The sequence below is a fragment of the Muntiacus reevesi genome, chromosome 22, assembly GCF_963930625.1.
Source record: "Muntiacus reevesi chromosome 22, mMunRee1.1, whole genome shotgun sequence".
Classification (NCBI taxonomy): domain Eukaryota; kingdom Metazoa; phylum Chordata; class Mammalia; order Artiodactyla; family Cervidae; genus Muntiacus; species Muntiacus reevesi.
In genome coordinates, this window is record NC_089270.1 from 8,433,418 (window position 1) to 8,577,596 (window position 144,179).

General features: G+C 38.9%; 1 protein-coding gene across 2 annotated transcripts; it reads left to right on the forward strand.

The window, feature by feature from the left end:
- The first annotated feature begins 27,595 nt into the window (after window positions 1-27,595).
- Window positions 27,596-117,731, forward strand: RAB28 (RAB28, member RAS oncogene family). Of its 2 annotated transcripts, XM_065914325.1 has the most exons (8): window positions 27,596-27,872; window positions 32,381-32,477; window positions 37,519-37,607; window positions 50,725-50,854; window positions 102,286-102,389; window positions 107,353-107,430; window positions 115,459-115,553; window positions 116,801-117,731. In XM_065914325.1, the coding sequence occupies exons 1-7, from the start codon at window positions 27,798-27,800 to the stop codon at window positions 115,546-115,548; spliced, it is 663 nt and encodes a 220-aa protein (XP_065770397.1). In that variant the 5' UTR covers window positions 27,596-27,797; the 3' UTR covers window positions 115,549-115,553; window positions 116,801-117,731. The 2 variants fall into 2 exon arrangements, with proteins under 2 accessions (XP_065770397.1, XP_065770396.1); XM_065914324.1 differs by lacking the exon at window positions 115,459-115,553.
- The last annotated feature ends 26,448 nt before the right edge of the window (window positions 117,732-144,179 follow it).

The window sequence follows — 144,179 nt, forward strand, 5'->3', positions numbered from 1 at the left end:
ATTGTGGTTTTTGTTGTTTGGTCGCTACGTCGTGTCTGATTTTTTGTGACCTCATGGACTATGGCATGCCAGGCTTCCCTGTCTTTCACTGTCTGCTGGAGTTTGCTCAAATTCATGTCTGCTTTGGCCCAGCCACTTCACTTTTTCTGGAGCTATTAGTAATTGCCCTCTGCTCTTTTCCAGTAACATACTGAACACCTTATGACCTGGGGGGGGCTCATCTTTTGGTGTCATTTATTTTTGCCTTTTCATACTGTTCATGGTGTTCTCACAGCAGTAATACTGGAGCAGTTTGCCATTCCCTCCTCCACTGGACCACGTTTTGTCAGAACTGTGACCCGTCCATCTTGGGTGGACAACAATGCTCATAGTTTCATTGAATTACGGAAGCTCCTTTGCCACAATAAGGTTGATGATCCGTGAAGGAGAGATACAGATTGCCAAAATTGACAAGTGGGTGGGTGAAATGAGTGCAGGGGGTCCAAAGGAGCACATTTCCAGTTATAAACTCAATAAATCCTAGAGATGTAATACACAGTATGGTGATTATAGTTAATAATACTATATTGTTTACTTGAAAATTGCTAAGATCCCTGCAGATGGTGACTGCAGCCATGAACCTAAAAGATGCTTGCTCCTTGGAAGAAAAGCGATGACCAACCTAGACAGCACATTAAAAAGCAAAGACATTACTTTGCTGACAAAGGTCTGTCTAGTCAAAGCTATGGTTTTCCCAGTAGTCATGTATGGATGTGAGAGTTTGACCATAAAGAAAACTGAGTGCTAAAGAATCGATGCCTTTGAATTGTGATGTTGGATAAGACTCATGAGATTCCCTTGAACTGCAAGGAGATCAAATCAGTCAATCTTAAAGGAAACCAGTCCTGTATATTAATTGGAAGAACTGATGCTGAAGCTGAAGTTCCAATGCTTTGGCCACTTGATTCGAAAAACTGACTCAATGGAAAAGCCCCTGATGCTGGGAAAGATTGAAGGCAGGAGGAGAAGGGGACGACAGAGGATGAGATGGTTGAGTGGCATCACTGACTTGATGGACGTGAGTCTGAGCAAGCTCCAGGAGTTGCAGATGGACAGGGAAGCCTGGCGTGCTGTGGTCCATGGGGTTGCAAAGAATCAGACACGACTGAGCGATTGAACTGAGCTGGAGAGAGTAGATGTAAAGCTTCTCATCGCAAGAAAAAAAATTTTAATTCTGATGATGGACGTAAGCTAGACTTACCTGGGTGATCATTTCATAATAAATACAATATTGAATCACTATGTGGTACACCTGAAACTCATATGATGTTATATACCAATTATATCTCAATTAAAAGAGTTTTAACTAAGAACATTGGTGTCAGAAGTTGGACTGCAAATAATAGCCCTTTGGGAAAGAGAACTGTAGAACTGGCTCAGTTGAACTGCTATAAAATGGGATGAACATGAAGTTTTCTCCAGAGTGGGACAAGAATATAGCTTGATTTTGTTACTTGCAACCATGCAAATATGACTAATCACAGTTAGAGTGGGAGGATTAAAAATGCCAAGAGAAAACCATTTAACAAAATCCCATAGAGATCACTGGAAAAAAGAACTAGGTATGGACAGGAAGATCCAGTGTTTGTCAGAAAAAAGTATTCAGGAAGTGAACTGACAACAATTTTTGCCTTCAAATGAAGAAAATCCTAGGTAGAAGTAAAGCAAATTTTACATTCAAAAATGGTTAAGTATGAGCACTTATAAATGAAAAACATAAAATGTAGCATGGTGTGTATAATATAAAAAATGGAAGCATTGTGTATTTGTTTCCCAGGGGTGCAGTGACAAAGTACCACAGGCTGAGTGGCTTAAGACAACAGAAATTTATTCTCTCATGGTTCTGAAATTGAGAAGTCCAAAATCAAGGTGTCTCCAGGGCCTTGCTTCCACTAAAGCCTCCAAAGGAGAATCTTTCTTTGTCTCTTTCAGCTTTTCGTGGCTCTAGGCATTCCTTGGCTTGTGGCAACATCACTGTAATCGCTGCCTTCTTCTTCATAGCCTTCTTCTCTCTGTGTTTTCACAAGGTATTCCCCTTTGTGTTTCTTTCCTCTTCTAATAAGGACATTGGTTTTACTGGATTCAGGCTCATGAAGATGACCTTGTCTTAACTCAGTTATAACTGTAAAGGTTATTTCTAAGTCAGATCACATTCATAAATGCTGGGGGATAGGATTTCCACATATCTTTCTGGAGGAGGACAATTCAACACAAAACAGATTGTGTATAAATATATCTTTTTTTATTATTTGGCCACCTGATGCAAAGAACTGACTCATTTGAAAAGACCCTCATGCTGGGAAAGATTGAAGGTGGGAGAAGGGGACGACAGAGGATGAGATAGTTGGATGGCATCACCGACTCGATGGACATGAGTTTGGGTAAGCTCCAGGAGTTGGTGATGGACAGGGAGGCCTGGCGTGCTGCAGTCCATAGGGTCGCAAAGAGTCGGACACCACTGAGTGACTGAACTGAACTGAGCTGAATTAAACACAAAACAGATAGTGTATAAATATATCTTTTATTATTCAGTAGACGGTTTTTTTCTCCTTCAGTCTGGGGCTATTGTAGATCATATCTTCAAGAAGAGGGCTACAACAGGGTCTCCCGTCCTAGGTACCCTTCTGCAGTGTTCTTCACCACTTTCCCACTGGTGGATGGAGTGTAATTCCCCTCCCAGGGAATCCAGCTAGCCTTGGTGAGGTGCAGTAACCAAGATAATGCAGCAGGAGTGTCATCACGTGACTACTGAGGCTCCATCAGAAAATATTTTGCAGCTTCTGTCTAGGACTTGGGAATGCCTGTTTCTAGTCACACCTTCTCAGGCTACTCCCTCTCAGTACTGTCCTGTGGGAAGCCCAAGACACATTGAGAGGCTACATGTAGATGTTCCTTTTGACAGTCTCACCCGAGCCAAGTCTTCAAGCTGTCCTAGCACAGGATCCAGACATCGAGCGAAGAATGCTTCAGATCCCTCCAGACCCAAGGCGTTTGTGTGACTCCCAGTCATCTGAGTCTTCCCAGCTGTAGCTCCAGCTATTGCAAAACACAGACAAGCCTGCTGTGACCTGTCCAAATTCTTGATAAACAGAATCCCCGGACATAATAAAATGGTGATTGTTTTATATTCCTAGTGTGTGGTAATTTGTTATGCTGTGATAGTATTTGGAATCGTGGGTCACAACTCATTACTGTGTTGTTAAACGAATTTAGTGGGGTACCAAAATTAAACTAAAAGTTAAAATTTTTATATTCTATATCTTGAGATTTTTATTTTAAAAAGGCAAATATAATTTTGCTGTTAAAAGTGATTGCATTTTGTCTCTGTAGTTTGGAAGGCTGTGTTGGAAAGATTATTGTTGTTGTTTAGTCACTAAGTTGTGTCCGACTCTTTGTGACCCCATGAACTCTAGCCTGCCAAGCTTCTCTGTCTATGGGATGTTCCCGACTTTTGAACTGTGGTGCTGGAGAAGACTCTTGAGAGTCCCTGGGACTGCAAGGAGATAAAACCCGTCAATCCTAAAGGAAATCAGTCCTGAATATTCATTGGAAAGACTGATGCTGAGCTGAAACTCCAATACTTTGGCCACCTGATGCGAAGAATTGACTCTTTGGAAAAGACCCTGATGGTAGGAGGAGAAGGGGATAACAGAAGATGAGATGCTCGGATGGCATCATCAACTCAATGGATAAGAGTTTGAACAAGCTCTGCGAGTTGGTGGTGGACAAGGAAGCCTAGTGTGCTGCAGGCCATGGGGTTGCAAAGAATTGGACATGACTGAGTGACTGAACTGAACTGAACTGAAGTAGGAATACAGGAGTGGGTTGCCATTTCCTTCTTCAGGGGATCTTCCTGACCCAGGGATTGAACCTGCATGTCCTGCATTGCAGGCAGACTCTTTACCACTGAGCCACAGTTTCTCAAATGTGATAGCCAGCAGGAAAGATGTGCGGGAAAACCTACAAACTCAAGGATAAATGTGTGAAAGAGAACTTTTGACAATGGAAAAATTAGAAAGAAAAATAAATGTTTGTTATACAAATAAACCCATAAATTCACTTTGCATGGGCAACTAGAGGATAAGAGGAATGATTTCTTTCTTTTTTTTTTACTTTTCAAAAATTTAAAAATTTTAGCTTCAGTTGTACAGCACAGTAACACCTGAAACTGTGAAACTATATATATATCCACTTTTTCAGATTCTTTCCCCTTATAAGTTATTACATAATATTGAGTATAATTCCCTCTGCTGAAAGCATCTACCTGCCAGTGCAGGAGATGAGACAGGGGTTTGATCTCTGGGTCTGGAGGATCCCCTGGAGGAGGAAATGGCAACTGATTCTAGTGTTCTTGCCTGGAGAATCCCATGGACAGAGGACCCTGGTGAGCTACGGTCCATAGGGTTGCAAAGAGTGGGACACGACTGAAGCAGTTTAGCGTGCCTGCACAACCCTTGACGACTCGTCGGAAAAGACCCCGATGCTGGGAAAGATTGAAAGCAAATGGAAAATAGGGCATAGAGGATGAAGCAATTAGACAGCATCACTGACCCAATGAACCTGAATTTGAGCAAACTCGGGGAGATAGTAGAGGACAGAGGAGACTGGCATATTGCAGCCCATGGAGTTGCAAAGTGTCTGACAAAACTTAGTGACTGAACAATCCTAGGAAAATTACATCATGCATCTAAAAGTCAGTATTTTCATCTGTAAAATGGAGATTATAATAGTACCTACTTCACAGAGTTGTTAAGAAATTACGTAAGTTAATGTGCATCGCCTAACGAAGAGTCTAGTCCATAAAATGAGCTCAAATAGCTAAATAAGAACCAGAAAATTCAATACTCTGGCTTAGCCCTAAATAATTGAAGAGTTAGTTGGTATGGTAGGCAGAATTCTAAGGTGGTCCTCAAGATATCTACTCCTTGATGGATGCAGCTTGTATGTGACTATGATGGGATAGTCGATCCCATGCCTGGTTAGGTTTGGGCACAGGTGACTTCAGTTCAGTTCAGTCATTCAGTTGTGTTTGACTCTGCAACCCCATGGACAGCAGCACGCCAGGCCTCCTTGTACATTGCCAGCTCCCAGAATTTACTCAAACTCATGTCCATTGAGTCAGTGATGCCATTCAACCATCTCATCCTCTGTTGTCCTCTTCTCTTCCTGCCTTCAATCTTTCCCAGCATCAGGGTCTTTTCAAATTAGTCAGCTCTTCGCATCAGTTGTCCAAAGTATTGGAGTTTCACCTCCAGCATCAGTCCTTCCAATGAATATTCAGGATTGATTTCCTTTAGAATGGACTGGTTGGATCTCCTTGCAGTCCAAGGGACTCTCAAGAGTCTTCTCCAGGTGACTTAAAGAATAGATTATCTTTTTTTTTTTCTATTAAAGAATAGATGGGTGACTTAAAGTATAGATTATCCTGGGTTGGTCTGGCCTAATCAGGTGAACACTTACAAAGACTCTTCCTAAAGCAAGAAATATGAAGCAAGAGATTTGATGCAAGGGAGGCTCTTGGTTGCTGGCTTTGGAGTGGAGGAAACCAAACAAGATGGAATATAGATGGACTCTGGGAACTAAGAATTTATCTGTGATTCTTTTGGATTTTCAACTGTACACGGTGGTACCAATGCCAGATAATGACTGTTGTTTCTTCATTTCTGATCATTATAATTACTTCTTCTTAAGTTACGGTGCCAACTAGGATGGCTAGTACATCAGTAAGTAATATCAGTGATAGTGGGACTCCTCTTTCTAAGCTCAAACGGAAGCTTTGAATTATTTAACACAAAGTGTAGTATTTACTATAGGTGCTGGTGGGGAAAGTTGCTCAGTCATGTCTGACCCTTTGCAACCCCATAGACTGTAGCCCGCCAGGCTCCTCTGTCTATGGAATTCTCCAGACAAGAATACTGGAGTGGGTAATCTTTCCCTTCTCCAGGGGATCTTCCCAATCCAGGGATCAAACCTAGGTCTCACACGTTGCAGGTAGATTCTTTACAATCTGAGCCAAATTTCTTTATCAAAACAAGGGAGTTCTTTTCTATTTCCTATTTGTTAAAATATTTTTTTTAAATCATGAAAGGATGTTGGATTCTATTGAATTATAACCTTTTCCTTTATCTACTGAGATGGTCATAATTTTTATTCTTTAATCTTTATTTTTTTATTCTTTAAACTTTAAATGTAGTATATTATATTATTTAATTTTATAGTGTCAAACCAACCTTGCATTCCTTGGATAAGCCCTATTTCATCATGACTTTAGACCATTTTGCTTCATTTATTCCTTTCTCTCCCAGATTTATTTGCTATTATTGTAGTGTATTTTAGTTCTACCCTTTTAAATGCTATAGAATATTATTATTATTAATATCTTATAAATTCAGTATTTCTTTGTTTACCCACAGGTTGATCACTTTCTTTGTTCTTCTTACATGTTAGTCCTTATGAAGTCTTTTCCTGCCTCATGTGCATGCTTTAAAGTTTTCTTTAGAATAAGTCTAATGGTGGTAAATCATTTTTGTTGGCTTAATTTATCTCTTTCTTTGTACAGTACACAATATTATTTCTGTGTATAGAAATCTAGTGTAACAGTTGTTTTCTTGTGGAACATTCAAGAACCCATCTGTTAGTCTTTTGACTTCTATTATGGCTGTTGAGAAGTCAAGAGTCTATATGCCACTCTTTTAATGATAACCTCATCTTAACACACTTTTGGTCACACTTTTTGTGATTGAGATTTGGGGCTGGCATGTGCACACTGCCCTATAAAATAGACTACTGGCAAGAACCTACTGGGCAGCACAGACAGCTCTGCTCAGTACTCTGTAATAACCTAAAAAAAAAGATACTTTCTTTGTCTGTGAACTGCACATCCACAGGGTGTATCTGGATATGGATTTGTTTTTATTTAACTTGTTTGAGATTCACTGCAATTCTTGAAGCTGTGGATGAAGGTCTTTTATAAATTTTTGGAAAATCTCATCCCTTATCAATAAAAATATTACACCTGCCCTGTTTTCTATTTCATCATGTTCTGGAGTTCAAACTGGATGGTTGATAAACCATTTCACTTTATCCTAAGCCTCTCAATGTTTAGTTTACATTTTTCACCTTTTTTTTCTTTCAGTTCTGCATTCTGGATACTATCATCTAGACTATCTTATTCACAAATTCTTTTTTCACTTGTGTCAAATGTGTTTGTTGTGTTTTTAATCTCAATTATTTCAAATTTCATTTAAGAAATATTACTGGATTTCTGAATGTCTTCTTTGTTATTTTTTAATAAATTCCTTTTACCTGCAAAAATATTCCAGTTTTCAGACTTACCTTTTATGTCTTTAAACATACTGAGCATGCTTTTTCATATTTTGTATTAATAATTCCATTCTATTAGTTATTTCAAGTCTGTCTGTGCTGTCTGTTATTTCAGGTGATTGTCATTCACAGTGTCTTATTTCCTTCCGTCCTAATTATCTTTGTGAACTGCTCATTTTCTCATGGAAAGTTAGTTGTGGTGATGTTTGTAGCATAGAATAAGGGTGCCTTCTTCCAGGGATGATTTAGTTTTGTTTGGTCCCTGTGCCTAGGAGCAGTAGGACTGGAGACTCATTTTAAGCAAAATTCATAGTTTGAATTTTATCAGTTATATAAGTGGTGTATGTTTTCGCTCAGAGCATGCCTTTTTACTTTATTTACAGTGTTTTTTCTTTTTAAACTAAAGTGTTTGCTTGTTTTTAATCTTAAGGGGATTATTATATTTCTTTTTTGTAGTTTTGTTTTTATTCCTTAAGAGCTCTTTTCCTACTCCAAGTTATATGTTGTATATCTTTATCTAAAACAATAATAAGTTTTGATTTTCCCAACTATAGATTATTTAAAATATTTACTTACATTTACTTATTTGGCTGTGTTGTATCTTGGTTGCGTCATGGGGGACCTTTCATTGTGGTGCATGGACTCTCTAACTGTGGCACTTGGGCTTTGGAGCATGCAGGTTCAGTAGTTGTGACGTGGGGCTTAGTTGCTCTGTGGCATGTGGAGTCTTAGCTCCCTAACCAGGGATGGAACCCATGTCCTCTGCATTGGAAGGCTACTGGACTATCAGAGAAGTCACTAGATTATTTTTATTTTTACGGTAGGATGTAAATTTTTTTTTCAAATATATATCCAGTAGTCCAAGTATGATTTACTAAATAGTTCACCCTTTCTTCTCTGACTTGAAATACTGCATTTCCATGCATGTATAAGTCTGTTTCTGGATTCTCCATTCTATTCTAGCAGTATCTTCACCTATACAATGTCTGTGCTTGTTAATATTTTTCAAAATTACTTGGAAATTCAGGGTTATCTTGCCAAGTACCACATTAATACTTGTTTCAAATTTAATTGAAAAGTATTTGGGGGCTTACAGTCCATGGGGTTACAAAGAGTTGGACACGACTGAGCGACTAGACACAGCACAGCACAGGATTTATGTAGACTTGGGGCTATTTTACAGAAATAACTTTAAAAATATTGCCTTTCACCTCTGAATATAGTATATATATCTTCATTTATTTCTTCAATGGTGTGTTACAATTTTGTCAACAAAATTTTTGAACATTTTCCGTGTCTGATTATCTCATAGTTTTTGTGTTTCTTTGTGAATGTTTTTTTTTCTTTTTAATTTCTAATTGATTTAGCTGGCTTAGAAATACCATGTGTATGTGTGTTAATGTTGTAACCAGCAACCTTAATGAACTTTTTAGTATTATGAGTTTACTAGAAGATTTACTTTGCTTTTCTATGTAGTTGATCATGTCATCTGCAGTTTTGTATTTCCTTTTTAATATTTATAAAGATACAAAGTGATAAAAATGTTCATCAAAGTGGGTATCAAGGGAACATATCTCAACATAATAATGGCCATTTGTGACAAACCCAAAGTAACATCATATTCAATGATGAAAAGCTGAAAGTCTTTCCTCTAAATTCAGGAAAAAGACAAGGATGCCCACTTCTACCATTCCTATATTAACACAGTATCAGAAGCCCTAGCCACAGTAATCAGAAAATAAAAAAGCCATCCAAATTGGAAGATAAGTAAAACTGTCACTAATTGCAGCTGGCATAATACTTTGTATTGGAACTCTCAAAATCTCCCCCCCAAAACTACTAGAAGTGAATTCAGCAAAGTTGCAGGATGCCGAATTAATATACAGAAATCTGTTGCTGTTCTACACACTCTCAGGAAGAGAAAGTTAAAAATTCCATTTAAAATCACATCTAAAAGAATAAAATACCTGGGAATAAATTTAATCTAAGATGTGAAAGAGCTATACTCTGAACACCATAAAACACTGATGAAGGAAACTAATGGTAGTACAAGTAAATGAAAAGGTATCCTGTGCTCTTGGATTGGAAGAATTAATATTGTCAAAATGAGCATACTACCCAGAGCAATCAATAGATTTAATGCTATCCCTATCAAAATACACATAACATTTTCCACAGACATAGAACAAATAATCCTAAAGTTCATATGGAAACATAAAAGACCACTAATTGCCAAAGCAATCTTGAGAAAAAAGAACAAAGCTGGAGGTATCGTGCTCCCAGACCTCAGACTATACTACAAAGTTACAGTAATCAATACAGCATGGTACTGGCACAAAATAGAGACACGTAGACTCATGGGGTTGCAAAGAGTCAGACACAAATTAGTGTCTGAACAGCAACAAGACCAGTGGGACGGAACAGAGAGCCCAGAAATAAACCCACACATCTATAGTCAATTAAGACAAAGGAGACAAGCATATACAGTGGAGAAAAGACAGTCTCTTCAACAAGTGGTACTGGGAAAAATTAGACTGCTGCATGCAAAACATTGAGATTAGAACATTTTCTCACACCCTATACTCAAACTCAAAATATACATAAAATAAACTTAAAGTGGATTAAAGACCTAAATTTAAGTCTTGAAACTATAAACTCCTTTAAGAGAACATAGGCAAAACATTTTTTGACATAAATCATAGCAATACTTTTCTGGATCTGTCCCTTGAGGCAAAGAAATAAGAAAATAACAAATGTAACCTAATTAAAAGCTCTGGTACAGCAAAGGAAGCCAATGACAAAATGAAAAGACAACACATAGAATGGCAGAAAATATTAGCCAAGGATATGACCTATTAGGGGTTAATGTTCAAAATATATAAACAACTCATACAACCTGACATAAAAAAAGAATCAATCAAAAATGGTGGAAGACCTGAATAGACATTTTTTTGAAGAAGGCATATGGATGACTAACGAGCACATTAAAAGCTGCTCAATAACATAATTATCAGAGAAATCAAAACAACAGTGAGATGTCGCCTCACACCTGTCAGAATGGCTATCATCAAACATCTATAAGTAAAAAATACTGGAGAAGGTATGGAGAAAAGGGAACCCTTATATACTGTTGGTAGAAATGTTGGTAGGACATGGGTTTGAGCAAGCTCCAAGAGTTGGTGATGGACAGGGAAGCCTGGCGTACTGCAGTTCATGGGGTCCCAAACAGTTGGACACGACTGAGTAACTGAATTAACTGAGGAATGTAAATTGATAAAATCATGGAAAATGGTATGGAGCTTCCTCATAAAGCTGAAAATTCCCAACATGATCCAGCAATGCCACTCCTGAGTACATATCCAGAAAAAAAAAAAAACACCACTAAGTTGAAAAGATACATACATCCCAGTGTTCATGGCAGCATTATTTATAACAGGCAAGATATGGAAGCAACCCAAGCGTCCATCAACTGATGAGTGAATAAAGAAGACATACACAATGGAATATTATCCAGCCATTAAAAGAATAAAATCCTGCCATTTGCAGCAATGTGGATGGACCTAGAGAATATTATGCTTTGTGAAATAAGTCAGAAAAAGACAATACTATATGATATCACTTACACATGGAATCGAACAGATAATACAAATGAAATATATGCAAAACAGAAACAAACTCACAGAAATAGGAAGCAGACTAGTGTCTACCAAAGGGGAAGACAGAAAGGGACAGTAACAAATAGGGGCTTAGGATTAAGAGATGAAAACTACTATACTATGTATAAAATAAATTAGCAGCAGTGTGTGTAGCACAGGGAATTACAGCCTTTATCTTGTAATAACTTCTGATAACTTTTAATGGAGTATAATCTGTGAAAATACTGAATCACAAGGCTATATACCTGAAATTAATAGAATATTATAAATTGACTGTAAATTTTTATTGTTTATTGTAATGTTTCAGAGTAATTTTGCCTCAGAGTAAGAAAGTTCCCTTCTATTTCTCATTTTATAAGAGGGTTTATTTTCTTTTTTTCTAAATCATAAATAAATATGAACTCTTAGATTGTGCTTTTGTTCCCTGTAATCATAAAAGAGTTAACCTCTTTTGTCTTTTCAAGACCTGAAGTCATTTATGCCCATAGTTTCATTTCTACCTACTGCTTTAACCTTGTGATTTACCATGATTTATGTCTTAAATTCTATTTTATATGCTATCTATTCAGCCTTAAATGTACATAGTAAAGGAACTTGCCTCCAATAAAAAGTTTATAGAACTATTTTAACTAGGAACTTGATTGATAGATGTTGTGGGTTGAATGGTGACCTCTAAAAAGATATGTTTATGATGCCCTAAGTTCTGAAACGTGCCAATGAAACCATACTTGAAAAGGTGTCCTTACAGATGTAATTACATTAGGCATCTCAAGACAAGATCATCCTAGATTAACTAGAAAAGCTCTCAATTCAATGGCAATAGTCCTTCTAAGAGACATATGGAGGTCTTCTCCTCCTTGTCTATATCAGATATCCACAAGTCAAGGAATGCTTAGAGCCACCGGAAGCTAGAAGAGGCAAAGAAGGATTCGTCACTAGAGTCTTCAGAAGGAGTATGGCTCTATGGACACTTTGATTTTGGACTTCTGACCTCCAGAACTGTGAACTAATACATTTCTCTTGCGGCAATTTGTTATAACACCTCTAGAAAACTCATAATATTCTGGTTAATTCTTTTTCTATTTTCTTTTTTGCAAACCTCTTCTATGAGCCTGTCTCTTGTCTTTTAGTGGAATATGGGTGACCATCATCTTTTTCCACACAATGAATCTCATTGTCTTTCAAAATGTCTCTGAGTTGGTTTTTTTTTTTCCTGGAAAGATTGGAAAATTTTTTTCTGAAATTAAGGTAAAGGCATCACAGTGGTCACATGGAAAGTTCTGTTTCTTCTTACAGGCACTGACAGCAAGGAAGTTAAGTTGTCTCCTGACAAAAATACAAATCAGTTTCATGGTTGATATAATATTATTGTTATTGTTGTTGTTCAGTTATTCAGTCATATCCAACTTCTTGCAACCCAATGGACTGCATGCAGCACACCCTCCAGGCTTCCCTTCACTTTCTCCTGGAGTTTGCTCAAACTCATGTCCATTGAGTTGATGAAACCATACAACCATCTCATCCTCTGCCACCTGCTCATGCCCTCAGTCTTTCCCAGCATCAGGGTCTTTTCCAATGAGTCAGCTCTTCACATCAGGTGGCCAGAGTACTGGAGCTTCAGCTTCAGCATCAGTCCTTCCAATGAATATTCAGTATTGATTTTCTTTAGGATTGATTGGCTTGATCTCCTTGTTGTCCAAGGGATTCTTAAGAGTCTTCTTCAACACCATATATCAAAAGCATCAATTCTTCAGCGCTCAGCTTTCTTTGTGGTCCGACTCTCTTGTCCACACATGACTACTGAAAAAACCATAGTTTGGCTATATGGATGTTTGTTGGCAAAGTGATATCTCTGCTTTTTAGTATGTTATATAGGTTTGTCCTAGCTTTAATTCCAAGGAGAAATTGTCTTTCAATTTCATGGCTGCAGTCACCATCCTCAGTGATTTTGGAGCCCTAGAAAATAAAGTCTGTTACTCTTTCCATTTTCTCCCCATCTTTTGTCATGATCTTAGTTTTTTGAATGTTGAGTTTTAAGCCAGGTTTTTCACTCTTCTGTTTCACCTACATCCAGAGGCTCCTTAGTTCTTCTTTGCTGTCTGCCATTAGGCTGGTGTTACCTGCATTTCTGAAGTTATTAATATTTGTCCCAGAAATCAAGACAAAGGACTGTACTTTCACATGGCATATGTGGGCAACATTTTTATTAACCTAGAAGAATCAGAGAGGGAAAATAAATCTATAAAAGTAGCTGAAGTTTCTACATTGAGCACGTGCTCAGATGAACAGTTCTGTGTGCATTCATGTGTGTGTGTATGTGTGTTTTAAAGTGTGATTGTTTACAGCATTCAGGATGTAGCCTTTAGTAATTTCCTGTACATTACTTTTTTAAGTCTGAGAGATAACTTCATTTTTTAAATAAATATTGCCCTTTAAAATGACTTAAATCTACAAAATCTCGGACAGATAATATGGTACCACTATTAACACATGACTATTCATCAACTCAGAAATTAAGTACATTATGCATAAGTAGAAAATTATTTTCAAGATTTCTAGGATGGTATTAAATTTCATTACTCTCTGAAAGCATGAATCTTCTGCTACCTTAGATCACCAGTATAGGACCTTCCTATGCATTCCCAACAATAAGCATTTTTCTCATTGACTAAGAAAATTGATATTTTGGGTGAGGGTTTTGGAGAGAAGAAGCTGGAGTCTCGTAGCTTACCATATTATACGGTAGAGCTCAGAGACAGGTATGGTCCCCTCAAGTACTTCAGCTTGACCTGAACTACTGGAGTTCAGCTTCAACTTAATTGCAGCACAGCAAGGAGTCCCTTCTGGAAACCAGCTGCTTGATCAGGGATTCATTTATCAGGAGGATTATGACTCCAAACATTTTTCTAAACTGTTGTGGCCATTTAAAAAGGGAAAAAAAGAGGAGTCTGGGGAACTAATTAGGAAGGAGTGGCTCCCCTCTGAGTCTTGACCTTAACCCCACTGAGAAAGTGTGGGATTTACTTTACCTCAGTAAGGAAAGAATATAAATAGTTGGCAAAAATGCTTTGTGGTATGAGTTCCAGCAAGTCATGAACTGGCCTGATACAGAGATGGAGAGAGGTAACAAAACACAATAAAAACTCCAAAAGCTTTAAAAGTAACAATTAAATGCATCATTGTAACACATCATTATTTTGTACTTCCCTGATTACAGGAAAATAAACTAATTTGAGTCTGTGATTAGTATATAAAATATGAAAATTTTTTTTTAATTTTTGTCAGATTATGAAGTGTTATCACAATAAGTCTAGGTGTCACTTTCTATTATTCTACTTAGTATATTGTGTTTTCCTATCTGCATTTTAATGTTCTTTATCAATTTGGAAAATGTTCGGGGCTTAACCTTGTAGAATTCTTCCACATCTTCTCTTCTTTCTCCAACTCTGTATTATACCTTTTTTTTTTTTTTTTATCTTCCATGTTTCTTAATTCTTTCATTAAAAAAAAAAAAATCTCCTGATGTATTTGAGTTACATTCTGGGTAATTTCATTATATATATCTTCCAGTTACTAAGCTGTTTCAACTGGACTTGATTTTGGACTGCTATTACTACTATGTAACCCATTCACTAAGGTTTTCATTTCAATGATTGTAATTTTCATTTCTTAAAGTTCCATTTTAAAGAAAAGCACTGTACTTTTTTGAAAGTTTTTAGTTTTATGTATGAGGATTTTATACAGTTTGCAAAGCTGCTAGAAGCAAATATTTAGCCCTTTTTCAAGTCTATTTCTGCCATATTAAGTAAACTGTAGGGAAAACGAAGATATAATAGCTAGGACGCTCAAATGAACAAAAACGAGTACCTCCTGGTAGAGTCTGAATACTGGCATTTAATTTGGTCAAAGTACTCTTGTGAGGTGCTTATACTTATTTCCATTTTATGGGTAACAGAACTGAGACTTACCCAAGGCCTCCAAGCTAGTAATAAGTAGAGCTGAAATTAAACTCATGTTTTATGACTCATTTTATTCTGTATTTCTTCCAATATTTATCCTTAAACATTTTTTACATTTATGCCATGGGTTATTAGAGTGTTAAGTAGGTAAAGGTGTACTATATTTCACTATGACACAATTAAACTTTCTCTGAAAAAAGCTACTTAAGCTCAGCCTAAGGTAACTCAAAATGTTTCCTGAGTAAATGACAATGGGTTTTCAGAATAATTTTTTTCCCATCTTTTTTTTTTAAATTTCCTTACTTCCTACTTTGCTTTTCTAGGTTTCTACCTCCTCCCTAAGGGTCTTATATTCTGTAAAGCAATTTATAATAATTTAAAGTGAAAGAAAGTGAAAGTCACTCAGCCATGTCCGACTCTTTGCAACCTCAGAGACTGTAGCCTGCCAGGCTTCTCTGTCTGTGGGATTCTCCAGGCAAGAATACTGGAGTAGGTAGCCATTCCCTTCTCCAGGGGATCTTCCTGACCCAGGGATAGAACCTGGGTCTCCCTGATTGCAAGCAGACTGTTTACCACCTGAGCCACAAGGGGAAGCCCATAATAATTTAAGATCTACTACTTTTTTAGCTTGCTGGATCATTATGAGGATGAAATTAGATCATGTATATTCACATTCCTCATAAAGTATCTGGTTCATAACAGGCACTCAAAAAATTAGAAATTCTTTTATATGCAAAGGTAGCATAAAGAGTAAACCATAGACCCTATTATATAGAGTGGTGTAAGTCAGAAAGAGAAAGATAAATATTATATACTAATGCATATATATGGAATCTAGAAAGATGGTACTAATGAATTTATTTGCAGGGCAGCAGTGGAGAAACAGACATAGAGCACACACCTATGGACATGATGGGGGCAGTGAGGAAGGAAAGGGTGAGATGAATGGAGAGAGTAACATGGAAACTTACAATACCATGTGTAAAATAGATAGTCAATGGGAATTGGCTGTATGGCTCAGGGAACTCAAGCAGGGGCTCTGTAACAACCTAGGGGGTGGGATGGGGTGGGAGATGGGAGGGGAGGTTCAAGAGGTTCAAGAGGAGGTTCAAGACATATGTATACCCATGGCTGATTCATGTTGGTATTTGGCAGAAAGCAACAAAATTCTGTAAAGCAATTATCCTTCAATTAAAAAATAAATTTAAAAAAAATTAAAAAATGAGTAATCCAATGAAGTCATAATTCCATCACATGTCAGGGTTTGTGCAGAGAAACAGAACCATACAGAGTGTGTATATGTGTGTGTGTAAAGAGACAGAGAGAGATGAACTTTATGAAACTGGTCCACCTGATTGTGTGAGACTGGCATGTCTGAAATTTTTCAGATGGGTTTCTTGAAAGAAAAGTCATGACACACCTAGACAGCATGTTAAAAAGCAGAGACATCACTTTGCCAACAAAGGTCTGTACAGTCAAAGCTATGGTTTTACCAGTAGTCATGTGTGAATGTGAGAGTTGGATCATAAAGAAGGCTGTGCATTGAAGAATTGAGGCTTTCAAATTGTGGTGCTAGAGAAGATTCTCATGAGTCCCTTGGACTGCAAGGAGATCAAACCAGTCAATCTGAAAGGAAATCACCCTGAATATTTATTGGAAGGACTGATGCTGAAGCTGAAGCTCCAATACTTTGGCCACCTGATGCGAAGAGCCGACTCACTGGCAAAGACTGATGCTGGGAAAGATTGAGGGCAGGAAGAGAGAGGGGAGACAGAGGATGAGATGGTTGATGGCATCACTGACTCAACGGATATGAATCTGAGCAAACTCTGGGAGATAGTGGAGGACAGAGGAGCCTGGTGTGCTGCAGTCCATGGGGTCACAAAGAGTTGGACATGACTTAATGACTAAACAACAGCAACAGCAAAGCAGACTGGAAACGCAGGCAGGATTTCTACATTTCAAACTTGAGGTAGAATCTCTTCTCCAGGAAACTAGTTTTTCAAAATTTAACAGTCACACAGCATGTAGTGTTAACCCATGGCTTTTCACATATAGGGACTCTATCGCATTTTATTGAATTCAGTTGTATTTTTAGAAACATGTTTCTCATGTATCACCCCAAACTTTAATTTATCCATATTTAGTCAGAAAGTTTATCTTGTTTACTCAGCTTCCTAAAAAGATATTTTAAAAATATCACCATCACTGGTTTAACCGTATAGCTTGACTTTGATTTATCAGCAAAACTCATTTGAATATTTATATCCTAATGTGCTTAAAGTGAAACTGTTAGCCGCTCAGTCGTGTCCAGCTCTTTGCGACCCCAAGGATGGTAGCCCGTCAGGCTCCTGTGTCCATGGAATTCTCCAGGCAAGAAGACTGGAGTGGGTAACCATTCCCTTCTCCAGGGAATCTTCCTGACCCAGGGACTGAACCCAGGTCTCCTGCATTGCACTCAGGTTCTTTACTGCCTGAGCCACCAGGGAAGTCCAGTAAATAAAAAATATCAAAATAAGACACTTTAATAATAGGGTCTAACACAGATTTACTAACACAGTTGTACTAAGCATTGTTGTTCAGTGGCTCAGTTGTGTCCAGCTCTTTGCGACCCCATGGACTGCAGCACGCCAGGCCTCCCTGTCCCTCACCATCTCCCAGAGTTCGCCCAATTTTAGGTCCATTGTATACATACATATATTGCATTGTATACCTACCTATAATGTATGTATGTATAACATTGACAAACCCTATGAAGAAAGAATATTACTATAATCTCTGTTTTATAGATGAGGAAGCCGAAACTCATAGAATTTAAACTACTTGTTCAAACCCATATACTTGACCATAAATGAAAATTAAATTTCTGACTCTAGGCCAGTGCTTTAACCACTCTGCTTGAGTAGATCTTCATGTTCTTACGATACCAATTTCTTTGAGTTATAATTGCAAAGGCACTGAGAAAACTTTAAATACGTTCTGAATCAAAACATTTATCAGTAAACTGAAGTCTTCACATATGTAAGGAGAAATTGAAATCTTTTGCATATGAATTTTGTATAATGGAGATTTAAGTATTGAAAATCACTTGCTTAACTGCTTTTAAGATTTCTTTCTCTATTGGAATTTTTTAGTTTTGGATTTTGTTTGATATGGACAGTTTTAAAAATCTTTTTTGAATTCATTACAATATTGCTTCTGTTTTATGTTCTGGTTTTTGGCCATGAGGCATGTGGGATCTTAGCTCTTCAACAAGGTATTGAATGTGCACCCCGTGCATTAGAAGGCAAAGTCTTAACCACTGGACCATCAGGAAAGTCTATAGTTGTAGAGTTTCTGAAATAATGTTTTATACAACATTAATTCTATGCAATCTCAGCACAATAGAACTTTCTTCAAATAAGTTGGGGAAATTTGGGGTTAAAAAAGTTCAAAGAGAGTACTTTTTGCAATATTCTCAGAGTCTGTTATGGAGAAGGCAACGGCAACCCACTCCAGTACTTTTGCCTGGAAAGTCCCATGGATGGAGGAGCATGGTAGGCTGCAGTCCATGGGGTCGCTAAGAGTTGGACACAACTGAGCGACTTCACTTTCACTTTTCACTTTCCTGCATTGGAAAGGAAGGAAATGGCAACCCACTGCAGTGTTCTTGCCTGGAGAATCCCAGGGACGGGGGAGCCTGGTGGGCTGCTGTCTCTGGGGTCTCACAGAGTCAGAACGACTGAAGTGACTTAGCAGCAGCAGCAGCAGAGTCTGTTATGCTCAAGTGCATCATCATGTTCCAAAAGTGGGGTAGCTATAGCTGTTTGCAAACTTTATTCGAAAAGCAACTCACGGGACTAGTGTCCCAAAGAACTTGCCTTTGGAAAATGCTATCCTGAAGGCAAGATAGTGTTTTATAACATCATCTTACTTGTCTGAATGTCTGAAACCTGATTTTAAAAACATAGGTAAACTGGAAATCCAGATGATGCAGCTAAGGGGCGATTATAGGTAAAGTAGTTATGCTATATAGAGGAGAGCTGTGGAAAACAAGGTTTCTGAAGGGACCAAAGGATATTACATCTTGGAGAATATCTGTACTGCTGCCAGTGCATAGAATCCAGAAATTCAGATTTTCTCTAATACTTATGGAGTTCTCTATGCTAGTTCTTGATGGCCAGGAAATACCCATCCCCAAAGCTCCCACATTCAAGTTCCGGGTAGTATTTTGCATTTCTACTGCAACTTCTCATCTTATTTAGGACGTTTCGACATGTATTACCTTATTTAACTGTGACAGACTCACTGGTAGGTAGTGATAGGTCTGGTTTTCACAGCTGTGGAGGTGATTTGAGAACTCTCCTGCTTTACAAATTTTGGGTTTTGTCTGGAGCTTTGCTTTAGCAATCAATGAAGCACATCCCCAATCAATGAGGCAGAACTGTGGACAGCTGGGAATCTGCAGCTCACACACCAGCCTGGGGTTCTCTTACAAACAAGATTTTTTTTTTCTTTTCAAACAAAGGCTCTTAGATGATTATGAAACTAACAGGTTTTCTATATTAGTGGAATCTTCTTGCCACACAATAAAGTTCTCATCTGCCCACTGTGAAAAGGGTTGTAGGTAACTATTTACTCTGTTGTTGTTGTTGATGTATTTTTGCATGTTGCTTTTCTGGCTGTAACATACATTCACATTTACTATAAAAACTTCATAAAATACAGAAATATATAACATGGAAAATGATAGTTTTCTATAATCTTGCTACTATTAAAGGCTATAAATATCTTGGCTTAGAGTCTTCTAGATTTAGTTTTATTCTGCATTTGCTATCAACCATATATGTGTATCTTTGTAACTTTTTTTTTGGCTGGGCCATGCAGCTTATGAGATTTTAGTGTCCTGACCAAGGATAGAACCTGGGCCCTAGGCAGTGAGAGTTTGAAGTCCTAACCTCTGGACCACTGGGGAATTCCCCATTGTCTTTGTCATTTTAGTTTAAGAATAACATACAAAAAAATTGCAGTAATTTTAAAGAATATACCTAAGTGAAGTATGAGAAAGTGGACAAACCAGTAAGCAAACCACCAGCCAAGGAAAAAAAAGAGAGGGATACTAGTACTCTAAATGCTTCTTTTGTGCCTTGATCTTCATCATTATCCACTTCTTCCTCCCCAGAGGTGACCATTATTTTGACTTCTAATACCACAGGGGTTTTCTTCAAGTTTATGTAAATGGAACCATGAAGGATGTACTCATTTGTGTCTGGATTCTTTCATTCCACATCGTATTGATCCAATTCTTCCATATTGTAATGTAGCAATTTATTTGTCTTCATTGCTGCGTGATATCTTATTATATGAATATGTCACAATTCAGTGGTTGATGGACATCTGGATATCTTCCAGTTTTGGAACACTGTGAATAATGCTGTAATGAACATTCTTGTGCATGTCTTTAGATGCATCTTGACTGCATAGAGAAGGGGATGACAGAGGATGAGATGATTGGATGGCATCACTGACTCGCTGGACATGAGTGTGAACAAGCTATGGGAGTTGGTGATGGACAGGGAAGCCTGGCATGCTGCAGTCCATGAGGTCGCAAAGAATTAGACACGACTGAGTGACTGAACTAACTGGACAGATATTAAGAAATGAAGTTATTGGACTATAAATGAAGAGGAACTAAAGAGTCTCTTGGTGAGGATGAATGAGAAGAGTGAAAAAGATGCCTTAAAACTCAACATTAAAAAAACTAAGATCATGGCATCCAGTCTGACCACTTCAAGCCAAAAAGAAAGGGAGAAAGTCAAAACAGTGACAGATTTCATTTTCTTGGGCCTCAAAATCACTGCAGATGGTGACTGTAACCATGGAATCAAAAGACACTTGCTCTTTGGAAGGGAAGCTATGACAAACCTAATTGTTGCTCGGTTGCTAAGTCATGTCTGACTCTTTGAGAGCCCATGGACTGTAGCACACCCGGCTTCCTTGTCCTTCACTATTTTCTGGAGTTTGCTCAAGCTCATATCCATTGAGTCAGTGATGCTATCCAACCATCTCATCCTCCGTCACCCCAAACCTAGTCAGTGTATTAAAAAGCAGAGGCATCACTTTGCCGACAAAGGTCTGTATAGTCAAAGCTATGGTTTTTCCAGTAGTCCTATACGGATGTGAGAGTTGGACCATAAAGAAGGTTGAATGCCAAAGAATTGATGCCTTTGAGTCATGGTGCTGGAGAAGACTCTTGAGAGTCTCTTGGACTGCAAGAAGATCAAACTAATCAATCCTAAAGGAAATCAACCCTGACTATTCATTGGAAGGACTGATGCTCAATCTGAAGCTCCGATACTTTGGCCACCTGATGCAAAGAGCCAACTCATTGGAAAAGTCCCTGATGCTGGGAAAGATTGAAGGCAGGAGGAGAAGGGGGCAACAGAGGATGAGATGGTTGGATGGCATCATCAACTCAATGGACAGAAGTTTAAGCAAACTCTGGAAGATACTGAAGGATATGAAGCCTGGCATGTTGCAGTCCACGGGGTCACAAAGAGTTGGACATGACTGAGTGACTGAAAAACAACAAGAAGGTCATATAGTCTAACCTTAGTACCTGATGCCTAACAGGTTGCTGAAGGAGTTACAGAAATTTATGCTTAAACCAGCAGCGCATAGAATGCTCCATATTTTCAACACTTGGCAATGTCTGTCTTTGCAATTTTATTCTGGTGAGGGTACAGTGGTAGCTCATTGTGGTTTTCCTTTACATTTATCTGATTATTAGTGAAGTTAAGACTTTTTTCATGTTATTGGCTATTTTTTGGAATGTCTATTCAAGCCTCATGTCTAATATTCTGTTGATTTATTTGTGTCTCTTTCTTTTTGAACTCGGTTGTTGTTGCTTAGTTCCTAAGTCATGTCTGACTCTTGTGTAAACCTTCTCAATTCTAGATACAATTCCCTTATGAGTTACAGGAAATGAAAATATCTTCTTCCACTGTAGGGTTTTCATTTTTCATTTCCTTAAAGATGTTTTTTGATGAGCAGAGTTTTAAAATTTTAGTATAACTCATTTAATCAGCCTTTCCCTTAATAGTTGATTGGTTTCTTTTGCATTTTCTTTAAGAAGTCTTTGCCTGCCTTAAGATTATGAAAATGTTTTTTTCTAAGTTATCTTCTAAAACCTTTCTTATTTTTAAACTTAGCTTTATAAAATGCGTGGAGTTGCTATGTGAATATGGTGTAGAGTACAAGCTAAAGTTCATTTTTGTTTTATATAAATATCCAGCTGACCCAAGATTATTCACTGAAAAAAGAGTCAATTTTTCATTGCTCTGGGGTGCCACCTTTGTGATGCATCAAGAAAAAAATTATCTCTTGGAACTCCAGTTATATATTTTAAAAATATTCTGTATATCTTTTATGGTGTTTTCTGTAATTTCTGCCCACTGTGTTTGTGTCCTTCATTTATTTTTTCTGCGTTATCTTCTGCCTTATTCAACTGTGTCTAATCTGCTATTAAACTTACTCATTGGGATTATTTCTGTTATTATATTTTTTATTGCTACTTTCCATTTGGTTCTCCTTTACATTTTCAACTTCCCTGACCAAATTCTCTATCTTGTTATACAAATCATTTCACATATCAGCTATTTAACAGCCATATTTTATGTGTCCATTATCTGGATGTCTGTGGGTTACTTCTGTTGTTCACAGCTTCTCTTGATTTTTGGCTACAAAGTTTTTGATTGAGTACTAGATATTGATAGTGAGAAATTGTAGAGATCTTTTGACCCTCCTACAGAGAGAACAGAGCTTTGTTTCTAGTACTCAGGGGCATCAGCTTCTCAGTTCAATGAGGAATCGAGGTAACACAAAAATTGGCTTCAGTTTCTTTGGAGGTGATCTATTTCCAGTTCATCCACCCTAACTCTTAAGATACAGCTTTTCAGGAACTTCTTAACCCGAAGAATGGGGACTGGTTTACAAATGTTCCTCCTTTGTGATGCGCTTTGACCTTCACTGTTTCTATTTTATAGTTTTTATTTTTGGTTGCACTGGGTCTTCACTGCTTTGTGAGGGCTTTCTCCATTTGCTGGTGAGTGGGGTCTACTCTTTCTTGTTGTGCAAGGGCTTCTCATTGAGGTGGCTTCTCTTGTTGTGGAGCACAGGCGCTGGGTGCTTGCGCGTTAGTAGTTGTAGCACTCGGGCTCAATAGTTGCGACTCAATGACTATAGGGTGCACGGGCTTCAGTAGCTGCGGTGCACAGGCTTAGCTGCTCTGAGGCATGTGGAATCTTCTTGCCCCAGGGATTGAACCCATGTCCCCTGCATTGGCAGGTAGATTCTCTATCAGTTTTTCCACCAGGGAAGTCCTCCTTGTTTATTTTTTTAAAAAATTTGGCTTCGCTGGGTCTTCCTTGCTGGCTCTTCTCTAGTTGCAGCATGCTGGCTTCTCTCATTGTGGAGCACAGACTCTAGAGCATGCAAACTCAGTAGCTGTGGTACACTTAGTTTCACTGTGGCATGTGGGACCTTAGTTCCCTGACCAGGGATTGAACCCAGGTCCTTTGTATTGGAAGGTGGATTTTAACTCCTGGACCACCAGGGAAGTCCTGGCCTTCATTGTTTGCCCCTTATTCTCCCAGTTCTATGAGACTGTTAAAGTGCTATTTATTTTCTCTCTTGACTCTAGTCTTGAATCAGCAGGTACCTCCTGGGGAGAGTGGGCCTCAATGCTTGTTTTTGGTCTTTGAGCTTCCTTCCTCTGAGCTCCATAATTACCCATGGCATAACTTGGTAATTCTCTGATAATGTCAAATTGATTTAAAATATATTATGTATAACATTTCTAATTTTCCTCATCTAATCTAATTTTTTGTGGAAGCTTCTATCATCCTAATGGTATTTTTTTGCCACATGAGTGTTTAAAATTTTATGTACACCTAAGTATTTAATTTTTTGACTGAACTTCATGCCATGCCTATATGAATTATTTCCACTCCAGGCTAGAAATATGTACCTAATTTTCTGGTTTGTTATGGATTCATTAAAAATATACTTAATTGCATGTGGAATTTATTTTGGAATAAAGGAGGAGGTGGACTTTGAGTTTTAAAAATTAACACCATGAGTGACACTATATTTTCCCCACTGATCAGTAATACTCTTTGTTGTTGTTCAGTTGCTCAGCCATGTACCACACTTTGTGAGCCCATGGACTGCAGCACACCAGGCTTCTCTGTCCTTCACCATCTCCTGGAATTTGCTCGAATTCATGTCCAATCAGTCGATGATGCCATCCAACCATCTCATCCTCTGTTGCTCCCTTCTTCTCCTGCCCTCAGTCTTTCCCAGGAAATCAATTTGAAGAGTTTTCTTTAGAATTGGAAAGTTCTGTCTTATTCCAGAAGTCATACTCAATATGATTGGTTGGAATTCTTAGTGAGAGACTTCAGCTCATCTCAGAAAGAATATACTAATAACCAGTCCCTTGGACTGCAAGGAGATCAAAACAGTCAATCCTAAAGGAAATCAATCCTGAATAAACATTGGGAGGACTGATGCTGAAGCTGAACCTCCCATACATTGGCTACCTGATGCCGGGAAAGATTGAAGGCAGGAGGAGAAGGGGATGACAGAGGACGAGATGATTGAATGGCATCACCTGAGCTTGAGCAAGCTCCAGGAGATAATGAAGGACAGGGAAGCTTGGCGTTCTGCAGTCCATGGGGTTGCAAAGAGTCAAACATGACTGAGCAACTGAACAGAAACAACAAATCTGTCCAAAGTCCAAGTTGCTTCATGAGAGAGTAAACTCCTTGAATCAGGCTATATACAACAACGTTTGGTTTGTCATCTGTTAGGGATATTAGAAAAGATATCTTAAAATTTAGTGGGAAGGCAATTTTACAGATAGCAAACAAGTTTATGTTGTATAACTACTTTTACTTCTTCTAAAGAACCTCAGTTTTTTTTTTTTTTTGAAATTTCTAGAACACTTCTCTAAACATTTGTTTAATATATTAGTTTTGAGACCACTTAGAAAGATTCTCTTAGTGTGTGACCCTGTTGTGTGCATTTACAGAGGTTCCAAAGGGAAGTTCTTTCCTGTGGATCAGCTCTGTTTCTCTTTAGAATGGTAAGGCACCCTACCAAAGCTTTTGGTGCTAGCTAGCATGGTCTTCCACACAGGAGGAATATTTTTTCACACACACACATGTATGGCTTCAAGTCTTTAAATCTAATTTGCAACTTGTAATTTTGCCACTGATGTGTAAATATGGTCACTAAAAGAGTACAGTTTTTTGTTAAGTGCAGCAATACTGTCTGAGGGATGAATCCATATCCCATATAGATGATGTCTTTCCAACAAAGCAGTTGTCTGGGAAACTGGTGACTAGAAAATGGCAAGTTTGAGCAAAATCAGTCCAAGGGCCTTAACTAAATCAGGTTTTTAACCAAAGTATTGGTGCTGGTTGAGATATTTTTGTGTGTGCAAGTAATAGAATACATCACTTAGGTATCTTAGCATTATTCCACAAAATAAGAAGCCTGGAAGGTAGAGTGAAGACTACTGTAGCAATTCCAAGATTATGTCTTTACCCAAGTATGACAGCAAAGGAAGGGGGTGGGGAGAGCCTGCCTTCTGCATCTCTTATTTCTTTTTTTTAAATCAGAGGGGAAAATCTTTCCTAGATGTCTCCCAAAGGATATTCTTCTGTCTCATTGGTCAGACTGGGTCATAAAACCATTTCCATTAGGTATGAGTGGGAAAGCCAATTGCAGCCACGTTAGCAGACATCATGGACAAGAAGGGGTTAAATTTTCCTCATCAGAAACAGATCCCTCAACCTAACAATTACAAAGGACTTTGCAGAGCTTTTCCACTTACCTTTTTCTCCTAACTTTCATGAACACACCCAGTGATGTAGACAGTTGGTGGTGATGGTGGTGGAGCGGAGAAGGGAAAGAGTTGCGGACTAATAGCAACTAGGTAGTGACTACTGTGGATGGTTCTATCTACAGGTGAAGGGACTGAGGCTCTACAATGGAGCCCTGGGTTTAAGGTAACATGAGTAGAAAGCAGTGACACTTCAATACGGACCATATCTAATGATATCAAGGAGGGTGATACCCATTAGTACTGAGTGCTTATTATATGCCAGCCATTGTACTATGTTTCTTTGCAGTGGTTACTTTAATTCTTGACCCTATGAAAAAGGTGGTGCCTCTCTTTTATAGATAAGGAAATTGAGGTTCAAGGTCACACCTATAGTGAGTGAGGGTCTGTGATTAGAACTTCAGTTCCGCTGACAGCATGAGTAATTCCTTACTCTTTACTGCTTTCCCATTTGAATTCCCATATTCTTTGAGAACTACTGCCTCTGAGCTAAGCTTTTTATGACTTAAGCTTCCTATTCTGTAAAATGAGATAATTCTACCTAATTTATAGGGCTCCCATGAGAAGTGAACGTGATAATCCATGAAAAGTAATTAACAAGGAGACACAGTAGGCTGGCATTAATATTGTGTAATTTATCTGACTATGTTGAAATGCTCAAATATGTTTTTTACCTACCCTACTGGACTGCGAACATCCAGAATAGTTCTCAAAATTTTGGGGTTCAAGGGCTCCATTTATACTCTTAAGAATTATTGTGGACCCCCCAAAGAGTTTTTATTTTAAGTTATAACTCTCATTATTGCATTCAAATGGATACCGAGAAACGTTTGCCCCTTTAGCTCTCAGTGGTGATGCCATACACATTATGCAACCTCTGGAAAACTTCTAGGTATATTTGTGAGCACATGAACGTGAAAAAGGAAAGAAAAAGGAATCATGAGGAAAGTAGTTCTGACTTTATTGGGACCTCACAGGGTACCCGGACCACACTTTGAGAACTGCGGTTCCAGCTTAAGCACTTCGTGAAGGAACCATCGGATCCCGCCGTTTGGCTAAGAAAACACAGGGTCTGAGAGGAGTAAAAAACGAGAAGGCAGCGCCAAGCCGACATTTCACTCTCGCAGCATCGCCCCGCGGCAGGTACACTTTCTTAACCATCGCTTGTTCCTCGGCGGCACCGCAGTTCTTACCGGCGCGCGACCCCGACGACTCACCCGGCTCCGCGGCCCCTCCTCCTCTGCGCGCGCTCCTCCTGGCAACCGGCGTCCCGGGCGCCCAGAGACAGGCCCCGCCCCGCCGCCTCGTTTCCGGGTCCGGGCTCCCATGGCAACCGCGGATCGCAGCCTCGGTGTCACCCCGCCCACCCGCCTAGTCAGGCTAAACCATTCATTTCAGGGATCGCCACCGGGGGAGATGATGGAAACAAGGGGATTTCACAGACCGTCTATGCGCTACTCTGCTCCTGCTTTTTCTATGTAGTTTAAATTATACTCTTTTTTTTTTCTTTTCATCTCGCTAACGGTCCCTGCGAGGGATAGTGCCTCGTCTTGCCTGCCCGGTTCGAAGGCCCCCTCGGCCCAGGCCGGCACTTGGGCGGGCCCGCCAGGGAGGCTCGCGGTCTGCGCGGCTTGGCGCAGAGGCGGGGCCGCGTGCCTGACGTAGCGCGCGGTGGGGGCGGGACTGTGCGCCTGACGTAGCGCGGTGGGGGGTGGGGCCGGGCTCAAGGGGCGGGGCGGCGGGCAAGATGGCGTTCGGCGAGTGATCTCCCCGGCTACCTCCATCTGCCTCTGAGACACCGAGTCCTGTCCCCGCTGCCGGCCTTCCTCCTCTCCCCCGCCCCCCGGAGATCCCTCTTTCCCTTCCTCCTCCTATTTCGCGGGGGTGGGGTCGGTGGGAGGGAGGGGAGGCGGGCCTCGTTCCTGGGACACCATGTCGGACTCTGAGGAGGAGAGCCTGGAACGGCAACTGAAAATCGTCGTGCTGGGGGACGGCACCTCCGGGAAGGTCAGTCCTCTGCTGCGCCTGCCGTGCCAGGCCTGCAAGGAATCCCGGCGCGGCCCCGGCGCCCTTCAAACCTCCTCCTCCTCCCCGTCCCCCCGGGCGTCGCCTTATTTCCGCGAGTGCCGGGGCGTCTGGGCTCAGGCCCGCCAGGAGGTGGCTTGGGGCCCGACACAAATTAGATGCTTGAAGTCCGACGAGAGCTGTCCAGCTCCCTTAGGAAAAAAAAGAAGTCATTTCCTAATCCCTGCCTGGATCGCGAACTCCTACTTCTCTTCAAGACCTGAGCCAGCATCGCCTCCCTGGGAAGCTTTCCAGCTTCTCGCCTCTGAGGACTAGCAAGGATCTGCCAAAACATCTTACCTGTTTTTCCTTTAGTCCAGGTCACACTTTGCGCCTTCCCCCCATCCCATTTACCGTTTCTGATGCCTCCGCTGCACTGGGAGCTCCCAAGAACTTGATTCTTGAATCAGACTCCCTGGGTGAGAGAATTCGGGCTCCCATCTCTTGGGTCACTAGAGGGCAAATTGCTATCCCTATTTGTGCTTCATCTGTAGGCTGGGTATGTTGATAGGGGTCGCTTCGGAGGGGTGAAGTGTGCGAATCCACAGGGAATGTAAACATCTACATGCAGCTTGCAGCACACGAAGTGCACGCAGTAAACGTTAGTTGCTGTCTTAGAGCACCACACCTGGTCATCTCTGTTCCCCAGCACAGCACCTGTTAACACAAACATTCATTCAAAAAATATCACTTGAGCTCCTCTTGTGGCCTGGGTGCTGAGGGCAGGGCTGTTGGCATGACAGATGGATGGCATCTTTGCCTTAAAATCTGTCCTGTGATGACAGTTGATTGAATAAAGTGAGTGCGAGAGCCAAGTCCCCTTTACCTCCGAGGCAGGGGTCTTTAACCCAGGGTTGTGGAGCTCCTGAAATGGAGTAAACATTGCCCGGTCCTTGCTCTTTGAAGACCATCCGTAAGATCTTGAAGGATTCTGGATCCGCCCCGCCCCCCAAATAAAGAGCAGAGCCTCTGCCCAGGGAACCTTCACACCTGTCGCTTCTGTCAGTGGCGCCAACGCTGTCTCCGGTCATACTGCTAAAGTTTGTCTCCTTTCTTCTCCCGTCCCTTTTCCCAAGCAGAGGCTCCAGAAACGCAGGTTTATTATTGTTACCAGTGTTCCGTTTTCCACTCGATGTTTCCGTGTGCCTGGTGTAGTTTGGATGCTGGTTTCTGTGGTAACCACTGCTCAGTACGTCTTCCCTTGGCAGTGGCCACTGCACAGCTGTTCGCCTCTTTCGTGCTGAGATTTCAGTTCCTAGGGAAAGGTGTCATTCATAGGCAGAGTTTGGAGACTTCTGTTCATTTCTTTCTTGCCATCCGTGATGCTTTGTTACTGATTTTTAATCTTGAGAAACAATTCAATATGCTCTGATTACTGTTAAACATTTTGAGGAAGAAAAGAACTTAGGATCACTTTTCTTGGTCAAGTATTAATTATATTACTTTTTGTAAGTTAACAACAAGTTTTTGAGTGGATGAATTGTTTTAAATAAGTCAACATTGTTTCTAACACACTCAATAAAAACTTTAAGTTCTATTTTTATAGTTTTTCTCATCTGTATTTTCTTTTGAATGCCTTCTAATTTTTCACTTACTAAATTTTTTTTATCGTCAACTCATAAAAGTTTATTTCCTGTTTAAAATGATATGACTATAATACTAATACACCTCAAAAAAAGACAAAAATTGTCCATTATCCTATATTCTATCATAATTCTTTAAATTTTTGTTAATTTTTTCTCCCATTACTTATCTGTTATCATGGATGTATTTCTTAATTGAAATTTCTTCATAACTTTCTATCTAGGTTTTTCATCTAGCCTGTCATGTATTGTCCTCTTTTTGCTAATTTAGTGTGAATAATTATGACTTTTCATATCTGTCTAAAATTCTAATGTGTGACAAAGTGTATTTTTTTCATTCTATATTATGAAATTAGGAATATTATTCTGCTTCAAAGGATACTGGTGTTCTTTTAGTCTTTGTCATTTTGACTCATCTGTTTTAAAATTGTAAAGATTTTTTTTCTCCCAGAAATTTCTGGATGCCAGCATCAGACATCTTACTTTTTTTTTCATTGTCCGTATATATCAGCTGCTATTTTTTCCCATGCCATTTTCAGTTTTCAGATTATTGGCAGCTACCAACATTCCCATTCTGTTTCTTTTACTGTCTTTTTCTCTTATGATTTCAGCCTCTCTTTCATTCTTACTTGTATCCTGATTTAACTTCTGCCCATTTTTTCTAGCATCAGTTTTTTTTATTATTTTCACTAGTTCTAACCAGGACATTTTTATACACCCTTACAAAAGCAATAGAGTGTTGCGATGACCACTAGCAGTTTATGCAAGAGAAGTTTAACACCTCCTTCCATTAACACATTTTTCTATTTTTTTCCTGTTTTGGTTCTTTTGATTCATACTTTGAGTTTTATTATATATTAAGATTTTTTTTTGAAACAAAATATCCTTTTATGGTGTCTTTTCAGTATTAGTAAAGGTAGTATGTTTAAAAATTGTTAGCAAAAGTTGACCAAACCAAAAAAAAAAAACAGAACAAATTTTAAAGAATCAGAAAAAGAGTTACAGATTTGATAGATGGTTGCTCACTTCATAATTGTTTAAGAGAAATATTTCTACAATGATTTCTGAGAAATTATGAGACAGATAACATAATATCTAGATAATTGGAGAGGAAGTGCCTCTTTCCCGCTAATTTGTAGTAAGATGTCTGGAGATGATGTAAGAACCCATTTTAATATTCGTTGTTCCTAATGACCCACACTTTTGACAGATTATACTTTACTCCAATTGAAAATTCTAGTTTTATATGTCTCAAAAGTGTGAGGGTAGGGCTTTCAAAATCCAGAAGTCCTATTTTTAGGAAAAGAAACTCTGCTGAAGTTACCTGTGCCTTGAATTTCTCTTAGACTTATGAAAGTGTTTAAACCATCCATATAGTAAACATTTGAAATATCTGTAATAGTATAAGTAGTGTTAGTTATTTTTCTTTAGAACCCTTAGCTTCTTCATAGATAGTTTTGTGCTCTAAGTTAAGTGAGTTCACTGGCATAAACAAGGCTAAATTAAAAAAGGCTTTAAAAAGGAATGCTTACTTTTTTTTTCTTCTGATATCTCAGTTTTTATATTATCAAGGAAGCCAAATAAATTTTCATTTTGGTGTAGTAAGTTTATTTCTCAGAGTGTAGCAGAACATCTTTCTTATGGTGTTCAATATATATTTGACCAAATATTTTAGCAATTTCTTACAAATGCTGATTATTTAAATATTAAATGAATTGGAATTAGTGTGTGCAAATTGCCATTTATCTGAAAAATATGGTTCTTATGTCAAAGGAATTTTAGGATTTTTTGAAAGAAAGTTTGACCCAGTTTTCTTTTGCACTTATGTCATAATTATAATAAACTCTCTTGCAAATTTTAGGTTTCATTATTTTAGGAGTTGACATCTAATTTTACTTTTAAAATAAAAAAGGGTTCTTTTTCTTTAACTTTGAGAATCTGTCTTGAAGAGCAGAAAAGCTTCATGATGTTCCATTTCTCTTCTTTTAGGGAATGTTTACAAATAAATAGTGCATTACCAATGTTTAAGGAGCTTTTGAGTTATTTCACTAGAATGATTAATTATTTGTTTGCATTGGTAAGAAATGGTACTGTAAAGAAACTCTATAGAGTTTTGAATGTAACTTTGAATTATTATTTTACAAATGTAGATCTATATTGAATCATTTTAAAAATGTAGATATATATTTGTTCTAGCTATAATATTCTTGAGACTGTTAAGCTTTCTAGTTCTTGAATGGAATATATTTATTTTTGCCTGCTTAATATTAATCTTAAAAATTTCAACTTCTTAATTTAAAAGATAAATATTATCAGTTCTATAGAATCACTTTCATTTACCATTTTTAATGCAGAGAAAAATTAGACACGTTTCTTAGGGGTAAAAAGAAAATTGTATAAACACGTTCTCCTTTCCTTAATTAGTTTTACTTCTTATTAGCTGAAGACACAAACTACTCAGATGTTTGACCTCAGAAGTGAAACATCTGTGAAAGTTGTGTTGAACTGATATATAGGGACATATAAGATTCAGATCTTTAGTCATGTTTTAGTTTTCTCTGTTGATAAATAGAAATTCTAATTTCTAGCAAGGAATAGGAGGTTGACAGTCAGGAGATGTAAAGAGATTTAAAGAGATTTAGCTGATTAGTGTGTTGTTGCCACTGATAGCTGGTTGGCAAGTGAAATGTACCTGGTGGAATGAAAAGTCCCTCTTCCCCTTGTAATTGGTTAGAACTGCTTAAAGTTACTTGTTGGTTTAATCGGAGTATAAATATTAAGATTACTTAATAAGATATAGTAGTGATTTTGTTTACATTTCTAAAGCCAAAGACATTAATTTTGATATTCTGTGCATCAATTTTTTAGACCTCCTTAGTTACCTGTTTTGCTCAAGAAACTTTTGGGAAACAGTACAAACAAACTATGGGATTGGATTTCTTTTTGAGAAGAATAACATTGCCAGGTAAGAGACTAAAATGTCTTAAGATAGAAAGTTGTTCATATCTGACGATAAGAGACATGAGCAGGAGTGTGTAACATTTGGGTACTGTTTCTTTGTGAAAATATATGTAATCAGTAAACGTATGTTAGGGAGGTTCTTTCATCAGCATCTATCGTGAAGACATACTGTCCATGTGTGTAAGGAAAAAGTTTATATACTCCCCACTCTACACTGTTTTTGACCGTTGCACATTTTTTGAGGATAAACAATAGTTGCTTATAAAATTCTAACCTTAAAAACAAAATCAAATGCCATATAATTATCAACAGATATTGTATAAACTAAATGTGAGAAGACTGGAAAGGATTATTTTTTTAAATGTTATTTTGATTAGCCTCTGCTTCAGTTTTTTGTTTGAGAGAAAGTTGGAACAGAAGTATAATGTAGCTATGGAACTTCTGTGCTCTAATATGTGAATGCTGTTTTATGCAAGGCAGCATGAAATTGCTGGCATTTAATAGACCACTAAAATTTAGGGTCCCTAGGCACTCATAAAAATACAGTTTGAGCATTCAAGATGTTTCAGTTCACCATGCAAAGAAACTATTTAGATGCCAGTTGCAGCACATTTTGTGGGAAATACAGGGAAATAATAACAAAAAAAGAGTGGTTTCTGTTTTAAGTTAGTTTCTGAACAATTGGGGCTTTAAAATACTCTGTCCATTCACTTGTGCTTAAATTATGTGTTTAAAGTATTTTATTAAAAGCAGTCTGTCTTGATTGACTTCATAAACCAGTCCATCTCTCTGTCCTCTCTGAGGAAACACATTTGAATAAAAACAGTTGCAAGTGTAGTGTCAGATTCATATACTGGAACGTGAGTGATATGGTGGGGAGGGGTTTAATAAATTCTAATATTATTGAAATATGTTAGTCTTTCAAATACTCCATCTATCAGACAACTCTATGAATGTTTTAGAACAGCTAATGAAAACTCTTGGTAATTGAAGGTATTCTGCATATCTCACTAGTAATATACTCGTATGTTTTGATGGTTGTTACTTGACTACCAATGAAAAATAAATAAGAAGAAGATATCGCTTCAGAAAAGAATTCCAATTATCCATTACTAAGTTATTGTTCAGAAAGAGGTTTAATGAGAAACATGTGTGTATTTTGTTTCATTTGTATTTTTGTATGTATTAAAAACTGAAAATCTTTTTATTATTAGCTTATGCATAGGTTAATGCTGATATAAATAGAATATTTACCCCAATCACTAGCAGAATACATGTAGAAATCAGATAATATATTTAGTGAAAACTTATTTCACAACAGTTTCTTCAGAGATGCCAGCTCTACACAGAGAACCTCAGTATGTATTTAATTACTGTTTTGTTTCAGTGCTAACTAGCAGAAGCACTAACTTTCTGTATTATGAATATTGTTTAATTTTTCTGATTTTTCAGTTCAAAGACTTAAGTAAAGGAGCAAGCACCTATTCAGACATTAAAAACATTTTAAGGCTGATTCTAAACATTTTATATGTGTAATACATGTTGATGATTTCTAGTTCTTTGCACAATACCAACCAGTTTTGAATTTGGATGATTTTGTAATAAGTGTTATTTTTGAAATCCAAATTTATAATATATTTTAGAGTAGAAAGTACTTAGGTTAAAGAAGTGACACTAGGAAGTGCATACTTTTATTGAATGTATATTTTAATTTTCCTGATTAAGCTTTTGTTTTGATGGGCAGAGTTCCAGAAAAAACTTTTTTTTTTATATAAAAGCAGTTGGTTTTATTCTGTTTAGTGGATTTAAAATTATTGTATAAATATTAGAAGGAAAAAGCTGTAGCTTGATTTGATATTAAAAAGTATATTAAGAAATAAGATGAATAAAGGTTTATAGTATACCCTTTGTATAGTTTAATTCATTGTGCCCAGTGATTAATATTTGTATCATTTGCTGAATAATTATAGGCAGCATTATTAAATTTATGGTATAGCAGCACAGGAGGCAAATCTAGTATTTGTCAGTATTCTAGTGAGACTTCTATCCGTTCAGATTGTTAGAGGTGTAATACCTCCTGTCCATCTATTGACATTCTCTTCATGCAAGTTTTCAAGGTCATTACTTTGCAAATACTCATCCATGTTAGTATATTTCATGATCTGGTATGCTGTATAGTCTGGATGCAACCACTGTGCAGATTTTACTGCTTAAAATAGTGTATCTGTTAGTCAGAGATTCTGCTGATAGAGCTTCTTAAGAGCGTTAGTCAAAATACTTTCAGGAAGCTTGTGGGTACAGTCCAGTAAACAGCGTTCTACTGTGAAAAGGATTTCTAAGTCTTTAGTACAAGAAGTGGGCAGGCTTGTGTTTTTAGTTCCATCTTGACTATGCAGCACTTTAAGTAAGGTTAACCAAGGCACCAAGTGTACTTCTACAAGGTCACTGCTGAATCCTCTTGGTGGCTTTGATTCATACCAAAAGCAACTTACCTGTATTTTGTCACCTCATTTATTTTTTTTCTCTAGTTAAATGTCATTTCTTACAGAGGAGCAGGAGTAGCATTTTGCATTTAGGATTAGATTGCTGACAGTTTTCTCCTTAACATTCTTTATTAGTTAGAAATTTATTTTAATGGATTCTTGGTTTTTAAAATTTTTGCAATGTTGATTATTTGAAAATTCTTATATAGTTTTATAGGCTTGTCATTTTGAAAATATACTAGAAGACTTCATATGTTTTTGCTTGTTAGAACTAAAAGTAATATTAATTTGAATTCTGTATTATTTTGTTTCCCAAATAGGAGGAACTCTGATTTATTTTTATGTGTTAATAAGCCTAAAATTCAAATGTGGAAGTTGAAAATACATTTCTAAATACATGAAATAACCATGAAGTTAATATCATTTGGTGAAGCTGTAACAAAAAAAGTTGTTTGTTTTTTGGTTAGTGTTGTATATTAGTGGGTTATTAGTAATACACAGCTGTTTTTATCTAGGCACTAGAATGTGTATATTAAAGAAAAACAAGCCAAGAACAACAAATAGTGTTTATTTGGAAAGGTATGGATTTAATAAATATTCCCTCAATGCAGGAATACAAGTCTTGAAATTATGTTGTCAGAATTTGAAAGTATGTGTTGAGGATGATATTTCTAAAGTTATAGATAGGATAGGGTTTAAATATCAGAATGTAAAGGAAAAAAGCTTCATATTTCTTGATATGAAGTTAAGTTTATTGGCCTTGCAGAAAATGGTATTAAATGCCCTTTATTAAGTGCTGCCTAAAAGCTTTAAAAAGTTAACACTGTTGAGGATTGGTTTTTGAAGTAAACATAACTAAAGAGTTTTGTTAGTAAAATGAATAGAGTACTGCCTGTTTATCTAGAGGCTCCTGAAACTATATGACATTCTTCTAGTGTCAACCACTTTCTCCCCTGCTTAATTTGAGACAGCATTGTAGGACAGTGAATTTTGAATTTAGATTTCTTAATTTTCTAGAACTTAATTTTCTTAAAATTTCTTAAAAATTTAGATTTTTAAGATACTGGCTTTATACAAGTTGTTGGGTGAGTCTTCGTCTGTGACGTTTTGGTTTTTGTATTTGTAGAGCTCTAAGAACACTTCAGTCATTACTCTGTGAGCGTTGAAAGTGTGTATATGTGGGAAAGATGACGGGTGATAAACTTCAGTAGCTCTCATTAATGCTAATGGAAGTTCCTCATGTAAATCCTGCAGGTTGGCAGATGGAACAGAACTACATCCAGATAATGGAAAGATTGTAATACAGACCCTACAAAACTTAGAGTTAAGGGTAAAAGTTGATTGGTTAATCTAGTGGTGTACTTTCCTTCCAGTTGCTAAGTTGAATGGTGTGACTAACGTTCTCCAATTTTAGTGTTTTGCATTGGTATAAAAATTCATATCTATGTAACATTTTTTGGTTTGTTTTTGAAGTGAGACTGGTCTTTTAGTATCTAAGATTTTGAGTTTTCCTGATTTGCAAATCATTCAGAAAGATGCATTTTTGGTGTGGGAGCTCATTTTGAAGGTGCTTATTGAGATTCTGTCCACCTTTGGAGAAAACAGCATAGTTTTATTAGGAGAAACAGTCTGAAATGTTAAATTACAAAGCATATTGAACTTGGTCTTTAAATTTTGTTGTTTAGTCACTAATTGCATTGATAATAGAGAAAAACGTCTTATAAATTTTTTATCAAGTAAATATTTTGCAAAATGGACAAAAGAATTTTAAAGATTGCCTTTTAGTAATTTAGAATGCTTTTATAATGTTTGATTGGGGAAGAGATTTGTTAAATCGTCAAATAGATTTGCTCTATTTTATGAGTGCTTTGAAGCACATATTATAATTAGTTTCATGGAATGCTTTGAACAGATATAAATGCATCATAATAATTTTTGATATCCTGGGTATGTATCCTACATCAGTTCTGAATATGGCTGTCAAAATATTTATATTTTCTAAGTTAAATTTGAAAACATGTAATTTTAAAATTATGTTCACTATTGTATATAGTAGCTGAACTTCAAATTTAAAACTTCATTCGAATTGAAACCTTGAGACCATTTTTGTAGTCTGTTGGTAATTTGTGAGTTTTACTTAGAACCTGTGGAGTTTAGAAGTTACAGCAAAATTCATTATATGCAATAAGGTAAAGTTCAATTTTAATTTTTAAATTATATATCTTACTCCACATTCAACTGCTTTATTGTTTTAGTCTCTGTATAAGAAAAAACATTTTAAGGTTTAAGATGTTTGTGAATTAAAACTTTATGTATTTTCTTTTGTTTTGAAGGTGATTATAAATGTGGTTGCATGGAACTGGGGTAAAGTGTAAACCTAAATTCCCCACTATTCATCTCTTTTGACAGCATTATTTCACAATTCCAATTATGTGAACATGCAGAATAAACATGCACATTAGGTTCAGAGTTTATCACTGTGACTTAATGTTCTGTGAAACCGTATTCAGTTGTTATATTGTTCCTGTTTTTCTTACTTTTATATTCCGTTTTATATTCTAGGAAGCTTGAATGTTACTCTTCAAGTCTGGGACATAGGAGGGCAGACAATAGGAGGCAAGATGTTGGATAAATATATCTATGGAGCACAGGTATGAAATTAATTCTATGATTATTCCGATACTGAATATACTCCCCTTACAAGCACATAGGCAGGTACATACACACACATATGCTCTTTCTACCTTGATTTTTATATCGTATGTAGGGAGACTGATTTTACATTTGTGCTAATCCTTTGATTTCATCCTCCCCCAAAGTCGTGTTTAGAATGATTTGGGTCAGGGAACTGGGTAAATCTTAATAGCTTTCATATGCTACTTGTATTACTAATATTACTGTCAGAAGTTTAATATATGTAGTAATAAATGATATTTTGATATTTAGTAACTGATTTTGGTCATATTCACCACTTACAGAATATATGAATAGAATGAAAATTATTAGAGAGGAAAATTTAATTTCATTTTAAATTGTAAGGACAATAATCATATATATGTATATATTTTCTGTGCTATGAATTAGTTTATTAAATATTTATGTGTTCAAATTTAATAGATATCAGAAAACTAAGTATAACTAATTATATATATGAAGCACATACAGTTTTTTAACATGATAGTCATGTGTAGTGTCTTTTCAGAAGAAAGTCTGTATAGAGTAAGAAAAACTACTTGAATAATTATATAACAAAAATTCTTTGGCAACATGAGCTTATATAGGTATATAGATTTTTAAATTAAATTATACTAATAGAAAATATACATAGTAGTAATTAATGTACTTAATTATTGACATGCTGTTTTTTTTACTTTTTCCTTCACTTTGAGTTAGTTTGTATCTTTCATATCATCATGAGGTATTGGGGGGTAATAGTCATGATTCTCATTTAGTTCTTTGTTGGACGTTGATGCTTTAAGTGGAGAATCATAACTTGGTTATGTGGAACTGTGTTGCTCATAAAAAAATGAATCTAGAAAATGAAGGCAGAGTATTAAGCACTCTTCTATATGAAGTTTGATGCTTAACAAATACCATTGCCTTAATTTTGGATGGAAAATAGATTCTGAGTTATTTTCTAAAATATGCAGAGAAGGCTGAGGCTCACATGGCTCTTGATCATGTCTGAAGGCCCTCGAGCTGTGTGTTTGCATTGTTGACATATAGAGTAGGCTTTTAGGACTCCTCTTCGCCTTTTCTTCTACATATTCTTTGTCTCCTGAAAGAAGTTTCACCTGTGGCCATATGACTTAATATTTTATGCCTGTTCATTTTCCTCTTAAAAAATATGTCTCAAGTTTTTGTGTCTGGCTTTTTTATTGTTATTTCTTTCTGTTTTAAACTGATTATGTTTAAAGTAGATAGTAAGGTAAAGAAAAATTATTGGGCAGAGGTTTGTGGAAAGCAACAGTCCTTGTTTCATTCACCTAGTTGGTAAAACAGGATTTGAAAATGACAGTTTCTTTTCTCTTTGCTCCATTAAAATCTATCTACATGGATACATATTTGATTTTAAAAAATGAGAACTAGATTAGTCAAGCTTCTAATGATATTTGACTCTGAATGTAAAATAGAATAACTTTTTATGGTTTATAGATATATCTAGAGTTAGTGGTGAATGGGAAATTTTTAATACATCTCAGAGTAAATAATGTAACATTCAATTAATAAATTTTTTTTCATTTAAAAATTAGGGGAATATAATGTGTGTGGATTAGATTCTCTTAATTTTACCTTACTCCACATCACTTAAAAATTTGATATCTTTAGTGTTGGTTAAAATTTATCAAATTTGTTATTTGATTTATAGGCATTTAAAGTTTATTAATATTATAAAATTATTATATAAAATTAATATTGGTATGAAATTCACATAGTATAAAAACAAACATTTTCAGAGTGTATAATCAGTGATATTTAGTACATTCACAATGCTGTGTGACCATCCCCTCAAATCTTTATAGTTCTTTACAGTGTGTGTTTTATGCTATTATGTAGCTGCTTAAAGTCATCAGACATTAATGGGCAAATTTGTAGAAATTTTAAAAACTTCCATTATCTTTGAGAATAGTTGAGTTTAGTAAAAATGTCTGTATTCATTTCTAATGTAATTCATATTTTGGGAGAAAGCGAATGTCACATGAGATTTCTATTTTGAAGGTGCTTGTTGATTTTCCTTTTTGACAGTGCCTTACATTGTTTATATATTATAATCTCTGTAAAGCATATACCTTGGTTTATTAAAACAATGCAGTAAAGTATTTCTAGGAAGTACATGAACATTTTCATGAAATCATTCCAGGAAAGTAGGAATTCTGAGATGATAAAATGAATTATCATCAATTTTTTCTGCTTTCCAGAGATTCTAAGTTAAATGCTATGTAAAAATGCAATAAAGTACAGTAGTTTCTTTTGATAAAATATATGTAAACTTTTTTACCCAGACCAGAGAAGCTCTGACTACAGTTCTCTACTATAAATTGGGGAAAATGTTACTTTTAAAAACAATGCTTTCATAAACATTTTAATAGTGTTTAATAATGTTATATAATTATATAACTATTCTTCAAAGTAGATTTGTGTCTAGAATCATTGTAGATGCTGTATATTGCCCATCTAATGAATACTTCAGATTTTTGTGCACATGCTATAGGATAGAAATCTTTGAGAAATGTTTTGACAAGCTGTTTTGAGGACATCGGTATAATGTATTATTTAGAGTTTTGTTCTAGGTTCTGTAACTTATGTAATGTGTATGGAAAGAATTATACATAATTGGGCTATTAAGCTATGAATCTGTTTTTTTTAAAGCATTTCTTATCATCCAGGAAGAAGTTTATTTGTAGGCTAGGAATTAACTTATAGTCAAATCAAACTGATTGTTTTACCTTCTTCACTTTTTACCGTCTTTACTTTTGCTCAACCAGTAGCACTGAATTTTAGTGATAGTGTGTTGAATAGTGTTGGTTAAAACAAAATCAAATTGATGTCCAAGATAGAACTCGTGAGGTATTTTGCCAAAAACTAGTTCTAAGAATTGAAGGATGTCCTAGTTACATTCCCTGACTTTAAATTAACTTACAGTTTTCTAGGAGTTGTCAGAAAGGTTATAGGCTGTTTTTCATAGTGGTTGCAAGCAAACACACAGCGCATAGTGCTTAGTGCCCTGCAACCTGCGGCTAACAGAGGCCAAAAACAAACCTCAGAGAAGGACTGGATGTTTCGTTTCTGTAGCTCTTTCCGTCCTGGAATCTAAGTGGTTTGCAAACACTGCTCTACTGAGCATAAACTCGATGAAGTGTAGTCGTTTGTGAGGTAGAACATAACCACTATTGTGCGCCAGTGCCCCAGGCAGATGGGCTACCTTGTTAGCCACCAACAGAAGGGTGAGGTGCCTGGGTGACAGCTGGGGAGACAGGACATCTCCAAGGTGGACTCCCTGAGACTCTGCTGTCTTTTGCTTTGAGTTTTGTCTTAGTTGGATGTTTGCCAGCTTGTAACTGATTATATTTATAGTCCTCTCGCATTAGTGTTCCTTCTTACAGGTTGTACTTATACAGTAAAATATATGTTGTTATGACTAGTATAATCTATATGATTTAACTCATTTCTATATTTAATTAAAATCTAAAGGAGATTATTTGTTGTACAAATAAGCAAGAAAAAATACCTGCGTTTTGGGAGTGAGGAACCTTTCATTAAGTGGTATATATTGTATCTATTAAATTTTAGAACTAAGTTTTTTAAAATACCTTATAATACTGTTAAGTGCTGCCACAGTGTTTGTTACTTCAAGATTGCTGTTGGTTATTCCTTTGAAAATGGTGACCATTTGATTTACTAACTCATCATACTTATTTGGTATAGTGATAAGTGAAGCAGATGAAAACAAAGTGCTAGCTAATATTATGTAGTTATCTACTAAAAGTCTTAAGGTTTATAAAGAGTTTTTTTTTTTTTTACAATGGTGAAGTTAAGATAGAGGAAAATAGAGGAAATTTTTATGAAGAGTTTATTAAGATGTAGAAGGATTGCTTAAACTTAAGAGTCTGATTTCCTAAAGTCATGGCGGAAAGATTTGGAAAGAAGAGGAGCATTTGGAGGGTCAGTTAGGAAGAGGAAGCACAGGGCAGGATAGGGATGAAGACATACGTAGCAGAAGGATCAGTGGTGGATAAATGTTTGATAGAAGAGAGTATCAGGGACATGAGACATGGTGGTGGGTTTAGATGGCTGCAACGTTGCCAAGAGACAGTTATTTCCAGCGGGCCTGGAGATTCTTCTCAGACTTCAGTTGTTGCCGAAATGTGTTGCATTTCTGAGGGAGTTGTACTTTCTGATAGTTTTCTGGAAAAAGGCTGGATTGATTGATGTGGTGAGAGACTCGGGGCTTTGAGGAGCTTGTATTATAGGCTCCCAAAGAGGTGAGTACTTAGAGGTCTGGCTTTGGTGTGCTGAAGCTGGTGGGCAGAAGCTCTGGGAGTCTGCGGCAGCTTGTATGAGTTTTGGCAGTTTGTGTGATTCAAAGAATTGGTTCATTTCATCTGTGTTTTCAAATTTTTGGCTATTAAGTTGTTCACATTATTCCTTCATTATTCTTTTAATGTCTATGGGAATCAGTCATGACCCCTCATTAATTTGTGTCTCTTTCTCAGTCTCTCTCTCTCTTTTTGGTTAGCCTGGCTAGAGGTTATCAACTTTTGCTTTTGTTTTCTCTATTGTTTTCATCTTTTCAATTTCATTGATCTCTGCTCTAATTTTTATTATTTTTTCTTCGGTTTGCACTGTTTAAATTCCTCTTTTCTCTTAGTTTCCTAAAGTGGAAGCTTAGATTTTTGATGTTTCTTCTCGTGTTATATATATCACAAGATATATGTATCACATTCAGTGCTCTATATTTTCTTCTAAGCACTGTTTTTGCTGTATCTTCAAGTTTTGATAGGTTGTATTTTATGTAAGATATTTTAAGCATCTCCTGGGACTTCTTTTTTTTGACCCATGTGTTATTTAGAAGTATGTTTAATTTCCAAATATTTTGAGTTTTCCCAGCTTTCTATTATTGATTTCTAGTTTAATTCCATTGTAATCTAAGAACATGCTTGGTATGATTTCTATTCTTATAAATTTTGTTAAGTATGTTTTGTGGCCTAGAATGTGAATGTTTGATGAATGTTTCATATAAACTTGAGAAGAGTATACATTTTAATGCTGTTGGATGGACTGTTTTATAAATGACAAGATTAGATAAAGCTGATTGCTAATGTTGTTCAGGTCAACTTTCTGACTTTCTGCTTGCTTGGTGTATCAATTAATGAAAAAGAGGTATTAGTATCTCCAGCTGTACTAATGGATCTGTGGGTTTTGAATTCCATACAGTTCTGTCAGTTTTGGCCTCCATATTTTGATATTCTGTTGTTAAGTGTATATACACAAAGGATTATTATATCTTCTTGGAGAATTAACCCCTTTATCATTATGCCAATCTTTATACCTCATGATTTCCCTTATTCTGAGGTCTGCTTTGTCTGAAATTTATATAGCTACTGCAGCTTTCTTTTTGCTAGTGTTACATGATGTTTCTTTATCCCTTACCTTTTAACCTGTATCTCTATATTTAAAGTGTGTTTCCTGTAGGCAACATACAGTTGAGTCTTGGTTTTTTGGAGTTTGTGTCTTGCAGCTCTTTCAAATGCAGCCTTCTACTCATACTGGAGGCCTTTTGGTGTGTGGTGAAGTATGGAGGAGGGGAAACATTCTCTGCTCTTATGATTAAGTCACAGCCTTGTGTGACTTAAGCGTTTGTGTCCTGGAAAACGTCTTTTAATTGGTAGATTTAGACCGTTCACATTAAAGTGTTGATTGACATGGTTGAGTTCATAGCTTCCATGTTTGTCTTCTGACCTTGTGCTTGTTCCCCTCCCCTCCTTTCTCCTTCTGTCTTTTCTCATTTTAGTTGAGCATTTTATCTCTTCTCTTAGCCCGTCAGTTATACTTAAGCATTCTTTTTAAAGTAATTGCTCTAGAGTTTACAATATGCATTTTAAACCACTTTCATACAATATTACATTGCTTCCTGTGCAGTCCATAAAATATTTCATAGAAGAGTATTCTCAGTTCATCTCTCCTGTCCCTGATGACATCAGTGTCTTTCATTTCATATGCTATAATATAATCACTCAATACATTATTACTGTTGTTAAATAGTTATGTTTTAGATTAATTAACAATAAGACAAGTAAATGATTTTATTTTACCTTTTCTTGTTCCTTTTCTGATATGCTTCCTTTCTTTATATGGAACTGAGTTTCTGATGTGTATCATTTCCTTCTTCTTGAAGAACCTCTTTTAACATTTCTTCTTAGGCAAGTCTTTTGGCTGTGAATTCTCTCAATTTTTGTCTAAGTCTTTTTTCTTCCTTAGTTATGAAAGATAATCTTATATTTGAAATTTTAGATTTGTCCTTTTCTTCCTTTCAGTGCTTTAAATATTTCACCTCATTCTTCCCTTACTTGTGTGGTTTCAGATGAGAAATTCTGTATAATTCTTATCCTTGTTCTTCTACAGATAGGGTATCCTCTCGTTCCCCTCAGCTTCCACCTTCTACCTTTTCTCAAGATTTTCTCTTTGTTTTTTGTTTTGTGGAGTCTAAGTATATGATGTGCCTAGGTGTAGATATTTTTGTATTTATCCAACTTGGTGTTTTCTGAGTTTCTTGGATCTGTGGTTTTGTGTCTAATTAATTTTGGCAATTTCTTGGCTATTATTACTTCAAATATTTCTTAAGTTCCATATTCTCTTTCTGATATTCTAGTCCTATATATGATACACATTCAGAGTTGTCCCACAGTTCTTTGATATTCTATTTTATTCATTCTTTTTTCTCTTTTCATTTCAGTTTTGTTAGTTTCTGTTATGTTCAAATCTGCTGATTCTTTCCTAGGTTGTGTCTAGTCTACTGATGAGCCCATCAGTGGTCTTATTTCTGTTATAGTATTTTTGATATCTATCTGGCATTTCCTTTTAATTATTCTTTAGAGTTTCCATCTCTTTGTGTACTTTACTCACCTGTTCTTTCATGTTTTCTATCTTTTCCATTAGAGTCTTTAAAATATTATTCACAATTATTTTAAATTCCTGGTCTGATCATCCCGAAGTCTGTCTCATGTTTGACTCGGGTTCTAGTGCTTGCTTTTCTCTTCAAACTGCCTTTTAGTATGCCTTCTAATTTTTTGTTGAAAACTAGACAAGATGTATGGAGTATTCAGTTCAGTTCAGTCGATCAGTCATGTCTGACTCTTTGCGACCCCATGGACTGCAGCACGCCAAGCTTCCCTGTGCTTCACCAACTCCTGGAGCTTCCTCAAACTCATGTCCATCGAGTCAGTGATGCTGTCCAACCATCTCATCCTCCATCATCCCCTTCTCCTCCTGCCTTCAATCTTTCCCAGCATCAGGGGCTTTTCCAATGAGTCTTTGTATTCGGTGGCCAAAGTATTGGAGTTTCAGCTTCAGCATTAGTCCTTCCAATGAATATTCAGGACTGATTTCCTTTAGGATGGACTGGTTGGATCTCCTTGCAGTCCAAGGGACTCTCAAGAGTCTTCTCCAACACCACAGTTCAAAAGTATCAGTTCTTCAGCACTCAGCTTTCTTTATGGTCCAACTCTCACATCCATACATGACTACTGGGAAAACCATACTTTTGACTAGACAGACCTCTGTAGATAAAGTAATGTCTCTGCTTTTTATTATGGTGTCTAGCTTTGTTATACCTTTTCTTCCAAGGAGCAAGCTTCTTTTAATTTCATGGCTGCTGTCATCATCTGCAGTGATTTTGGAGGCCAAGAAAATAAAGTCTGTCACTGTTTTCATTGTCTCCCCATTTCTTTGCCATGAAGTGATGGGACCAGATGCCATGATCTTCGTTTTTTTGAATGTTGAGTTTTAAGCCAGCTTTTTCACTCTCCTCTTTCACTTTCTTTCTTTTTTTTTTTTTTCCCCCCTCTTTCACTTTCATCAAGAGGCTCTTTAATTCCTCTTCATTTTCTGCCCTAAGGGTGGTATCATCTGCATATCTGAGGTTATTGATACTTGACCTGGCAATCTTGATTCAGCTTGTGCTTCATTTAGCCCAGCATTTTGCATGATGTATTCTGCATATAAGTTAAATAAGCAAGGTGACAATATGTAGCCTTGATGTACTCCTTTCCCCATTTGGAACCAGTCTGTTGTTCCATGTCCAGTTCTAACTGTTGCTTCTTGACCTGCATACAGATTTCTCAGGAGTCAGGTCAGGTGGTCTGGTATTCCCATCTCTTTCAGAAGTTTCCAGTATGTTGTGATCCACACAGTCAAAGGCTTTGGCATAGTTAATAAAGCAGAAGTAGGTGTTTTTCTGGAATTCTCTTGCTTTTTCTGTAATCTGACAGATGTTGGCAATTTGATTTCTGGTTCCTCTGCCTTTTCTAAATCCAGCTTGAACGTCTGGAAGTTCTCAGTTCACATACTGTTGAAGCCGAGCTTGGAGAATTTTGAGCATTACTTTGCTAGCATGTGAGTTGAGTACAATTGTGTGCTAGTTTGAACAAACATTCTTTGGGATTGCCTTTCTTTGGGATAAGAGTTCAAATAAATAGCCTTTTAGTAATTTGAGGTTTTATCTTAATTTGGCCAGGAGTTGGTCTGTGTTGAATGCTTACTGAAGCTTTAAATGCCAGAGACATTAAATTCTTTTAGTGTCCTTTTTTTTCCCTCCCCTGTCTTTTTGTACATCTTGAACTCTTCCTTAGTTGGAGTTTGTATCTTGCAGTTCTTTAAAATGTAATCTTCCACTCTTATCCTGGAGCCCTATTGATGTGTGGTGAAGTATGGAGGGAGGGAAACATTCTCTTATGAAACATACTCTTATGATTAAGTCACAGCCTCATGTGACTTAAGAATTTGTGTCCTTGGGCTATGACCTATGAAAAGGTATCTTTTAGCTTTTCTCATTTATGTGAGGTAGGTGGGCTAGAAGGGGCTGAAGTTAGAAAATACTTGTGCTAGGAGACTGATTAAGCTCTTTTCCTGGAGAGTGTGCCTTTTTTTGGACAATGCTCTGGGCATATTTTTACTCTTTCCTCCTACCAGAGCTATGAGGCTATTTTTCTTGATTCTTCACCGGTAGGTAAAATCCATGAAAGTATGAGGGTATCCCAAAAACTATGTCTCCCAGGAGTTTCTGATCCTCAGGCTAGACCATGCCCAGCCTTCAGCAGTTTGTCAAAATTACCATTTAAGTATTTCTACTGTTTACTGGTTCTAGTGACTTTTGTTCCAGGTAAGCAGGTTTTTGATGGTGACTCTCTGGATTCACTCCTCTTTCTCCAGATTTCAGAATGTCAGTTTGCCCTACAAACTCAGCTCTCCGTTTTTTCCAAAAAAAGTCTTTGATTTTCTGTTTGTCCAGCTTTTTTCTTAATGTAAGGACAAATGTGATGACTTCCAAACTCTTTACATGTCTGAGCTCAAACCTAAAATCCTAGAACTTCTTTTGCTTTACTGTCTTTGGCTTTCTCATTTTCCTTTCTCAGTTTTTCACCACATTGTTGTAATTCAAAACTGGTGCAAAGTTGTCATGTTAGGAGCAAAGATAAAAGTCATAATTTTTCGTTAGTGACTGAAAAAGGAATATATGAACCGATAGATATTTGGGTTGTTAGATTAATGGAAAGGTGTTTATTTTTCTATCTTTCTTATGAGTCCTGGACCAATTAATAGGTATTGCTGATTGGAGAATATTGGGATACATCAGTTTAGATGAGAAATTGGCAAACTTCCTTAAGGAACTAGATAGAAAATATTTTAGGTTTTACACGTCAGACTTTCTTTGTTGTGGCTACACAACTCTGCCATCATAGTACAAAAGCAGCCATTGATAAAACTTAAACAAGTGAGTGTGACTGTGCTTCAATAAAACTTTATTTGCAAATATAGGCTATGAGCTGAATTTGACCTTGGGGCCATAGTTTACCAACTCCTAGTCTAGATCAGTTATAGTTTTTATTCTTTGGCTCTGGTCTAGTATGGATTATCAAAAGATGCTGGCCATGTTTTATTTGCATATATTCTATTTTGTTCATATATTGACCCATGTTGTGATGACTATTTTAATATATTACTTAGAAGAGTTCTAAAAATTTTCAGGTTTAAGAGGCACCATAGGTCAAAATCACTGCAGATGGTGACTGCAGCCATGAAATTAAAAGATGCTTGCTCCTTGGAAGGAAAGCTGACAAACGAGACAGTGTGTGAAAAAGCAGACACATCACTTTGCTGACAAAGGTCCATACAGTCAAAGCTGTGGTTTTCCCAGTAGTCACGTACAGATGTGAGAGTTGGACCGTAAAGAAGGCTGAACGCCAAAGAATTGATGCTTTCAAATTGTGGTGTTGGAGAAGACGCTTGAGGGTCCTCTGGATTGCAAGTATATCAAACCAGTCAATTGTAAAGGAAATCAGCCCTGAATATTTGTTGGAAAGACTGATGCTGAAGCTGAAGCTCCCAAAGTTTGGCCACCTAAGGCGAAGAGCATTTCATTGGAAAAGACTCTGACACTGGGAAAGCGTGGGGACGAGAGGAGAAGGGGGCCACAGAGTATGAGATGGTTAGATGGCATCACCTACTCGATAGACATGAACTTGAGAAAACTCTGGGAGATAGTGAAGGGCAGGGAAGCCGGTGTGCCTCATTCAGTGCATGGGGTCACAAAGAGTTGGACTTAGTGACTGTACAGCAAATAGGTCAAAGCTCAGTTTATGAGAGTGAAAGCTACCTCAAAGTTACCTTGAAAATGATTCATATTCACTCAGAATAATAATAAAAAAATTGTGTAGTATCTTATTTTTAAAATAAGTCTGTTTTTATTACTTCACTTAATCATGACAGGTATTATAAAGGTGGACGACAGAAGCATTCCCCAAGATCAGTAGGTGCTAGTAGGGCCAGGACTATAATCCAAAGCTGATCTGACTTCCAGGGCGGAGCTCTTTAAGCATAAAACATTGTATCACTCATGTCAACTGAAGGTGGAGTCAGTGGATTGAGTAGTAGCTTTGTTCAGAGGATGTTTCTGGGACGTTATTTTTAATAAGAAAAGTGGAATTATGCTTATTGTTTCAAATAATCCTGTGCTGAGCATTATTTCAAAGCATTTAGGAATATAGAAATAGGTTTGTAAGTTAGTAAAATAAATCAGACACATGATTTTGCATAAAGATTATAGAGTCATTAAACTGAAAAAGGATCATAGAGAGTGTTTAGGCAAATAACCTGAGACCCAGAGAAGCTAAGTGACTTGGGGGAGCCAGTGTAGTTTAACGAAGGAGTGTGCAATATATGTAAATTAAACCTTCATGCTTGTATGCCTTAAACTTGTACAGTGATGATGTCAACTATTTGATGATAAAACTGGGGGAAAAAGAGCACAGTGCTGCAAGGTCACGATGGTAGTGAGCTAGATCTGGATCGGGAGAGTCAGCTGTTAAATTTTTAGGAATTTTTTTGAGCTGATTGTTGAATACATTAGTGATTACAAAATATATATATATATATAAACTCATGAATTATATTAAAAACAAAGATTTATATGATCAAAATTATCACTTAGTGATTATTTTACTATATACTTCTGTTGTTTGTGCCCTTAATGTTATTTATATCTAGTGTATCAAGTGTACCTGTATAGTGGAAATGCTGTGTGGTGATATCCTACCCAGCTCTGTTTGGTGAAGTGACAGTGATAGATTTTAAATGACCACAGGAGAGTATTTACCCTACAGAAATTGGCAAATGCTACAAATAACCCTCTCTCATCCTTTCTTCTCCTTACCATGCCTCAAGCTGGTTAATTAATATTTACCAGCATACCATTGCTGATGAGTTTTGTGTTATATACTTGTCTGTTTGTCTGGCTTTGTTGCAGGGCTGTGAGTTCCTTGAAGCTGGAATTTATGTCCCTAGTACCCAGCACGGTGCCTCGCATATAGCTGACTGACAAATGTTTATAGAGTAAATGAGTGGACTTTATATTCAGTCCTTGATTCAAATTCTGGCTCCCTGTGACCTTGTGTTTATTAGTGAAAATGAGGATAATACCAGTCTTGCATGATTTTTTGTGAGGAGGAATGAAAAGATCCAGATATCTTTCTGGTACATAATAGGTATAAGAAGTTGTCAACATTTATGATTATAAGTTAAGAAGGAGGAGACATAAATGCCATTAGGGCCCAGACTTATATATGCAGAGCTTTGTATTAAGTGTTTGACCACAAATTGGATGAGAATCAAGAATGTAGCAGTGTTATTTTTGTGTGTGTACATACTTCTTCTCCTTCCCACACAAAATAATGGGATGTATTAAAAGGAATATGATATATAAGAGACAGGAAGCAATCCCTCTGTTATATTTGGCTTTGTTCAGACTCTTATTACAGTATCATGTCCAGTTTTACATTGCTCATTTTAAAGAGGATGTCAAAAAACTATATGTAGCATGCCTTGGGAAGAACCAACAACTATGATTAAAAGGATATAAAATAGGTCCTTTGAGGCAAGTTTAAGGAATTGAGTTTGTTTATTCTGGAAAGAAGATGGTGAAGGAGTTACTTAACTATCTTCAAGTACATGAAGGGTTATTATAAGGAGGATACTCTCATGTTGTTCTCCTAATGCACAGAGGACCGAAAGAGGAAATCGACTTATTTCATTTAAAGAAAATTGTGTTAAATACTGAAATTGACTATCAAGAGATGTCATGGGATCTCCATTTTTGAAAATATTTTAAAAGAGCAGCAGCAGATGGTTATTTATTAAAAGGTTTAAATGTTTGACCTCATGAAAGTGACAGGCAGAATTGTAGACCTTGCAGCTTTTTCTACCTCTATAATAAGATTTTCTTAACATGTATTGAAACTTATCAAGCATATCCCAGATATCTTATTGGGAACCCACTTACAATTTGATATAATCATTCTTTGTCTTGCTTTGTATCTTAACATCTTGAATGAAAACATTCAGTATTATCTGTCTGCTAATAACAGAATTAAAGTCAGATACAAACAGTCCTTGCTTGTATTTTTTATACTCAACATATCTATTACTTATAAATATTTAGTATTAATATTTTTTAAAGTAGTATATTACAAATGTTCTGTAACTCTTTTGTGACAGGGAGTCCTCTTGGTATATGATGTTACAAATTATCAAAGCTTTGAGAATTTAGAAGATTGGTATTCTGTGGTGAAGAAAGTGAGTGAGGAGTCAGAAACTCAGCCCCTGGTTGCCTTGGTGGGCAATAAAAGTAAGTTATAAATGTTTATTTATATGTAGTAAATGTATTTGCTTATCCTATAGTTTTTATCCCTAAAAGAAATGATGTTTGGAAACGCGAGTAGCTTTTTTGGAAAAGCAGCTTTTCTGGAGTGAGCACGTTGAGAAAATTCATAAAGATGTGTACAGTCTTTTCAGTACCAGTTTTGATGCTTGACCTGTCGTAACTGCTCTGCTGCTTTGGCCGGTTCCTTGTTAAGGTAAGTTGTGTTCTGACAGTGTGTGTAAATTGGCTTCCTGTGGTCTAAGGATGCAGCGTGGACTATTAAGAACGGCAGCACAGCTGCAGATTTTTATGGTATTGCACTGCAGCTTTAGTTCTGCCCCAGAGATTTTGAGAGATACATTTCATTAAATGGTACCCTGTTCCGGGGAAGGAAGCAGTGTCTGCATGGAATTCTGTGTGTATTATTTCTTGCCCTCATTGCTCACAGACTTTCTTTTTCTAAATTTTTGAGGTTTGTTATAACTTTTTTTCTTGAGAAAGTATATTATTGTGGGGAAGGAGTGGTGCTTTGTAGAAATGATGGTTAATTTTTGAAATCTGTCTCTTGGGCTATGATATACAGCATGTAAGAATTATAAGACTGAATTCAGTACAGGATTGTTACTTGGTTCGTAGTCCTGCAGTGCATTTACCCTGGAAAAGGAGACCTTAATAAGAGTTTTCAAATAGATATGATATGACCCAATCTTCTACAACTTATTTGAGGTCAGAGAAAAAGAAAATGAATTTAAATTATACCATGGAGGATTCAGGTCAGAAACTGTTTCCTGACTATAAGTGTTGTTAAATCAGTACCCAAGTATACTACCAAGAGAATTATCTCCTCCAGAAGTCTTTAAAAATATAGTGCATTTTTGGGGGGGCTTATAATTGTTTAGGAAATAGTACTTCCTGAAAGACCAAACCATGGTTTCTTCATTATGTGGTTTTGCACACTTAGATGAACATTTAATAAATCAAGCCTTGCTTTAAAACCATTACAAAACAGGTGTGAATATAATTTCTCTGAAGAGTTAAAAATATAAATTTTATACTGCTTTCTAGAAGCAGTATATCACAAAATGGATGAAAATAGTTTTCATTAAGCTTTAATTAAATATTGCTCATTTATTTTATAGATCTAACTAAGTGAATCAGATGATTTTCAACTCATTGAAAACTCATTTTACAAATCATAAGTTTTGATGAGTTTAGGTTCTATTTCTGAGTACAGCTTTTCATTTTAGAAGATCATTTGTTAGCCATTTGTCATGTCACCAAAGCATTGGCATATATTATAGTTAAATTTGTGCTTTAATGGAGGTTTCCTATCACCTTTAGGGAAATTACAGAGTAGGGAAGTGATGGGAGTTGGGATTTGTTTTCATTTCTTTCAGGACATAATCTAACTACATCTGGAGTAATGGTGTGGTGGTGTACAATTATATACAGTATGTTATGTGTTTATGCTATCCTTTGAGGCCTCCATCATTGGTTCGTAGACTAGATGGGCTTCGTTCGTCAGACTAGATGGGCTATTGGACTATGCTGGTGATGCCATTCTGAGTTTTAAAAACAAACATTTATGTAAGTTATATGAACTTATGCAAAAAACTGTTACAGTGTTACGTTTGAGATTTAATAGCATGAAAATCAAAAGAATTTTTTTTACTTTTGGCTTAATCCTTTTCTTGTACTTATATTACTAATACTCTGTTTGAGAATGAGATCATGTAATATAGTATTCAGTCACACAGAATATTATATATATGTAAAATTAAGCGATTAGAGATGGACATTTATCTGGATATTTTTGCTATTATCTGTCACTGGCTCAGTTTCATATGATCAATATGTTCATGTAGTGAATGATCTTACAATTTGTTTCTAAGAGGTAAGGCATTACATTATAGTAATATTTTCTTTTTGGGGAGGTATAATTATATTAAAAAGCAAAGATTTTTTTTTAATCAATGCTATGCTGGTTAAAGAGATTTTATTAAGAGTTTCTATATCAAAGGCCTCATGAACATTGGAAATCTTCCAAGCCAAGGAAGCAGCTCACAGATTCATAGAATGTTCCAGATGATAAGACACTCACAGTTGTTCTGTCCCACATTTTTCATTCATCACATGAGTGTCATATTTGTTCAATCTATTGCTTCTTTTTTCTCCTCTTTTTCTTCCTTGGTTAATTGATTGCTTATTATTCCATTTTATCTCACTTATTAACTTATTATACATATTCTATATTCATATATTATATTTTTAGTTTTTTCTTTAGAATTTTGGACTGGGTGGCCTATCCCTTCTCCAGTGGCTCTTCCTGACCCAGGAATCAAACTGGAGTCTCCTGCACTGCAGGCAGATTCTTTACCCAACTGAGCTATCAGGGAAGCCCAGAATATTCAATATATATCCTTAATTACTCTACCTTCAAATAATAGTATCCCTCTTCATGTGTAGTATTGTTTAATCCTCCCCAATCCTTTGTGTTATTATTGTCAGACATATTTTTAAATGTTCTGCAAACAACTTTTGCTTTAAATAATCATTTAGCTTTCAGAACAATTGCAAATAAGAAAAAGGTGCACTTTATTTGGGCTTCCCAGGTGGCACTAGTGGTAAGGAACCCGCCTGGCAATGCAGGAGACGAAAGAGATACACGTTCAATCCCTGGGTAGGGAAGATCCCTTGGAGGAGGGCAGTGCAGCCCACTGCAGTATTCTTGCTTAGAGAATCCCATGGACAGAGGAGCCTGGCAGGCTACAGTCTATAGGGCTGCACAGAGTCAGACACAACCGAAGCAGCTTAGCACACATAGCACACACACATTTTATTTTACCTTATTACATTGCCAGCACTTTTATTTATCTGTATACATCTAAGAATCTGATAGCAGATTCTTTCTCTTTGAAGAACTTCCTTTAACATTTCTTTTAGAGTAGATCTAGTGACAATGAATTTCCTCAGTTAAAAGCAAAGGCTGTAGATACTGAAAGCAAAGCAAAAGAAATACGGTAGGAAGACATTTGAAGGTGAATAGTTCTCGTACTATGTGTTGGGTAGGGCAGTTCATTCAGCAGACATTCTCGAGTGCCAGCTATGTGTATTCAGGTAGCCATTATTATTTTCCACAAAAGTAGAACCCAAGAGAATGCTTAAGCAGTGTTTGGGACCTGCTAACCTGGGTCTTAATTATATTCTTTTTCTATACCATCTTCAAGTTTTCTAGAAAGTTGACCTTTTGCTTTGTTTGGTTGTTGGGATTAATAAATACAATTATGTTTAAATTTCCATGGAAAGCCTTACTTTTCCCTAGTGAGATTAAAAAAAAATCGTTTGGAAGTAGTAACTTTCAGAATGGGAAAGAGGGTAAGTCATCTACTTATTCTGTGTGTTTTATGGAAGTTCGGTTGAAGTTTGATGATGTTTGCAGCTGCAAGTGCAGTGAGATGTCTCATAGGCTACAATGAGTATAGCCACATAAGCACCTGGAAGCAATTATATTACCATCTAGGATAACTTCTACGATTTGGGGAGCCAAATGCACCAGGCCTAGACCCTGGTTTCCTGGCCTTGAAGGTCTTGCTGTCCCAGCATCGGGGCGCTCTCATTTGACCAGAGCCTGTACTGCAGAGCCTAGGGATTTTCAGTTTATCTCCACTTACAACAGACTTGTTACAAGTGGACCCGACCATCTTTCATGTGAACTGTTTCACTAGCTTCCTAACTGTTCTTCCTGCTCCTAGCTTTGTTCTCCTACAATCCAGCTCCCAAACAGCAAATCATGTTATATGACTTTTCTGCTTAAAATCCTCTAGTGCCTTCTCATCACACTTGAATGAAATCCAAGCTCCTTATCCAGTTTCTCAAGCACAAGGTAATCTGGCTCCTACTTACCTCTCAGACTCATTTTCTACTAAATGCTCCCTTGTCCACTGTATGTGTAAGGCACATTTGTCTTTTTTTCTGTTCCTATAACATTCCAAGTTAATTTGGACTTTAGGGTTTCTTCTGCTTGATGGACTTTTCCTCTGGTCTTTGCTTGGCTGGCTGCATTTTGTCATTTGTAGCTCATCTTAAATGTCATCACCTCAGAGTTGCCTTCCTCCACCAATGAAATCTAAAGGATGTTCTGTTTCAGTTTTCTGCCTAGTCTCATTGTCATCTGGTATCATTTCTCGTTTGTTTCTTGTCTGTCTAAACTCTGTGAAAGCTAAGGATCCCATCACTTACAACAGTGCCTGAATGAATGAATACTGAATGAATGAATAAAAGCCTTTTCATGAAGACTCTGTTGAAATTAGAAGTGTTTATGGCCCGGGATATGTTATTCAGGGAAAATGGTTTCTTAATGAGGAAAAATACATATGTAGATACAGGGAATCTGTTAGATGGCCTTCAGACCCAACTGCCCTACTGAATTCCACTCTGGTAAATAATATCAGAGTTTCTTAGGAAACACATCGAGGTTATATTATGCTGGATCATGTTTGAGATAAAATGTCCTAGATTTTCTGTCATGATTTTAGATTAAATAAATGTTAAAAAATTCAGATTTTTGCTTCATTTTTTAAACTTTTACATATTGGTAGAACCGTACACTTTGAATTTTTAATTTACAGATTAAAAATTTGTGTGTTTAATTTAAAAATCATAATCTGCACTCAAATACAATTTTAATTTTTCTTTTAGTGTTTCAGGGAAGATTCAAATTAAAATGAAATGAACATCAGGAATATTAATTGTTTTGAAGATAAATTTTATATTCAATCCATGTTTTATAACCGCATGACATTTTAATTTGTCATTTTCTTATTTTCTATCTCTAAGCTGTTATGTTTTCCTACTATCTGATCCATCACCTCATTTCTCCCTTGACTGGCTCACACTCTCGGTTGGATAGATTGTAAACAGAAATTAACAGGGTTGCATGGGAGCTGCCCCCTCCCTGATTGATAGTTTCTTAGTTAGTGGAGGGGTGGTGGTTCTCAGGAACTTGTATTGGGAGTAGGAATTATCACGCTCCAGTATAGAGTGAATGGATGAATGATTTCTACTCTTAAAGATATTAAACAGATCCTTTCCCAAATAAAGACTAATAACTCAGATTTTTAAACAATCTTCATGACAGATGAGGGCATAGAGAAGAGTGCATCTACACTAATTAACAATGTTGAGTGTATATTCTTCTTAACAGTGATTGATTGTTCTTGGAGTACTATCTCTGCCCAGGAAGTGATGTTTTACACTGTGAGGTTCAAAGGTTACATTTTAATGTACCCTGTAAGTTGTGTTCCCTGAACTCCATGGAAATGTATTAGTAAAACAAGTAAATTTTAAGTTGAAAATTTTGCTGATCTTCTCAATAAAATTATCATAAGGCTTTTAGAGACTATTCTTTATTCTTAGTAATAGAGGAGCATAAGAGAAGGTTATAAGTCCAGCTCTAAACTTCATGGGAATTTACATGAAAATACTTGACTATACTGTGACTCTTTTGAGTCTTCAGAAATGTTCCTATTTTATCTGGAGAATGGAAATGTGAAACTATGAAGTAAGTAACATTTACTTTGATTCCTGTTTTGAAGGATTAATATTAACTTCTATAAAATTTGTCATCTATAATAGTATAACAAAGTGAACAAATGAGTCATTATTACAAATTTGTGTAAGAGTTTGCAATTTATAAAGCATAAACAAAAGCTCTTTTGAGGATTTGAAAAGTTCATTCTGTTTATACAGTCTAAATTAAAAGTCTGCTCTTTATCCATTTAATACTTTGGTTCTTTTTGTTCCAGTAATAGTAACCCCAAAGTATCAGATCCAAGTGTCTTTGTCAGATAGATCTGACATTTCTGTTTCTGTGGCTTTATATGTATATTGCCTTTTCCTCTGTTTACATGTAAACTTGTTAAATAGAGCTATGATTATGTACTTACTGGAGGATGATGATAGTGTCTTATTCTGACACTGGTAGCATCAGTATTCTGTGTATTGAGGTTTTTTTTTTTTTTTCATATGTTTTTATTAGTTGGAGGCTAATTACTTCACAACATTTCAGTGGTTTTTGTCATACATTGACATGAATCAGCCATGGATTTACATGTGCTCCCCAGCCCGATCCCCGCTCCCACCTCCCTCTCCATCCTATCCCTCTGGGTCTTCCCAGTGCACCAGCCCTGAGCACCCGTCTCATGCATCCAACCTGGGCTGGTGATCTGTTTCACCCTTGATAGTATACTTGTTTCAATGCTGTTCTCTCAGATCATCCCACCCTCGCCTTCTCCCAGAGTCCCAAAGTCTGTTCTGTACATCTGTGTCTCTTTTTCTGTTTTGCATATAGTAGGTTATCATTACCATCTTTTTAAAGGGTGAGAGTATTTTAATATAAACACTTATAGCTTTCCTTTATGTGATACTTCACACAACTATTGTACTTGTAAGAACAATTTTGATAATATTTCAAGTTTAATTGATTGAGTAATTTCCTCAAATAAATGCATAAGCTTGAATTCAGACTGGTATTGTGACTGATATATTGGGGGGCAGAAAATGTCATATGAGTGCTTTTTCATAATACTCACAAGAAACATTTTTCACTTGACAGTTGTTACAGTTATTATGTCATTTCATACTTACTTTTTTTTTTTAGATGGTCTGCTTTAAACCATTTTGGCAGTATGATGGTTTATTTGGGAAATTTAAGGACTTTGTGGTTTTGTTTTTTTCTTTTTTTTTAATTGGAGGATAATTGCTTTACAGTATTCTGTTGGCCACTGCCTCATGTGGTTTTGTTTTGTTTGGGAGGAGCTGTGTAAGGATTTTGGGCATAGCCATCTGTTTATATAATTTCTGTCTGTCTTTCGTTGTCATTATATAGAAAGTTTATTAAATGGTAAAGAAAGCATAATCCATCTTTTGTTTCTTTTATGATGAATCTTTGAATTTAATTTTTAGAAGAAAATTTAATTACTAACATTAAGTATTAAATAAAAGAATGCAGCATAAAAACAGATTTTTTTTTGTGAAAAGGAGATTTGAGATTTTCATCAATGTAATTTAGGCCCCTTTAATTGTTTGCTTTACATTTGCAGTGATTATGTAATAAACCCAATGTGCATTAAAAGAATACAGAGTGGGGATCAGAAAACTTTGTTCTGCTGCTATCACTGTCTTCTAACTTCATTCCCTTGGCAATTTATTCACTTACGATGACCCTCATGTACTAGATGAGGGGATTGTACCAGACAATCACAAGCACCTTCTATTCCTAAAATATAATGACCCTAACTGTATTTAGATGATACGTCTGATTAATTGAACATATTTGTTGCCGTACAATTTTAAGAGAGTTTAACTTTACATGTAATTGAAATCCTGTCTTATCCTTGCAGAGATGATTTTTTAGGCTCATTTTATCATTCAATTATTAAGTATCCGTTTTCCACATACATGAATAGATATATATACCTAAAACAACAGTAATGATAAATCTTAGTGTTGAATTCTTAGCTGTCTCTTTTGTTCCATTGATCTTTGTGTCTCTTTTTGTGCTAGTACCGTGCTGTTTTGATTACTATAGCTTTGTAGTATAATCTGAAGCCAGGGAGCTTGATTTAAAGAAGCATTTCTTTTTAACTGAAATTTGTTCTTGAGTTTAGAATTTAGTTAGTTTTCATTTTCTGTAACATTTTCTAAAATTTCATATGAATGTCTAGTTTCTGCAGTAAGTAAAGCAATTCAGCAGTTATTTTCTTTGTCTGCTTTCTTATATCTTTTCTTATTCATTTATTTCATTCATTCAGCAAATTGTCAGTGAGCCTATACCTGTCTAGGTGTTCCAGTAGAGGAAGATAGGCAATAAATAAATAAGTAAAATACATAATATATTAAATGGCATTGTGTTGTGTAGATACATAGAGCAGGAAAGGAGAAAAGGGAATTCTTAGAAGAGAGTGTTAAGATTTTGAATATGGTAGTCAGGGAAAGTCTGAGCAGATGACATTTGAGCAGAGGCATAGCAGAGATGAGAGAGAGTGCCACATAGATCCCTGGCAGGAGAGTTATCCAGGTAAAGGGAAAGAGTAGGTGCAAAGGCCTCCCTGAAGTATTTGGTTGTTGCTTTTTCTCTTAGAAACTGTGAGGAGGCGTGCATGTGTCTGTGTGTACATGGGGGAGAGAAGGAGAAGGAGACAGGGAGGTGGGGAAACTTGGTAGCTGTGTGTAGCTGTGTACGAGGAACGGTAACTGAGAGACTAGCGTAGGATTGAAGTGCGCTAGGAGAGAAGGGGAGGACAGGTCAGCAAAGACTTCTGGCCACTGTAAGGACTCTGACTGTTATTTGCATGAGGTGAAAAGCCATCGAGGGGTTTGAGACGAGTGAAGTGATTCAACTTGAAAGGATCACTACAGTTCCTGTTTTGAGAATATACCATAGTGGGTGAAAGTGGAAGCAAGGTAAATAGAAACTTTTTGACAATCCAGGTGAGGAGGAGTGATAATGGTGAAGTCCCAGGTGGCCCTAGTGGTAAAGAAGCCACTTGCCAATGCAGGAGACCTCAAGGGCACAGGTTTAGTCTCTGGGTCAAGAAGATCCCCTGGAGGAGGGCATGGCAGCCTACTTCATTATTCTTGCCTGGAGACTCCCATGGACAGAAGAGCCTGACAGGCTACAGTCCATAGGGTCACAAAGAGTTGGACATGACTAACGTGATTTTAGCATCCATGAGAAGTGGTTGACTTCTGGATATATTTAGAAGATATTGATGGATATTTTCATAGATTGGTTATGGAGTAGAGGGGAGAAGAAGCCATATAATGCCAAAATTTTTGGTCTTAGCATCTGGAAGGTTAAAGTTCAGTTTACTGAGATGAGGAAGAGTGTTGGATGAGCATATATGGAGAAGATTGGTTTCGGACATGTTAGGTTTGATGTACTTATTAAGCCTCTTTGTAGAGATGTTTAGTAGTTAGATATATGAGTCTATTATTCAGTAACAAGATGAAGACTAGAGATAAAAGTCTGGGAGTCAGCACCATATTGATGATATTTAAATCTGTGAGACTGGATGAACTTTACATAGAATGAGTATAAAAAGAAAAGAGGTCAAAAGATTAGTTCTTGAGTGAAGTCATGTTTTGAAGTTGGGAAAGTGAAGAGAGATTAGCAAGGGAATTAAAGTGTGGCCAGTAAAGGTAGGAGGAAGATAAGGAGAGTGAAGTGTCCTGGGAGCCAAATGTACAGGATTTTTAAGGAGAGAGGAGTGATGAGCAGAGCAGGTCTGAGGATGGCTGGATTAAGCATTACAGAGACAGCTGATGCTGACCTCGGCAAGCAGGTTCACTGGAGTTGTGGGACTGAAAGCTGAGTGGAGTGAGTTCCAGAGAGAAGGGAAGGAAATGAATTGTAGATAGTGAATGGAGGCAACCTGTATATGTAATGCCCCTGAGCGAGGGAGTGATGAATGGGGTAGCAGTGGGAGGGAATGTGAGTGAAGACTCACATTAAAGGAGGGAAGGTAGTACAGGATGCTTTATGTTCGTTGGAAAAGAGAGAGACAGATGTGGAGGGACGGAGTTGTGTAAACACCTGATGATATAAAATGAATGTTTAAATTTTTTAAAAAACGCCTTCTGATTTTAGATATAGTTTTAAATGTCATCTCCTTTCTTTACTCTTCAGTTTGTTGTATTGATTCTCATTAAGTGAAAAAGTAGAACATGAAGGGTGTGTGTGAGAACTTTCCCATTTTTCTTTATAGAGGGTTGAGGGAAATAGATAGAAAAGGACTAGGTAGAACAGAATACTGGATAGTTTCTCCCTTGATTTTAATACTTATTAGTGGTTTTTTGCTTTTTAAACTGCCATTTTTCTGAAAAAGTATCACCTTCTTTTAGAGCAAAGTTTGTTTAGTTTTTCCCTTTGGAATCATGCAGGTGTTCTGTGACTAAAGCTCCATGAAGGCACAGACTGTATTGTTCACTGCTGTCTCTCTAGGATCCAGTTCAATCCCTGGCCACAGGAAGTGCTCAATAAATACTAATACTTGTTATGAATGACTGCAGAATTATTAATTCTCAACCTCAATAAGGGATGGAATTATGGAACTTTTGAGGTGATAAAGAGAAAAAATAATACTTTTTTTTCCCCCTAGCTTTTCTAAAACTATGAGGCTAGGTTTTTCATTTGGAAGAGGCATTTAATAACAGCTTGACTTGGTGCTTATGACTTACTGTTACATAAGATCATGTAAAAATTCTTTTATATTACACAGATAGTTCTTTTGAAAACTAAACTCTAAGCCCTATTGCTTAATTTTCATTCAAAATTTTAATTTTAAAAGATGAGAAGTTGTATTTATTTCCCCCATTGATATTTATTTTGTAGTGTGTTCTAGCACTTTAATATCTTTATTATAAAGGAAGAAGGAGTAGTGGTCAAGGACAAAGACTTCTATCTAAATAAGATCATTTAGGTCAGATATGGGCTTACTTATTTAAACCTGTGACCATGGGAAGGTATTCACCCTCTTCTACCTCAGTTTTGTCATCTATAAAACAGAAGTGACAATACCACCTACCTTATAAGGAGGTTGTTAAAAGAATTAAATACAAACAAAACTCCTGGAATCATGCCTGGTGTTTAATAGGTGCTATATGTGTTAGTTGTTGGCATTCTATTTTCCACTGCCTCTCAGAATCCTGTCTTTTAGTTATGGATAATGGGAAGAGATATTGCTCAATCCATGTAGCTTTTTAACTTAAGGATTTAAAAATCAAAAACATCAAAAGTTTTGTGAAATGTCTTTGAGTGTATTTCAAATAATTATTAAAGTTTTGGTTATAATTATTGTTTGGAAGCCACCCTTCACTTGTAGTTTAGAAGTACATTTTTTCTGCAAAAATATTTAAATTCAGGATAGAGGTATTATAATTTTGATATTCAATCTGAATGGTGAAAGCTGGTGTACAGTTGCCATGATTTTTTATCTTAAGTTTATTTTGCTTTGTAGACATGAGTCTAATAAAAAAAGATGCTACATAAACCATCGTTTGAGTTTGAATGTTCTTCTGTTTTTGGTTGAGGTATAAATGTTATTTCTGGCTGTATCCTTCATACTTAGCTCTTCTTACAACAAATGGAAAGGCCTTAATTGTGCCTAAGGGAATAGTTAATCCACAGTGGACATATGGTGGACAAAAGCCGAGTCTAGTAAATGAAATAAAATTATAAATGGTAAACATTTGAATGCTTACAAAGTCTGGCAGCTATAAAAGATAGTGTATTGTTTGAGATTAGCAAATTTTGTGTGCAGCATAATAATTCTTTTCTTGGAGTGTTTGTGTTATGTAGGTGTATGTAAATTCAGTTGAAAAACATACTCTTAATTTATGTATAAAGCATATTTGTCTCCTTTTAGCTTTGTGACTTTGACATCAGCAATAAAGGCTGATGATCTCACAATTTTGGAAAGTTACTGCTCTTTTGATTGGGGGCAGTTAATTAGCATTAACCCAGAACAACTCTTGGACTTCATGGATCTGAGTATTATATGGGTTTGCACTGCTCCAGCAAAAGGTTAAGTATTAATGGAAAATGGTCACAGCCCTTTTACTTAAAGAAAACATGTTACTTGTAAGTTTTCTTTTGATTTTACTTTTACAGTTGCATTGAATGTCTTCATTCATTTAGCCATCCATAAAGCAAATATTGTTGCACATGAGGTGGATAATAAGTCTTTTTAGGACTACTTGTGTGGCATGTCACAGATCATTAACTGCAAGTAACCACCTGACTTGAGGGAAGCCTGGAAGCATCATTATAGTGAAATAAGCTTTTATTTAGGTATCACTGCAGTACATTGATTTATTAAAATGTCACCATTTGCTACTGTGAAAATACATTCTCATTATCATTCAGGGAATGGTTAAGATTAGCTACTGTATACTGTAAAAGATGTATTTTGCTAACAATGGAAAAAATAAGAATAAATATTGTGGTCTGTATGTCTCTAATAGTTACTTTAAGTGATTAATTAGACGGTTAATTAGGCTAAATTAGGTAATTCTTGTGGGGCTTCCTTGGTGGCTCAGTTTTAAAGAATCTATCTGCCAATGCAGAAAATGAGGGTTTGATCCCTGGGTCAGGAAGATCCCCTGGAGAAGGAAATGGCAGCCCATTCCAGTATTCTTGTCTGGGAAATCCCATGGATAGAGGAACCTAGAGGACTGCAGTCCATGGGGTCAGAAAAGAATTGGACATAACTTAGCAACTAAACAACAACCACAACAACAAAGTAATTCTTGTATGATGCTTTAAAATCTGTATGATTCTATATATGTGTTAAAGACATTTTCTGAGTTCTTTCTAATTTGAAATACCTTAAAATTAAGCAGCATAGAAAGATAATAGCAAGCTTAATGTAACATTTAGTACAGTCAGTCCATAAAGTAACAAGGTCTTTTTGTGAGCAATGGCTGCTTCCTGGGCACATATATCATGATTCCAGCCTTCAGGAGACTTGTCTTGTTGTGGAAGTAAGATTAACATAATGGGCAAAAAGTACAAAAGAAAAACGAGGTATTACTTAGCTCTGCTTTATCAGTGGGAGGGAAAGAATTAAGAGGAATGTGGAATTCAAACTGAATCTTTGCAAAACTGTTAGGTTTGGATACATCTTGTTATGGGTAAGTCTTGAGCCAATTCAAGGGTATCTCTCCATTTGGAATTTAATGTTGGCTTAAAATTTTTTTTTAATTTATTTTTATTGAAATATAGTTGATTTGCAATGTGTTGTTTTCGGGTGTATAGGAGAGTGAATCAGTTATATATACATATGTATGTACACACACAGTTTTTAAAGATTCCTTCCCCGTATAGGTCATGGCAGAGTATTGAGTAGAGTTCCCTGGGCTGTACAGTGGGCTCGTATTCGTTACCTGTTTTATATGTGGTACTGTGTATATGTCAGTCCTCGTCTCCCAAGTTATCCCTAGCCCCCCTTTCCCTCCTGGTGACCATAGCTTTGTTTTCTACATCTGTGACTCTATTTTCTGTTTTATAAATAATTTCCATTTTTTTTAAGATTCCACATATAAGCAGTATCATAAGATATTTGTCTTTGTTTCACTTAATTCACTCAGTATGTCAGTCTGCAGGTCCATTTGTGTTGCTGCAAATGGCATTATTTCCCTCTTTTTTTTAATTGCTGAGTAATACTCCATTTTTTGTACTACTGTATGTACTACATCTTTATCCACTCCTCTGTTGATGGGCATTTAGGTTGCTTCATGTCTTAGCTATTGTAAATAATGGTGCAGTGAACATTGTGGTATATGTATCTTTTTTGAATTAATGTTTTCTCTGGATATATGCCCAGTAGTGGAATTGCTGGATCATATGATAGTTCTATTTTCAGTTTTTAAGAAACCTCCATACTGTTCTCCATAGTGGCTGTACCAATTTACATTCCCATTCACAGTTTAGGAGGGTTCCCTTTCTCCACACCCTCTCTAGCATTTGTTTGTAGATTTTTTGATAATGGCTATTCTGACCAGTGTGAGGTGGTACCTCATTGTAGTTTTGATTTACATTTCTTTAATAATTAGTGATGTTGAATATCTTGTGATTTTTGGCCATCTGCATGTCTTTTTTGGAGACCTCCTGGACTAATGGAAATAAAAACAAAAATAAATAAGGCCTATTTAAACTTAAAAACTTTTGCATGGCAAGCAAAACCATCAACAAAACAAAATGACAACCCACAGAAAGGGAGAAAATATCTGCAAATGAAACGACTGACAAGGGATTAATCTCTAAAAATACAGAGAACTCATGCAGCTCAATGTAAAAGAAAAAAAACAACCTGTTCAGAAAATGGACATAAGATCTAAATGTTGGCTTTAAAAACAAGCAAACATAGTTTCGTGGATTTATCTCTGGGCTTTCTATTCTGTTTCATTGATCTGTATTTCTGTCTTTGTGCCATTACCATACTGTCTTGATGACTGTGGCTTTGTAGTAGAGTCTGAAGTCAGGCAGGTTGATTCCTCCAGTTCCATTCTTCTTTCTCAAGATTACTTTGGCTATTCGAGGTTTTTTGTATTTCCATACAAATTGTGAAATTATTTGTTCTAGTTCTGTGAAAAATACCGTTGGTAACTTGATAGGGATTGCATTGAATCTATAGATTGCTTTTGGTAGAATAGCCATTTTGACAATATTGATTCTTCCAGTCCATGAACAGGGTATGTTTCTCCATCTGTTTGTGTCCTCTTTGATTTCTTTCATCAATGTTTTATAGTTTTCTGTGTATAGGTCTTTTGTTTCTTTAGGTAGATATACTCCTAAGTATTTTATTCTTTTTGTTGCAATGGTGAATGGTATTGTTTCCTTAATGGACACCTTGTCTTTGACAAAGGAGGCAAGGATATACAATGGAAAAAAGACAATCTCTTTAACAAGTGGTGCTGGGAAAACTGGTCAACCACTTGTAAAAGAATGAAACTCGAACACATTCTAACACCATACACAAAAATAAACTCAAAATGGATTAAAGATCTAAATGTAAGACCAGAAACTATAAAACTCCTAGAGGAGAACATAGGCAAAACACTCTCCGACATAAATCACAGCAAGATCTTCTATGACCCACCTCCCAGAATATTGGAAATAAAAGCAAAAATAAACAAATGGGACCTAATGAAAATTAAAAGCTTTTGCACAACAAAGGAAACTATAAGTAAGGTGAAAAGACAGCCCTCAGATTGGGAGAAAATAATAGCAAATGAGGAAACAGACAAAGGATTAATCTCAAAAATATACAAGCAACTCCTACAGCTCAATTCCAGAAAAATAAACGACCCAATCAAAAAATGGGCCAAAGAACTAAACAGACATTTCTCCAAAGAAGACATACAGATGGCTAACAAGCACATGAAAAGATGCTCAACATCACTCATTATCAGAGAAATGCAAATCAAAACCACAATGAGGTACCATTACACGCCAGTCAGGATGGCTGCTATCCAAAAGTCTACAAGCAATAAGTGCTGGAGAGGGTGTGGAGAAAAGGGAACCCTCTTACACTGTTGGTGGGAATGCAAACTAGTACAGCCACTATGGAGAACAGTGTGGAGATTTCTTAAAAAGCTGGAAATAGAACTGCCATATGACCCAGCAATACCACTCTTGGGCATTCACACTGAGGAATCCAGATCTGAAAGAAACACGTGCACCCCAATGTTCATCGCAGCACTGTTTATAATAGCCAGGACATGGAAGCAACCTAGATGCCCATCAGCAGATGAATGGATAAGGAAGCTGTGGTACTTATACACCATGGAATATTACTCAGCCGTTAAAAAGAATTCATTTGAATCAGTTCTAATGAGATGGATGAAACTGGAGCCCATTATACAGAGTGAAGTAAGCCAAAAACATAAAGAACATTACAGTATACTAACACATATATATGGAATTTAGAAAGATGGTAACGATGGCCCTATATGCAGGGCAGAAGAAGAGACGCAGAAGTACAGAACAGACTTTTGAACTCTGTGGGAGAAGGTGAGGGTGGGAGGTTTCGAAAGAACAGCATGTATATTATCTGTGGTGAAACAGACCACCAGCCCAGGTTGGATGCATGAGTCAAGTGCTCGGGCCTGGTGGGGTGGGAAGACCCAGAGGAATCGGGTGGAGAGGGAGGTGGGATCGGGGACCGGGATGGGGAATACGTGTAACTCTATGGCTGATTCATATCAATGTATGACAAAACCCACTGGGGAAAAAAAAAAAAAAAAAGAAGCAAACAAAAATCTCCTATGAACTCATTTTTGAGTTTCTTGCAGTATGAATCCCATGTCCATATTTGGTGTTTGTTCCCATGCTAGGAGGATCTAAATTACTGAACAATATTAGAGCCTGTATTAGCTTGCCAGGGCTGCCATAACAAAGTTCCTCAAGCTGGGTGGTTTAAACAACAGTAATTAACGTTCTTAATTCTAGAGGCTGTAAGTCTGAGATCAGGGTATCTGCAGGGTTGGTGTGTAAATGGCTTTGTCTTCACATGGTCTTTCCTTTGTGCATTTCTGTATTCGAGTTTCCTCTTATAAGGTCACCAGTCAAATTGGATTGTTTAGTGTTGTCACCTTCATCAGTTAACGTAGCTCCATCTTCTTCTTGCAACTTGCTACAAATTCTCTGTGAGCACTTGCTGGTTCTCCTTGTGCTTTCATGTTGATGGAGCATGGCTCCATCTCCATGGAGATGGCTTCTTTCTCTGGATTTTATTAATCAACTTTTGTTCGCTCCAAACGTTTCTTCTGCAGCTTCCTCACCTCTCTCAGCCTTCCTTAGTTGAAGAGAGTGCCTTGCTTTGGATTTTGCTTTGACTTACAGGAATGTTACAGCTGGATCATTTTCTATATTGATCTCTGTATCAGGAAAATGTTTGCAAATGATGTGACTGACAAGGCCTTAATTTCCAAAATATACAAACAACTCCTACAATTCAATAAGGAAAGAAAAACCCAATCGAGAAGTAGGCAGAAGACCTAAATAGACATTTTTCCAAAGAAGACTTGGAGATGGCCAGTAGGCATGTGAAAAGATGCTCATTATTGCCAATTACTAAGGTAATGCAAGTCAAAACTACAGTGAGGTACAGATGTACAGTGGAATACTACTCAGCCATAAAAAAGAATGAAATAATGCCATTCATGAAAAGGAATGAAATAATGCAGCAGCACTGGTGGACCTGGAGATGATTGTACTGAGTGAAGTAAGTGAGACAGAGAGAGAGACAAATATCATATAATATCACTTATATGTGGAATAAAAAAAAACGATAGAAATGGACTTACTTAGAAAACAGAAACAGACTCAAAGACTTAGAAAACAAACTTATGGTTACAAAAGGGGAAGAATTGGGGTGGGGGGAGATAAATTAGGAGTTCAGACTTAGCATATATATGTGTGTGTGTATATATATATGTATATAGTATACAAAAGAGATAAAAACAAAGACATACTGTCTAGCACAGGAAGCTCTACTCTGTATTCTGTAATAACCTAAATGGGAAAAGATTCTAAAAAAAACTTTAAAATATATATGTTTATGTATGACAGAATCCGTTTGTTGTACACCTAAAACTAACACACAGAGAAGGCAGTGGCACCCCACTCCATGTTCTTGCCTGGAGAATCCCAGGGACAGGGGAGCCTGGTGGGCTGCCGTCTATGGAGTTGCACAGAGTCGGACACGACTGACGTGACTTAGCAAAACTAACATAACATTTGTAAATCAAGTATATAAAATAAAAATTTTTTTAAAGTAGTAAAAGGTTATTTTAAAAAGCTACCATGAGCTACTATGTCTATCAGTTAGAATGCTCATTACAAAAAGGTCTACAAATAATAAATGCTGGAGAGGCTGTGGAGAAAAGGGAACCCTCTTACACTGTTGGTGGGAATGTAAATTGATGCAGCCACCACAGAAAACGGTATGGAGGTCCCTCAGAAAACTAGTAATAGTGTTAATGTATGATCCAACAGTCCCACTCCTGAGTGTAGTCCATACTCAGAACTATAGTTTGAAGGATCCATGTACACCTGTGCTCATAGCAGCACTGTTTACAGTAGCCCAGGCACGATCAACGCAAAGAAATAGAGGAAAACAGTAGGATGGGAAAGACCAGAGACCTCCTCAAGAAAATTAGTGGTACCAAGAGAACATTTCATGCAAAGATGGGCACAATAAAGGGCAGAAACGGCATGGACCCAACAGAAGCAGAAGATAGTAAGAAGAGGTGGCAAGAATACACAGAAGAACTATACAAAAAAGATCTTAATGACCCAGATAACCACGATGGTGTGATCACTCACCTAGAGCCAGACATCATGGAATGCGAAGTAAAGTGGTCCTTAGGAAGCATCACTATGAACAAAGCGAGGTGAGCTGATGGAATTCCAGCTGAGCTATTTCAAATCCTAAAAGATGATGCTGTGAAAGTGCTGCACTTAATATGCCAGCAAATTCGGAAAACTCAGCAGTGGCCACAGGACTAGAAAGATCAGTTTCCATTCCAATCCCAAAAAAAGGCAATGCCAAAGAATGTTCAAGCTACCACACAACTGTACTCATCTCACATGCTAGCAACGTAATGTCCAAAAATCCCCAGGCTAGGCTTCAAGAGTACATGAACCGAGAACTTCCAGATGTTCAAGCTCGTTTTCGAAAAGGCAGAGGAACCAGAGATCAAATTGCCAACATTCATTGGTGGTGGTGGTTTAATTGCTAAGTCGTGTCCAACTCTTTGCAACCCCATGGACTATAGCCTGCCAGGCTCCTCTGTCCATGGGATTCCCCAGGCAAGAATACTGGAGTGGGTTGCCATTTCCTTTTCCAGGGGATCTTCCCAACCCAGGAATTGAACCCAAGTCTCCTACATTGCAGGCAGATTCTTTACCAACTGAGCTATGAGGGAATTTGGATCATAGAAAAAGCAAGAGAATTCCAGAAAAGCATCTGCTTTACTGACTACACCAAAGCCTTTGACTGTATGGATCACAACACACTGGAAAATTCTTCCAGAGATGGGAATACTGATATCTTACAGTGAATGGTATCGGATTCGTGATCTCTGAAGAAGATTTAGCTTTGGGATCAGGGATCAGGCTTGATCACTCAAGAGCTTTTGTGGAGCAGAGTTCTACTAAAATATGAAAAGGGCCAGAGAAAGCTTCTGACGTAGACATCAGAGGGGGGATGGAGAATGCCCCCCTCACTAGTCTAAGCAAGGGAGTTATATACCTTTTAAATTAGTTATTATAATAAATCAAAAGACTGTCTCAAGGTTGTAAAGATCTTACTAGACCCACTCCCATAATTTACATTTTAAGATAACAGGATTAGCCAGAAGGTTTTCAGGAAGAAGAAACTATCCTCAAGCAGGATACATTGTTATATAATCCTTAGTACAGAGTTTAAACTGAGTTGTTGGTTATGTAATCATCAGTTCCAGGCTTAAGAAAAAAAAGTGTTTTATGTGACTAAGGAATGCAGAGGAAAAAAAAGACATTTATTCTTTCCTCCTCCTTGAGAATCCAGAACCCTATCTCCTCTTCAAGAGCCCCAGACCCCCCTCTCCTCCTTGGGGACCCCGGCCTTCTTATCAACCTGCCTAGGAGTTGATTCTCTCAATACCAGCCCACCTTACTTGCCTCCTGAGAAATCTGTATGCCAGTCAAGAAGCAACAGTTAGAACAAGACTTGGAACAAAGGACTGGTTCCAGATTGGGAAAGGAGTACATCAAGGCTGTGTATTGTCACCCTGCTTGTTTAACGTATATGCAGAGTACATCATGCAAAATGCCAGACTAGATGAAGCACAGACTGGAATTAAGATTGCTGGGAGAAATATCAATAACCTCAGATATGCAGCTACCACCACCCTTATGGCAGAAAGTGAAGAGGAACTAAGGAGCCTCTTGATGGAAGTGAAAGAGGAGAGTGAAAAAGCTGGCTTAAAACTCAATATTCAAAAAACTAAGATCATGGCATCCGGTCCCATCACTTCATGGCAAAGAGATGGGGAAACAATGGAAACAGTGGCAGACTTTATTTTCTTGGGCTCCAAAATCACTGCAGATGGTGACTGCAGCCATGAAATTAAAAGATGCTTGCTCCTTGGAAGAAAAGCAATGATCAACCTAGACAGCATATTAAAAAGCAGAGACCTTACTTTGCTGACAGAGGTCCATATAGTCCAAGCTGTGGTTTTTCCAGTAGTCATGTATGAATGTGAGAGTTGGACCATAAAGAAAGCTGAACACTGAAGAATTGATACTTTTGAACTGTCGTGTTGGAGAAGACTCTTGAGAGTCCCTTGGACTGCAAGGCGATCAAACCAGTCCATCCTAAAGGGAATCAGTCCTGAATATTCATTGGAAGGACTAATGTTGCAGCTGAAGCTCCAATACTTTGGATACCTGATGCGAAGAACTGACTCATTGGAAAAGACCCTGATGCTGGGAAAGATTGAAGGCAAGAGGAGAGGGGGATGACAGAGGATGAGATGGTTGGATGGCATCACCGACTCGATGGAAGTGAGTTTGAAGGAGCTCTGGGAGTTGTTGATGGACAGGGAAGCCTGGTGTGCTGCAGTCCATGGGGCCACAAAGAGTTGGACACGACTGAGTGACTGAACTGAACTGTGACATGGACATAAGCTAAATTTTCATCAACAGATGAATGGATAAAGAAGATGTGGTATGCGTGTGTGTATATATGTGTACATTCTACACACACAATAGAATATTACTCCGCCGTTAAAAAGAATGGAATAATGCCATTTGCAACAACATGGATGGACCTAGAGATTATCATGCTAACTGAAATAAGTCAGAAAGAGATATCATATATGATATCTCTTATATGTGGAATCTAATATATGGCACAAGTGAACATATCTACAAAATAAAAACAGATTTACAGATATGGAGAACATACTTATGGTTGCAACGGGAGGAAAGAATGGGGAGTTTGGGGTTAACAGATACAAACTATTATTTATAGGATGGATAAACAACAAAGTTCTACTGTATAGCACAGGGAACTATATTTAATGTCCTGTGATAGACCATAATGGGAAACAAAATGAAAAAGAATATGTGTATATAACTGAGTCACTTTGTTGTCCAGTAGAAATTAAAGACAACATTGTAAATCAATTATACTTTAATGAAATTAAAAAAAAATACAACTTTCTTCATGTTAGCAGTGAGGCTGTTTTGGTTTTTTATCATTTGTATGTTCACCAGAGTAATTTGCAATCTTATATGGACTCAGTTTGTGATAGTGATACTGTTAGTTGTTCAGTCGTGTCTGACTCTTTGAGACCCCATGGACGGTAGCCTGCCAGACTTCTCTGTCCTTTGGATTCTGCAGGCAAGAGTACTAAGTGGGTTGCCATTTGCTCTTCTCCTGGGGCTCTTCCCAACCCAGGGATTGAACCCGGGTCTTCTGAATTGCAGGCAGGTTCTTTATCATCTGAACCACCAGCAATGCTCCAAAACAATTACAGTAGTGACATTGAAGATTACTGATTATGGGTCATCATAATGAGCTTCCCTGATAGCTCAGTTGGTAAAGAACCTGCCTGCAATGCAGGAGACCCCAGTTCAATAACTGGGTTGGGAAGATCCCCTGAAGAAGGGAAAGGCTACCCTCTCCAGTATTCTGGCGTGGAAAATTCCATGGACTGTATATGTAGTCCATAGGGTCGCAAAGAGTCGGACACAACTGAGCTACTTTCACTTTCACTTTTCACTAACATAATAAAAATGAAAAAGGTTGAAATATTGTGAGAATTGCCAAAATGTGACACAAAACCCAAAGTGAGCAAATGCTGTTGGATGAATGGTACCAATAGACTTGCTCAATGCAGTTTTCCCTCAACTTTTAATTTTTAGAAAATGCAGTACCTGCGAAGCACAGTAAAGTGAAATGCAGTGAAATGAGGTATGCCTATATCTAACATTCAAGTGAATTCACTTAAAAAAAAAAAAAACAAAAAACTGAATATATTTGACTTAATTCCAAAAGATTGGCTATTTTACCTCTTTTTGAGCTAATGGTTTTCTTTTGACTTTTTTCAAGTTTAAGAAATATAGGAATGTCAAGAGGGATTCTCTAGACTGAAACTAAACAATCAGGTGCACTGTTTGAACTGTTCAGGTCGAACATTATCTCAAAATAATCCCCAGAGATAATAAATTGATAATATGATTGTCATAAAATTTAAAATTGTCAATGTGACATTTTAAATCAAATCTTAAGTTAAATCTAAGCTTTACCTTTCCTCGTTATTTCACTGCTATAGTATTAATACAAGCAAATGTTGAGAGGGAATGGAAGGGGAGTAGTACCTCAAAGTGATAATCCTCTGAGGATAATCACGTGTGTTGTTTAGAACTGATGCTGCTCCAGGGTATAACTGCTCTACTGTCTTTCTTGCCACAGAACTCCATGTGCATGTGTTAAAAAAAAAAGAAAGAACAGTTGAACAGAATTCCTGAAATTGCTAGAACCTATAAAAGCCAAGAACTTTGTCAGAGGTTAAAAGTTTCTATTAATTCTCCAATAATGCTGAATTTATTAAGATCTTGAAACTATATATATGGACCAAATTTGGCTTTTTCTCAGCATTCCTCCTGGTCTTTTGCATACACACACAGGCACATGTGCACACACACACACACACACATAGAGCACTCTAAAGTAGAATCTTGAGTGCTTTTCCTGATGCTGGAGATTGACTTTGCTAGTGTTGAGGTTTCTGAGATAGAAAAATCTGTGTTAAATTACCATGGAGCATTAAAGTATTTGAGGAAAACAGATTTGTTGACATAGTTTTATATGAGGTTCAGTCCTTAATTTTAGTAGTAGCTAAGGGAGCTTAATTCCAAAACCGATTGCCTGCTTGCTGATATTTAAAAATTAAAAAAAATATTATTAGGACTTTTAGTTTTTTCAAGTAGTTTAAGGTTCACAACAAAATTGAGGGGAAGGTACAGAGATTTCTCATATTCCCCCTACCCCTCAACTTGCATAGCCCTGCCTCATTAATAAGCCCCTGGAAGCGGTTCTTTTGTTACATTTGATGAACATGTTATTATAATCATCCAGAGTCCACAGTTTACATTCTGAATCACTCTAGTTGTTACACATTCTGAAGGTTTGGACAAGTATATGATGGCATACATATCCACCATTATGATAGCATACTGAGTGTATTTACTGTCCTAGAAATCCTCTGTGCTCCCCCCTGTGCGTCCCCTCCCTGCAACTCCTGGCAACCACTGGTCTTTTTACTGTCTCCAAAGTTTGCCTTTTCCATAATATTATATATTAGTAGTTTGAATCAAGTAATGTGTAGCTTTTTCATATTGTCTTCTTTCACTTAGTATATTTATAGCTCCTCCATGACTTTTTCATGGCTTAATAGCTCATTTCTTTTTAGTGCAGTTTATTTATTCATTCACCTGCTAAAGAGCATCTTGGTTGCTTATAAGTTTTGGCAGTTATAAATAAAACTGCTGTAAGCATTGATGTGCAGAGTTTTGTGTGGCCATATTTTCAAGTCATTTAGAAGTGCAATTGCTGGATCACATAGTAAGAATATATTCACTTGTGTGAGATACTGTCATGCTGTCCTCCAAAAGTGCTGTATCAGTTTGCATTTTTACCAGCACTGTCTGAGAGTTCCTTGCACTCTACATCCTCGCTAAGATTTGGTGTTGTCAGTATTCCATTCCAGTAGGTTATGTCATTTCATTGTTTTCTTTTCCATTTCTCTGATTGATAGTATGATGTGGAACATCTGTTCATATGCCATTTGCCATTTGTGTGTCTCCTTTGGTGAGGTCTGGCTTGTCTTCTCATTCTTTAGACATCATCTTCTTTCCCAGAATAGTTCTTAATTTTAACAAAGCTTTATCAGCTTTTTCTCTCATGAATTGTGCCTTTGGTGTTGTATATAAAAAGGTACCACCATACCCAAGGTCATCTAGGTTTTTTTCTTTTATCTTCTAGAGTTTTATAGTTTTGAATTTTGCAAATAGTTCTGTGATCCTTTTGGGGTTAATTTCTGTGGAGGGTGTAAGGTCTGTGTCTAGATTTTTCTTTTTTCTTTTTTGCCTATGGCTATCCAGTTTTTCTAGCACCAGTAGTTGAAAAGACTTATTAGCTTATTACTTATTACCTCCACTGTATTACCTTTACTTCTTTATTAGAAATCAGTTGGCTGTATTTATGTGGTCTATTTTTGGTCTGTTCCATTGATATATTTGTCTTTCCTTTGCAATACCACATGGTCTTGATTATTGAAGCTTTATAGTAAGTACAGAGGTTGGGAGGTGTCAGTACCCTGTTTTTCTCTTTCAGTATAGTTTTGGCTACTCTGGGCCTCCTGCCACTCTATGTAACTTTAGAATGAGTTTGTCAATATCCACAAAATCACTTGTTAGAATTTTGATTAGGATTTCTTTGAATCTGTAGGTCAAGTTGAATAGAATTCACATTTTAAAAACAATGACTGTTCTTATCCATGAGCATGGAATATATCATCATCATTTATTTAGTTTTTCTTTGATTTTATCAGAGTTTTGTAGTTTTTCTCTACATGTACAATTCCTTTGTAAGATATAAATCATATACATGATTTGTTAGATTTATACCAGGGGATTTTATTTGGGGAGCATTAATGTAAAGAGCAGAACGAAAACCAAAATCACAGAAAGCTAACCAAAATGATCATATGGGTCATAGCCTTATGTAACTCATTGAAGCTATGAGCCTTGCCATGCAGGGCCACCCAAGATGGACCAGTCATGTTGGAGAATTCTGACAAAACATGGTTGACTGGAGAATGGAATGGCAAGTTCATTCAGTTCAGTTCAGTTGCTCAGCTGTGTCCGACTCTTTGTGACCCCATGAACTGCAGCACGCCAGGCCTCCCTGTCCAACAACAACTCCCAGAGCTCCCTCAAACTCTTGTCTGTTGAGTTGGTGATGCCATGCAACCATCTCATCCTCTGTCACCCCCTTCTCCTCCTACCTTCAGTCTTTCCCAGCATCAGGGGCTTTTCTAAGGAGTCTGCTCTTCGAGTCAGGTGGCCAAAGTATTGGAGCTTCAGCTTCAGCTTCAGCATCAGTCCTTCAAGTGAATATTCAGGACTGATTTCCTTTAGGATGGACTAGTTTGATCTCCTTGCAGTCCAAGGGACTTAAGAGTCTTCTTCAACACCACAGTTCAAAAGTATCAGTTCCTTGGCACTCAGCTTTCTTTATGGTCCAACTCTCACATCCATACATGACTACTGGAAAAACCATAGCTTGGACTGTATGGACCTCTGTTGGCAAAGTAAGGTCTCTCCTTTTTAATATTCTGTCTATATTTGTCACCGCTTTTCTTCCAAGGAGCAAGCTTCTTTTCATTTCATGGCTGCAGTCACCATCTACAGTGATTTTGGAGCCCAAGAAAATAAAGTCTATCACTGTTTCCACTCTCTCCCCATCTATTTGCCATGACGTGATGGGACTGGTTACCGTGATCTTAATGTTGAGTTTTAAGCCAGCTTTTTCACTCTCCTCTTTCACTTTCATCAAGAGGCTCTTTAGTTCGTCTTCGCTCTCTGCCATAAGGGTGGTGTCTTATGAATATCTGAAGTTATTGATATTCCTCCCTGCAATCTTGATTCCAGCTTTGAGTCATCCAGTTTGGCATTTTGCATGATGTACTCTGCATATAAGTTAAACAAGCAGGGTGACAGTATATATCCTTGTTGTACTCCTTTCCCAATTTGGGATCAGTCCTATGTTCCCTGTCTGATTCTAACTGTTGCTTCTTGATTGGCATACAGATTCCTCAGGAGGCAGGTAAGGTGGTCTGGTATTCCCATCTCATGAAGAATTTTTCACAGTTTTGTGATCCACACAGTCAAAGGCTTTAGTGTAGTCCATGAAACAGAAGTAGATGTTTTTCTGGAACTCTCTTGCTTTTCTGTGCCCCAGCGGATGTTGGCAATTTGATCTCTGGTTCCTCTGCCTTTTCTAAATCCAGCTTGAACATCTGGAAGTTCTTGGTTCACATACTGTTGAAGCCTCAATATAGAATTTTGTTATTTTGCTAGCGTGTGAGAAGAGTATAGTTGGGTGGTAGTTTGAACTTTCTTTGGCATTGCCTTTCTTTGGGATTGGAGTGAAAACTAACCGTTTCCACTCCTGTGGGCCCTGCTGAGTTTTCCAAATTTGCTGGCATATTGAGTGCAGCACTTGCTTGGAGAACCCCATACACAGTATGAAAAGACAAAGAGATATGACAGTGGAAAATGAGCTGGATAGAAAAGGCAGAGGAACCAGAGATCAAATTGCCAACATCCATTGGATCATAGAAAAAGCAATTTCCACAAAAACATCTGTTTCATTAACTACTTTGTGGTCAGTGCCTTTGACTGTGTGTGTAACAAACTGTGGAAAATTCTTAAAGAGATGGGCATACTAGACAACCTTACCTGTCTCCTGAGAAACCTGTATGTAGGATAAGAAGGAGCTGCACATGGGAACAACAGACTGGTTCCAGATTGGGAAAGGAGTACATCAAGGATATATATTGTCACCCTGCTTATTTAACTTATATGTAGAGTACATCATGCGAAATGCCAAGCTGGATGACTCACAAGCTGGAATCAAGATTGCCAGAAGAAATATCAACAACTTCAGATGTGCGGATGATATCACTTTAATGGCAGAAAGGGAAGAGAAACTAAAGAGCCTCTTGGTGAGGGTGAATAAGAAGAGTGAAAAAACTGGCTTAAAACTCAACATGAAAGGAACTGAGATCATGGCATCTGGTCCCATCACTTCATCACAAATAGAGGGGAACAAATGGAGTCTGTGACAGATTTTATTTTCTTGGCCTCCAGAATTACTGTGGATGGCGACTGCAGCTATGAAATGAAAGACACTTGCTCCTTGAAGAAAAGCTATGACAAATCTAGAGACCATATTAAAAAGCAGAGACATCACTCTGCTGACAGAAGTCCTTATAGTCAAATCTATGTTTTTTTCCAGTAGTCATGTATGGTTGTGAGAGTTGGACCATAAAGAAGGCTGAGCACTGGGACCTCCCTGCTGGCCCAGTGGTTAAGACTCTGAGCTCCCAATGCAGGGGGCCCAGGTTCGATCCCTGGTCAGGGAACTAGATCCCACATGCTGCAACTAAGACCTGGTGCAGCCAAATAAATGAATAAATATTTAAAAAAAAAAAAGAAGAAGAAAGCTGAGCACTGAAGAGTTGATGCTTTTGAATTGTGTTGCTGTTCTAGACACTTGAGAGTCCCAGGAGATCAAACCAGTCAATCCTAAAGGGAATCAGTCTTGAATATTCATTGGAAGAACTGATGCTAAAGCTCCAATACTTTGGCCACGTGATGCAAAGAGCTTACTTAGTGAAAAAGACCCTGATGCTGGGAAAGATTGAGGGCAGAAGAAGGAGGCAAAAGAGGATGAGATGCTTGGATGGCATCACCAACTCAATGGACATGAGTTTGAGGAAACTCCCAGAGGTAGTGAAGGACAAGAAAGTCTGACGTGCTGTGTGCGGTTCATGGGGTCAGAAAGAGTTGGGCATGACTGAGCAACTCAACAATAGGAATATAGACATCTGCCTATACTGTATTTGATGTGTAGCTCTGGTGACATGTAGAATGTCTCTTGACTATTTCTAGTTTCTCAGTGAAATGGGGAAGCACAGTCCTGGTGGTTTAAATTCTTTTCCCCTAACAAAATGTATTGAAATCTTGACCTCCAGAATCTGTGAGTATGACCTTATTTGAAAATACAGTCTTTGCAGATGTAAGCAAATTAAGATGAGTTGTACTTGATTAGCGTTATCTGTAAATCCAATGACTGGTATCCTTACAAGGACAGAGAAATTCGGACAGAGACAGAGACACTTAGGGAGGAAAGTCATGTAAAGATAGAGTCAGAGATTGGAGTCAGGGAGCCAGAAGCTTTCCCAAGGTTTGCTAGTAACCATAAGAGGTCAAAGAGCGGCAAGAAAGGATTCTTCCCAAGAGCCTTCAGAGGGAGCTTGGTCCTGCCAATACTTTGATTTGTGATTTCTTGCCTCCGAACTCCAAGAGAATTCTTTTCTATTATCTTAAGCCACCTATTTTGTGGTGGTTTGGTTCCAGCAGTCCTTGAAAACTGATATCAGTTTTCAGCTGCGAGTGAGAATAGGGGAAGGCTTGATGTTTTGATTTCTCATGGATTTTTTAAAAACTTTTCTTTCTTTGACCTAAGACTTCACATGATGTCAAGCTTCCTTGACATTTTCACTGGCTGGTGCGTAGAATGTTACTAGGCCAGTTTTAATGGAAAGGGCACGTCTCCAAGGCTACAGTCTTGGTGGTAGTTTTCTCACCTTTTTGTGATTCCCAGCACGTGACTTCTTGCAGGTAGGATTTAGAAAAGCTGATTGCTACACTCAGAAGTGATTGACCCTTCTCCTCCCAATGGGCCTCTGTTGAATCAGTTTATGATTATTTGTTTTTTTAACATTCTTATAAAATTTTTTAACAAACAGGGACTTTATGGTAAACACCTATATACTCACTGTCTAGAGGAAAAATTTGACAGACTTTTTCTGAAAAGAGCCAGATAGTAAATATTTTAGGCATGGCAAGACATATAGCATCTGTTACAAACTATTGAACTGTCCCGTTGTGGTGCTTTTCCAGCCATGAACAGTTTATGAATGAATGAGTGTGACTGTGCTTTATTTATAGATACTAAAATTTGAATTTTGTATTTCTTACATCAGAAATTATTCTTTTCATTTGTTTTCAGCTTTTTTCAAAATATGAAAACTGTTCTTAGCTCATGGGCCCTAAGAACAGGTGGCAGACCAGTTTTAACCCACATGCCATATGTGGTTTATTGACCCTGATCTGGAGTTTGCAATGAATATTCTGTTTTGTTTGCTTGATCACATATCTGTCCATCCCTCTGTCAGTCTAGCAGTTCATCTGTATTTTGGTGCATTCAAAATTAGTTGTAGATAGTACCTTTTATATCTGAACACTTTAATTATACATATCATTACTTAGAGGTCAAGTTTGGGGGGAGTGTGGTAAAGTTTTCTTACAGTGAAATGAAAAAAGTCTTAAGTGTTGCATGTATTGACTTTGTCAGGTCACGCCCCTGAGTAACCTTTATCCTTATAAAAACATTGAACATCATCATCCCAGACGAGCCGCAGCCTTCCTCACTGCCCTCCAGATCCTGCTGTGGCCATTGCCACAAGTACAAAGCTGAAGCCTCGGAACCAGCAGCCGCTGTTGCCACTGCCGTATTTTTCATTGTCCTTCGTTTCCAATATTGGCTGTTTTTTTGAGGGTTAACAGCTCTATGTCCTCCCATTCATGCTCTTGATTTGTTAAGATCTGTAGACTCTTGCTTGTTCCTATTTAAATATGAATGTAAAATTGAGTAGTATTAGTAGCTGATTTATGGGCTTCCCTAGTGGCTCAGACGGTAAAGAATCTGCCTGCAGTACGGGAGACCTGGGTTCAACCCTGGGGTTGGGAAGATCCCCTGGAGGAGGAGATGGCAGCCCACTCCAGTATTCTTGCCTGGAGAATCCCATGGACAGAGGAGCCTTCCGCCAGGCTCCTCTGTCCATGGGATCGAAAAGAGTTGGACACGACTGAGCGACTAAGCACACACACAGTAGCTGATCTAGGTTTTAAAATTCATGATGAAGGTCATTACTGGATTTTCTTAGTAGTTCTTACCCTGAAGGTGAGGACAACCTTCAGGGTTTGCAATATATTTCACCCCGACTTTAGAGTATTGGTAGTATATTGACCCAGTACTCTTGCCTGGAAAATTCCATGGACGGAGGAGACTGGTAGGCTGCAGTCCATGGGGTCGTTAAGAGTCGGAGACAACTTAGTGAATTCAGTTTCACTTTTCACTTTCATGCATTGGAGAAGGAAATGGCAACCCACTCCAGTGTTCTTGCCTGGGGAATCCGAGGGACGGGGGAGCCTGGTGGGCTGCCGTCTATGGGGTCGCACAGAGTCGGACACGACTGAAGCGACTTGGCAGCAGCAGCAGCAGCAGTATATTGACAGTCAGGCTTCTAACTATAGACAGGCAATATCGGAGACCCCTGTCCACTGTAGATGTTAGGAATTGTTTTGGACTGACTTAGAGGAGTTTACCACTCTGTACCAACTGTTCTTCCTTTCTCTCTTTATACCTTGTGGCAGTTTAAGGTTATGTGGGTGTACTGCTGTTTCTCTGGTGGCATTGTACTAGGTCAGCTTAGCTAAATTGGAAATACATTTCCAAAATTTCCTTTCCTGTACTGGTCAGTTAGCACTGGTTACAAAAGACATTTTATGGAAAAGCTGTAGGAGAGAAGTGAAGTGGCAGGCATGCTCTGTGGCTCTCTGAGGCTCAGTGCTATGCACCAGCTCTCACACGGTGTCGCTGGTTTGCATAGCTCCCCTGGTAGGCGTGGGATGGCAGGGGGCCTGTAGCTCCGGCAGCACCTGTCAGGCTCCCCCTTCAGCATCTCTGAGTGCTTGCCCTGCGTCTGCAGCTCCCTGGAGAAGGGTGTGCGTTTCTCCTTTTGGTCACCCTTGGCATCAGGCTTGGGTTGGTGAGGGACACATGTGAGTTTGGTTTGTCATTACTGTCATCCTCACAGGTTCCAGTTTGTTCTTGCAGGCTTCATTTCTCCTTATCAGTTCCGCTTATCCTGGCAGGTTCCAGTTTGTCCTTGCTCTTTATCCAGTTCCCTTCCTGACTGCTGGTCTGGCGGACCTACAGCGTCATGACGTCAGGCTCAAGACCGGATGTGGGGGCAACAGCCTGTACCTGTTGCTCAGCAGCTCCCACAATTTTGCAGTCTGACCACTGTAATAAATCTTTCTTCTTATCATTTATACTGTTCTGCCTCATTGATTGAACCCTAATTGATACACCTTGCCTGTTCTAGGGTTCACAAATTTTTAGTATTAGATCCCATATTTGGAGAGTTATTTCTACCAGTTTATCTTCCAGAAAATTTTCTGGTTGTCTTCTCTTCTTGGCACCTTTTCTCTATTTTTTGTTTCTAATGCTACTGTGTATTCTCATTTGTAATACTTCTTCAGTGTATCAGTGGCATTTCAAACCTTGGTAGTTTGGATTTAAAAATCCTTATCATGCTTAAGTATTAGTTTTAAAAATGTTTAAACAGTTGTAACAGTCTTTTAAAAACAGCTGAAGTCTTTTTACCATAAAGACCCACTTCAAACAGTGAGCTGGGAGTATACCAAAAACCCAAAGAAGTTTTTGCATAGAGTGAGACAGAAGTGTTAGTTTAAGTCAGCACTATGGCTGAGGCACAGTGAGAGGCGTTTGACGACCAGCCTTGAGACCTGTTTTCACGTGTGCTCTAGGCATGTAATATGATGTGATCGATTGTGATGTAAGGTCTTTACACTTTTCTTTTTGGCAGCTTTAAAGTTTGATCACCTATTTCAGTGACATGTGATTCATCATTGGACTCGATATGTGTATCTTTTGTTTTCAAGATGTTTGTTTATTATCAGTATATTTTTTATTTTTGAGGTTGATGTTTTTTGTTGGCAGTAGACAGAATTATTTAACCGTTCAGGTTAATTGATGCCACCTTGGCCCCAGTTGAGATTTTATTATAATGCTTTATTTTTTTCTGAGACATATATAAAGGACTATGAAATAAATAGTTGTTGAATGAATTTTGCCAAATGGAGACATTCAAAAATATTATTACATTTTAATAAATATATTATTAAATATTGGTGAAATAATTGTGTAAAGTATAAGATTATCCTTGATATGGTTTTTAAAAAACACTTATTTCCATGTATTTATATCTCATATTCATGTATTAGCACACTGAATTATTTAAAATTTATCACTTGTGTAATGTAAGACATTGACTTAAAATTGAATACCAAAAATTGTTGTGTAGTTTTAGTTTCTTCTTTATTCTTACTTCTTCCCTACCCCTGCCATGTATATAGAGAGTTGTAATTGGATATGCTAATATATAGAAACTGTGAACTGAGTTCTTAATCAGTGGAGATGAATGTTTTCTGGGCTTGCACTTAAACTCACTCTTTCCCTCAGATCTTTTTTTTAACCTTTGAAGATTACTGACAGCTATTCTATATTTTAATAAGAAGTGGTAAAAATTGATGAAGTTTTATGTTTAGTCTTAGGTTCAGGAATGATGTTTTCCTCTCTTGAAACATTTTTTTGTTAGGAATTATCTGTACTTGTGACTTTTCTTAAATAGCTCCTTTTATTTTAAGAGGAATCGTTTTTTTAAATCCATTGTCTTATTATTTACTATTTCTTGGCTTATTGACATATCAGGCTAGCACCATCTTCTGAGAGTTTGTTACATTACAGTTTAATACTAAAGTTTAAGAGATACTTTATAATTAAGAAAGTGCTTTCAGTTTTTGTGAGAATTTAAGAATTTTTTCTCTAATCAGTTTGGTTAAAACATAACTACCTGTTAGAATTTGACGTTGTTGTTACTGTTGCGAGCCATTCAGTCTCCTGTTAGGATATTTTAGTGTCCATTCGGTCAGCCGTTCATTGATGGGTGCCTTTGACATTCCCGGCGCAGTGGTACCATAGTGCTGTCCCGGCACGGTGAGCCTGGCGCACAGGCGCGCACGCAGACTCTTAAGGGACAGGCAGAGTGCCGTACGGAGAAGGACAGGAAACAGCGGGTCAGGAACGAGTGAAAGAATGAGTAAAGCCTCCGAAGCTGGGGTATAGTCTGAAATATTAAGGGAAATTTGCAGCATTTTGTTGTAGCTGTAGCATAGGGTGTAAGGCAGGAAGAGTTGAGAAACGGAGACTATATTTTAATGAGTTTGGATTTTCTCCTAAGAGCTATAGAAAGTCCCTCAGAGATTTTAAGCAGAAGAATGATTTGAGCAGTGGTGTAGAGCGAGGGTCAGCAAACTGCAGCTTATGCCGCTTTTCTGTACGGCCAACTACCTGAGAATGGTTTTTACATCTTTAAATGGTTGGAAGAAAATCAAAAGAAGGGTAATATTTTCTGACACCTGAAAATTATATGAAAATCAAATTTTAGTGTCCATAAATAGTTTTATTGGAATAGAGCCACACTCATCTGTTTACATCTTGTCTATGCCTGCCTTTTCACCACAGCGGCAGAGTGGAGTAGCTGCTGTAAAGAGCATATGACCTGCAAAGCCTGAAATATTTACTGTCTGGCCCTTTATAGAGAATGTTTGCCAACACCTGGTCTAAATACACCAATTAAACTATAGAGATAGTCAGAATGGGTAGAAAAGCAAGACCCAGCCATATCCTGTATATAAGAAACCTACTTTATATATGAAGATTCAGATAGGTTAAAAGTAAAAGGATGAGAAAAGATAAGTTCTATAAACCCTAATCAAAAGAAAATTGAAGTAGTTTTGTTAATACCAGAAACAAGGAATTTAGCAGGGATAAAGAAGAGTATTACAATAATGATCAATTATTGTAATTGTAATTAAGGGTCAATTCAATAAAAAGCCATTACAATCCTAAACATATATAAAGCCACCGACAGAAAGAAATTGATTGAGCAGAGAAGAGTATAATAGGTCTACCGTTGCAGCTGAGACTTCAATGCTCCTCTCACTACTGATAGGGCAGGTAGAAAATAATTAGTTATGGATGTAGAGACGTGAACATCATGTGAACATCAATCAGCCAGATCTAACTGACGTTTACAGCACATTTACTCTGACAACAGCAAAATACATGTTGCTTTCAGTTGTATATGAAACAAGGCCATATTCTGCCCTATAAAAACAAATTGAAAAGAATCGAATATATTCTCTGACAGTAATGGAATTAAATTAGGAACCAATCACATAAAGATATTTGTAATATCTCCAGTTATTTGGAAATTAAGCAACTCATTTCTAAATAACCTATGAATCAATGAGGAAGTCATAGAAAATTAAATATTTTGAATTGAATAAAAATGAAAGCACTGCATATAAAAATTTGTGGGATGCAGCTGAAGTAGTTGTTTAGAGAGAAATGTTTAGTGTTACTGAATGCTTACATTTGGAAAAAAAAAAAAAAAATTCCTCAAAGTCCGTAACCCAGGCTTTCATCTCAAGAAAATAGAAAATGAAGGGCAAACTAAATCTAAAGCAAACAGAAGAAAGGAAAATGTAAAGTTAAAACCAGAAATAAAAGACAGTAGAGAAATCAATGAAATCAAAAGATCCTTTGAAAAGATTGATAAAATTGGATAAACCTCTAGTCAAACTTACCATAAAAAAAAGAGAGAAGATACACATTACAGTATCAGGAATGAAAGAGGAGAATTTGTCATAAATTCTGTGGATATTAAAAGGAGAATGGGGAATATACTGAGAAGTTTTATTTCTATAAACAACAGTTTAAATTAAATGAGCAAATTCCTTTAAAGACATACAGATGGCTAACAAACACATGAAAAGATGCTCAACATCACTCATCATCAGAGAAATGCAAATCAAAACCTCAATGAGGTACCATTACACGCCAGTCAGAATGGCTGCTATCCAAAAGTCTACAAGCAGTAAATGCTGGAGAGGGTGTGGAGAAAAGGGAACCCTCTTACACTGTTGGTGGGAATGCAAACTAGTACAGCCGCTATGGAGAACAGTGTGGAGATTCCTTAAAAAACGGGAAATAGAACTGCCATATGACCCAGCAATCCCACTCCTGGGCATACATACCTAGGAAACCAGATCTGAAAGAGGCACGTGCACCCCAATGTTCATCGCAGCGCTGTTTATAATAGCCAGGACATAGAAGCAACCTAGATGCCCATCAGCAGACGAATGGATAAGGAAGATGTGGTACATATACACTATGGAATATTACTCAGCCATTAAAAAGAATTCATTTGAATCAGTTCTAATGAGATGGATGAAACTGGAGCCCATTATACAGAGTGAAGTAAGCCAGAAAGATAAAGACCAATACAGTATATTAACGCATATATATGGAATTTTAAAAGATGGTAATGATAACCCTATATGCAAAACAGAAAAAGAGACACAGATGTACAGAACAGACTTTTAGACTCTATGGGAGAAGGCCAGGGTGGGATGTTCTGAGAGAATAGCATTGAAACAAGTATACTATCAAGGGTTAAACAGATCACCAGCCCAGGTGGGATGCATGAGACAAGTGCTCGGGCTGGTGCACTGGGAAGACCCAGAGGGATGGGATGGAGAGGGAGGTGGGAGGGGGGATCGGGATGGGGAACACATGTAAATCCATGGCTGATTCATGTCAGTGTATGGCAAAAACCACTACAATATTGTAAAGTAATTAGCCTCCAACTAATAAAAATAAATGGAAAAAAAGATATAAATTACCAGAGTTTACTCAAGAAGAAATAGATAACCTGAATATTATATTTATGAAAAACAAAGCAAAACTGAATCCTTAGTTTAAAATGTTCCTACAAAGAAAACTACAGGCCCAGGTGGTTTTACTGGTGAATTCTGCCAAACACACATGGAAGAAGTAATGCCAATTGTATTTAAACCCTGTCAGAATACCAAAGAGGATGGAACACTTCTGAACTCATTTTGTGACAGCAGTGTTAATCTGATACTAAGCCCAGGAAAAGACAAAGTGACTACAGAGTAATATCCCTCATGAACATAGACATAAAAAATTCTTAACAAAATATTAATGAATTGAATTTAGCAGTATATAAAAAGGATGCTACATCACGACAGAGTGGTATTTATCATAGAAATACAAGGCTATTTTAGCATTCAGAATCAATTAATATAATTTACTATATCAATAGGCTTAAGAAGAAAAGGCATATAATGATCTCAATAAATGCATAAAAAGCATTTGATGAAATTTAACATCCATTCATGGTATTAAAAAAAAATGAGCACACTAGGCATGAGGATTGACTTCTTCAACCTGATAAATGGCATCTATGAAAAACCTACAGTTACATCATACTTGATAGCAAATGAGTGAATTCTTTCCTCCTAAGACCAGGTACAAGGCAAGGATGTTTACTTTCACTGTTCACCATATTCAACATCCTTCTTGAAGTCCTAGCTATTGTAAAACAGTAAGAAAAAAGATATATAACATACAGATTAAAAAGGAAGAAATAAAACTGCAAAATTCTAAGATGATATGAATAACTACTTCAGAAATCCCTGTGTTGAGAAAAGTATACATTTTAATATAAGGTGTAGATATAAGACCCAAATAAAAGATAAACTCCCGTGTTCAAGGATACAAAGACTCAATATTGTAAAACTAACATTTCATCTCAAATTGGTTTACTGATTCAGCATAATTTTAAAACCCAATGCTATTTATGTGTGGTATTTAAACTAAATGACTCTAATATGTATATGGGTGGAAAAAAGGGCCAAGGATAGTTAACATGTTCCTGAATTACAAAGTGAGGACCCTTTGCTATGTTGTGATAAAAATTTTTATAAACAGCTTACAGTAAATACATTGAGAAATTCACTCAAGAAAATAGACTGGAAATGCTAGAAACAAACTCATATAAAGAGAACTTTGATATTATAATGGAAGTGATATTGAAGATCTTCTGAAAGGATTTATTGTTCAGTCGCTAAGTCATGTCCGACTCTTTGTGACCCGATAAACTGCACCACACCAGACTTCCCTTCACTGTCTCCCAGAGTCTGCTCAAACTCCTGTGCACTGAGTCGGTGCCATCCAACCATCTCATCCTTTGTCGCTCCAGTCTCCTCCTGCCCTCAATCTTTCCCAGCATCAGGGTCTTTTCCAATGAGTTGGCTCTTCGCACTTCCTGGCCAAAGTATTGGGGCTTCAGCATCAGTCCTTCCAATGAATATTGAGTCAATCCTTTAGGATTGACTAGTTTGATCACTTAAAAGGTTGATATGTTTAATAAGTAGTCCTGGAATAGTTTGTTTTTATGGAGAAAAAGAAAACGGTGCCTATGTTACTCTCATACACAGTTCCAAACAGGTTAAAGACTGTAATATAAATCTCACAACTTTTTTAGAAGAAAAAAATGAAAGAATATCTTTCATACCTTGGGATGTGGAAAGATTTTTTGCTTAATTTAAATGTTGAATATATCAACCACATAAGATAAACATGTTTCTATCAAGTGACACATTAAATAATTCAAAAAGATCACAAACTGGGACAAGGTATGTGTACCCCAAATAACTGAAAAAAAGATTAATATACTTTTGCAAATCTATAAGAAAGACAACTTAGTAGAAAAAGGGACATAAAACATGAGGAGAAATTCCCTAGGAAAAATCGGCCCAAAGACATTTGAAAATAATCACTAATCAGGGAAATGCAAAATAAGACTACAGGTAAGTAATAATGTGTGTGTGTGTGTGTGTGTGTGTTAAGTCACTCAGTCATGTCTGACTCTTTGCGACCCCATGGACTGTAGCCTGCCAGGCTGCTCTGTCCATGGGATTCTCTAGACAAGAATACTGGAGTGGGTTATCATTCCCTTCTCCAGGGGATCTTCCTGACCCAGGGATTGAACCTGGGTTTCCTGCATTGCAGCCAGATTCTTTACCTCTTGTGCCACCAGGGAAGCCCCATAAGTAATAATGTACACATCAAAAAGCCTAAGAAGTGACAGAAACATAATATGAATCTGCAGGAATTCATGTTCATTGCTGGGTGTATTGTATATTGATACAATGACTTTGAAAATGATTTGCCATTATTCTGTAAAGTTGAACATTCATAGACCCTAGGATTCAACAGTTTTATATCTTAAACAGACTGCTATACATATGTATCGGGTATCATGCTGCTTCACTGTCAATAATAGCTAATAATTGGAAGCAATTTGAGTGTCCACTTGGAGAAAAGATATATCAATTGTGGTATGTTCATACAAAGATATGTTATATGGCAATGAAAGTGAATGAAGTGTTCCACTTGGGATAACATGAATGAAACAGCGTCATGGGGAAAACGACAGTTGTAGAAGATTGTCCTGCCTGAGGAGAAAGCTGAGTTAAGAATGCAGACTCAGGAGATGGAGTGCGAGGGCCTTGAGTTCTGGCTCCTCTCCTTCCTGGAAATGTGTCCTTAGATAAGTCATTTATCCTCTCTATGCGTTATTTTCTCATCTGTCTGCTAGTGGCTATTGTGAGGATTAAATAATTTAATATGTGTAATGTACCTGTAAAACACTTTGGTGCTATATAAATGTTAACTATTCTTATTACTCTGGATTCTGTTGCTATTGGGCAGTTTTGTCTTTACTGTTTACTTTTTGTTGTGATTTTAAGTCATGTTTTATCATTCCCCCTCTCAGTGGATCTAATACATGGTCATTGAGGGCAGTTAGAAAAGAGAGGAAAATATAAGAAATAATTAAATAACCGTAGTATAATTGCCAATTGAAGCAGTTCTTACTATTTCCTCTGATTCTTGCAAGATCCCAGGCTATACTGGTATCTAGGAAAGAGAAATACACTTCTTTTTTTTTTTTCATGCAAAAAATAGAAGTGCTTTTTTTTTTTTTTTTTTAATGAAAGACATAAGTGAACTGGGACCTTGCTATACTATTTAGCTATCATGTTGATCTTTGCAAATCAACCTATGTAATACTGGCCAGTGTAAGATTCTGCAGTAAGAATTCCTATGGAGATTGCCTGAAACATGACTCAAAATAAGAAGAGTCAATAGGCAATAAAAGTTATAAACCGTCACAAATACAGAAAGAGTTACTTACTCCATGATATTATGTTCCCATTTAGACCTATTATTACATTTTAACCTGAAGTCAGAGGAGAGGTGGTTACCCATTACCCATTACCAGAGAGAATTTAGCTAGTTCAGTTAATGATACTAAATAAGTTGAAATAATATGAATTTTTACAAACTCTCCTTCCTGCCCTCTCGATTCTGCCTGCCGTTAGTGTTATTCTGGTGACTCTACAGAGTAAATGGTATTTATCATTATCCCCTAAGAATCCTTGTAGGTCTGGTTGTAGATATGTATGTGACTATACAATAGAAATACAATGCAAAGTAATTAGGCAAATCTTATCGCAATATAGAGAATCTATAAAAATATTAGAGAATTACTAGAATCAAAAGTAATTAACACCTGAAGGATCTGGAGGAGTCAGGTAATAAATAATTGAAGAGAAAATCCACAAAATTCATGACATATATAGAAAGGGTGAAAGAGTATGATTTGATAACTAAGGGACTAAAGAAGTCCTTGGGAAAATTGTGAAAACCATGATATTTTTGCAGCAGTGACCCTTCTTTATGATAATATGAAAATTTCAGTTTGAAGAGAAGATTGTCATATTAGTGTAATTTTATTAGACTTTTTAGTATAATGATATGTACATACAGAAAAGTACATATATATGTGTAGTTTACAGACTAGCTGTTCCTGGGTCATGAAGTAGAGTGTTGCCCAGCACCGCAGAGGCCACCCAGGTGCCTTTATCAGTCCTTTCTCTTCCTTCAGAGTTAGCTACTATCCTTTGTCCTAACGTTTTCCGTGCTGTTCTTCTTAGTTTCATCGTCTGTGTATTCTTCACTGATAGCTAATTTTGCCATTTTAAAATTTCACATGAATGTTGTCATTTATGTGTATTTCTTAATGTCTTTCTGTTTTGCTCAACACATTTGTGATACTCATTATTAATTGTGGTGTGAGACTCTAGCTCGGCTTTTCAGTCCTGAATAGTATTCCTGTAAAATGGAAGAATACATATTAGTTTAGACACCTTTGATATTTTGTGTTTGTTTTAAAAAGTCTAAAAATGTTTTTGTTTTTTGTTTTTTTTAAAAAACCGTTTGTTTGTTTTTCGTCGTGCTGGGTGCTTGTTGCCCTGCGGACTTTTCTCTGGTTGTGGCGAGCGGGGCCGGCTCCCTGGTTCGGGGCACGAGCCTCGTCGTGGTGGCTCCTGTTGCGGAGCACGCGCTCCAGCGCCCCCGGGCTCCGGGAGTCAGGCGTGTGGCTCCGCAGCTGCAGTGCCTGGGCGCCGGAGCGCAGGCCTGGGGGCCGTGGGGCATGGGCTTAGGTGCGTGCAGGATCTTCCTGGGTCAGGGATGGGGTTGGTGTCTCCTGCCTTGGCAGGCAGATTCTTTACCACTGAGCCACCAGGAGAGCCCCCAAAATATTTATCTTTATTCAACAAGTAGTTTTGAGTGGCTGTTGAGTTCTGTGCTTTTTAAAAAAATTTGTTTTTGTTTTTAGCTGCTTATAAAAGAACCAAGAAAGGTAGCTTAAGTAATAATGAGCTTATTTTCTCGGTGTATTTGATTTCATAAAATCCTAATTTCTGTGAATCTAATGCATCATGAAAAGGAAAATCCTAACCTAAGGGAAACAAACATTGGAAAAAATATAGCAGATGTCCTTCTTATAGAAAACACACACATTAATAGGATAAACATTATAAACAGTAGAAATGGGGAAAGGAGGGAAGAGGCATTTCACAAAGAAATTATAAAAAGTAGCATGTAAGAAAAATATTGAACTGCGTTGAGGTCTTTTTTTACTATTTATAGTAAAAATTAATTTCTCTGATGACACCTTTTTTCTTTATATATTTGTGGAACCCAGTTTCAGGCAGTTCCATTTTTTAAGAAGTTTGGTTTAAGAATCTCCGAAGTCAAGTTCTGGTAATTTTTATTTTCTTGTGTTAGCAGTTCTTCTAATACAGTATGATTTACTAGTCATCACAGAAAGACAGCATTAGAGTGTGCATGGCAGGGTAAAATTGAACACATGCTCACAGTCAAATTAGTGTATTTCATCTGTCTTCAACTAATAACAGTCTGTCATGTTACCTATCTGAGTAGGGGCATAAACAGTTTATTTTGTGTTTGGAGTAACTTCCTGGAGGTAGTTAATGTGACAAGTAGTTTGTTTGAATTGAGTATAACCAGATCAACACTCTAGATGTTTCCTTGATAACCTAAAAATTACTGTGAAAATCCATACAAGTGCTGTATCTGTATTTTGCTTCTTCAAGTTAGGCAGCAACATATTTTGCAATAACTTCACAGAGAATATTGTTTTTGCCATTGTATATGGACTAAGAAGCATAAATAGTTTATACTTTTAATGCTTTCTTTCTATTAACAGGGAACAGACAATAATGTAATAAGTTAGCATCATACAGTACTTTCACTTTTTTAAAAAACATGAAGTAATACATTCTGGTTTGAATGAAAAAGTCGTATTCATTATAGAATGTGTTCTTACAGGATGTTGAACAGTGAGTGTTTAGGAAAATAGAAATATCTTAGACCAATATAAAGCAATATAGAAACTATTGTGATTTTAAAATTTTGCTTAAAGTTTTATATGATTTAGTTTGATTAGTAGCTCTGACTATTATACATTTGATATATAGTTTTTAGGCTATTTATTACATTTGGGACTGTATCTTGGGAGGCTCTTCTGTTCATTACATCAACAATCCTGTAAGTAGATGCAGTGGGGATCCTGAAAGGGGATGCCTGGATGCCAGTAAACAAATAGGGCTAAAAAAGAGAAGTTGTCGTATCCTTGGCTTATTAGCATCAGTGTGTGTCTATTAGAAGTCAAAATGTATACATAATTTTAAGCACATGTAAATCAGATTTAATAAATTATTAAGGGTATTTTACTTGTCATGTATGGGCTAATCATGATGGATCATTTTTAAACATTATGTAATTTCACAATTTGTATGTACAGCTGCAAGTACTTTGTAAAGGACTTTATATAATCAAGTGCTAAGGCAGAGTGTCTTATTTTGTAATGCTGATGGGATCAGTTTTATGATTTACTGTTATTAATGAACACTTTTAAAGTACTACTAAGCAATAACCAGGTATATAATAGTTCACATTTTTACAGTAGTGAGCGTTTAAAGTTTGATGTCTTCATTCTTTTAATTAAAACTCTGAATAAAAGCCTGTTACATGATCATCCCTAAAACTGAGGTTCCTTCTTCTTTGTGAGACACTGACTGGATTTGGAACAGGATGGTTTGGTTCTCTCTTGTGCTACAGATGACTAGCAATGGGACTTTGGTTCAGTCACTCTGAACCTCAGTGTCTTGTGTGTGAAGTTAGTTAATGCTTTACCTGTCTGTCAAGATTGTTATGGGGCCCCTAAGCATTCTGTAAATTTTGAAATGGATTTGAGGTTCTTCAGAAGTCTCCTGAAGTTGTTTCTCTGCATCTGTTTTGCCCTTCCGACTCCCTTCTCCTCTTAGTAGCCAGAGTAAATGTTTCTGAACTGCAGAGACCACGTTGTACCCTTGCGTCCAGCCCTCCAGGGCCTTGCTTTGCCGTGTCTGAGGTCTGTGTGCTACACCACACATACCCACATGCGCTCAGTATACTTGTTTGCCTCGGTTGTGCTCATTTTCCTCTTCTACATTGTGTCCCAGTGACAGGAACATTTTTCTCTCCCAACTTCCTCCTAACCTGGTTGGCATTCTCATCTTTCAGATCCAGGCCAAAGAGATCTTTCATGGCTACCTTATAAAATGGTCATAGTTGCTGTCCTGCTTCTTGTCACTCTGTTACTCTCTATCCGCTCAACAACCCCCCTCCCCACACACAATTTCTGATTATAATTGTTACATTGACTTGTTTATGTACTTGTTTACTTGTTTCAGTCTTTCTCCCTCCTGAATGTGAGAATAAGGATAGTGTCTATTTTGTTCTCTAATTTATTGCTTACACTTAGCATAATACTTGACATAATAGGTAAATGAATTGTAAGATGTTGTTTTCTTTTAAAGAAGTGCTTGAACTATTTTTTTGGTAGCCTGTTATTTTTACAACTGCATAGATAATCTGAATCATCTTTAGGTTGATTAATATGCAGTGTAATTACTAACAACTCTGTGTATAAGTATAAACCTTGCCATCTTCTATTTTTAAAGTTATAACATGATAATGGCAACTATTTATGTATACAAGATGCCTGAACAGAAAAAACATGTCATATTCTTGAAAACTGTAGGAGTGTAAAACTTATCATTTGCAATTTTCTTTTGAATAGTCTCTGAAATTAGAAAGAAAAGTTGTTAAAGTTGTTACTGTGTAGTTAATAGAAATATTTTGAGTCCAGCAAGGGAGAGTTGAAGGTTTTCCAGTGTATATCATCACCTGTAGGATTTCCTTTCATTGCTTATAGCTTTGCTTAAGTCGACTGGAATACATGAGGTAAGATAAATGAAAGTGTAGTGGTATATTTGCTATCTACACATATATGAACCTCTTAGTATCCTATAGACGACCCTTATGCCCCAGCCCTGCTGATTTTACCATCTATTGGAAGCCAGGTTCTTCAGATGCTTTTGCACACATTCCTTGGTAAAGAATGTGTGTCTCCTCTGTTTCCAAGGTTGTCTGGGTAATTTTTCCTTATCCTTCAGGAGTTATCTGAAGCACCATCATCTCTTGTGAAATCTTTCTTGTCCCGCTGTGCAGTCTCAGAAGTGTTCTCTATTACTCCTGTTGTACCTTATCTTATACAGACCACTGTTGTTCTCTTGGTCTTAGAATTTCATTGTATAATATCTTTCCGCATGTGTTCCTCTCAGCCTTCCTAGCAGTTAGCACTTGGAAGGCCCTGGATAAATAGTTCATGAATAAATAGATTGACAGTAGTACTTATTATATGCCAGTTTGTAGCTCAGTCAGTAAAGAGTCTGCCTGCAGTGCAGGAGACTTGGGTTTGATCCCTGGGTCAGGAAGATCCCCTGGAGAAGGAAATGGCAACCCACTCCAGTATCATTGCCTGGAGAATCCCATGGACAGAGGAGCCTGGCAGGCCACAGTCCATGGGGCTGCAAAGAGTTGGACACGACTGACTGACTTTTAACTTCACTTCACATACTGTGTACCTTGCTTTGTACCAGTCATTGTTCTATGTGCTTTATATGTATTTAGTCATTTTATCTATGACATATTAATATTATGTGGTAGGTACTATTGTTGTTGCCGTTGCATGAGCAAACTAAGAGAGACTGGTTGTTCAAGGTTCCACAACAGAGACAGAACCAGGCATCAAGCCCAGGCAGTTTGGCTCTGCAGACTGTATTCTTTACTACCATATCCTACATCCTTTCCAACTAAACCATGAATTATTGAAGAAGCATAGTTTCTTCTATTTTTGCCATAATGCAAACATTTGAGAAGTTCAGAAAAGTTATTTCTTTTATTGAGACTAATGTTTATATATAATCTACCACTCCAGATAGTAAAATAGTAACAAAGGTCATCTATTGGGATATGAAAAATATTGCTGTAATGACACTTACTTTATGATGATATTTGACATAATGTCATTTTTATCAAGACTGTGTATTGTTTATTAAACACCATTCACTTTCTGTTACTCATCAAAATCTGTTTCTGTATCCTAATATAAAGGCCACTTTATCCTGAAAGTTATCTAAATAAGTAAATTTTGAACCATCACATCAGTTTAGGGAATTAGTGTCCCATTGGAATCAGCAGGACCAAATGAAGGATGAAAGTGACAGCTTTAGATTCAGAATTCTCATGTGTTGCTTCTAAATCAAAGCTTTGTTCTTCAGTAAAACCAAAAGAAAGCACCTTAAGAATTTATCATAAAATATTTATGGTTGAAATGACATGGCTTTGATTTGCTTTAAAATAACCTAAGAACGTGGATATGGATAAAACAAGATTGGTCATGACTTGATAATTTTTCAGATATTTTGTATCTTCCAGCAAAATGTATTAGCAAAAGGAGAACACACTTTTGTTTTCATACTGTTTTCCATGTACGTATTACTTGAACCATTTAATGGCAGAAGAAGGAACATTTCTCCAGTGGTTTATGTTTGGTTTGTATTTGTTTCCTTGGTAACTAAAAATGTAATTGCCTTTCAATTTATAATTAAGTTTAATGTAATTTTAAACTATTTAGTTGAATATGACATAACCAGAATCTAAGAGATGATTGTAATGCTGGGTATAGTTAGTGAGTGCTGATATCACTAATTATAACTTCAAATTTTCATTAGTTAATAACTCAAGACCCAGTATATACTCAGGAAGAGATTTATTGTTAACAAGAGTGATGAAAATCTACATTTTATATTAGTTAAGGTAATTAGTGGTAAAAAATCTGTTCAATCCCTGAGTCGGGAAGATCCCCTGGAGAAGGAAATGGCAGCCCATTCCAGTATTCTTGCCTGGGAAATTCCATGGACAGAAGAGCCTGGAGGGCTACAGTCCATGGGATTGCAAAAGAGTTGGATATGACTCAGCAACTAAACACCTCCAACCAACAGTCTGTATTAGTTAAGGTAATGCTAAATGCTATAACAGACAGTCCCTGGAGTTTCAGTATCTTAACACAATAACAATTTATTTCTTACTTACATAAAGCCCAAACCCTGGTACTGCTTATCAGTGGCTCATCTCCCTTTCAGAAACCCAGACTCCTTCCATTTTTCTGAAACTGCTGTTTTCAACAGATGGCTTTATAGGATACTGTGGAAAAGGAGAGTAAGGACTATCACACTAGGGGTCAAGACTGGTAGTGATCAGTTCAGTTCAGTTCAGTCACTCAGTCGTGTCCGACTCTTTGCGACCCCATGGACTGTAGTACACCAGGCCTCCCTGTCCATCACCAACTTCTGGAGCCCACCCAAACTCACGTCCATTGAGTCAGTGATGTCATCCAACCATCTCATCCTCTGTTGTGTTCTTCTCCTCCTGCCCTCAGTCTTTCCCAGCATCAGGATCTTTTCAAATGAGTCAGCTCTTTGCATCAGGTGGCCAAAGTATTGGAGTTTCACCTTCAACATCAGACCTTCCAATGAACACCCAGGGCTCATCTGCTTTGGGATGGACTGGTTGGATCTCCTTGCAGTCCAAGGGACTCTCAAAAATCTTCTCCAACACCACAGTTCAAAAGCATCAATTCTTCAGTGCTCAACTTTCTTTATAGTCCAACTTTCACATCCATACATGACCACTGGAAAGACCGTAGCCTTGACTAGACGGACCTTTGTTGGCAAAGTAATCTCTGCTTTTTAATATGCTGTCTAGGTTGATCATAACTTTCCTTCCAAGGAGTGAATATCTTTTAATTTAATGGCTGCAGTCACCATCTGCAGTGATTTTGGAGCCCCCAAAAATAAAGTCAGCCACCGTTTCCCCATCAATTTGCCATGAATTATAGTAAAAACTGTATATATTAATTTTTCAAACAGCTTTCCAACTTCTTATCCAAATTATTATTGTTAGCCAAAGTTAATTGGCTTCTAAGATTTCCATCTCATGTACCATGTGATTTTTAAGAATATGGCAGATAGATTTAGTATCTTGATAGCTTATTTTCTTTCTTTCCATTTTAATTTCCAGGTTAAGGTGAGTGAGCTGAGGGATTTTTTTGGTGGGGGCGGGGAACAGTTGGTTTTGACAGTGAAAAATTTGGATTTTCTTGTCTGTCTAACACCGTCTTGGAATTTTTTCCTCTTGTTTTTTAATCTCCATTTATGTCAGCTACACAAGAAAGCCTTTGACATTGTAATTATTGATTTGCTTCCTCCGTTCTTATCCTTTACAGTCTTGTCCTTCACTTTTCAGACCCCAGTTTCTGCCCTTTCTTAACTTCTGAGATTTTTCTATTGGGTCTTCAGGAACTTACAAATAAGATATCAGTAAAATTCCTATACTCTCAACATCTTCCTTGAACTGAAGTTTTTGAACTACTTCTGTCACTTAGCTCTCCTGTAAGGACAGTGCTGCCATCTCCTGAAACTCAAATGTTGGCATCCCCTCCTGTATCTGCCTTATCACTAGTACTGGAGGGTGGGTAGTGACCTTCTTGTTATTGCTCTTTCCAAATCATTCTTCTTCATCTTGCCTGAAAACCCTTAGATTTGACTATCAAGCTGTATGATTATACATCCTGCTACTTACATTTGTTGGCGTTATCAGCCAACCCCTGAATCACTCACTACCTTAAATTCTTACAGATGTTGGTTCATTACTATTGCTATCCTGATTAGCAATTTTAGTTGCATACAGATTATCCTTTTAATACTTTGGTCTCTCAGTTCCTTGAATTCATCATTTGCTATAATGTTGCCACCTACCAACACTGACATAGTTTTTTTTTTTTTAATTTATTTTTTTGTTGAAGGATAATTGCTTTACAGAATTTTGTTGTTTTCTGTCACACCTCAACATGAATCATCCATAGGTGTACATAGTTATTCTGAAGACTTACTGTCTTCATAATATCAATTATCAGTTTCATGTGTTCCAGTTTGTCTGTTATCTCTTGTCTTTGGTAACCCAATTCCAGTAACTTTTAAACCCACTTAAGACTTTTAACATCACTTGATCTTATCAATTTTCATTTTCCTGATCCCCCTTCTTACCTAACTTAAATTCCATGTTCTTTTCAATATAATCTACTCCTTAACATTTTTTATCTTCAATTACCTGCCCTTCTTTTCAGTAATTGTACATGATTGGGAAAACTCCAGCGCTACTTAACTGCAAATCTTTATCTGCTCAGCACCTCCATCCATGCAGCTGGGTGTGCCTGGAACAACACCTACAATACACTGTTTCATTTAAAATCCAGGTTAAGCTATCTTCAAGTGATTTCTCTTTATCTTATACATCCATGTCAAATCCATTAGTACTTTCTCACTTTTTATTCCCAAAAATATGTTAAGAATCTGCCCTACTTTTTACCGTCTTTCTTGGTCCCACCCTTGTCCAAACTACCATCTTCTCTTTCCTAGATTTTTACTATAATCTTCTCAGTGGCTTCTCTGCTTTCCATTTAATTACAGTTTATTCCCCAGTAGCTCAGCAGTGAAGAATCCACCTGCATTGCGGGAGATGCAGGTTTGATCCTTGGGTTGAAAAGATCCCCTGGAGAAGGAAATGGCAACCCACTCCAGTGTTCTAGCCTGAGAAATCCCACGGAGAGAGGAGCCTGATGGTCAGTCCATGAGGTCGTGAAAGAGTTGGACAGGACTTGGTGACTAAAACAACAAGCAACAGTTTATTCAGCAGCCCCAGCCTTTTAAACTGTAAATCAGAATGCATCTTTAAAATTTTTTTTCCTTACAAACCTCACACTAGCTTTGCACCTCTCTTTCAGTGACCTATATAGTTCCTGGCTTTTTAAACTTCATTTCCTGCCATTTCCATCTTTTGCTAACTTATCAGCCACTCTGGCCTCCTGGCTTTTCTTTGAATGTGGTGTGGTCTTCACGTTAAGGGTCTTTGACCTACCTGTTTGAAAGAGTAATTCCTCTCATGCATGCTTTATTTTTTTTCAATCAGATATATCAACATTTGCAATACTCTGTAGTTTACTTGTTGGTCTGTGTCTCTGAATTAAGATGTAAGGTCATTGTTACGTGTGCAGCTCTTAGGACAGCGCCTAGCCGTGTCTGTGTGTGTCAGTCGCTCAGTCGTGTCCGACTCTTTGCGACCCCGTAGACTGTAGCCCGCCAGGCGCTTCTGTGCATGGGATTCTCCAGGCACGAATACTGGAGTGGGTTGCTGTTTCTTTCTCTGTGCTTAGCCATAGTAGGCACTCAGATATTCATTGAATGAGTAGAGTGAGTGATCAGTAAACCGGTTATCCATTGAAATTGGTAAGCATACTTTAAGCAGGGTATAGTATGGTGGAGCTGAAAGAAAGTTGCATATTGGAATGTTAATGCCCATGTCCTTCAGTTGTTTAGATATTGGAAGGATATACACCAAAATGTTAACAGTAGTTGTCTCTAGTTAGTGACATTTTTTACGTCCTTTTGATAATTGCTTCTCTGAATGTTTGAGAAATCTTTATGTATTAATGCTATTGGGAGATTTTTAATTCCGTTTTCAAAAATAAAATACAGGAACTAACTGTATTAAAGTAAAAAAATAAGAGTAAGTATTTTATTAAAAAAAACAAAACACTGGCTCACTGAAGCAGGGTCCCCAGCCGCTGGGCCATGGGCTGGTACTAGTCTTTGGCCTGTTAGCAGCCGGGCCGTGCAGCAGGAGATGAGCAGCAAGCTGCTGAGCGAGCGAAGCTTCATCTGACTGTACAGCCATTACCCGTTGCTCATAATTCCTCCTGTCAGATGAGCGAAGGGCATTAAATTCTCATAGGAGTGAGAACCCTACTGCGCTTGAATGGAAAAATTGTCTTCCAAAAAACTGGTCCCTAGTGCCAAAAAGGTTGGGGACCCCTGCACTGAGGTTATAAGGGAAATTAAATCATAGCAGTAAGATTGTTACCACATGTATGCTAGATGAATACTGGATAATAATTTTAATGATGCTTTCAGAAATCGAAGAAATTAAAGAATTTACCAGTATCTCACTGTAGTTTCATTGTCAGAACTTATTTATTTGTGGATTATTTAGAATGAAGTACTCTAGTAACGAGGGCTTTCCTGGTGGCTTAGCAATAAAGAATCCACCTGCCAGTGCAGGAGACGTGGGTTTGATCCCTGGGTCAGGAAGATCCCCTGGAGAAGGAAATGGCAACCCAGTCCAGTGTGGTTGCCTGGGCAATCCCATGGACAGAGGAGCCTGGCGGCTGCAGTCCTTAGGGTTGCGAAAGAGTCAGATACAGCTTCGTGACTGAACAGCAGCAACGAACTCTAGTAATTAAGGCCTTCTAAAATTTGCTCACTAAATTCTAACACAGCAGAGGAAAACAGTGGTTAAATTCTGTGAGGGCCTTTTCTGTATCTGCTGTGTCATTCTCAGAATCTCGGTTATTTAAAATAACTTTTATGTTTCTTAACAGTCTTTTATATTCCCAATAGTGGTGGTAATTTTTTTAGAACCTGGATTGTATCTTTTTCCTCTTTGGGTTCTCACTGCCTACCATAGTGCTTGGTATATAATAAATACTCAATAAGTATTTATTGAATAATTTTTTTATCAATTGATTAGTGATAATTATTAGTCTCTAATGATTATCTTTGTTAGGAAGAAACCTTTTGGCTAGTAAATCCCCCAGTGCTATATAGATAAATTTATAGTAGTTTATCTACGAAAATAGTTGAGGAGTTATCTGGTAGGGCAAGTGGAGAAGGGAGAGAAGAAAGAAAGGAAGAAAAGACACACCTGTGGCAGACTGTTCCATTAGAAAAGACAAAATGCACATGCATGTTGAATGACAGACTTTATTTTTTTAATTGGACAGTGATTTCACTTGGAAATTTTCCTAATGACATGATTTGTTCTTACTCTTGTTGAATTAGGAAAGTATTCTAACTTCAATATTATGGTAAACTAGATGTTCAAATGTCAGTGCTAATAGCTTAGTATTTTAGTCGTCAACAAATTGATGCCTGTGGTATCTGGACATTTTTTGGCCTCTTCTTATAAATAAAGTCTCAGTGATGTTTAAGGAACAGCAAGTTGTGGCCAGAAAAGAAAAAAGGTGCATATTATCCAAGCTAAGCAGTATAAATGGGGCTTAGGAATCCCCCAGTAGATCAAAAATCTCCTAGAGAAAGATTTCTTGAACTTACAAACTAAAGACCTTCAATGTAATTTCAAATAAAGCCTTTTACGTAGTATGAGAACATTTTTTAGTTGATAATCAATTGCCACTATTATGTAAGCTTACTAGATTTGCAAATTTACAAGTTTTTACAAGTCAGTTGGGTCCCTTCCTCAGGAAATCAGTTTAAGGTTTTTTTTCCTATATTGACTCAAAGAGCCTAGTTGTCCTTAAATCCTGTGAATATATTTGCCTTATAATTTGACGGCATTGAATCAACACCCTTATAGGGTTTGTAGTGTTGTAAAAAGAGAAACTGTTCAATAAAAGATCACATTTGAAAAAATTAGACTGTGTTGGATAAAACGAGTATTGGATATGAGTACTGTGCTTTGCTTTAAAGCACCTACCACTATTCAAGAAAATATATCCTGGCCCATTACTGCTTTCAAAATGGATACTTTTAGAATTGGAAAGCAAATGAGCTATGTCTTTGTGAAATTAAGCTGTAACTGTAAATAAAGTAAGTAGACAATGAAATATTGATAATTTTCAGCAGAAAATTAATAATGTGCTTGTAACGTTAAAGTTTATAGAGAATCCAGAACTACTGTAATTAATATATTAAAGTAATTAAACTTTCAAACCAAATATGCTGTGGTAAGTATATGTTACAATTAATCATTATGTTTAAATGCATTATACTAATGCATATTTTTGAGTACCATCAAATGTGCCTCAAACTATATAGATAATAGGAATGATAGCTTTTAGTTTTCTGGCACTTAACATGTGCTAGTCATTGTGTGTGAAAGTGAAAGTTGCTCAGTCGTGTCTGACTCTTTGCGACCCCATTGACTATACAGTCCATGGAGTTCTCCAGGTCAGAATACTGGAGTGGGTAGCCTTTCCCTTCTCCAGGGGATCTTCCCAACCCAGGCGTCAAACCTAGGTCTCCTGCATTGCAGGCGGATTCTTTACCAACTGAGCCACCAGGGAAGCTCCATTGTGCACTAAACATGGATTAATTCTCAAAGAACTTTGTATATGATAGGTCCATTTGTTTTTCCCAGCTTTTAGATTTAGACACTGAAGCATAAAGAGATTAAAAGACTTGCCCCAAATTACACAGCTAGTGTCTAAGCTGGGGTATAATATCAGAAAAAAAGTCACATTTAAACTTGTTAAATATTTATTGATTGACTTTATTATTGAATTTTGTTCTCTGTTTTTGTTCACCTTTCTAGTTGATTTGGAACATATGAGAACAGTAAAACCTGAAAAACACTTGAAATTTTGCCAGGAAAATGGTTTTAGTAGCCACTTTGTCTCAGCAAAGACAGGAGACTCTGTAAGTAAGATAATGAATGCTGAATATTATAAGTGATGCTTTACTTTTATTTACTAATATTCATAGGAACTATACTTCCATTACTTAACTTTTAGATTAAATTAATTCCTATTGAAGACATAAAATATCTTAGGTTATATACAACATGCTTATTCTATTGATACTCCTCTTATAATTTATTTAACATAATTTCATGGTTCTTTTAGGGAATTAAAATACAAAAGCTAAAAAGAGTATAAATCATACTCTCATAATCTCAGCATCCAGAGATGATCAGTCATAACCTCATAGGATAGTTTCGTTTTCTGATGCTGCTGCTACCACAGCTAGTGGACTGCATTTACTGAGTGCATAGTTTGTGATGGACATGTACTACTTTGGTTATCTCTGTTTAGTTGTTAATTAATTAATTATTTTGTATTTGATTGGATGCTTATTCTGTAAATCACCATAACCATTTAAATAAGGTTAGAATAATGTTAAAATATTTTTAAATTAGTCCAAAATATCTTCACATATAGGTCAGATTTATTTTCCAGCAATTATAAGTAATTATCTCTGTTTTATAGAATAACCTTAGGTTATATTGTGGGGGTTCAGGGTACACAGAATAAGCGGTGGAGGTAGAATTTGTAAACCTAAGGATTGACATTCCAAGGTTCACCATATTAACCATGCTAAATGTTTATTTTTTTAAAAATTGAGATCATAATATAGAAATAATTTTTTATTTTTTTATTTAATATGTTTATCTGTAGAAAGTTTTCTCATGTTACTTAATATTACTAAATAGGTTAAAAACCCACTAGATTTAATAATCCATTAAATAAATGTTTAAATTTATTCAACTGGGTCCCTATTGTTGGATATATAGGTTATTTCCAAGTTCAGGACATTGTAAAATTTTGCAAAATTTCTAATGTAAAATTTTGTAAGTTTTGATTATTTCCTTGAAAGACAATTGAAACCATTTGCCAAATTACCACCAGAAAGCCTAAGTTAATTTATACTCTCAGCATTGTATGAGTGCCATATCACTATAATCTTTTTTAACATTCAGAATTTATTTATTTATTTTTAAATCTTTGTCAGTTTGGTAGATAAGAGATTAAAAGGTATTTTACTATTTAAATTTAAATTTCTTTGACTGCTATTGAGGTTAAAATTTTTAAAATTTTATTACCTACTTTCTGCTGTTATCTGTTTATAATATTTATTATATACTTTTATAAATTTATTTATTGTTAATTTTCTGCTTATTACCTGTTTATTATGTTTTTATTGCTTTTTAAAATTTTCTATGACCATTTTTGTGTTAGGGATAACATAACAACCATTTGTCATAATTTTTGCAAATATTCTCTTTCCACTGCCCAGATTTTTGTTTGATCGTTAATTTTCTTGACATTTTCAACCAAAGGATGTTTGAATTTTTCTGTGGTTTAATCTTTTTGATGTTTTTTCTGTATGATTTCACTGGTGGTTTTAATGCTTAGGGTAAATACTGAATAATATAAAAGGTATTTAATCTTTTGAGGAATCAAACTCATTTAAAAATGTGATGTATTAGAACCCTTTACCCAGGATAATGCTAATGTGGGACACCTACTTACTTTAAAAATGTATACAGTGTCAGTACTCCTTGATAAACCCATCCATGGATTGGGCTTTTACTGTCCCTTAGCTTCCTGGGGGTCTCTTTGTCATTTTAGAATTATTTTAGCTTCCAGTATTTTAGCTTGTGTTTAACCACTTAGTATTTTTTGTGTACTTATGTTGAACAACCTTTAAAAATCCTCATTGTTTTCTTTTTAAATGTAACTTTGAAATGGTTTGTTCTTGTGAAGTCACTTTATGTCATCTCCGATCACAGGTTACTTTCCTTCATTGCTTGAGAAGTTGATCTCCGGTCTTACTGTACTTTCTCTGATACTACCTTTGTCATAATTCTTAGTGGTGTCAGTATCTTTGTTCACCACCCCACCTCAGCCATGCACCCCCATGCTCTGTCATTACAGATTTCTGTAGCCCTTCTGTCATCTCATATCTCAGTATCAGGCATGCTAATCACTGACCAGCTTGAATGCCCTAGTCCAGTCAGTCTGCAGCCCCGGCAGGGCCTGCATGACATTGATCCTGACACTTGTCCCTGACCTTTCATGTCCTCATTTTCCTTTCTTCCTTACTCGTGGTCAGTCAAAATCATTACCATGCAATACTCTGTCAATTCCCTTTCCCCTCAGTCACTTTATCTGACTTATTTGACTAAACCTTGACCACACCCCTTTATATGATTGCACTCATGTATTTGAACATGACAGAAAAAAGCCCAGAGGCATGTTGGAGGTTTCACTTAGAGTCCACAGTCAGCTCACCTCAAGGGGGCCTTAATGCTGCTTAGCCACTGTCCTTAGGCCATGGTCTCTCTCCTCACCTAGATGCCTGTTACATAGCTTGTCTTCTCAAATCTTCAAACCTTTGTCATCCATTCTCTTAGCTGATTCCCTTGTTTCTTATTTTATAAAAAAATATTGAAACAAAGGGAAGACAACTTTCACATACTCTCGTCTGCCCCAACTTTCCTTCCCACCCACTGTCCATTCCCATGTCTCTGTCTCCTCTGAGATTCCTGTGGGTTGAGCGGTCTCTGCTCGTAGCTAGGCTCAACTCTTCCATTGTGCACTAGTCCCATGTCTCTTTGCCTAGTAACAAGCACGGCTTAGAATTCTCACTCCTGCATCGTTTTTTCCGCCTGCGCTGGATTATTCTTTCAGGACATGAAATGTTATGACTTCTCTTAAATATAAGAAAATGCTTGATCCCACATCCTTAGCTCTTTTCTTACTTTTTGCTACTTACCAGTGGAATGTTTCCAAAGAGCTATCTCCAGTTCTTTCCTCCTGGTTTGGCTTGAATGGTTCCAGTCAGACTTTTGTCCCTAATATTTCACCCCAAAATGCCCTGATTAACGTCATCAGTGACCTCCTTTTTGCTAAATTCAGTGTCCAGTTCTTAGTCCTCATCTTACTTGATTTAGTTGCAGCATATAAAATAGTTGATCACTGGCTCCTCTTTGAAATACTTTGTTCACTTAGTTTCCAGAATACTACATCTTCTGGTTTCCCTCCTGCCTTCACCTTTGCTGATTCCTTCATTGAATTGCCCTAGGCACAGTCCTTGGATATCTCTCTTTTTTTAAACTTAATTCCCTTTGTGACCTCATCTAGTCTCATGGCTTTGGCCAGACCTCTTCCCTGAACTGCAGACTCATATACCCCAGCACTCCTACTGAAGTGTCTTAAGAATCAGTCCCAGTTTAATTCAAGATTCAGGTCCAGAACTGAACTCTTGTTATTTCTTCCTCAAATCTTTTCCAGTCTTCTCCACTTCAGTAAATGGTAGATTTCCTACCGGTTGGTAAGACCAGGAGAATTTTGAAGTCGTCCTTGACTCCTGTCTTTGACATACCACAGCTCTCACCACGTCCTACTGGTTCTGCTTTCCAAATGTGCCCGTGATCTGGCGACTTTTCCTGCCACTGCCACTACTGCCGCTTTGTTTCAGGCCTCCATCATCTCTTACCTTCGTGTTCTTGCCAGTTTCTCTTTTTCACCCCTGATCTTCTATAGTGAATATTCAATACAACAAGCAGATTGACCTTGTTAAAACAGAAGTCACATCAAGCTACCCTCCATTTCACTCAGAGTGAATGAAAGCCAGAGTCCTCCCATGATAGCCCACCAGATCTTACCTGATTTGTGTACTCTTAGTCACTCTGCAACTGAACTGCACTGAACTGAGTCTCTCTGCTGTTTTTCTTTTACAGCCCTCCTTTTCCCTCCATTTCACCACACTAGCTTTCCTGTTTCTCCTTGAACATTGACCATCAGTGAACTATAATATGTAATGCCCTTTGGGGTACAAATGACAAAAGCCAGTAAGTAGGGGTCAGAATAAACTAGGATATTTAGGGAGCAAAGACAAGGTATGCAGACAAGGAAAGATTGGATTGGAGCTCCAGGAATCATAGTGGACCCTGTATAAGCTATCTATGTATGAAAGGATGTTAGAAGTCTTTGCAGATTTTTGTTTCATGATACTGGATTGTGAAAGTCAAAGTCACTCAGTAGTGTCCGACTCTGTGACCTCGTGGACTGTATCGTCCAGTCCATGGAATTCTCCAGGCCAGAATACTGGAGTAGGTAGCCTCTCCCTTCTCCAGGGGATCTTCCCAACCAAGGGATTGCAACCAGGTCTGCCGTGTTGCAGGTGGATTCTTTACTGGCTGAGCCACAAGGGAAGCCCAAGAATACTGGAGTGGGTAGCCTGTCCCTTCTCCAGTGGATCATCCTGACCCAGAAATCAAACTGGGATCTCCTGCATTGCAGGCTATCAGGGAAGTCCTATGCTGCTTTTCTGTTTGACAAAATACAGTAAAGGCTACCAAATTTTTTGCTCCAGAGAGAATTTATTAAAATTGATCATAACCTTAGAGATGATGAAAGAGTGGAAAGTAAGACCTTTCAATATAGGCTAATGCCATATCAAAAGATCAGTGTAAAATTGGCAGTGAAAAACTTTACCCAGGTAATAAAGTATATCACTTTCATTTTCTTCAGGACTTACGACACTTTATTTGGCTAGGAGTCTTTTTTTTTTTCTAATGTGGTAGCTGTAATTAATTATGTTAACTCTTTAAAAGTATACGCTTTTCAGGATAAATATATAAATTTAGACCAGTTCAGTGAAGTGTATGAATTTTCAAATTATGGTTTAATCATTTAAAAAAGTATTATACTTAAAATGTTGCTGTATTTGACAAATAGAGCTATTTTTGGAATAACCTGGTACATCGTATTTTTTGCAGCTCTTGCTGTTTATCATTTTTTAGAAAGCTCAATTTGTTTGAAGGTAACTTAGGCATGCCTGTTTTAAATCATTTAAACCTGTTTTTGTTATGCAGGTCTTCCTGTGTTTTCAGAAAGTTGCTGCTGAAATCCTTGGAATCAAGTTAAACAAAACAGAAATAGAACAGTCACAGGTGATTATATTGAACTGTATACTTAACAAAAATAATTTATTTCTTAATAGACATTAATTTTCACTCCGAATCATTTTACATTTATGCATTCTATGTACATATCCCTAACAGCCTTAAAAATAGATTGTGTGTATGAGTCAGTGTTTATTGCAGAAGATGGAGGATGTTAACTTTTTGCCAAATGATGATACCCTTGAAACCTCATTTTGTCCTTTTTTTGTTGGAAAAATGAGATTAATGTAATAAAAATTTCATCAGCAGTTAAATAATGGCTAAGGAACTGACCATATTATTTTGTATTTCTTTATTTAAGTTCTTCTTCCATGATTACTGTATAATATCCTTTTTATGTTTTATATAAAATCCCAACTATTTATTAAAGTTTAGTCTTAAGTAGTAATAGTTTACCCTATTTGGCATTTTCTATGTTTGCTTTGGTGAAACAGTATAAAAAAAAAGAGTTGCTCTCTGTTCTTCTGTAAAATATCCTGCATTGTAATATTAATTCTTGATGTTATTTTGTTGTTAACTTAATAATGGTATTAATTATTGAGGATTTCTGAATTCTTCCACTATTCCTAGGCAGTTCTCTTAGACTAAGAAATAAACATGAATACCAATAGTCAGCTGTTTAAAGATACAGTAGCATACTACTTCACATGTTCAATTGAATAAAAAAATCAGAGCAAGAGCCTGTAGTTTAAAATTAGACTTCAGAAGTGGTTTGTTTAGAAGCAACATATATTGATAAATTACATTTTCCCTCGACCCCCTCCACTTTTTCCCTGCTTTGTGAAGCTACAAAGGTAAAATTGTCTTTCTCCATCCTTAAATTTTTCTTTAATTCTTTTTGAGTTAATTCTGTGTCTTCTTTCTATGGTCACACTTTGTGTGTGCATGTGTGCATGTTTTTAGACAATTTGAGCAAATATCAATTGAAAATTGTTATGCTGATATGGCTGTTTCTAGAGCTTCATTAAAATATTTGGAACCCTGGAAATCTACCTTTACTTCTCACTATTCAAAAGACATTTCAGCACTTACTGTGGCCAGACACAGTGTTTAACTATTTGTGCCTAATAAATTGTTCCCAGACACAAAGTAGTTACTTGATTTTGGCCTAGGAGGATGGATACAAGAAGAGAAATCACTGATTTGCTTGACTGTACAGAACTTGGCAGATCCAAGAAGTTAGTTACATGATTCCTCTGCTTTGTAGCTTTGCTTTCTAAATGATGTTTGTGCCTGGTTAACTAGGTAGTCCGTAAATGATTTTCAGATGATCATAAGTGATTAATTGATCATATAAGTGTGGTTTACTGGTGGATCCAGAGGAGATTTAAGAGTTTAAGATGCAGTGAAGAAAATTAGTAAACGTGCCAGCTACTGTTATATCATTTAATCCTTACAATAACTCTGGGGCAGGTAGCACTTCATCATTTTATGGTTGGAAAACTGAGACTGCAGAGAGGTTAAGTAACTCGATCTGCTTATCTGCAGCTGGGCAGTGATGGACCCAGGATTTGAATTCAGGTCTGTCTGATGGCAGTGCCCCTAATGTTTCCACTGTACCATACTGGGCAAAGATTTACTGGGTAGTTTGGAGTGTGGAGTTGAAAAAGAAGCTGGCACAAACAAGTTGAAAAGTTTAGATTGTGTTTTGGAAAGAGAAGAGCTGTTTGGTTAAAATAAATGACCAATTTGTGTTGGAGTGTGAAGGAAATTTGAGGAAAGATTATGGAGATTTACGAATGCCAAGTTGATAAATTTTAATCTCACATATTGACAGTGGAAAATAATTTTAAGCAGGGAAATAAACAAAAGTGGTTTTTAGATGGGATTAATCTAATGGGATTTGTGTGCGTGTGTGGATGGATGCCAGAGAGGTTGAAGCAAGGAGACTAGGTTACTGCCCTCATGTGATAAGGACCGGGATCGGGTGGAAGGGAAGGGATGGATGTAAGAGACATTTCACAGAAGAATCAGTATAAAAGGGAGAAGTCATCCCAGATCACGTTGTGGTTTCTCAACTGGAGACATGGAAATCGGGAGACCCAGTGGTGAGTGCCTCTCGAGGAGAAGGTGTGCCGGCGCAGCGCTGACGGCCCCACGGACAGGGGGGTCTGTACTCGCCCGAGCCCCCAGCGGTGCCCAGGTTCTAGGGTATCTCCAGAGAGGTGGAGTGACTGGGGCACTGCTAAAAGGCAGAACTCTAGGGATGCTTTGTTCGTTTTTTAGCTCACTCTTAACAAGAGACAGAAAGTTACTATTTGGACTTTTAGAGATGGACTTAACAGCTAGGCACGTTTTAACTAAACCCGTGTCAGATGTGTTAACTCCAGACCTCCTCACCCTCCCTGTGCACCGCACATTGTTTGGAAGTGCACCCCAGCTTCTTCGGCCATGAAGTTTAGTTCTCTTTTCAACTTGTTGGTCTTTGCTTTGAATGCATTCATTTGAAGATGAATTCAAGCTGCTAAGCCTTCCTTCACTGTGTCTGTCAGAGCCTTTGTGTTGGGAAACCTCATTCTCCATTTCTTAGACCAGTGAATTTGGTGCCTTTGCCAATTAATTATGTATTTCACAGTTTTCTCAGTGGGAGGAAACATTTTTGAAAGTTCATTATTTTTAAAAGATGTTTCTGAGAACATACTGACAAGCTATCTTGAGCACAGTATTATTTTTTATTGAAATATATTTGGCACAAAACATGTAAATTTAAAGTATATAACATGTTAATTTGATATCTTTTATATAGTAATATGATTTTGCCATTATAGCAGTAATTAGTATTACTAATTACTAGTTAGATACTAATTAGTAATTAGATACTAATTAGTAATTAGTATCTCTATCATGTTACATAAGTATCTTTGTTAGTAGTTGAAATAATTAAGTTATAATCCCTTAGCAAGTTTGATGATTATAAAACAATATTGCTTTCTGTATTCACTGTACTGTGCATTATTTCTAGGACTTATTTCCTAATAATGGTAAGTTTGTACCCTTTAAAAGACATCTTTCCTATCCCCTCATCCTCTGGGAACAGCCATCTTATTCTTTTTTTTTTTTTTTTTTTGCAATTCTGGCTTTTAAAATTTCATGTGTAAGTAGTATCATACACTTCTTGCCATTTTCTGTCTGCTTCATCTCATTTTGCACAATGTACTTGAAGTCCATCCATATTTTCACAAATGGCAGACTGTTATTTCTCATGGCTGAAAAATATCATATTGTGTGTGTGTGTACATGTATTTATATTCCACATTTTCTTTATTCACCTATCAGCAGGTACTTTGCTGTTGCCATATTTCACTTATTGTAAATAACACTGTAATGAACATGAATGGGCATACATATATCTTCAGATAAATACTCAGGGATGGAATTGCTGAATGGTATGGTAGTTCTGGTTTTAACTTTTTGAGGAAACTCCACACTGGTTTCCAGGGGCTGCGCTAATTTACATTCGCTTTCGGTGCATACGGGTCTCCTTTTTTCCACATCCTCTCCAGCATCTCTTATATTCTTGAGGACAGCCATTTTAACAGGTGGGAGGTGATATCTCATTGTAGTTTTAATTTGTTGATTAGTGACGCTGAGCATCTTTTCATGTACCTATTGGCCATTTGATGTCTCTGAAAGTTCATTTGAAAGCAAAGTAGTTGAGGTAATCTGAACTTCTTTGCTTCTATATATAATTTATATACAGAAAGTGGAGGAGTAGGGCGGAAAGGAAGGGGGAGAGAGAGAGAGCCTGTGCACCAGCATTCTGTGGTTTTACGTCATTCGAAAGAGTCCTGAAGGAACTCAGTGTCACAGGGTGATAAAGTGTTTTGTATTATTTTATACAGAAGAAGCTAGATTGTAGACTCAACAGTCATATGGAAATTGATGCTATAGTAATTTTGTTTGTGACAAATATTTATAATAAGGCCTTAGTCTTAGTTCCATTCACTGATTATTTAAAGAGATTCTGCTATTTTAGTTTTAACCTAGATTATTCCCATTTGAGAGTCATATAAAATGAGTTATCAACACATTTTACAAGCTGTTCAAGGAAGAGAAGAAGGAAGAAAGAAGGAATGCAGTTTACAAAGACAGCAGATGTGTCTTGAGGATCTTTGTGCCAGGGCATTAGCATCTGGGGAGACAGAGATGAGGAAGTTACAGTCCTCATGCTGAGGGAGGAGTGGAGGGGGCTCCCAGATTGCGTGAGGGCAGACCGATCGGTCGAGTATGCTCTGGGTCCGTTTTTTATAATTCCCTATTAGTGACATTTTCACTGGCCAGTTAATAAAATTATTACTTTGTTTGCTTTGAACTAGGTATGTGTTAGTTTTAGTGATCCTATATTTTTATAGATTATACTTCATATAAAGTTCTTAAAAATGGTAGCTGTACTTTATATCCTTGTGTTTTATTTATTTTATCCCTAGTAGGTTGTACCTCTTAATCCCCTTCCCCTATCTTTCCCTTTTTCTCTTCTCTCTACCTGCTGGTAACCACTAGTTTGTTCTCCATATCTGTGAAGCTGTTTCTGTTTTGTTATATTTAATTACTTTATTTGTTTTATTTTTTAGATTCTGCATATAACTGAAGACATACTATTTATTTTTCCTCTATCTGACTTATTTCCCGAAACATAACAACCTCCAAGTCTGTCCCTGTTGTTGCAAATGGCAGCATTTCACTCTTTTTATGGCTGAGTATATTCCATCGTGTGTGTGTGTGTATCACGTCTTTCTTACCCAGTTTGTGCTGATGATCACACATGACTTCCGTATCTTGTTTATTATAATTAATACTGCTATGAACATTGGGGTGCATATATCTTTTCAGATGAGTGTTTCTGTTTTCCTCAGATATGTACCCAGGAATGGAATTACTGGATTATATAGCATTTCTGTTTTTAGTTTTTTGGGGAGCCTCCACAGTGTTCCCATAGTGGGTGTGCCAGTTTGCATTCCCACAGCAGTATAGGAGGGCTCCTTTCTCTACACATTCTTGCCAACACGTGTTATTTCTCGTCTTTTTGACAGCAGTTACTCTAACAAGTATGAAGTGATACCTCATTGTGGTTTTGATTTGTATTTTCTTAATGGTTAGAAGTGTTGAGCATCTTTTTCATGTGTTTTTTTGGCCATCTGTATGTCTTATGTGGAAAAACATTTTTAATTGTTTCTCTGTTGTTTTGTGTTTGACGCTGAGCTGTATGCATTCTTTATATGTTTGTGTGTTAACTCTTCATCGTATCGTCTGCAAATGTCTTCTCTCATTCTGCAGGGGGCCTTTTCATCAGTTAATGATTATTTAATGTGGCCTTTCACTGATGGTTTCATAACCATCACCCATTTTGTTGATGGTTGCTTCCCTTGCCTGAGGAGAAAGTTCCAAAAAAATATTGCTAAGCCCTATGTCAGATCATATTCCATTTTTTTTCTTTTTCTATTCACTTTTTAAATTTTTTTTTCATATAGTTTCAAAACCAAATGGGATCTTAGTGGCCACATAGATAAACCTTGTGTTTTATAGATTAGGAGAGTGTGAAGACCAAAGAGGTGAAGTAACTTGCCCAGAGTTGCGACTGTTACTGACAGCCTATGATGACATATTATACAGTGTATGTGTATGCCATTACATGGAAGGAAAAGGAGAGTTGCTTTCTTTAAGCTCCTACTGTGTGCACGGTACCATGCTTTTAAAAAATGCTATATCTGTGCTTTGAGTGGTAACCTATAATTCTTGAATTTGTTGAATTCACATTGAATTTGTATCAATCATAGTATTCTTTAATAATTTATGCATTTGTTTTCCTTGCTAGACTCTTAATGCATCTCAAAAAAAAGAGAGATCATGATTGTTTGTTGGAATATTTCCAGTACCTGAAATAGTGGTTTGCTTTGAATGAGTGCTAGTGACAGGTGTTTTAGCTGTCAGACTATGTTTCCTCTCTATCCTGAGGGTGACCAACTCTGACTTTTATAAGTTTATATGTTTCTACTATCTGGACTAGAGCACAGTTGCAGAATTAACCAGATTTATCTTTCCCGAGTCCATCTCTACTGCTTATACCTTACCACTTCAAACTCCTAAGTTGCTTTCTTGTTTACCCTAATGGAGAGCTATCACTTTCAGCTCTAGTATCGGACTCTGACAACTCTGACAAAACAGGGGTTAAGCTGGTGTTCAACCACACAGCTCCCTTTCGCTTAGGGCCACTGCTTTGTTTTCATTCACTTGACTAATAGCAGAGAACAATTGAGTTTACTCTGTAGCTCCAAACATAAAGACTGGTGTTTTGTAGGTAACACTTTTCTCTGAAAACATCAACAATTGAATGATTTGTAAACAAGCAACTACTGTGAAGTCCCCTACCATGAAGTTTATATCATAGAAATTATGCTTTACTTACTCAGAGAAAGCAAAGCCCTGAACTTGTAGCACTTTGATTCTGGCTTCCAGTTCAGAAATTTTGTACAGAGCTTTATGTCAAACAGCCAAGGCCCTCAAGAAAGATGTTGCCTTGTTAGCGCTTATTTAATTTGATGAGAATTAGTGGTGAAAATCCAAGTCGTTTATGCTAGTCAATACTTTGAGCAGAGTGTCTTGACCACAGGTCAGTGACCTGGTTGTGTTTATAAGATAGGGTTTAAACCATCATTTTGGAGGATTAATGAGTTGCTTGCTGATTATGAAAATCCCTTCTCTTTATTGTAACCCATAGTTTGGCATGAAGCAGTTAGGTTTGGGGAGGCCAAATGATGGTGTCCAACCGGCCACTGAGGCACCCCCTCATACGTCATGTGGCAGTTGGCAGTGCTCCTGTGATAGCATCAGGCTGAGTGCCTAGTAAATCATGAGTCTTGTCCAGAAGTTAATACTGCTTGCTGGAGAACTGGAGCAGAGCCTGTCCAAGGCTAATACACCTTAGTGTCCTGTTCATTTACTTTCAGTTGTTTATCCAGGCTTTATAAACATTATCACAAGCACCAGCCTGATTAATATGTTTTTCTCTATGTGCTAATTAATAGATGCTATGATGAAGGAAGATCTTTCCAAAATAAAATATTTGAACTCATTAAAAGCGGGTATAGTTCCAAGTCTAAAAAATTTGGGGAATGTGTTATCTCTGTCATATTTATCTTATGTGGTCTTCTCATCTTAAGGGTTATAGTAATCAAAAAATCTAACTAGTTTTGATCTGTTACTTAGCAGAATTCTTTATTTGAAAACATCAGCTGTCATGCTTAAAATATGGTATGTTTTTTAACTATAAAAAATGTATTTTGATCTTACTTTTTTCTGTATGAAATTTCAAAACATCGAGGTTAGGGCTGTGAGAGCTGGGGAAGTGACCATCAAAAGGAAGTCTTTGACAATAATGAATATGATTGAATATAAAAACCCCTAAATGACATGCAGCTTCCTCTGATTTGTGCATCCTCTCCCTACCTTCAAAGAAAATGAACCACTCTTTGTTCCCACACATATTATAAATTCACTAGTAAATTTCTTACCTGGTGTGACGGTTAGCTGTGTGCATGTTCCCTTCCCACAGCAACTTATGAACAAGTCCTGTGCAGTTCATCGTTTGTTCCCAGTGTAGACTGACTGGCCCATGGTAGATGCTCGGTAATGCCTGTAAAAGGAAATCGAATGAGTACTTCTGCTGCACTTTAGTAGAGAAAAGCCCCCAAATTCTTTGCTGAAATACTGGGCATTATATGTGTTACATGGAATTGTGATATCAAAATAGAGCCCACAGCTTTTCTGTGAGGCTCAGTAGACATGTCCATTTCAATAATTAAATAGAATTGTAAAGTTTCTTGGATCTTTGTTCGTTTTCTTTCCTTTTATATGCATATATTCTGCTATTTCTTTTGTGGCTTGTTTAAATTTATGTGCGAATTTCTTTTTCTACTTTGGTGTTCCCATCTATTTTCAGTCATTGAACACACTTTCCACTTTTTTCTTTTTTTTTCCCCCTTTCTTCTGCATCTTGTTTATGTTATACGGAATTGACAGCGTATTGTCAGGGCAGAAATAGTGAAGTACTCGGAAGAAGATAACCAACATACCAACTCTGCTCAGAGCAGAATCTGTTCAGTACAGTAGTGCAGGTATTAATCGATAAACTATTGCAATTTGGGGGAGGAGGGTGGGGAGAACTGGTGAATGTTATCTTGTTCTTTATGAATAAAAAATTCAAAGATTTATTGTACATTCTTGGGAATTAATATTGCATGAGTCCTGTTCTGGAACTTTGAAAAATTGATCCTTTGCCAGACTTACGACTTAAGGAATTGGGAACAAATTAAAATAACATTTCATTTACTTTCAAATGTATTTGTCTTTATGGTCGTGTTTATTACATGTGCAGTGAAGTGGAGAATTGAAGCAGTTATTTCATTATTCTCTCCTTACTGTTTTTTCCTGAAATAGCCTGGTAATTGAAAGAGTATTTTTAAAGTTTGCCTTGAATTACCGTTCTTTGTCTGCTTATGTGTGCAGACTTAGTAAGAGTTGAAAACAGTTCAGGATTTGTTTTCCCTTAAATTATTACTTAAAGAAGAATGTTAGAGCATGTTGCTAAATTCATTGTTTAAAATATTCTTTGAAGTTTGTGTTAGAGGGAAGGAAGGAAGAGTTAAAAGTGTCTTGATTTAAATTATTTTAAACACATGAATATGAGGTAATATAAGTTTCTCATTATTCTATATTTTGTTAGAGTCGTTTTTCATGACCCAATAGTGAGCAATTTGGAAGTAAGTCAGGGATTTGGGAGAAAAGTTTTAAAAATTGGAAAAGTTCTGCTCAAAACATTTCGTCTTTATATGTGACTTCTTTTTAACATTTTTATTTCTTCTCACTAACTCACAAATTGATAAACATTTTTAAAACAGTTATGCCTGAGTATAATAATATATGGAAATATTAATAAATAATATTTTTAAATTTGAAATGATGAGGCGTTATCTATGAATCAAAACTTGTAATGATTAATTTTAAATCCTTTACTTTAAATTGTAACTGGGATTTAGTTTTTCATATTGATTTGTCAGTTTTTTATTAGACTTCTTATAACCTCATAGATGTCATAAAACCAGAGAGACTAAATAAAAAAATTGCTATTACATCCTTAACAAAGCCAAGCCCTCCCCCCGCTTCCCCCCCCCCCCCCCAAAAAAAGAAAATCCCAGCTTGACATGAGTTGGTTCTGGCTGATTCTTTTAATATCAGCTTCTGCTTCATTTATGGTGTCTATCATCAGGAGTTCACAAAAGTTCAGAAAATAAAAATATACTTTAAGGAGCTCTTTCTAAATGTTCTGATGTCCTGATAATAACTCTGTTTTCTTTTATGACAGAGAGTGGTGAAGGCAGATATTGTAAACTACAACCAGGAACCCCCGTCAAGAACTGTTAACCCTACTAGAAGCTCTATGTGTGCAGTTCAGTGAGCACGTTTTTCTTTTGTATTGATAGTTCTGACTGCCCTTCGCCTCTGTGTGGGCCCCAAGGACCTCTAGGAACTTGTTTTATCAGTGACCATCTCTGTAGTTCAGTTAAACACTTTCTGCTCAACTCGCTTCATCATTGCGTGTTGCCTCAGCCACAGGCAGCTCCTTGGACTGGAAGGAATTCAACTTCGGGACCACACACTTTGAATTCAGCTTGGAAAGCCCATTCTCTGGAATCAGACTGCTCCATCGAGAAAGAATAATGTTGGCTCTCTTATGGCCTCACTTCTTTTGTCTGTATGTAAATTTCTTTTTTAAACAAATATGAAGACTCTCCAGGTCTTGATCGTCAGCCAGGATTTTGCTGCAGCACAGTCCCTTCTCTTATCTGCACTCATACCTGGCGAAGTACGCTTCAGAGTGCAAACATCTGAACGAGTCATGTATTTTATCTACCAATACTTAAGAAAGGATTCTTTTGCTATCTCTTGTAAGTAAAAATATATAAAGCGGTATCTAACTGAAAATGCTTGAAATAAAGCTGTAATAGAAATATTTTCTTCACTTTTTTTTAAGAAAGAGCCTAACTGGTTTATATTTTAGCTGTAGCTCACAAAGCAGTGAGTATTTGATAGTGTATTTTTATTATTGTATCATGGTCATTAGGTCTTGTGTAATACTCTGGTTAGACGGTTTTGCGATTCTGATGCTCCATGCAGACTTGCTTCTACAGGCTGTGTGAGAGTCCTCCCAGAATGAGCTGTGACTATTGTTGGATCATTGTGGATCAGACTGTACCTGACGGGCAGATATTTTTCTCTTGCAAATAAATTTATTTAAATTACCTTCGGGGGAGAATTTTCTTTCAGCCTCGTTCCCTTTCGTTACAGAAAAAGTATAGTTGGATACAAATCAATGGTTGTGTGAAGTTTAATAAACATTCAGTCACTTAGAGTTGGTTAGGACTTCCCCAGTGGCTCGGCGGGTAAAGAATCAGCTGCAACGCAGGAGACACGGGAGACAGGGGTTCAGTCTCTGGGCCAGGGAGGATCCCCTGGAGGAAGAAATGGCACCCCGCTCCAGTGTTCTTGCCTGGAGAATCCCACGGACAGAGGAGTCGCAGAGAGTCGGACATGACTGAGCACACGACCCACGTTCAGTTGGTAGGTGGGTAGAGCTGTTAGGGGGCTTAGCTGAAGTGATGAACGTCCAGACCCCAAAGCCTGACATTCAGGGGCTCCATGCCAGCCGCGTCCTCCCCTGCCTTTGCTCAGGCTGCTCTTCTGGGCACAGCCTCCCACTGTGCCCGCGGAGTCACGGCCACGCCTGGGTGCTTTGGGACACGCTGCCTTCCTGTCTGCGCTGCGCAGGTCCCTCTGCCTGGAATTCCCCCACCCTCTCTGAGTGTCTCCCTCTGCCGTCAGCCTTCAGGCACTGTGAAGGCAGGTGGCCTGGTAACACTCGTGTTTTCTGTGCTCGGGCACAGTGTCTGGCATGTGGGTGCTCTGTGTTGGCCACATCGAAACAGCATGAATGCTGCCCCTCTGCAAAACCATTGCTGTGCCCACAGCTGCAAATTCCATGTGAGCACCTCCCGGACGGCCATTACCCCCTTCCTGCCTGGGATCACGGTTTTTTGTGTCCTTGCATTTTATTGTTCATAGACCATAAGCGTATTGGAGAACAGATCTCTCTTTTGGGCTCACATCCTTCAGGAGTGCCTGTCAGGGCCTTACTCATAGGAGACCTGCCAGAGGGGGTGTGGAGAAATTATGGACATCTGATTTTACAACTAACAGATTTTAGAAAACTTGTTACTTCCCTCTTGTGTGGCTAAAGAAACTAAAGTCTGGAAAGAAAAGGAAACTTGCCAGAGGTGGGGAAGCCCCTATGGATTCTGGCGCTGGGTGAGCAGGACTGCTTCTGATTTTCCTTGCCGCCCCAGCCCTCTGTGAGGGGGCTGCTCCAGTATAATCATATTTAAGAAAAAGAAAAGGAACTTGCCAGAAGTCATGGACTCACAGAGGTAGATTCCATAGGAGATCTTCTGTCTCTCAGCTGGGGAGACACTTTTTCAAGAGTGGTTGGAAATTTATGAAATGTAAAAATTGTGACTGCTGTATTTATTAGGCAGTGAGTTCACTTTTTCTCTAGTTTCTGTATTCATTTTATAGCAACTAAACAATCTTTGAAGCTCTTTTTCAAGGTGGCATGCCCTTAAGAGATAGTTCAATTTATCCTTCCTTTCAGCATCTAATATATTCCGGTCAGTCTGCTAGGACCGTCAGGAGAATATAGAGTCAGATAAAAGATTTCAACCCTCAGGGACCTTACTATCTAGTAGGAGAGATGTTTGTTGTCATTGCTACTGTTTTAAAGCTACGACTGATTGAAGTCTTCTATTGAACTAAACTTGCCCAAGGCTTTACATTCAGTAAAGGGTGAGACCATGCCCTTTTGATCATTTGATGTTATTTATATACCTATGTGAAAAATTTGAGGATTTGCAAAAGTGGGTTGTTTTTTTTTTTCAGTCTCAATTACTGTAGTACTAAAATGTGTGACTTAACAATCATATGTGATGGTACAGGCATCTGGAAGAGACAGAAAAGACAAAAGATCTGTGATCAGACCAAAATACTTGAGTTGTGTGTTTTAAAGTCAGAGCACTGAATGGGACTGAATGGCCTTCATGGGCTTGCTCTGTCTGGTACACATCCAAGAACTTGTCACAGGACCTGTTTTATTTGCACACCAGTCATGAGAAGAGGTATCACAATTCCTTTCTTGCACGTGAGGATGTGGAAGTGGGGAGTGAGTGATTTATACCAAGCCCCTCCTCCAGTAAGTGGTAGGGTCAGGATCCACACAAACCATTTCTGAGGTAGGTTGGACCAGGCCAAGTACCAAACTAGGTTACCTTCCATTGGCAAAGATCACGCAGCTGGCCTTCCTGGGGCTTGACCAGGCCTGGGTGTTATGTTGCTCTTTGGAGAAGTGGTGACGGCCAACGCTGGTCCCCCCACTTTCTCACACTGACCATCTAGACCTTCAAGCGGTGCATGTCGAGAGAGGCTGATAATCAGTTCCTAAGTCGTGTCCAACTCTGCCACCCCATGGACTGCAGCATGCCAGGCTTCCTTGTCTTCCACTGTCTCCTGAAGTTTGCATTCAAGTTCATGGCCACTGAGGCGATGATGCCATCTAACCATTTCATCCTCTGCCTCCCTCTTCTTTTGCTTTCAAACTTTCCCAGCATCAGGGTCTTTTCCAATGAGTTGGTTCTTCGTATCAGTGGCCAGAGTATTGGAGCTTCAACTTTAGCATCAACCTTTCCAATGAATATTCAAGGTTGATTTCCTTTAGGATTGACTGGTTTGAGGCTAGTGGGTATATTTGCCCTCTGATCACTGAGGTGAGGACGGAAAAATGCCTTCCCTGCATTTGATCTCCTTGGTCTTCTGTCTCTCCCCTCTAAGCCTGACTGGTCAGTGAGAGCCGTTTGGCTCAAGGAGAGCAGGCACAGTGAACATGCCATAGAATACAGGGCCAGAGCAGATTTCTGAATTCCATATTACAATTTTCCCCATACCTCGGGTTTTATTTTTGAAACAGAAACATTGAATTGATGCTTATTTTACTTTGACTGTTACCTCTCCTGTCCACACTTTTTAATTTAAAAAATTACAAGTCTTTCCATCTAGTTTTAGGCACTTTGTCTCCTTAAGACACATGCTATAAAGTTTCAAACACATTGTGGTCACTTCTGGTGCTTATTGAACTTTTTGAAAACACAAAAGTTTTCAGCCAGAACCGGTCATTGGATGCTGTCTTTCAAGTGCACCCTCTATTATGTGTGGCAAACCACTCCAGAGTGGTTTTTGGAGTGGCCCAAAGAACCCCTCCTGTGACTGCTTTATTATTCTAGGAGGAGGTAAGCCAGGGCCCTTTAAAGTTGATCACTGAAACAATGTGATGGGGCATAATAATGTGTGTGTGTCATTTAGAAATAGAAACGTTTTCTGGCCATAGCCCATGCTGATGATGGCTGCAGTGCTGGACATCCTGAGAAAACGCTCGCAGGATTCAGAGGAAATGGAAACGCAGACCCATGGAGCATCGTAGCCAAGGTCTGTCGGCCGCCTCCCCAGCATCTACTTCTCCTTTCCTGGTGGAGCCCCTCCTCCATTTTCAGCTCCCAGGGCTCTAGGGAGTGCCTTCTCATTGGCCTAACCCTATTAGGATATTCATTTCTCTTGGCCTCAGTGATTGGCCCAGAAGTGAGTGGTTAATTCCATCAGAGCTAATGAAACTGGAGAGGACTTTGCTGAAGTTTCTGAAAAAGAAAAGAGAAACAAGAAAGCTTTCATTGCCTGAAGTTTGCAGACGACGCTTTGCCCGCTGGGCTCGAATGAGAAAGCTGTAGCCCCTGAGCCGCGCTGGCAGCCGTCTGGAGGATACGAAGGGTGACCCTGCCCAAGTGCAGGGCTGAGGGAGCGAGGTGAGAAGTGGGGAGCGCCCCAGGCCCCCACACTGAGCTCCAGGTCACGCCATGCCACGAATCGTTTCCTTTGTCCTTCTTGGGGCAATGTTCGTTCATTTTTTCTGTTACTTCTTACCTAAAAGTGTTAGGTAGTTAGAATAGGAAACAGGAGTCCAAAATGGCGGTGGGTAATGGACAAGGAAGGGAAAAGCCCGTGAAGATGGAACAAAGGAAGGTCTGAGGACCAGACTGAGGACCTCAGGTAGAACAAACAGCACTCCTGGCTGGCCCAATTTACATAGAGCAGGCCCAGGGGGAGGAAAAACATATAAAGAAGAACCAACAAGCCAGGGGTCTCTCTCTCTCTCTCTTTCCTGCATGCCTGCACGCGCTCTCTGTCGCTCTCCTCTTGGCATCTTTTGGGTTGGCATGCCCCCACGCCTTGAGGATGTATTTTCCTTTATTTTCTAAATAAAACTGAGGGAGCTATAACACTGTCCCAGAGCTGTGATGCACCAAGAGCTTTAGTGTCCGTCACTTCAAATTTTTGTTGAGACAAGCCACGACCAAGGAGAGTACACGCGCTTGTCAAAAGCAACAAAGATGAACGTGATCTATGTTTGTTCCTTAAGATCTTCATCTAGGCACATGTATAACTCATCAACATGTAATTAGACTGTTAAATGCTTCCATAAAACTGTTAATACATAGGAAGATACGGCTTAGTGAAAAAATTGGATTTCAGCTAACAGGACTCAGGGTCAACAATATAACTGCCTCTTAAAAGATTGAATCATGTAATCTTTTTCAGTTCAGTCGCTCAGTTGTGTCTGACTCTTTGTGACCCCATGGACCACAGCACGCCAGGCCTCCCTGTCCATCACCAACTCCCAGAGCTTACCCAAACTCATGTCCATGGAGTCGGTGATGCCATCCAACTATCTCATCCTCTGTCATCCCCTTCTCCTCCTGCCCCCAATCCTTCCCAGCCTCAGGTGGCCTTTTTGAATGAGTCAGCTCTTCGCATCAGGTGGCCAAAGTCTTGGAGTTTCAGCTTCAACCTCAGGCCTTCCGATGAGCACCCGGGACGGATCTCCTTTGTACTAATTTCTATTGCGGTCGAGTTGCTTTACGATGTGTTGCTCTCCGCTGTACAGCGAAGTGAGTTGTCTGTCTGTATCCGTGAGTCCCTTGTTGTTGGACTTCCTTCCCGCTCAGGCCCCGCAGAGCGCTGAGCAGACAGAGTTCCCTGTGCCTGCGGCAGGGTCTCATCAGTCACCCATTTTACACACAGCAGTGTGGATATGTCAGTCCCAGCCTTCCGACTCACCCCGCCCTTCCTTCCCCCCTGCTGTCCATACACTGACCCATGTAACCTTAGGCTATGTCAATACAGAAAGAGGCTCTGTTCTCCGAGTCTGTGCACATCAGCTGAAGAATACTGATTCAGTAAGTCTAGGGCAGAATTTGAGGCTCTGCGTCTGTAACAAGCTGCCAAGTGATCCTGGTGCTGATGCTGGTTTTTGGATTGCACTTTGGATTGCAAGAGATGAGAGCATGCCTGCATTATTTTTTTTCCCTCTTATGGTGCTCCTCTTTTCAGATGCATGCATACTCAGTCATGTCTGACTCTTTGCAACGCCATGGACTGTAGCCCGCCAGGCTCCTCTGTCCATGGGATTTTCCAGGCAAGAATACTAGAGTGGGTTGCCATTTCCTTCTCCAGGGGCTCTTTCCAACCCAGGGATTGAACCCACGTCTCCTGCATCATCTTGCATTGGTTGGCAGGCAGATTCTTTACCACTGCGCCACCTGGGAAGCCCCTCTTTAAGAAAGGTGTTCTGATTATGGTGTCCTAAGAAACAGTGTACTAAGAAACAGATGAAGAAAGACAGTGGGCTTACCATGGAAAAGAGAAGGCCTCAGAGACTCTGATGATGGTTTCCAAATTGATGAAAGAACTGCTTTAGGAAAAGGTTTAACTTCCAATATGGAACGTATAGGACTCTAGATATAGGAGAGGTAGTTAGAAGCTAGAGAAAGGATTTTGATCCAGCACAAGAAAGAACCTTGCAAACATCTGCTTTATGCATTAGGAAGTGTTGTGTCATATTGCAGGGCTGCAAACGCGTATGGCGTCAGGGGCTAGGAGGTAAGTAATACAAAGCAGTTAAGAGTAGAAGACAGTAGGGAGTGGGAGACGATTTGGAGAGCATGTGCCCATCTAGAACCACCCCAATCCCATTTTTAAAGTTACATTGGCCAAATAAAACCTTTGTATGGATAAGGCCATTGCCAGTGGGTGTAGAATCATTGGGCCAACTAGAAAAAAATGTTCCTTTCTCACATCACTTTATTTCCCTCCTTTAGAAGACTGTCATACTGTTTTGTTAGAACAGATCACTTTATTATCCTAGAAAATGGATGATTGAATCTATAAGAACTGTGATGTGAATGGCAGCCCTATTGATGGGGGGATTCAGCCCTTGGGATCACACCCTCAGTGTCTGGATGTGAAGCTGATGAAATTGGGAGAGAAAATTACTTGTCAAGCTTTCTCAGGGAGCTGAAGTGGTGTTCAGGCCCTAGGGACTGAGATGCCTAGGGACGCGGTGTCTGCCCTCAGGTTAGCAGGGCACCCTCCCTGGTCTCAGAAGAGGGTCCATCATGGTAAATGGTGGGCAGGGTGCTGAGAGCAGCTCCGTTCCTCCAGGCCGGGTGAGGGGGTGCTCAGACAGATAGCACAGGGAAGTGATGCTCTGCCGCACGGCCTCGAGGGAGACAACTGACAACTCTTTCAGCACCTCCATCCCTGGGAAGCCAGCCTTTCCGTAGAGCAGGGCCTCGGGGCGAACTCAGAACCACATTCATCGCATCCTGTCTGGTCCTTCATTTCGTCAGTTTGCCACTTTGGAGAGCCAGAAATGAGACGAAAAAGTCTTTGCTTTAAAACCCTGCTTCCAAATCGTGCTGAATGTTCTTCGGCCTCCGGCACTGTGGATTGAAGCAGACGCAGGCGGGTGATGAGGGTGAGGGAAGCGTTTATTGTCGCCATGTGCATGCACCGGCTCAGGAAGCACTCTCGCCTCCGCCTCGCGAGCCGGCCTCCTTCACCCTTCCTTAACCTGCATCCACAGGCTGCACGTGGATAGGACACCCCGCCACGGTGTCTCGTGGCACCCTTTGCCACCGCTGCCTTCATCCCCCGATGCTGGGAATGTTCCAACCGGCTGCTGAACTTGACGCACGGGCTTGAATTCAGTCACTCTTGTTCCAAACTCCCCGTGGCTCCTTGTGAGCTTTTCCATCAAAGGAAAATGACTTCCTCGGCTAGATACTCAGAATCCTCTCGCAGCTTCCGTGTCCTTCCTTCTGAGACGTCTGTTCATCTTCAACCCTGATAACCAACTTTGTTCTGTTACAGCAAGTGGTTGCTCACTGCTGTGGCTCCACTGGGATTTCCTGTAGGGAAAGAGCTAGAAACCCTAGCAGAGATGAGTTAGAAAATGTGCTGCTTCTCCTGGCTCAGAAACCCACTGCCTGTATGACTGGTCAAACCGCTTAACGTCTCTGGGCTGGTTCGCGGGGCTCCTTTGGGAGTAGTTATACGCCCGCGTTATCGTCACTCTGGCTTATAAAGAACGCAGTGAAGATACACCGAGCCCTTTATAAACATCTCCTCCTTTGATGGATGGGTTACTCAGCCTTCAAGATGGCCCCTGTGATCCTCGCCATCAATTTTGCCAGCCCTCGGATGCGGTCGTCTCAGAAGCGAACCCTCTGGCTTTGTCTGACTGCAATTTTGGCAGATACCTCCAGCTAGAAGCACCCAGCCGAAGTCCCCCCAAGTTCCTGGTCTGCAGAAACTGTAAGATAATAAATCATTATTGTTGTTTTAAGCCACTAAGTCTTGGAGTAGTTTGCTTTATAGTAATAGGTGACTAATACCATGGGTACCTGTGTTACCTCTGATAGACAGGGAAACTGGGACTCAGAGATGGTTAATATCCTAAGGCTGTATACCTGGGGAGTGATGGAACAGCGATCCAAACCCATGTCATGCTATCCCCCTCATTCAGTATTATACCATCCCTGTGCCCCCATTCATAATAGTTGCTTATTAAACAGTTTCAAGTGAATGAACAAACTGTTTTCATGCCTGAATATATAAACGAATTACATGAATGTATATTAACAGAGAGGAGCCTGTAAAAATAAAGAATGAATGAATATTTGCAATCTCTATTAAATCAAGTTGGAATTAGCCTAGTTTCTTCAAATGTTTTAATCTCCGAACAAAAATAGCTCTATCATTTGTTCTTACTGTAGAAGCATTATAAAATACTTAATGCAGAGGAAAATAAAGAAATTAAAATCACCCCACCCTGCTCATTATTGTTGACATTTTGGTGAAAAATAATCTTCCAAATATGCATAAATGCACATGTCCAGAAGCTGTATTTAAAATGTATTATATTAACTCATTTTGAAATTTGCTTTTCTCATTAAAAGTGATGACAGACATTTCCCAAATCCATAAACAAATGCACATTGTCATTTTTAATGGCTTAAGAGTTTTCAAGTGTAGAAAAGAAGAAAATGGAAATTGCTCAGTCGTATCTGACTCTTGGTGATCCCATGGACTGTAGCCCACCAGGCTTCTATGTCCATGGGATTTCCCAGGCAAGAATACTGGAGTGGGTAGCCATTCCCTTCTCCAGGGGATCTTCCCCATGTAGGGGTTCAACCCGGGTCTCCCACATTGCAGGCAAATTCTTTACCATCTGAGCCACCAGGGAAGCCTTAATAATAGTGAAAACATGGGGCAGGGGAAATAGCCATAGATTGTGGATAAATTATCTAGTCCTTCTGCAATCTATGGGCATTTTTTCCCCAAAATTTTCACTGTTTTTATAATGTATGCTTTGTCAAACATCCTTTTCAGTGTTTTCCTTTATATATTTATCCTTGAGATAAATTCCTAGAAGTAGAATAGCTGGTTCAAAGGGTAGTTTGAAAGTATTTTATGTATATATTTTTTAAATTTGCCAAACCGCACTTCAGAAATATTGTACCACTTATCCTGCTGATGGCGAATGGAAGTGTTCACCTCCCCGTGGCCTTGGCAGCATTAGAGATAGTAAATTCCTCGCGCAGATGTAGGGATTTCTCTGACCTGTTCAGCCTCTGCCTGGCCCTGCTCTGGACCGATTTTCACCAACAGCCGTGAGCCAGGGCAGATGCACTGTCTCTGTGGTCGTGAAGACTCGTCCTACAGAGATGTTTTCCTGGTGCCTCTATTTTGGTCTTAACATATTTCAGTCATGTCACATTGCTTCTTATACGCCCAGTAAATAACCTTAGAAATCTTGAGTTCACCATCGTTTATTCTGACTTGAATAAAGTCACAGCACACAAGTGGCTTATTAAAACAAAAGTAACCCACCTTCCATAAAAGGAGCCTTTGTTTTCCTTATTTTTCTCTCTCTTCCTCTGTCTGAAGCCTCACGCCTTCCCCCTGCAACTCCCTCCGTCCTCCTAGCCCCCCACCGAGCAGCGGTTGCCAAGCCGTCTTGTGCCTTTTGCTTGGATGTGAACATGAATCCTCTGTCTCTCTATCTGACCGCAGCTACCCCGGAGCCCCTGCGCTAGAAGCACCAGCTCTGAGCTCATGGCACCCCCAGGCCACCCAGGATTCTGAGGCCAAGACTCCTGTTGTTTGTGTCTCCCTGGCGCCTGGCGCTGAAGAAGCACTCAGTAAAGGTTTATTGAATGAATGAAGCCTATCTCTGTTGTAGGTTGTCATGAGTAACGAAACAACCCAGCGGGTGAGCTGGGAGGAGCTCTGTCCTGGAGACTGCCGACCCGGAGACTGACTTTGTCTCTGCAACCGACTTCGCTGTGTGACCGTGGGCTAATTCCTCTCCTCTGTCAGGCTCCGTTTCTTTATCTGAAGTGAATTTGTGAGATGCGATCAGTGGTTTCCAAGCCTGTTGTCATCAGAGTCACCTGGAAAGTTAAAAAAAAAAATACTGATTTGGGAGCTCCACCGCCCCCAATGCAGGGCCCTGGAGGAGGAAATGGCAACCCATTCCAGTATTCTTGCCTGGAAAATCCCATGGATAGAGGAGCCTGGTGGGCTATAGTCCATGGGGTCGCAACAAGTGACTGAGCATGCACACACACTTCTTTCTGTGTATCTGCTTCTCCCTTAGGTGACATGTTGCCAGCTTTGAGGCTTCTGTTTGCAGATCTGTAAAATGGGGATGATAACCACGGAAAGTGCTCTGAGAACTAACTCCATGGGGCTGAAACAAGACTCTAATTATGGGGGGGACGGACCTCAAAAACTTATAACAGTGCCAAACACATGCATGAACTATTGGCCCCCTCTGTCTGCTTTTCTCAGTGTGACTTGGGGTCTGGTTTTGGATAGCCAAACCTGGGGCTTCCCTGGTGGCTCAGTTGGTAAAAGAATTTGCCTGCAATGCGGGAGACCCGCGTTTGATCCCTGGGTCGGGAAGATGCCCTGGAGAAGGAAATGGAAACCCACTCCAGTATTCTTGCCTGGGAAATCCCATGGACAGAGAAGCCTGCTGGGCTACAGTCCATGGGGTTGCAAAGAGCTGGACACGACTTAGCAACTAAACAGCAATAAAAACCCCCAAGTTAGGTAATGCCTTGCTGAGGCCCCTGTTTTGCTTGTCCCACTGGGAGTCCAGATTCTCTTGAAATCCGCCCCCCCCCCCCCCACCATTTGTTCCTCTCTTGAGAGCAGGGGATCATCTCTTTCCAGCTTCCCCCAAACTCTTGGCTCTTGAGCTAACTTACCCATTCCCTCTCATCGCGCCTCTATCCCCCGTTCTGTCCCATATCCCAATCCTCTGACACTTTCTCAGATTTGTCTTCCAAGTTGGCAGGTGGCCCACGCCCAGGCTGGCTGGCTGCCCTGTGTTGGGGTCAGGGTGTAGGGATGATGCTGTAAACACTGACAAGAAGCTGAGTGGACCAAGACGTGGGTACCATCTCACTACCCCTCCCGCCACCAGGAACAGAGGGGACCCGGTCTAGTTTTTCTCGTGCTCTCTCTGAAGGCCAGCCCCTGAAGACTGCTGTTGATGAGAAGCAAGAGCAGGAAGATAGAGCGCAGGCAGCAAAGAGTCACTGAGGAGCGACTCTGTCCCGGGTCCCATCCTCGGCCACTCTGTACATGTTTTCATAACAGCTGAGCTTTACAGCACATCTCCTTTGCTGGATAGTTTCCTTCAGTTCAGTTCAGTGGCTCAGTCATGTCAGACTCTTTGCCACTCCATGGACTGCAGCACACCAGGCCTCCCTGTCCATCACCAACTCCCGGAGCCCACCCAAACTCATGTCCATTGAGCTGGTGATGCCATCCAACCACCTCATCCTCTGTTGTCCCCTTCTCCCGCCCTCAATCTTTCCCAGCATCGGGGTCTTTAGGGCGTCTAATTTAGCCCTTGTCTCAGGTCTGCAGTGGAAATTGTGATCCTCACCTTCCAGGTGAGAAAGCTGAAATGGAAAAGTGACGTGTCTAGTCCAACATTACCCGTCAGCAGGAGGCAGAACCGGGATTTGAACCCTGTGTGGGGGACTGACTCCAGGGTCTGCCCTGCCTGACGGGAATGGGTGCTTATTCACGCTCCATGTTTAGCACTTAAATTTCCAGGGAAATGCTTGAACCTAGAATGGGATTTTGTCTTAAGTTTTTGGAGCCAAAATTATTTTAATTTTATGACTAGGAAAAATGTAAACTTACATTTTCAGCAGACCAGAGATGATAAAGTGTGCATTTGTCAAATAAAATTCTTTGCCGTGATAAAGTAAATTATTCCTTGGCCTTGTAAAAAATTAGGCCTCACTTGAACTGTTTTCACTTCAGCCTTTGCTAATATTTCTGTTATCTCCATTAGGGATTACAATGATGAATGCCTTTTATTCGCATCGTTAAGCACTTCAGTGAATGTGTGAGCACATAGAACATCATAAGTCACAGGGAAATGAAACAACATGGTCTCCTGGAACGAAGGGAAATCTTGAGAGCCTGACAGATTGGGGTTAGCAGCCTGTCTCTGCCACTCTCTGGCTATGCAAACTTGGTCAAATTCCTCAGCTTCTCTGGGTCTCTGCCTCTTAATGTGTAAAACACAGATAACAAAACTTATCTCACTGGGTAATTTTAAGGATGGAATGAGATGACATACTTATAGCACTTTGCACAGTTCCTGGCATGAAGTAAGTGCGTAATAAATGTCATGGTTATTATTGGAATGGCTCTCATGGTAACTAACTGTTTAATGACACGCCCAGCACTCACTCCAGTTATTAGTCCTTTGGGCAGCAAGACTGAGTTTAGGCCTTACTGTCTGATGGACCCCAGCTGCTGAGGTACTTCTGCCCCTGTTAGAAATAGGTCAGGCAGTAGGCAAGTGAAGCTCATTAGTGGGTGTTATCTGTTGAGATCCTTTTGGCTACAAGCAACAGAATATCCTGGCTTCCCAGGTGGCACGAGTGGTAAAGAACCCACCTGTCAATGCAGGTAGACATAAGAGACACAGGTTGCATCCCTGGGTCTGGAAGATCCCCTGGAGAAGGGCATGGCAACCCACTCCATTATTCTTGCCTGGAGAATCACATGGACAGAGGAGCTCGGTGGGCTGCAGTTCATAGGTTTGCACAGAGCTGGACACAACTAAAGCGATTTAGCACTCATGCATACATGCAACAGAACATACAATTTAAAAGTGTCTTAAAAATTAAGAATAATGGTCACCTCTCACAGCAAGAATTCTCAGGGTTAGGTGATCCTGAGGTTATTTAAGTTGCTGAAAGATGCCACCGGGTTCTCAAATTCTTACCTCTCTTCTTAGCCATTCTCAGCCTATTGTCTGTTAGGCTGGCTCCCTTATGGTCACAAAATGACTGCAATAACACCAGGTATCACAGCTTTACAGCACAAAATCCAAAGGTCAGAAAGAGCAAAGGGGACCTATTGACCCACATGCCCCTTTTAAATAAAGAAGAAAAATTTTCTCAAAGCTCAGCCTTCCAGAATATTTCTCATCCCCTTTGTTGGCTAGAGTTATTACCAGACACTCAGCCCAGACCAGTGCTAAGGGGAATGGTTCAGGCCAGTGATTCTCAACTCTGGCTGAGATTGAATTGGGGAGCCTTTAAAATATCAAGATAAACAGATGTTCAGGTTCTACACTTGGAGACTGATTTAATTGGGCTCAGTTGGGGCCCTGTTGTGTGCACACACATTGTGTGTGTGTGTGTGTGTGTGTATGTGTGTGCATTCCAAAGAGCTCTGATAAACACCTAGGGTTGAGAATCATTGGCTCAGACTTTCCAGGTCTCCCCCTGTGGGACAGAGCATCCTGGTCTTCAGTGAAGCACATGGTCATAGGACATCTGAGCCAACTGAAGTTCTGGAAATGGGACTGCGGTAGATGTCCAAATGCATTTGCCAACACAGGTCCAGGCAGAATATCTGGATGAGGCCACATGGTATTATGAAAAAAATACAATCTGACAGACCCGAGAACTCCAATTCTACTACTTGCAAATTGCATCAGTTTGATTAGCTTCATCTCTGAGTCTCATTACCCAGACAATGAAGGGAATACTACCGACCCCTTGGAGAAGTTTTGAGGTTACATGATGGCCAGGCAGTGAGAATTGCTGAAACAGATGAGGGCTCAGCACATGCTGGTTAATGTCCCTGGAGGCCAGATTTTCCTTTTGCAGATCAGAAAATATAATTGGCCCCACCCCAGGGCCCTTTTGGCCTGTTCAATGTGGTTGTGACCTGAATACTCGACCAAAGCAACAAGAGCAATGTTCCTCTGTGTTGTTTGGATCAGAGGCTTGGCACAGAGTGGGTCAGAACGGTGCCCTAGGCAGAGTTGGGTGGAAGGTTTCGGAGACCACGTAGGAAAGAGTGAGGTGAGAGTTCTGGCTGGATCCAAGGCATATCAGAGGCTGCAGAGCCCAGGCCTAACTGCTTAATGGGAGCTCTGGGCCTGTCCAGCCTCCTCCCTGTCAACCTGGTGGCCTCTTTATCTGCCTACCGGCCAGGAAAAGAGTCAAGTGTAAACCAGCATTTCATGGAAATGGGTTGTCAGGTCACTGAATCAATATATTACAGTTAATCTGTTAGAAACGGCAAGGCTCCGCATTTGTAAACGTCTCCTTGATAAGCCCGTTACAGCATATACAACTGGGAAAATGAATGGCTTTCCACCAGCAGCCCCGGGATCAGTGTACCCCTGTGCTTGTCCAGATGACCTCCCAGGCCAGCTGACCCCAACCCAATCCTACACACGTGGGCCCACCTGAGCAGAGGTCTGTGCTTTTCCACTGGGGACAAGAGATCTCCAAGGAGAAGGTGTGGACCTCCATTTTTTTAAAGGCTCAGAGAATGGGGATGAAGTAATTCTAGGAGTTTTCCTGGTGTAAGGATGCGATCGTGGGCTGAATACTCAGAGGACACTGGGCTTGGCTCCTGCTTCTCAGCTGGATGCGGTGTGGCTCCAGTAAGCTGCTGAATCATCCTATGGGCGCTTAACCTCCATAGATACAACTCCACAAACTTGGTAAAAGGGCCGGTGAAGAAGGGAGATGGTGATCCACAACGTGGGTGATTCTGCCTGCCCATCTACACGGTGAGCACGTATCCTGGAGTGAGAGGTAGGCGATGCGGATCTGAGTTGTCTAAGTCAGTGTTGGTCTGCTTATCCCCCGCGCCACGTGCATCTTACTGTGTTGGGTGTGATTCAAGGAACTAGGACACATGTGTTTGACTGTAGACCGCTCTTGGCAGGCTTGCTAACTTCAGAACCCAAGTCCTGTGCAGGATGGAACTCCATTCTCTCGGGCAACATGATGGTGGCGGTACCTAGGCTGTCTTACCTCATCTTCCCTTCCAGAGTGGGAGGCTCCTTATGGAGAAATCTGGTTCTTCTCCAGCTCTGCGTTGACCTTGCTTCCTCTCTCCGAGAACCTAGTATAGAGCCCCGCACTTACCAAATACTGAGACCAGCGCTTGCACGCCTATGTGCTAAGTCACTTCAGTCGTGTCCACCTCTTTGTGACCCTGTGGACCATAGCCCGCCAGGCTCCTCTGTCCATGGGATTCTCCAGGCAAGAATACTGGAGTGGGTTGCCACGCCTTCCCCCAGGGTATCTTCCCGACCTACAGATTGAACCCACATCTCTTAAGTCTTCCCCATTGGCAGGCAGGTTTTTTACCATGAGAGACATGTTTGGTGCCCGTCTATTTCCACTTCCTCCTTAAATGGAAGCTGAGGCAGAGATACTATTGGGACTCACATTTTCTAGCCAAGTCAGTCTCAGCGGTAAGGTCCTAGACAGACCAGACAGACCAGTGAGTTCCTTCTTTAGGATTCCTGAATTTAGAAATGGCACAGTGACTCAGGACTAAAAGATGGAGGCAGGATTTTTAATGGCATTCAAACCCCTGGCTTCGGTATGTCCTGGAATCCAAATACTGTGGTTGCGTGAGACCCAGCATCCTTATAAGAAACGTGCATACATGCCTAGTTCAAGGTCCGTTTCAGTCACCTGAAGCCAAAGAAGTTTTAAAGCAACACAATAAGTTAGATTAGACAATGACCCCATGTCACTTGGATCAAAGGTTCTAGGTAGGCTTATTGGCAGAGATTCTCACAGGCTATCCCACCTTAAAAATGAGCTCTGTTGAACCTGAAACTAATGCAACATTGTAAATAAACAATACTCCAATAGAATTTTTATAAAAAAGAAATATATATTTGGTCATTCAGATTATCAAAAACAAGAAAACAATAACCAAAAAAAGAATGAGCCTTGTTGAAGATTTTGGAGTGGCCACAGGGCTGAAGCTATTAGTTGATTTTCTCAGCCTGGGACCTTGTGGTTTGAGCCAGAGCTGATACAAGGCTACTCTCTAGATGGACATCTCTCAGGCCAACCAGTTAGGAGACACTGGTTATATGTCATCAGACATAACTAAGGATTCAGATGAAATGTGGAGACTTGGTTTTGCCTTTTCCATGAGGACTCTTCCCTGAAGCAACTGCATGTTGGGAAAATGGCTCAGCTTCAATACTTTGGTTCAGTCTGTGAAATGAAATTATCTCCTGCCACATCGATAAACAAGAAATGTCTCATCCATCAGCAATTTCTGGCCTCCAAATGTGAATGAGAACTCTCCAAACTGTAATCCAGCAGATGCTGCCACCCCTGAGGGTGATTGCTGAGGAACTGGGGAAATGCAAGAAGCAAGGTGAGCAAGGAAACAGAGTTGGCCCCAGATAGCTGAGGAGCATATGAAAGGAATGGATTCAGTGAGCCCAGAGGCTTTCTTCCCATACAGAGAATGCTGAACTCCTTAGCTCGTTCCCTGACCTCTGATGCTCAGACTGCCTGCTCCCTTTGTTGCAAACTTGTAAACAGCCTGACTTCCCCTCCAGCCTCCTTGGAGCAGTTTTCTCAGAGCTCCTGGGATGCTGCCTCCTGGCCTAAACATTCCCACCAAATAAAATAACTTTCTACTTTCAGGTTGTGACTGTACTTTTTAGTCAGCAATTCTAACCCAGAACACAGCCTTCCTATTCTGTTGTTTTTGGTGAAACCGTAACCAAACTTTCAGGAGGCCGTGAGGCTCTGAGACTTAGAAGACCTGAGTTCTGGTTTTCTGTGAATGATTTGTTTCATCTCTCCGGGCCTCTATTGACTGGTTTTAAAATGAGATTATCAGACCAGAAATGGGACAGACGATTTGTCTTGTCATCTCTTTCCACACTTGCCAACTGACTCAACTACTACCTTCTCACCCAAATTAGCAGATAATGTTCACTACACAAACTCAAGAATGCAAGGCGTATTTATACCTTTGTATTTTTCTACAATGAACTTGAGTTTTGTCTTAAGCCCCATTTATACCTGAGTGGTCGGTCCCATCTTTCACCAGGGTCATGGGCAACTTCTGGAAGTTTTTAAGAGGCTGATCTTAAATTAATTACCCTCTTCCTCCCCCGTTATCCTGTCTTGCTCTTAGTCTTTGGTAGTTGCCCTTGCAGAGGCCCCCGCGTGAATCCCGTGGACATTTCTCAGGGCGTATCTTTATGACCTTGCGTGTCCTCCTGACTTCCTTGGCCTCCAGGATCTCTGTCTCCTTCCCCCTGCAAACTCTCCGCATCCCCCAGTCTCCATCTCCTTGCACTGGTCTGTCTTGCTCATCCTTTGCTTCTTGGAGCTTCCAAGGATCTCATCCTTGGCCGTCTCTTTTTATCACTTTAGAGACTCTTCCATTCTCTGGAATTTCATTATTTCTCAGTTTAAACCACTCTCAGTAAGTTGCTAACCCCATCAAACCTCTCTGGATGTGTGTGTATGCATTCTCAGCCGTGTCCTACTCTTTGCAGTCCACCAGACTCCTCTGCCCATGGTGTTATGCCCGATGTCCGAATCCCCGAGCGGGAAGAGAGAAGGCTTCCAAGACAATGCAACTCGCAAAAAAGGGAAGTTTATTACTGACTCGAGCCAGGGCCTTCTGCCCCACCCATCACAGTGGTGCAGGGTCAGAAAAAGCCCTGAGCCCAAGCTGTTACGCAAATTTATAAGATATGCATAAGCAATTAGTAGCTGGCTTAAGTGGATTGGTTACATGTTTGCAAAGCAATTCTATTCGTACAGACTTTCGCGGGATTTTTCAAACCTGGGCGTTCGCAGGCTTTTTCAGCTCTCCCTTTGTTTCTTACTGGGCGCATATTGATTGGCTGGCTCCAGGTTACCTGATGGGGGTAGGGAATCTTACCATTTCGGGGGAAGCTAAAACTTAGGTCCAGGCTGCCTGTCATGGTATTAACCCTGGCAGCCTCACACATGGAATTTTCTAGGCAAGAATACTGGTGTAGGTTGCCATTTCCTTCTCCAGGGGATCTCCAAGGACTGAACCTGTGGCTCTCGTGTCTCCTGCATTGGCAGGGGAATTCTTTACCACTAGCACCACTTGGGAATCAAACCTCTATTCCCATGCTAAACTCCTCTCCCAAGCTTCATTTAGGTTTCCATCCTTTCCATTTACAAATACATGTCAAGAGGTTTATGCATGCCAGGATTTGCCTTACTTTGGATTCATAGATGAATAAAGCCCACTGTTCTTTGAAGACATTGGCTGTTGGACAACTCAACTTGGATAACACACGCACAACTCACACTGAACTCAGGCTATAACTCACTCTCTGACCCACACCTGCTCTGGTGCCTGTGTTTAGTTTAGGGTGTTGTCATCCAGCTAGTTGCTCTGGCTAGAAACTCAGGGGTTATCCTGGTCTAGCTCTAACCTCAATCTCTATGTCCTGTGATTTTTTTCAATGAATGTTTCTGAATCTTTATGCTGACCATCTGCTTTCTCAGCACGGCTCCATCTTTGGAGCTCATCCCCTACTGATTCTTTTGCAAGAAGCTTCTCATGAATCCTGGGGCCTTCAGGATTGCTCCTGAACACAAACAGGGCTATGTCACCCTCTGGTTAAAACTTCTGAGGGCTTCTGCTGGTGTCTGGAGTAAACTGCAGATACCCTACAGATATCCGTGTGATATCCCGTGTGTCCTGGCAAGCTTGCTCACCCTGTTTCTCTGCCATTCTGTGTCTTGCTTTCGAGCACTGAGCTGCTTGTAGTTTAGCCGCCTTGTTTTTTAGGTGCATGACTCCTTGTGCTTGTGGTCCACTATGCTGATTTCTCGATTACCTAGTTCCATTTGTTCTTTAAACCTAACCTCAGGCATCAGTACCTCAAAAAACCTTTCCTAATCTCTCCCTCCCCACCTCATTGTACTTCGACACCATGGGTTCTGTGCAATCATACCAGTCTGTCCATGTCTTTCCCACTCCACATCCCATTGTTTTATCTGTTCACATATGTCTACCATAGGAATTGAAATAATTGTTGAAAAAAATTAAGTTAAAAATCCCATGTATGTACCTAGCAATTCTATGTTAGTTACTCGATCAGCCTGGCTCAGAAGAATTTCTGGGGCTGGAGGAAAAATATGTCCACAGGATTGTTCAAAGTGCCCAGCTTGGCCAAGAACTGAAATTTCACCTTTGACCTGCTGACTTTCCATCCCAGGCCCTGACTTTAAGACCACAGCAAAGTTCCCAGAATTTGAAGGCATGGGACAATCTCTCTGCCCCACAGATTAATTTTAGAGTCATTGAAATTCTGCCAGCTCTGGGGGCAATGATTGGGAGCCAGGCTGACAACCAGCAAAGGAGGAAATTACTCTGTGTCTATTTCAAGATGAGGGAGCTGTAACCACTGGTGCCTCCCCCGGTGATGCTGTTCGAAAAAACATAAATTTAATACTTTCATGAAACTCAATCTTCTAACCATAAGTGTTTCAGGGCTCTCTTTGATGTTCAGGAAAAGTTTCCTGGTGCCAATGTGTTTTGCACATATGGTGTGAAAGCCGCCTTACGCGTGAGTCCAGCATCTTGGGTCCCCACTTATCTGGAAGGAAGAATTAACACTTGTTTCAATAATTCAACAAATATTTATTCAGTGTCTGCTATGTTTGAACCACACTGTGCTGTAGAATGATGAACACAGATTCTGGGTCACTCGAAAGGGTGTTCAAATCCTCTCTCGGCCCCTCACTGGACAAGGATCCTTGTCAAATCCCTTCTTCCCTTGAGCTTTGGTCTCCTCGTATGTGAAATGGGCTTATAAGATCTACTTTTCAGGGATACGAGAAAGATTATATGAGGTAGAGTGAGAAAGAGCCTGTCTAGCACAGTGCCTGGTACATAAATCTTTATTTAAAAGGAGAATCCAGTTTCCTACAAATATAATTTGAGCTGACAAGTGGTAGCTCTTCTTTTAGGACAAGCAGCATTAAAAACCTTTAGGGACACATCGATTGGAAATGTATTTGGCTGCAGAGACACAAAACCAGTGGCAGATAAGTATATGACTAACAATTGACTCTGGGAAAAAGTGAAACCCCAATTTGTAGTGTTTGCTGTTTTTCATAGTGGAAATACACCCACCAAGGCTGATTTTAAGCTACCAGTGTGATGGAACTTGGTATGGAGTTGTGAAGATTTATAGTATCTAGTACAGTATATACTATGTATATAAGATAGAATTGGGAGATAAACAGAGGGATATAGTCTCAGGAGCATAGAGAGTAGTAAAACTTTAAGCGAGTGAAAGTCACTCAGCTGTGTCTGACTCTTTGCAACCCCATGGACTATACAGTCCATGGAATTCTCCAGGCCAGAATACTAGAGTGGGTACCCTTTCCCTTCTCCAGGGGATCTTCCCAACCCAGGGATCCAACCCATGTCTCCCACATTGCAGGTGGATTCTTTACCAGCCTCGCCACCAGGGAAGCCCAAGAATACTGGAGTGGGTAGCCTATTCCTTCTCCAGCAGATCTTCCTGACCCAGGAATCGAACCGGGGTCTTCTGCATTGCAGGCGGATTCTTTACCAACTGAGCTATCAGCGAAGCCCCTAAAACTTGTACAATCTTTAAAATATTGCAAAAATACTTAAAGACTTGTAAAATATTTAATAATTCCCTCTCAGGAGATGGTTAAGTCAGTTCCAGCACACAAAGTCCTACTATAGTGACTTAAACATGTCATATTTTGTTTGTCTTAACGTGACATGAAGTTCAGGGATGTGGGCAGCCCAGGGCTGGTGGCTTGGTGAAGCCTTCGGAGACCCAGACTCTGCTGGCCCAAGCATGAGACCTTCATCCTCATGGATGTTACTGCAAGACTACAGGAAGGCTGCCATCGCCCCGGACCCCGTATCCACATCCCATGGAGCAAGAAGAGGAAAGGAGAGAGTGAAGCATGTTTGTTTGGGAAGAGACACTATATAGTTCCGAATTGCTGCTGTAACAAACTGCCACAAACTTAACACCAAAATAGCAATGGTTAAAACAGCACAAGTTTAGAGACCAGAATTCCAAAAGGATTCCCAGTGGGCCAAGGTCAAAGTCTGGGCAGGGCTGCATTCTTTTTTTTTCTGGAGACTCTGGGGGAGAATCTGTTTCCTGGATTCTTCCAGCTTCTTGAGGCGACCTGCATCCCCTGGCTTGTGAACCCCTCCAGCAGGGCCTGGTGTGTCCCTCATCACGTCACTCTGCCTCTGATGTTGTCACATCTCCTTCTCTGATTCTATTGCCTCCCTCTCTCACTTGTAAGGGCCCTTGCAGTAGCATTGGGCCGATTGGATAATCCTGAATAATCTCCCCATTTCACAATCCTTGCCTTAATCTCATCTGAAAAGTCTTTTTATTTTTTATTTTTTTGCCAGAGGAGGAAGCATTCACAAGTCCCAGTGTTCAGGACATGAACAACTTTGGGGACCATTTTTATGTCTACCTTCCCCAGGGACAATTTCTTATCACCCGCTGGCCGCAGCTGGCTGTCCCAAGGGCATCCCCAGTTCAAGGCAGGCCAGGAGATCAAGCTTTAGCTTTTAGAGCAACACAGAAAATGTGGATAAGGCAGTTGCCTAGTCACTCAGTCATGTCTGACTCTTCGTGACCCCATGGACTGCAGCCCTTGAGTCTCTCCGGTCCACGGGATTCTCCAGGCAAGAATTACTGGAGTGGGTTGCGATTTCCTTCTCTAGGATAAGGCAGTAAGGGACTGGAAGTGACCATTGAAATGTGACGGCCAACCAATGTTGTCTGCCACACTGGGAGATGACCAGCAAATACCCAGATGGTTCTGTTCAGGGGTAGGACACCCTGCAGTCTCCCTTAACTCAATGGATTTTTTTTTTTTTAAATAGAGTACTATCCTAAATTGGTTGTTGGTGGGCTTGCCATATTAAAGGTCATTATCCAAGTATGCTTCTTGCTTGCCTGCTGCTCTCCTCTCTCTCAAGTGTCCTGGCCTGTTTTCTGGCAGAGGAGATGAGTTAGGGTGCTCGCTTTTGCATCTCACACAGGGTGGATGCGAAGCTGACCCCCACGCTCTTCACATCAGGGAGGAAGCAGTAGGCTGCAGCCTAGGGACCAGCTGCTTCCATGGATCCACCAAGAATCACGCTGGGAAAGCTACAGACCTCTTCTGTCCTCTCTCCATTTGTTAGGCACCATAATGGGAGGGGCAGTGGGTAGGGAGTCGGTAGCCAAAGGCATATGAAGGTCAGGTATGTTGACTTAGAGAGCAGAGTTACCTTTAGGGGAGGAAGAACTTCATGGTGCAGCTGACACCATAGCTCCACATTGACTTTGCCATGGGACTTGAGTTTTTCCACGTAATAGGAAATATGGCAGGCAAAAATTTGTAACTAGAAGGACTCTTTTTTTTGGGGGGGGGGCTTTTGTGAAGTACTTTGTTTTTTTTTTTCATTTATTTTTATTAGTTGGAGGCTAATTACTTTACAATATCGTAGTGGTTTTTGTCATACATTGACATGAATCAACCATGGAGTACTTTGTTTTTTAAAATTTATTTGCTTATAATTGAAGGAGAATTGCTTGCAATATTGAATTGGTTTCTGCCATACATCCACAGGAACAAGCCATAGGTCCCTCTTGAAACTCCCTCCCACCCCCCTAGGTTGTCGCAGAACCCGGGTTTGGGTTCCCTGTATCATATAGCAAATTCCCACTGGCTATCTATTTTACATATGGTAAGTGTATGTTTCCAAGCTATTCTTTCCTTCCCATTCATCCCACCCTCTCCTTCCGCCTTCCCCCATGTCCATGTCTGTCTGCCTCTTCATTACCAGTGAAGTGGCTCAGTGGTGTCTGACTCTTTGTGACCCCATGGACTGTAGCCTACCAGGCTCCTCCATCCATGGAATTTTCCAGGCAAGGGTACTGGAGTGGGTTGCTTCTCCATTGCTGCCCTGCAAATAGTTTCAGCAGTACCATCTAGATTCTAGATGGTAGAATTCTAGATTCTCTCTATATATATATATGCATTAATATATGTTATTTTTCTCTTTCTGACTTAACTTCACTCTGGGTAATAAATTCTAGGTCCAACCACTTCATTAGCACTGACTCAAATGTGTGGAGGGACTCTGTTAAATTAATTAATTTGGCTGTGCTGAGTCCTAATTGTGGCATGTGGGATCTAGTTCCCTGACCAGAACCTGAACCCTGGTCCCTGCATCAGAAGCCCAGATCCTTAGCCACCGGACCATCAGGGAAGTCCCCTGGAAGAACTGCAAACAGAATAGAAGCCAAGAGAAAAGGCTTCTATTCTCCCCACCAATAGAGAAGCAGTAAGCGTGGCAGCACAGCAAAGCCAAATGGAAATCTTCACATCCCGGGAAAGTGCTGACCATGTCTCACTAAGTCGATGTCCCTTTTCCTTGGCCACGCGGCTTGTGTGATTTTAGTTCCCTGACCAGGGATCGAACCTGGGCCCTTGGCAGTGAGAGAGCGGAGTCCTAACCACTAGAGTGCCAGGGAATTCCCTCAGTGCCCCTTTCGTAAAGTAAGACATTTCGGAATTGACTGTCCTCAAAAGCACTGTTTCCCTTAGAAACTTCCAGGCATCTTCGTCTTGGCCTCGAGAACTGGGGTAACGATGCATCCCTCTCGCTGAAGCTCAGCTGCGGAGGCGGCGTTAACTCCTGCAGCTTAAGTATTTTCTCTCTCTTTCTTCCTCAATCCTGATTGTGTCATTTTGCTGACCTTTATGCATATATGTGGGGGCTACCCTGGTGGCTCAGTGGTAAAGAATCCGCCTGCTAATGCAAGAGACTCGAGTTCGATCCCTGGGTCAGAAAGATTCCCTGGAGGAAGGCATGCAACCCACTCCAGTGTATCGTTGCCTGGAGAATCCCATGGACAGAGGAGCCTGGCGGGCTACAGCCCATGGAGTCACGGAGGGTCAGATGTGACTTAAGTAGGAGCAACAGATGCTTCCTTTGGCCAAGCAGGTGAGGTAAGGATCGATTTGAAAACCAGAAGAACGAGCGAGCAAGAGAAAAGCTAGAAAATCAGCTATGGGCGTCCAGGGGAAGCCAGAACATTCAGAGGGGGCAGGGAGGGGAGAAGCCACATTCAGAAAGATAGGCTGAGCCACAGAAAGCAGGAGGCCGCTTGGATAAACACTTGCCATCTCTATATAGTGCTGAGCCCGCAGGAGGCCCGGAAGGAATTTGCAGGGAAGAGATATTATAGACCGAGAACTTCCCTTCTGAGCCTCCCTAAACAAGGGCTTCACATGCATATGGAGTGGTGTGGTTTGGGTGCTGCTGTTTCTCCTTCTGTAAACCGCATGTGCTACAGAAATGAAGCCAGCCTCCCCGGGAGGGGGCCGAGGACACGCGGGCCCCTGCCACAGGCGCCGTGCCTCTTAGGGCTCCTCCAGCCATTTGAGACATCGGGAGTTTACCGTTTGGACCCCGAGGTCCAGCTTGTCTTTGTCCTTTGTTCTCTGCCACGCGGGGGTAGCCTGGGTCGCCCAGTTCAGCTCAGTCGCTCAGTCGTGTCCGACCCTTTGCGACCCCATGGACTGCAGCGCGCCAGGCTTCCCTGTCCATCACCAAATCCTGGAGTTCACGCAAACGCATGTCCCCAGGGTCTCGTGACTCCACTTAGACACGTCAGCAATGCGAGCCTTCAGTGAGTCAGATTTGTTCAGAGCGGTGATTGAAGCCTCTTCCTGGTGACAGGGCATCCGTCTTAGCAAATGGTGTGGGGCCAGCGAGAGCCAGAGACGCTCAACCTGAAGGCGTGAGCTTTATTCAGGGACATTGGAGAGTGTGGCGAGGACAGACTCGCTTTTTTAAAAATTGTGGTGAAACATCCACAACGCAAAATTGACCGTGCTAATCATTGTTAAGTGCACAGTTCAGTGGCAGAGAGTCTATTGATAGTGTTGTTCAGCTATCATGACCATCCATCTTCAGAACTTTCCTAGTTTCCCGAAAGGAAGCTCTGTTCCCATTAAACCATAGTTTTCCTTTCTAGAAGTGAGGGGGAGGAGCCTAGAGCCTGCTATATACAGAGTGAAGTCAGAAAGAGAAAAACAAATACCATATATTATCGCATGTATATGGAATCTAGAAAGATGGTACTGATGAACCTATTTGCAGGGCAGGAATAGAGACACAGACATAGAAAATAGCCTTACGGACCTAGAAGGGCAGAAACCAACACAGCATTGTAAAACAATTATACTTCAATTAAAAAGAAATTTTTAAAAAAGCAGGTAAGCAAGCAACAAAAAATAACAATAGTTCTCTGTTTCCCTGCCCCACTTCAACCTCTGGCAACCACCATTCTCCTCCTGTTTCTATGACTCTGACCACCCTCAGGATCTTGTAGAAGTGGAGTCATGCACTATTTGTCCTTCGGTATCTGGCATTTCACGCAACGCAATGTCTTCAAGCGGGTTTCCCAGGCTATGCTAGTGGTGAGGAACCTGTGCCAATGCAGGAGATGTGAAAGACGTGCATTCAACCCCTGGGTCAGGAAGATCCCCTGGAGGAAACCTTGGCAATCCACTCTAGTATTCTTGCCTGGAGAATTTCATGGATGGAGAAGCCTGGTGGGCTACGGTCCATTGAGTCACACAGAGTCGGACATGACTGAAGCATCTAAGGACACTTGCAGTGTCTTCAAGGTTCATCTTTGTTATAATATGCGGCAGAATTTCATTCCTTTTTTTCTGGTCAAATGATATTCCATTGATATACCCTATTTTGTTTATCAATCCATCTGCTATGAAATGGTATCCTATTGTGGTTTTGATGTGCATTTCCCTAATGATCAGTGATGTTGAGCATCTTTTCATGGGCTCATTGGCTATTTGTGTGTCTTCTTTGGGGAAAATACCAATTCATATCCTTTGCCCCCTTTTAAACCAAGTTGTTTGGATTCTGTTGTTGAGTCGTACAGACTTTTGGATAACAGACCAGGGAGCAGTTGACTGTGATATTTAGAGTCAGTCCCTGGTTAACGGGTCTGCCCCTCCTTCCCTCATCTCAGGTGAATGAATTTTCAAGCGTCATTCATGTAGATTTGTCTCTGGGATATCCCAATCTCATTTCATCACCTTGACAATCACTGGATATTTCCATTCAAAGGCATCCATGCTAATGGTGTTGCATTGTTTTAGAAAGGGGGAATCTAGAGAAAGGAGAGTTGGAAACTTGGCCTCTGGTCCAGTTTGAATCTATAATGTCAACTTGGGCAGAGGGCCTGAAATGGAAGAACCCAGGAAGCCCATGTTCTAATTATCTTCTGACCAGTTGTAGGGAAAAGAGCCATCTAGCCTACCTCGCTGGCACTTTTGCTGCCCAAGCCATATCATCTTGGAGAAAGTGGGCGGCTCTCTGTACAGAATGCTACAGAACATAAAAAAACAGAGAATCCCAGTCTCACTGCAGGGGTCAGGGCAGGGTGGGAGTGGAGCGGGGAGAAACTCCAGCCTCCAGGGACCCTCAAAGCCTTCCAGAGGGTTCTGAGGATCCCGAGAAAGCAGTCCATCTTCTGTCCTCTAAGAACTTGCCCTTTTGGAGTTGTGTGGCTTCAGCTTCATTCCTCTCCCAGTCTTGCTCTCGACGGCAATATGTTTCTGGGCTTCGCTTGTCAAAATTTTCAAAGCTTGTCAAAGGTACCTGCCAGTGCCTGCTCGAGGCTGATGAAACTGGCCTCAAACACACCTTGACCAAATGATGCCTCAGCTGCTGGCTTCAGGGTTGCGGGTACCTTACACCTAGCATGTCCCATTCTTCTAACTTGTATTTGCTTTCGTATGACGGCCCCTGATCACGAG

What these genes read in the sequence shown, in the direction of transcription:
- RAB28 (XM_065914324.1), top strand. Translation starts at nt 27,798, where the DNA reads ATGTCGGACTCTGAGGAGGAGAGCCTGGAACGGCAACTGAAAATCGTC. An exon ending in GAGAAGAATAACATTGCCAG is followed by an intron (nt 32,478 to 37,518) that starts GTAAGAGACTAA and finishes TTTATATTCTAG; the next exon opens with GAAGCTTGAATGTTACTCTT. An exon ending in AATATATCTATGGAGCACAG is followed by an intron (nt 37,608 to 50,724) that starts GTATGAAATTAA and finishes CTTTTGTGACAG; the next exon opens with GGAGTCCTCTTGGTATATGA.